Source organism: Neoarius graeffei, chromosome 2 (genome assembly GCF_027579695.1).
Source record: "Neoarius graeffei isolate fNeoGra1 chromosome 2, fNeoGra1.pri, whole genome shotgun sequence".
NCBI lineage: Eukaryota > Metazoa > Chordata > Actinopteri > Siluriformes > Ariidae > Neoarius > Neoarius graeffei.
The window spans coordinates 107,954,690-108,098,868 of NC_083570.1; the positions used below are offsets into that span (position 1 = coordinate 107,954,690).

At 42.2% G+C, this 144,179-nt stretch overlaps 1 protein-coding gene across 1 annotated transcript; it reads left to right on the forward strand.

Moving 5' to 3' along the window:
• Window positions 1-4,072: 4,072 nt before the first annotated feature.
• Window positions 4,073-120,748, forward strand: tspan17 (tetraspanin 17). Its single transcript, XM_060915357.1, has 8 exons — window positions 4,073-4,562; window positions 58,504-58,554; window positions 68,546-68,692; window positions 71,516-71,686; window positions 77,430-77,555; window positions 83,646-83,693; window positions 107,851-107,967; window positions 113,731-120,748. Exons 1-8 carry the CDS (start codon window positions 4,473-4,475, stop codon window positions 113,794-113,796), a joined length of 816 nt encoding a protein of 271 aa, XP_060771340.1. The 5' UTR covers window positions 4,073-4,472; the 3' UTR covers window positions 113,797-120,748.
• The last annotated feature ends 23,431 nt before the right edge of the window (window positions 120,749-144,179 follow it).

Below are 144,179 nucleotides of genomic sequence, written 5' to 3' on the forward strand. Positions count from 1 at the left end.
CTGATTAATTTTAATTGAGAAACAATCCTTCGCAAAGTGTTGTAGTTTTAGAGGAGTAAGACAGTTTGTAAACTTTGGTGATCGAGATGCAAATGGAAACACCGCGTCATCACAACAGGTTGATTGATTTGATTTGATTTGATTGACTGATTGTTTGATTTCACCATTTATTGTCACTCCATGATAGAATGTGTGATATTTCTTTTTTTTTAAATAGACAATCTTAATTCATTTTAAGGAACAATCCTTAGCAAAGTGTTGCAGTTTGAAAGGAATAAGCCAGTTTGTAAACTTTGGTGATTAAGATGCTAATGGAAACACTGCGTCATCACAACAGGTTGATTGATTTGATTTCACCATTTATCGTCACTCCATGATAGAATATATGATATTTCCATCCATCCTTCCATCCATTATCTGTAGCTGCTTATCCTGTTCTACAGGGTCGCAGGCAAGCTGGAGCCTATCCCAGCTGACTACGGGCGAAAGGCGGGGTACACCCTGGACAAGTCGCCAGGTCATCACAGGGCTGACACATAGACACAGACAACCATTCACACTCACATTCACACCTACGGTCAATTTAGAGTCACCAGTTAACCTAACCTGCATGTCTTTGGACTGTGGAGGAAACCAGAGCACCCAGAGGAAACCCGTGGAGAGAACATGCAAACTCCATATAGAAAGGCCATCACCTGGCCACTGGGCTCCGACCCAGAACCTTCTTGCTGTGAGGCGACAGTGCTAACCAGGGCCGTAGCCAGCATTTTAAAATCACAGAGGTCTATGATGCGCAAAGTGCATGCTGAAAAATTTTCGACATACTGTATTTAAATGAGAGGGGTGAATTATACATCACACAAGAGATCTATTCCTGAAATTACTTTTAATGGTGTTTGAACTGAATATCATCAGTTTTGAAAAAAAAAATCATGTATCTGGCAAGAGTAAGAATAATTTAAGCCTGTTTAATGGTTTGATCTGGCCCAAGCAATGAGGACAAAACTGCACTGCTTTGAAAATGTACATTTAACAGCTTCATGAAAGTGCGCTGATGGTTACCATGAAAAACTGTGTCTCCTGCACTGCGTTCCTCCCCCGAGTTGCGCGCGCGCACTCATTAGCTTTTGTGTTCTTGGTCTTAGAGCCGCGCGCACGAAACAGACACAGAAGACAGAATCAACGTTTAACATAATTAACAATGCACTTTTTACGGAGACGTTTTAATGTTATTCTTTATTTTTTTATCCAGTTGAATATTTAGCGTACAAATGTATTTTCAGCTCTTAAAAATGACAGAGGTCCGGACCTCGGGGGCCTCATAGCTGGCTACGACCATGGTGCTAACCACTATGCCGCCCATATGATATTTCCAAAAAAAGACAATCTTGATTAATTTTAAGAAACAATCCTTAGCAAGGGTGGCGTAGTGGTTAGTGCTGATGCCTCACAGCAAGAAGGTCCAGGTTCAAACCCCGTGGCTGACGAGGGCCTTTCTGTGTGGAGTTTGCATGTTGTCTGTGTGGGTGTGCTCTGGTTTGCTCCAAAGACATGCAGGTTAGGTTAACTGGTGACTCGAAATTGACCGTAGGTGTTTATTTCAGTTATTCTATTTTTATTTCTTGCATTGCCTGTTTCCACCGTGGGACAGAGAGGACTGAAATTTCATCTGTGCTGTATGTCGAGCATGTGGAGCATATTTGACAATAAACTTGACTTGACTTGACTTGACTTCACTTGAATGGTTGTCTGTGTCTATGTGTCAGCCCTGTGATGGCCTGGCGACTTGTCCAGGGTGTACCCCGCCTTTCACCCATAGTCAGCTGGGATAGGCTCCAGCTTGCCTGCGACCCTGTAGAACAGGATAAAGCGGCTAGAGATAATGAGATGAGATGAGATGAGATGAGATGTATTTTCAGCTCTTAAAAATGACCGAGGTCCGGACCTCGGGGGCCTCATAGCTGGCTACGGCCATGGTGCTAACCACTATGCCACCCATATGATATTTCCCAAAAAAGACAATCTTGCTTAATTTTAAGAAACAATCCTTAGCAAGGGTGGCATGGTGGTGTAGTGGTTAGCACTGTCACCTCACAGCAAGAAGGTCTGGGTTCGAGCCCCGTGGCCGGCGAGGGCCTCTCTGTGTGGAGTTTGCATGTTGTGTCCGTGTGGGTTTCCTCTGGGTGCTCCGGTTTCCCCCACAGTCCAAAGACATGCAGGTTAGATTAACTGGTGACTCTAAATTGACCTTAGGTGTGAATGTGAATGGTTGTCTGTGTCTATGTGTCAGCCCTGTGATGACCTGGCGACTTGTCCAGGGTGTACCCCGCCTTTCGCCCGTAGTCAGCTGGGATAGGCTCCAACTCGCCTGCGACCCTGTAGAACAGGATAAAGCGGCTAGAGATAATGAGATGAGATGAGATGAATCCTTAGCTTGGGCGGCACGGTGGTGTAGTGGTTAGCGCTGTCGCCTCACAGCAAGAAGGTCTGGGTTCGAGCCCCGTGGCCGGCGAGGGCCTTTCTGTGCGGAGTTTGCATGTTGTGTCCATGTGGGTTTCCTCTGGGTGCTCCAGTTTCCCCCACAGTCCAAAGACATGCAGGTTAGGTTAACTGGTGACTCTAAATTGACCTTAGGTGTGAATGGTTGTCTGTGTCTATGTGTCAGCCCTGTGATGACCTGGCGACTTGTCCAGGGTGTACCCCGCCTTTCGCCCGTAGTCAGCTGGGATAGGCTCCAGCTCGCCTGCGACCCTGTAGAACAGGATAAAGCGGCTAATGAGATGAGATGAGATGAGAAGACAGTTTGCAAACTTTGGTGATCGAGATGCTCATGGAAACACTGTGTCATCGCGATTGATTCTCATCTCATCTCATCATCTCTAGCCGCTTTATCCTGTTCTACAGGGTCGCAGGCAAGCTGGAGCTGGGCTGACACATAGACACAGACAACCATTCACACTCACATTCACACCTACGGTCAATTTATGCCGCTTTTCCACTACAAACGCGGCTGAGTCGGGCTGAGCCGTGCCGTGCTGAGTCGAGCTGAGCGGGGCTGTTGGAGTTGCATTTCGACTACAACCGCGCTGAACCGTGCTGGCTGGAAGTGGGTGGACACATTAGGTGGAGTTAGCGAAAGTGGGTGGACGTCAGGTGATGTCGTTAAGCAGCGCAAACAGTGACATCAGTGATCTTTTAAGCGGTAGTCTCACGACCCGAATAGTAAACAATAAACATGGAGGACATGGAGTCGTTAGTGTTGCTGGTCTTGGTGCTGTGGCTTGTTGTCACCGACAACGCGGACAGATACTGGCAAGAGCGTATAGATGAGGCGAGGCGCATAAGGCTTCAGAAATTCTCGCAATTCGTAATTCTTCTCCTTCCGGGTTTGCGGTGTTTACAGATCCCAGCGCACTCGCGGAGCGTGTGTGGGCGTGTGAGGACACTCCTCCTCACCAATCAGTGCACAGGGGAGTGTCTGCTCACGCCCCCAACCTCACTCGGCTCGCTTTGGCTCGCTTCAGCCCCACTCCAAAATGGTGCGAGTTTTAGGGGCTAAGCAGGGCTGAAACAAGCTGAGTCGTGCTGGTTTTTGGTAGTCGAAACGCGAGCCGTGTCGGGCTGAAGTGAGCTGAAAAAGGGTAGTGGAAAAGGGCCATTAGAGTCACCAGTTAACCTAACCTGCATGTCTTTGGACTGTGGGGGAAACCGGAGCACCCGGAGGAAACCCACGCAGACACGGGGAGAACATGCAAACTCCACACAGAAAGGCCCTCGCCGGCCACAGGGCTCGAACCCGGACCTTCTTGCTGTGAGGCGGCAGCACTAACCACTACACCACCCTATCGCGATTGATTATTTTATGAAAATAGCACAGCATTGAGTATTTTATTCCTTATATTAGGAAAAAAAACAAGTGTTTTGTGTTCGTTTAGTAGTTTAAAATGACACGTGTTTTTAGGCTTTTTTTTAGCAGCAAGACTTTTATAGTGAAACGTCATCAGTGTGGCGGCCATCTTGTTTTTGCTCCCCTCCTCTGCTAACACGCGCTTATTGTATCCGCGCTCGCGCCGCTTTTTAATGGCTTGTTGGAGGTTGAAGATCTTTCCCAGTGACAAATCCTCTTAAAATTATATTAAAATATTTCTCAAGTTACAGTTTAATGGCGGCGTGTTGCAGGAAATTAGCGTTTTTTAGCGATATGTGGTGTATATTGTGTGAGCGCGAGCACTTATGCTAGCCGCTGGGTTATTAGTGGTGGTGGTGTTTGTTTGTTTGTTTGTTTGTTGTTGTTGTTGTTGTTGTTGTTAGCTAGCAGCCAGGTTGCTCACTCAGCTAGCTAATTATGGATACTTTCCTGGCTAGTTAGTGTTTATAAACGTGTTTGCTTTATTTGTACAGTGTTGTCATTTAAGCAGGAGTGAAGTCCAGGTGAGCTCTTATTTTTATTTTTTATTTTTATTTTTTTGCTCATGATGAGTAGGAAACATCAGCATTACAAAGGAGCTGAAGTGAGCTGCTGTGTCAAATACTTCCTCTTCGGATTCAATATTATATTTTGGGTGAGTATTTGATCTCGTTTTATGATTTTGCATGTTTTTGAATCCCTTTAAATCAGTCACTGTGCTGCTGTGCTTCAGTTTCACTTCCTCTGCACTGATTATTCATTTGGGTTTCAATCAAAACAGCTAGTCCAACTTTTAATTTTTATCACTTTTCATAAAACATATATCTAAAGGATCTTTTGTTAAAGCATTTCATTAGTTTTTAAGCCGTACAGCATTTCTTTACATGATGTGCCAAGACTTTTGCACACTATCAGGGTTCAGCATTAACTTTTAAACCCACGTGGGGTTGTTTTACAATCAGGATCTGCAAGCTAAAAATCACATTTAACACTTATTATCTTCAGTATCAAAAGGCTTGACTAAATAAACTTGGTTGTTTATTGTAGCCCTGTGATCGCTCTATTTTCCATGCAAAAAAAAAATTTTGATGACGTTATTTTTGGTGAATGTATGGCAATATGTCATATTTAGCAAAGACTACGTTCAGACTGCACCCTGAAACAACCCATATCTGATTTTTTTTTGCCCATATGCGACCTGTATCCGATTTGTTATTGACAATCTGAACGACGCAGATCCGATTTTTTCACATGCGACCCAGGCCGCTTGCACTACGTTCACACTGCAGGCTGAAGTGACTCAAATCCGATTTTTTCGCCCATATGTGACCTGTATCCGATCTTTTATTGACAATATGAACGACACAGATCCGATTTTTTCAAATCCGACCCAGGCCGTTTGGATCTATGGTAGGGGTGGGTATTGCCAAGGACCTCACGAGACGATACTTGAGTCATGATACGATACTGCGATATTCTACATAGTTGACTGAAAAATGTAAACGCATCAGGCTTTCGTCTAAACGGGGGAACAGGGGCGCTGCGCCCTCTTACTCTCGGCGTGCGCCCCCTTACCGACTCCGTGAAAACATCCCAGCAACACTACGTGACAATGTGTCTGATCATCAAATATGTTATAATTGCTCCAAAAATATTCCAATCATAGTAGATACACCGCCAGACGGTGCAAAAACAATCCGAATTGGCGTTTTCCAGACCGAGGCACCATGTTGTTTACTTGTCGTGGCTGCTCTCGCGAGATTTGACATGGGTTACATACAAGGTCAGCTGACTTGTAGAGCGAGATTTCTCGAGACTGAATGACCTTTCACCCACCGGCGCGGGAGCTTTTGACAGGAGTAGTTCGCGAGTGGTTTTTGTTGACACTTGGGCATTTAAAGATGTCATCCCGTGGCACGAAACGGAAGAAAGCCAAAGACTGTCCAGGGCAGAAGAAGATTACTTCTTTCTTTTTCAATGTTGACAGACAATTTGTTACAATTTCCCTCTCAGATAGCCTCAGAATGTCCCATTGGAGCATTTTTCAAAGGCTTTGCACGGTGGGGGGGGACAACCGGCACCATCCCCCCCCGCTTCGCTCCCTCGCCATGGTGAGCGCCCTCATACTAAATTTTTCTAGAAAAAACCCTGCGCATTATGCGTCTTAAAATCCGAGTTGTATGTACATCAGATGATAGTGATAATTCATGGGACAAACTGAGTCAAAACAATGTAATTCTAATTATCCATGCCATTTTATTGTAACTATACAAACGCAAGTTACAACATATTTACAACATTGAAAAGTGCAGTGTGCATCTTAGGCTACGTTCACACTGCAGGCTGAAGTGACTCAAATCCGATCTTTTCGCCCATATGTGACCTGTATCCGATCTTTTATTGACAATATGAACGACACAGATCCGATTTTTTCAAATCCGACCCAGGCCGTTTGGATATGTGGTCCTAATTCCGATTCCTATCCGCTCTTTTCATATGCGACTTCAGTCTGAACCGCCAGGTCGCATTCATCTGACTTACACGTCATCAACAAGCCACAAACGTCACTATTCTGCGCTGAAGTAGGCGGCGGGTCTCTCAAAAAAAGTTACAACAACATGGCGCATGACATCAATGCGACTCCGCACCCACACGTTCCTTTGAACGGAGGTTGCAGTCACTACCCCGCAGAACGCCTGAGCCAAAACCCTTGCCCTCTTCCTTCTCAACCTCCTCCTTAACATCAGGCTGTTGCGCATGTTCTGGCTCCGTCGCAACAACAACTGCATCATCGCCAGGTACTCCATGCTGGCTACTGTCATACACAGGAAACTTTAGGTTACTTCCGTAAACACCGGCCATGCTCACTGCGTGTGACGTCGTCGTATCCTGCAATGCGCACGCGGAACACTTTTAGGTCGCTTTTCGTTCATACTGAGGATCACATATAAGTCGCATATATTTGTTAATGTGAACGATTTCACAAAAAAATCGGAATTGAGCATTAAGCCTTGCAGTGTGAACGTAGTGTTGGATATGTGGTCCTAATTCCGATGCATATCCGTTATTTTCACATGCGACTGCAGTCTGACCAGACAGGTCGCATTCATGCGACCTACACGTCATCAACAAGAGACAAACGTCACTATTCTGCGTTGGCTAATCCCGCCTCTTTGGTGGAAAACAACAACATTTGTACAGTTTTCAGAGTTTAAATAGACTTTTATAGAATTGATCAAGCTAATGGTGGATTTGGTAGGGACCTGGATGTTGATCTGTTAGCCTGATTAAATAAAACAGTTTCTATAACTGATTTATAACTTAAACCATCCTGTATTACAAGATTATAAGATTGTTCTGGAAATTTCCAGTAATTTGACACCTTCGGTCTCATTAGTCTGCTGCCCACATTAATCAGATTATTGTGCGAGTTCCGCCGCCGCCACAAAAACCACATCGCCAGGTCTCGCCTCATCTCCATAGCAAACTGCACTGGTGTTTCTGCACCTTGAGCCAGCGCTGAGAGAAGCTGCAGAATTCAGCTGGCTATAAACAATCTAAATAAATATTTATACAAATGTAGAAAAAGTTTATTAATATGACGAAATAAATATGTGCAAATGATTAAGCCTGAATTAAGAGTTTGGTAATACAGCGGCCGCATCCCAAATGACTGCCTACTGAAGCTCGAGTGCACTATATAGAGTTTAAAAATCCATTACTTCCTAGTAACATGTAGTGCACTTATATAGAAATTAGAGAGACGTTTAGGAGTCAACCCTCGTTACCAGGCTACACGTTTTCATTTCAGTTCAGAAACAAAAACACACACGAGACCTCACACTTTAACACTAACCAGATAATTAAACAAACAAACAAAAAAAAATCATTAAACATGAAGAGTGCGCTTTTTTTTGTTTGCGTATTACGTAGATGTGCTTATTACGTGTCAATTTGCGCATGCGGGACACTTTTGGGTCGTTTTCCGTTCATATTGGAGATCGCATACAAGTCTCATATAATTGGTAATGTGAACGGCCGAACAAAAAAATCGGATTTCACAACAAATCGGATATGGGTCGTTTCAGGTTGCGGTCTGAACGTAGTGAAAATTACTCATGTCATTTAGAAAAAGTGCTTTTTTTGACCACCGGTAGCTCCAAAAGGGATGCACTTAAATCATTCTTTATATCATAAAACACATTTGGTTCCATATCATTGGAAACATAGTTAAGTTTTAATGTTGAATGCCAGTAAGTTTTCAGACTATTTTGATCAAATTAGTATGGAATTGTGTCAAAAAAATGTCCTCTCCAAGACAGCTAATTTTTCAATATAAAATAACATATCTAAAATGATTATTTTCATCCTAAAATGTGGTCAAGATATTGGGACATAAATATTAGAGACAACTAACACAAAGCTTACAGCCTTATATTTAAAAGCACTATGGAAGTAGTGGATTCTGAATTGTCCAAAAAAAAAAAGTCCTCTCCGAGAATCACTTCATTTGTTTCTCCCATCTTATAGCAGATTACACAAAACTACCATACACATGTCAAATGACCTGAAATCTGTTCTTTAACTTGTCCTTCACTTAAAAACTGGTACAAGTTTGAATCAATTTGAATTTTGGACCCCTGTGACACAAACTTTGTACCCTGATTGTAAAACAACCCTTTAGGAAAACCATAGAATAGTTGGGCGGCACGGTGGTGTAGTGGTTAGCGCTGTCGCCTCACAGCAAGAAGGTCCGGGTTCGAGCCCCGTGGCCGGCGAGGGCCTTTCTGTGTGGAGTTTGCATGTTCTCCCCGTGTCCGCGTGGGTTTCCTCCGGGTGCTCCGGTTTCCCCCACAGTCCAAAGACATGCAGGTTAGGTTAACTGGTGACTCTAAATTGACCGTAGGTGTGAATGTGAGTGTGAATGGTTGTCTGTGTCTATGTGTCAGCCCTGTGATGACCTGGCGACTTGTCCAGGGTGTACCCCGCCTTTCGCCCGTAGTCAGCTGGGATAGGCTCCAGCTTGCCTGCGACCCTGTAGAAGGATAAAGCGGCTAGAGATAATGAGATGGTTTTATTGAGGATAAAGAATAGTTGTGAATTCCCTTAACGAAGAGACCGGTGGCGGAGTTGAGGATGTTAAGGTTTGCGATGGGAGGTTGGACAGGATAAGGAATGAGCACATCAGAGGGACAGGACATGTGGAGAGCTTGGGAATTAAGCTAAGAGAGATGAGACTGAGATGGTATGGGTACATCCTGCATGGATTAAAGTTTTCCGTCGCTACGATGGATTTCTGTCAACTGGGAGCGCTAAAGGTCAATAATGAGAGTGATGCAGATCTGAGGAAAAAAAAATGGAGTGGGGGGTTGGCCCATAGGTCTGACGCCGATGTGATTTAGAACTTCACCAAGCTGCTGTGATTTGCCTGTTGTTGAACCCTTTCTTGTGCTATGTTTGAGTATATGTAAAGGAATAAGTTGTTGTGCTAGATAGGCATAAATAAATAAATAAAGCCTACGCTACTGTCTAGTCCCGGGGAGGCTCGGCGTAGGCCACTGATGAAACTATTTGGCTGTCCTACTACTAGGCAACTAGGTTACTTGTCTACTACTAATACTAGGCCTTTTGTAGTAGTAGTAATAATGATATTTGCCCATTGAAAGGTGATCAGGTGAAAAAGTTGAAGCCGCAGCAAGACCTTTGCTATTAAGCCTTTTGTAGGCTTCGGCAGACAACGTTCTGGAAAGGCTGTGTTTTTTCTTTGGTTTGATTAGCCTACGATTTAATCTTTAAACATTATGGTTTCAGCAGTTCGCTTAAACATTGGAGGCTGCAGAGTCGGGCTGCAAGATTTCCCGACACTTGTTTAAGATGCCAAACTTCATAGTAAGGAGAAAATAATTCCACAGTATTTAGTGCCTCGTCAGTCTCAAAAATTAATAGTGAAGGACCAACGCGAATTAAGTCCCAAAAAACCATCTCGTAGGCCTATATTTTACATTTTCAAAAAAGTCCGGAATTGGAAGTCAGTCAGTGGAGTGTAATGAAGTGTCTCATTCACTAAGCACAAAAGGTCGGAAAACAGTGGAGAAAACAGCTATTGCTTAAATAGGCTACTAATGTTTTACATTAGTAATTTAATGTATGTGACAAATAAGTTCATTGATTAAATAGATAAAGAAGCGAATACTCCGAAGCTCAAAATTCAGGAAAGTGGCTCCGGTGTTGCAAGTGCACAAGAACAGTTATTTGAAAGTTAACCTAATGAATTTGCGCGTGCGATTTCATGAAGAACCGGGACAATTGGCATTCGGTGAAAGATTCACACCTATGACTCATTATATTCACGCGCGCCCTCTCGCCCACTGCTGCTTCGTTTTCCCGATTTACACGCGTGTCTGAAGATGGAGTTTTCAGAAATCTCCACTGTGCCCCGAGTTTGCGAAAGTAGCTGTTTTCAGTGACTGAAACCTCCGTATAGACCCCTTTCACTGACGTCACCCGAAACCGGAAGTAAACAGACCCTGCTCCATTTTGGAAGACCAACAAACTCGTGATAAGGGGATAATAATGGCAGCGGTATGTGAACCTACGAGAATAAAGTGGAGCGGCAAACGACTTAAACAAACAAATCTGAGCTGTTTTATTTATGATTTATTGGCCCAACAGTAGACTTGAAAGAAACCTGTGTGAGACTTGGCAAAAAACTGTGGATATAATGGATAAGTCTGTGCATGATCTGCGGACACTTTGAGTAAGCAAATGCAAGAAATTCAGATTTAAAACATGCTAAAGTGGCCCCAAGTTGATAACTGTATGAGGAGCAAGCCTCCCAGACTTCTACAATTTAATAATAATAATAATTTAGGATGGTTTGGGGCTTGCTCGCTGCTGCCAGGTTGGATGTTGAGTAGCCTGACTGTTTTTTTTTTTTCTTGCGTGTGGTATCATTGTTGATGCGAGGTTGTTTTTTGAACATGCCAATGCAGACACGATTTCCCCTGATGAGTTATGACTTCAGACGCGGTGGAGGTGTGGAGTCCGCGTGATATGTGCATAAGATAGGCTTCTCATGTGTTTGGAGATCCGCGCTCCGAGACAAGCGCAAGCACACACACCCCCAAGGGAAAAAAAGGGACCCTCCGAAAATATCGGCATAGTTCGAACACTGAGTGTAGGCACTGGGTGTAAACAACAAATAGTTTACAATGTCCGGGTAGCAAACAGATGGCAGAATTGGTGTCCGGTCCTCCTTATGTTTCCATTCTCCCTTGCCGCAAGTCTTATCATATGGGTCAAACCCATCAATCACAGCCAGTTTCTCCACATACCGTGCCCTTTCTGCAGCTGGTAATGTACTCACATAACCCAAATTATCATCCATCGTGTCACTTTACTTCCGCTCGTACTTTGTTTTATATTGTGAGTGCATGTACTTGGTCTTCCAATATGACGCCTAACAAAATCTCGCGGCACGGTGACGTCAACTGAATAAATAAATATGCGTCTTTTTTATCCGGCTACATGTAGGCTATCACTGCGCAAAGCCTCTAATGTTGAAATGGTAGTAATATTTGTTAAAATAATAGTAGGCTAATTTCCACATTAATTGGTAAAATGTCCCAAGGGATGTGATGGGGGGATGGCCGTTTTATAAGGGGGATGATTTGAGATTTTTATTTCAGAAGGGGGATGCCTCCCCCCACATCCCCCCTCAACTCGAGTACTGCGTATAAGGCCATATTTCACCGGACATAGGCCCTTCGATTTCCATCACTAGAGCGCGTCAAATTACTTTCGGTTTTGCCAGCATGGACGCGCTTCTTTTAAATGAAGGCACAGATGTGTCAGACATCGACAAAACGGTAAAGAATAAGTGGAGATGGGCTTGGCGAAATGAAATGGGCGATAATGGCAAGCTCCTGCTGCTGTGCCAAGGAAAAAGAAACAAAAACAGGCATCAGGTGTTGCCAAACTAGATGCTTCACTGCGAAGAAGCAGAAAAAGTGAACTTTCACTTTACTTGTTTCCTGGCTTTATTTCAACAGATTTTCTTATTTTTCTTTCTGTTCCACCCTTTTGAAAGCATGGCTCAAGTTCGACTGCACTTGCACTTTTCTCTTAACCACTGCTGTGCGTTACTAAAGTATTGTTGAAATAAATTTGCACTTTGCGCTGAAAACTTGATGGTTCATCATGAATAGCCAGTAATGACAATGGTAAAGTCTTGCCTTAGCTTTAGTCATTGTTAAAATTATGTAAATGTACTATAAGTAGGGGTCGAGGGGATAATGGACAACACGGCGTTTAAAATTTGACGCATCGCTGACGTGGTAGGGGCCAACGACATGGAGCTTTTTTTTTCAAGTCAGATAATTTTTTTTTTTTTTTTGCTTTAATCCATGGAATCAGTGCAGCTGGTCTATCATGATGCAGCGAAGTTTTTTTTTTTTTTTTTAAATCTTAGAGGTGGATGATATTAAATAAAACAAACAAACCAAAACCTTGATATATAAATATTTTGCCCAGGACTGTGTTCCTCTGATAACAGAAACGAAGCTCCAGCTCTCTCTGCTCTTAATCGGTTCTGTTCTTTCAGGATTTATCGCGCATGTCGCTCCTTGTTGAGTTTTTTATGCCCGAGTTGTTTGAAACCAATCTGGGTTTTCTGTGTCGAATAAGGAAGCGGCTTCACCTTTAAGAAAATCAGACGCTTTCATGAAGGCGCTAACTCGAATGCGAGCAGGGAAAAAAAAAAAAAAGAGATTCTTAAACTCTTCCATCCTCACTTCTGACTTTCTGTTTTTGTAAAATGCGTTTTAAATACAATCGTGAATTTCTCTGGAGTTTTCATGCTGAGCTCCTCTCCTCGTATTCTTTAACCGCTCATTTCCTTGTTGTTCTTGAAGCATTTGCTTCTGTTTAACATTTTTCTTGATAGCGGGGAGACGGTGATGCCTGTTATCTGTTTCTCTGTCTGAAGAAGCAAAAATTATCCATGTTGAAGACAGGTTAAGCTGCTTGCGTGAAAGACGGTGTCTGTCTGATCCCAGCTGTAATTATCATGTGATGTGTGATGTCATGCACAAGGGGTCTGTAAACAGTACGCGTACCATACTACACCAGCGGGGGGATATAAAATAACCTGCAGGGCAGTAAATGAAACCGAGACTAAGGCTACGTTCACACTGCAGGCTGAAGTGACTCAAATCCGATCTTTTCGCCCATATGTGACCTGTATCCGATCTTTTATTGACAATATGAACGACACAGATCCGATTTTTTCAAATCCGACCCAGGCCGTTTGGATATGTGGTCCTAATTCCGATTCCTATCCGCTCTTTTCATATGTGACTTCAGTCTGAACCGCCAGGTCGCATTCATCCGACTTACTCGTCATCAACAAGCCACAAACGTCACTATTCTGCGCTGAAGTAGGCGGCGGGTCTCTCAAAAAAAGTTACAACAACACGGCGCATAATCACGGGTGCAGATAGAGGGTGGGACTCGTCCCACCCAGATTTAAATTCACCTAGCTCGGTCCCCCCCCACTTATAGGGAGGAAAAAACGTCTATGCTGTCTTTCTTTGCATAAGGCAAACCTCACGGAAAAATCAAAAGACTAATTACCATTCGGTTTATTGAGGTGCACAGCAGTGTATACACAGTTGCAACAACTCAACAAAACAAAGACTGATATTCGGTCGGTTGAGCTGCGCAGACTGCACAGGTTGCGAGCTCGAGCTTGGTTGCTATGGTAACCCACAACGAGTTTGACAGGCATATCGGGGTTGGGGTTGGTTTGCTGGCAGCTTTGTCCCCCCCAGTTCAAAAAACGTATCTGCGCCCCTGCGCATGACATCAATGCGAGGGACGCTTCGGGCTGTGAAGGTTCTGAATCTTCTCAATGGAAGGACGCAGAGGTTAGGGAGCTGATTTCCATTTGGGGGGGGATACAGCTATTCAAGCTAGATTGGATGGGTCATACCGCAACTGGGCGGTTTTACTTCCGTAAACACTGGCCATGCTCACTGCGTGTGACGTCGTCGTATCCTGCAATGCGCATGCGGAACACTTTTAGGTCGCTTTTCGTTCATACTGAGGATCACATACAAGTCGCATATATTTGTTAATGTGAACGACCTCACAAAAAAATCGGATTTCACAAAAAAATCGGAATTGAGCATTAAGCCTTGCAGTGTGAACGTAGCGTAAGAAAACATCACTGCGGATACGTAGTGAGGGACGCTTTTAGGAACTGAAATAAAAGATCAAAAAGCCTCATTTTTGTGGCGCTAGTTCATAATATGCTCATTCCAACCTGCCTGGTCGGGCATGTCGGGGACCTATCCCACTTTCCCCGGGCAGTCAGGCAGTCCTTAATGTCGAGCCCTACCTACTGTATACAAGTATTTCTGTATTTATTATTATTATTATTATTATTTTTTTTGTGAAGATCAGACTTTGATAGATCCCTGTTCTTTAAATAAAACAGGGTGCCCACTCACACCTGATTGTCGTCCCATTGCTTGAAAACACCTGACTCTAATTTCACCTTCAAATTAACTGCTAATCCTAGAGGTTCATATACTTTTGCCACTCACAGATATGTAATATTGGATCATTTTCCTCAATAAATAAAAGGACCAAGTATAATATGTTTGTCTCATTTGTTTAACTGGGTTCTCTTTATCTACTTTTAGGACTTGTGTGAAAATCTGATGATGTTTTAGGTCATATTTATGCAGAAATATAGAAAATTCTAAAGGGTTCGCAAACTTTCAAGCACCACTGTATATCACAGTGACCACATTTCAGAGGGAACTAAATTTCACCGATTTTATGAAATGGAAACACTATCTAGCTTTCAGAGATTGCAATTCCTGAACGTTCTTTCTTTAGATATCATGCATTTTGGCTTTTTGTCCAATGACGAACCCAACAGTTAACCATCATATCCATTGTATACATCAGGTCTTGTTGCACATTGCCAAGAAATAATACATGCACACTCTTTGTTGTGTGTTTATCAAATTCAGAGAGTCGTCACACACACACACAGCTCCCTTTTTTTCCTCTTTTTTTTTTTTTTTTATTTCCAGCCGAAGCACCGGAGCTTTCCAAGTTCGAGTGCAGTGAAGAGCCGTGTTAACTTCAGAGGTGATGAGTTGGTTCAGGCGTGTTAGAGACACACGGAGGGATGATAAACCACTGCTTTACACCTTTTATAAATTAAACAGAGATTGTACAAAACCTCATGAGGTTCCACAAGGACAAACGTTTGTTTGCGTCCTCACATTTGGCTATTTGTGTTTGAATACACCAGAGTCTGAGGTTCATGTTTACACTTGGCACTTGTGACTTGAGTGTGTGCCAAACCTTCAAATTTTTTTTTTTTAATAAATATATACACACTCACTGCATGGTTTTCCCCAAAGCGTTTTAGCGTATCCAGCCTGACACGCTTGCTCTGCCTGCCGATACGCTTAGTCGCTTTAGTTAAACTCCGATACGCTTAGATTTATACCGATACATTAAATTTCCTACCCACAAGTAACTAGATACATAGGAGAGCAAATAACAGATCCATTTGCATACTGACAGTGATGGGAATAACGGCGTTACAAATAAACGGCGTTACTAACGGCGTTACTTTTTTTAGTAACGAGTAATCTAACTAATTACTTTTTACATCGTTATAACGCCGTTCCCGTTACTTACAATAAAATACTATGCGTTACTTTATTAAAGCTGTTCTCATCTGGCACGCTGCTCGCTCAGCCTTTCTTTCCTCTGCTTTAGTGTGGGGCGGGGAGACACGAGACAACGGCACAGTAAGCCAATCAGAGTAGATTTGGACAACATACGTAGGTAGGCCACGCCTACTGCACTACTGCGCGCTCTTTCAATCGGAAGACCCAGCGATGGCAAGCGGTCAGCCCAACACTGCGCTTTCACACTGGAAATACAGCCAGGACTTTTCATTACTTGAAATAAAAGGCAAGAGTGTTTACGTGCAATGCACATTATGTCGAGGAACAAAGCGTTTGTCCTCGTCAGTGGCCAGTAATTAGTAACATAATTTTAATAACTACAAAAATATATTACATTTGATAGATGTCTCATCTCACATTGTCCCACAAAAATATTAATATAGTGTAGATAATGTTACTAATTGGTTCTGTTAAGTGTCCATTTCAGTCATTAAACACATTTAACATTCACTTTTATTATGATTACACTAATTGAATTTGATTTTTTTTTTTTTTGAGGGGGAACAAAATGTAACGGAATAATTACTTTCTCTGGTAATTAGTTACTTTTATGACAAAGTAACTCTGTTACTAACTCCGTTACTTTTTGGGAAAAGTAACTAGTAACTATAACTAATTACTTTTTGAAAGTAACGTGCCCAACACTGCATACTGATTGATATTTGTGTTAAACAAGCGCTCTTTTTTTTTCCAATGTTTGTATTGATTCTGTCAAAGTACAGCCCTGATTCCAAAAAAGTTGGCAGGGTTCCCGCGGGGTTTTAAAAGGTAGTAAAAGGTAGTTAATTAAAATAGGCTAAATTATGGCCAGTAAAAAGTAGTAAAAGGTAGTAAACGTAATCTGACGTGGTAGTAAATTTTTTTTTGACCCCCATCCAACTGGGCCTATGTGTTTTCTAATTCGTTTAATTAACCTGCATGCCATAATATCCATAAATTACTACATTTGGGCGAATTTATTTTTATGTATCGAGGAGGACCGCAGTGAGGAGTTGGTGGCGCACGCGCATTGAATTCCAATAACGGTCGAATCCATTATAAATTTATACCAGAGATTGTTTAGTACGAGACTTTGTTTATACGGGTCTAGTCGAATCGATCTGTTAACCCGACTGGCGACATCTGCACGAGAATTAAACAATGGGGAAATGCAAATTTTCAGACCTCTGGCTGGAGGAACCTGATTCTAAGGCCAAGTTTACATTAGACCGTATCTGTCTCGTTTTCTTCGCGGATGCACTGTCCGTTTACATTAAAACGCCGGGAAACGGGAACCCGCCAGCGTCCACGTATTCAATCCAGATCGTGTCTGATCCGGTGCTGTGTAAACATTGAGAATACGCGGATACGCTGTGCTGAGCTCTAGCTGGCGTCGTCATTGGACAACGTCACTGTGACATCCACCTTCCTGATTCGCTGGCGTTGGTCATGTGACGCGACTGCTGAAAAACGGCGCGGACTTCCGCCTTGTATCACCTTTCATTAAAGAGTATAAAAGTATGAAAATACTGCAAATACTGATGCAAATACTGCCCATTGTGTAGTTATGATCGTCTTTAGGCTTGCCATCCTTCCACTTGCAAGTGTTAAGTGATATGCGCTGGGATCACACACACAGCGGCTCAGTCCCGAATCACTGCTCGTGCGCTTCACTCGCGAGCTCTGTGAGCTGCGCAGGGCCGGAGTGCGCACCCTCCAGAGGGCACTCGCTGTTCAGGGCGGAGTGATTTGGAGCGCAGGATGCATGCGGAGCCGAGCGTATCCGTGTATTGGCGTTGCTGTGTGCACGCCAATCGTTTTAAAAACGTTAATCTGATGATCCGCTGATACGGTCTAATGTAAACCCCACCTAAAGGCGGTAGATGGCAATTGGCGAGAGGCGTTCATTGAAAAGTTGATCGAAGAAAAGGTCAAACAACTGAGGCACATGTAATGCGCTGTGTGGGTGTGCCTGGTGCGCTGTGTGGGTGTGCCTGGTGCGCTGTGTGTACACCGTTTGAGGCATCCAAAATGTGATGAGCAAATCTGTTGTGTGTGTGTGCCTGGTGCTCTGTGTGTGTGTGCCTGGTGCGCTGTGTGTGCACCATGTGAGGCATCCAAAATGTCATGAGCAAATCTGTTGAACTGTTCAAATGATTAAGATTAACCCTCTAAAACACTGATCTCTGGGAGGAAGGTGTTGACTCTGCCCACGGGCCTTCACGACTACAGGACTGGTGCAAATGACTATCTTAAGCAAACTTGGCAATGTGTTGAGAGACTGCCAAAATAGGGCTTGGGTTATGTGTGTCTTGTATCTTTAGGGTGTGTGTCTTGTCTTTGTCATGTGTGCGCGCTTTTTTTGTGTGTGTGTGTGTGTGTTCGTGTTTGCCATTTGACCTGATCTAAATGTAATGAGTTGATGTACCTAAGCACATAAGATTATTTTGTGCAAATCTGTTCACCTGTTCAAAAGATTATTCCACAAACAAAAGGTTGGCCATCTTGAAAGTGTTGGCCGACAAAATGTAATCAGATCTTGTACCTAACGTGAAGTGTTGACACACAAGGTTTAGTGCAAATCTGTGTACCCGTTAAGAGGTGATGGGCCACAGTTTCACAGTTCAATAAAATTATAACTTGTATGTGGAAGTTTGTTTTCTTTTATGCAAATATGCATGACTCCATGTGTAGCCCTAGCAATGGGAGGTTCTGTTATGCGTCCAAAGGGAAAGAGTTACACTACCGGTACGTTCAGATTTTCTTTCTATCTTGTCTCATCAATCCAACTCTTTGGGTAGAGTTGTCACTAACTTATATGTAGCACATTCACTTGGACTAACACATACACTCAAAGATTACCTTGTTAAATTGTGAGAAAATGTCCAAATCCAAATTGTCGCTGTGGTAGTAAAAAAAATTGTGAAGGTAGTAAATTCAACATAAAATATCTGTAGGAACCCTGGTTGGGACAAATTGTAAATAAAAACGGAATGCAATAATTTACAAATCTCAAAAACTGATATTGTATTCACAATAGAACATAGACAACATATCAAATGTCGAAAGTGAGACATTTTGAAATTTCATGCCAAATATTGGCTCATTTGAAATTTCATGACAGCAACACATCTCAAAAAAGTTAGGACAGGGGCAATAAGAGGCTGGAAAAGTTAAAGGTACAAAAAAGGAACAGCTGGAGGACCAAACTGCAACTCATTAGGTCAATTGGCAATAGGTCATTAACATGACTGGGTATAAAAAGAGCATCTTGGAGTGGCAGCGGCTCTCAGAAGTAAAGATGGGAAGAGGATCACCAATCCCCCTAATTCTGCCCCGACAAATAGTGGAGCAATATCAGAAAGGAGTTCGACAGTGTAAAATTGCAAAGAGTTTGAACATATCATCATCTACAGTGCATAATATCATCAAAAGATTCAGAGAATCTGGAAGAATCTCTGTGCGTAAGGGTCAAGGCCGGAAAACCATACTGGGTGCCCGTGATCTTCGGGCCCTTAGACGGCACTGCATCACATACAGGCATGCTTCTGTATTGGAAATCACAAAATGGGCTCAGGAATATTTCCAGAGAACATTATCTGTGAACACAATTCACCGTGCCATCCGCCGTTGCCAGCTAAAACTCTATAGTTCAAAGAAGAAGCCGTATCTAAACACGATCCAGAAGCGCAGACGTCTTCTCTGGGCCAAGGCTCATTTAAAATGGACTGTGGCAAAGTGGAAAACTGTTCTGTGGTCAGACGAATCAAAATTTGAAGTTCTTTATGGAAATCAAGGACGCCGTGTCATTCGGACTAAAGAGGAGAAGGACGACCCGAGTTATCAGCACTCAGTTCAGAAGCCTGCATCTCTGATGGTATGGGCTTGCATTAGTGCGTGTGGCATGGGCAGCTTACACATCTGGAAAGACACCATCAATGCTGAAAGGTATATCCAGGTTCTAGAGCAACATATGCTCCCATCCAGACGACGTCTCTTTCAGGGAAGACCTTGCATTTTCCAACATGACAATGCCAAACCACACACTGCATCAATTACAGCATCATGGCTGCGTAGAAGAAGGGTCCGGGTACTGAACTGGCCAGCCTGCAGTCCAGATCTTTCACCCATAGAAAACATTTGGCGCATCATAAAACGGAAGATACGACAAAAAAGACCTAAGACAGTTGAGCAACTAGAATCCTACATTAGACAAGAATGGGTTAACATTCCTATCCCTAAACTTGAGCAACTTGTCTCCTCAGTCCCCAGACGTTTACAGACTGTTGTAAAGAGAAAAGGGGATGTCTCACAGTGGGAAACATGGCCTTGTCCCAACTTTTTTGAGATGTGTTGTTGTCATGAAATTTAAAATCACCTAATTTTTCTCTTTAAATGATGCATTTTCTCAGTTTAAACATTTGATATGTCATCTATGTTCTATTCTGAATAAAATATGGAATTTTGAATCTTCCACATCATTGCATTCCGTTTTTATTTACAATTTGTACTTTGTCCCAACTTTTTTGGAATCGGGGTTGTAATATGTCTGTGTGGTATGATGTAAACAAACTGTAATCTGTTGGCTATGTCAAGATCACGTGTTCAAACCGTCCAATAAAATTATCGAAAGAAAACATCAGACATCCGGGAATTTTCCGATTCATTTTCAGCGATCTCATCGGCTGCCAGATGGACAAAGCCGACTGATTTATTTGATAGACTATTCTGTTTCTGTTTAGATTGTGAACGAGGCTTCTCCTGCCTAAAGAGAATAAAGACTCCAGCGAGGAATAAGCTAGAAGACTAGCCGGACAATTTGATCCACATCAGCATGGATGACAGCGAGACGGACTATGAGAGGGCTGCCCAACATTGGGCCAAGCAAAAGCCAAGGAGAATTAATCTGCTTTACAGGAGTAGAAAACTTAATTCATTAGTTTGGGTTTGCAGAAAGATTATGTACTTAACACTCTGACGAAGTGAAGTTGTCCAAATGTGTCAAATATAGCATAATTTCAAATAATAATGATAAGCATTTTTGGCAGTGTGATGTCACTGGGATCCATTTAACAAAAGACGGCTCCGGATTATTCTTTTGTTAAAGGCTCACAGTGACATCACACTGCCAAGTATGCTTATCATTATTTGAAATTATGCTATATTTGACACATTTGGACAACTTCACTTCGAGAGTGTTTATAAGTACATAATCTTTCTGCAAACCCAAACTAATGAATTAAGCTTTCTACTCCTTTAAATATGTTTTAATCCTAATCTAGTCCATTTAATAAAGTGCCAAAATTTTAACTTTATAATATGCAGTTGCCTTACTTTTCTTTTCAGTGTATCTTAGTTATACATATATTATGGTAATTGCATCAGAAACATTCTAAATCATTACAGTTATAGTAATACATATGTTATTTACCAGCTGGGAGGTCTGTATCGTGAAATACCATGACCGAGGTCTTGAAAGTAGAGGGCCTCGGTCAGTATTCAAGGCCGAGGTCACGGTATTTCACTATACGGACCGACCTTAAGCTGGTAAATAATATATATATTTTTTTCTTTACCAAATTCTAACAGAAAACGAGAGCGCCCGAAAGGGAAAACCGAGCCGAGCCGCCATTTTGAATCCTCATTCACAGCTGTAATGCAAATGGCTTCCTCCTCGGTATACAAGTGCACTTCCGTGGCAGGAAAAAAACTACATTTTGCCGCCTATGTCGTCCCCTATTTATACAAATAGGAGTCATTCAGGATTCAGCCATGTTTTTGCTCGGCGTTAGGAACAGTTACAGGTTTTTAGCTTTCTCCTGAAATGTTTTCTTTTATTTCTTCTTCCTCAGGGGAGTAAAACTCACTTTCGCTGTGAACACTGTCGTTATCGCTATCCGTGCTGTAAAATTAATGCTATTATGCTGAGAAATGCTGGCAAAAATTTATAACATTTTTGATAATCTTATGTAAATCTTATAAAAAAAAAAAAAGATAAATGTTGACAAAAATTGCTCCTATGTTTGTTGTTGTGAACGAGCGAGTCGCCAGAGGTCCGTAACTGGGGTCCGTATCATAGGATACGGACCCGCTCGCCAGCCAATCAGAGCGCAGGATTTGATGGAAACCGGACCACAAAAAAAAACCAAAGCAGCTTATTTTAAGGTGGCAGTTCTGAGGTTCAGATCCCTGTGTGATCAACAGGAGGTCATGATGATCGATTCTCTTCACTGGATTGCATAAGATGGAGCAAACCACTGTTCATATTTTCATGCACATTTTTGTTACAACACGACTTGATCATAGGGATCCCCGTAGATTTTCAATCTATCATATACCTCAGTAATCTATAACAAAACAGTTTAACTCGCATGTTGAACTTTAAGGTGAAATTTCAAATGTGTATACATTAGGGCTGGGTATCACCAGATACCTCACGATACGATACTATGGCGATATTTTGCCCACGATAACATCACGGTACAGCGATTCTGCGATAATCGATATATTGCAAGAAATTTCAACCACATCACGATATCTGTGTCACTGAAGAAAATCAGAATTTATTGACCATTGTAAAATTACATTTCACATACATAACTACACACTCCTGCCAGACATAGATTTGTCTCTATTCCACTGCTGGCAAAACCAAGAGTTGCTTCACTACAACATACAGAAAATTCCCATTTCTGTGCTAGTATTATCAGCTTTTCTGTAAGCATGGACACATCAGTGCTGCTTAACAAGCAGAATCAAATTGTTTTATGAAAACTTAAAACTTGCACTGCAGACTGCACATACATTTCAGTGCTAACACTAATATCAATTTGTTCTTTGTAAACTTGAGAACACATACCGGAGAACATTTAACTTGTGCTTATTTTGCAGGAACAACACACTGTCTGAAACACATTGAAAAGTGCAGTGGGCATCTTAATTGGAGCATCTTAATTTAATTGGAGCGAAACAGGTTTTGCAAAGTGCGTTCTCTTTTGCCGCTTTTCCACTACAAACGCGGCTGAGCCGTGCCGTGCCGAGTCGAGCTGAGTCGAGCTGAGCGGGGCTGTTGGAGTTGCATTTCGACTACAACCGCGCTGAACCGTGCTGGCTGGAAGTGGGTGGACACATTGGGTGGAGTTAGCGAAAGTGGGTGGACGTCACGTGATGTCGTTAAGCAGCGCAAACAGTGACATCAGTGACAGTGGCGGAACAAGTCAGAGCCGGGCCGGGGGCGGGGCAAATGACCGGGCACTTTATTAAAGCTTATCATAACATCATTTTAGGCTACAAAATGTCCGCAACTGCGGTGTTTACCAATTTCAACACTACCGGGTGCAACTATGTTATTTAGTACATCAAGTCCTTCAAACGAACATGTAACTCAGAAACAAAAAACATTAGGATACTGTACATGGCTCATAATAAAACATCAATAGCCTATACTGCGCACATTATTTGAAGGGCATACGAATGAGCGCTCAGAGGTTGCAACGGTGACAGGAAGAGTCAGAAATAAAAGGAGGGCGGTGCAAACCTCACTGAATGCACTGTGTTTACCAATTTCAACACGACGGGGTGCAACTATGTTATTTTGTACATTAAGTCCTTCAAACGAACATGTAACTCAGAAACAAAAAAACATTAGGTGACATACTGTACATGGCTTATAATAAAACATCAATAGCCTGCTGCGCGCATTATTTGAAGGGCATACGACGAGCCTTGCGCTCCGCGAACTCGTCCACGATGCTCTGTATGTCACTGATTCAGTGAGCTTTTAAGCGGTAGTCTCACGACCCGGATAGTAAACAATAAACATGGATGACATGGAGTCGTTAGTGTGGCTGGTCTTGGTGCTGTGGCTTGTTGTCACCAACAACGCCAACAGATACTGGCAAGAGCGTATAGATGAGGCGAGGCGCATAAGGCTTCAGAAATTCTCGTAATTCGTAATTATTCTTCTTCCGGGTTTGCGGTGTTTACAGATCCCAGCGCGCTCGCGGGGCGTGTGTGGGCATGTGAGGACACTCCTCCTCACCAATCAGTGCACAGGGGAGTGTCTGCTCACGCCCCCAGCCTCACTCGGCACGGTTTGGCTCGCTTCAGCCCCACTCCAAAACGGTGCGAGTTTTAGGGGCTAAGCAGGGCTGAAACGAGCTGAGTCGTGCCGGTTTTTGGTAGTCGAAACGCGAGCCGTGTCGGGTTGAAGCGAGCTGAAGTGAGCTGAAAAAGGGTAGTGGAAAAGGGCCATTTGTCCGGCTCACTGTTTTTTTTTTTTTTTTTTTTTTCTCCTTTCCTTTGGAATCCAAAGTGCCTCCAAACATCTGTGTTAAAGTTCGGCGGCGTCTCTAGGTTTATGTTAACAGCCATGCTTGCCTGTTTTTTTTTTTTTTTTTTCCTCACTGCAACCGCCGGGGAAAAAAGAGAAGACGAAGAGTGCCTTGCAGTGAGGTAGCGGCACAGCGACACCTCGCGGAGCGGAGGTGTGGAAGTCGTACTGGATTTACAACCCGTCTGAAACATGATTTATTATTTGAAAAAATATCGATATTCAAATTTTGAGTATCGCTATTGAATCGGAAGACAGAGTATCGCGATATATCGCCGTATCGATATTTTTGCACACCCCTAGTATACATTAATACTATTTAGGTCAGAAATCATTGAAACACTGGTAAAATCGATCCTATAATCATGTATCTAAAATCTCTGAGACCCTGAAAATGCACCCGAGAGCATCTATTTTCAAAAAATTTTCCGGCGGGGCCATGAAACCCCCCCCCAGTTTCACTTTGTGCCATTGGCGCTCAATTATCTGTGTATTATCATGCCAGAATTTAGGGCTTTGATTTTTTTTCTGGGGAAAACACTGTGCTGTATATGTACGTGTTTTCGATTTCATAAAATCAGTGAAATTTAGTTCCGTCTGAAATGTGGTTGTGATGTACAGTGGTGCATCAATGAGAGTGTAGTGAAGATGCAAGGAGTAGACGTAAAGAAAGTTGGTGAATTCAAGTACCTGGGGTCAACTGTGCAGGAAAATGGGGGCTGCGATAGTGAGGTGAGAAAGAGAGCACAGGCAGGGTGGAGCAGTTGGAGAAGGATTTCGGGAGTCATTTGTGATAGGAAAGTCCCAGCAAAAGTGAAAGGTAAGATGTATAAGACAGTAGTGAGACCAGCTGCGATGTATGGATTGGAGACCGTACCCTTAACGAAGAGACAGGAGGTAAAGTTGGAGGTGGCGGAGTTGAGGATGTTAAGGTTGGACAGGATAAGGAACGAGCACATCAGAGGGACAGCACATGTGGAGAGCTTGGGAATTAAGTTAAGAGAGATGAGACTGAGATGGTATGGAGGGGAGGGGTTTAAAAACCTAGAGGTGGATGATGATGATTAAAAAAACAAATACATATACATCTGCATCTCGCTCCTTTTTCTTTTATGTTTTTCGTTTGTCGCCTTCCTCGCATTCAAACTGATTCGAGCTGAAGTCCACTACATGTCCAAAATGGCGGTCGCGTTTACGAAGGTCACGTGACTGAAAAGGGTCTATAGAGGTGTGGAGATTTTCATAAGATATTATCTTGTCATTTGATAACTAGATTTCAGTGTATAATAATCAGTGATTACTACTGTAAATCAATTTTGTTGTCAGTTGTTTTTATTTGTAGCATTGTTATTTGTTTCTCTTGTCCAAACTAGTGATATCTCATCAAGTCATAAATTTTATGATAATGTTAGTTTTTGTGATATGTTACTGAACTGCAGAGTACTAATCTCTGTGTGTGTGTATACAGTTAGGTCCATAAATATTTGGACAGAGGCAGCATTTTTCTAATTTTGCTTCTGTACATGAGCACAATGAATTTTGAACAATTCAGATGCAGTTGAAGTTCAGACTTTCAGCTTTAATTCAGTGGGTTGAACAAAATGTTTGCATAAAAATGTGAGGAACTAAAGCATTTTTTAAACACAATCCCTTCATTTCAGGGGCTCAAAAGTAATTGGACAAATTAAATAATTGTAAATAAAATGTTCATTTCTAATACTTGGTTGAAAACCCTTTGTTGGCAATGACTGCCTGAAGTCTTGAACTCATGGACATCACCAGACGCTGTGTTTCCTCCTTTTTAATGCTCTGCCAGGGCTTTACTGCAGCGGTTTTCAGTTGCTGTTTGTTTGTGGGCCTTTCTGTCTGAAGTTTAGTCTTTAACAAGTGAAATGCATGCTCAATTGGGTTGAGATCAGGTGACTGACTTGGCCATTCAAGAATATTCCACTTCTTTGCTTTAATAAACTCCTGGGTTGCTTTGGCTTTATGTTTTGGGTCATTGTCCATCTGTATTATGAAACGCCGACCAATCAGTTTGGCTGGATTTGAGCACACAGTACGTCTCTGAATACCTCAGAATTCATCCGGCTGCTTCTGCTTCCGACTGTTTTCTTCTCATACTTATACTTCCTATGTTTCATGGACTGTAACGGCATTTGCTTATTTAGTGATTTTAATACAGAATTTACTTTGATGAAATTATAATCAGACACTCCAACCCCCCCCCCAAAAAAAAACAAAAAACAAAAACCCTCATCGGATCTGTGCGATTCACACAAGTCCCCAAGACAGTCGTGAAAAAGGCGGCATCCGCCAAAAGGCGCGCCTTTGGAACAAAGTAAATACTCAAACCAGTCTATCAGGCACCGAGTCGAAGTCACACTTTGAGATCACAATTTTCCCCCATTCTGATGTTTGAACATTGTGAACATGAACTGAAGCTCTCGATTTGTATCTGCATGATTTTATGCATCAAGGCTGATTAGAGAACCGCATCAAACATCAGGCGGATGAGGGATGGGCATTCCTAATAAAGTGGCTGCGGAGTGTATTCATGCATGTACTCTTTCTTTCGGGTATTGCTTCATTGCTCTGGTGTGACCTGGTTGGCGCAGAAGGGGGGGGGGGGAGACGATTTGCCAAACCGAGGCGTTTTCAACAATTTCAACAATTAGCCTCAGGCTTGTACAGAGACTGGTTTAGAAAGATGTGATTTGTCTAAACACACGCTCGGTCCTGGCCGAGAGAATACACAGTCATGACTGTGGAATGGTGTATATGTTGAACAAACAGTGCAGCGACTTGTTGTGACCTGTGGTGTTATTGCGCTTATTATCCGATACTTAGATAAATATGACTGTCAATCTGTTAAAGATTGAGGCGCAGAAGTTATTGTATCCGATAACGATTAATTGTTCTTCATGGCTTGAAGCTGTGTAGCGATATAAAAACCTTTACCTCTCACTCCGATGGTGGTGTGTGTTTTCTCTTCAAGCTCGGTTCCTCTACCAGAGGCCCAGGAGTTTGAGGGTTCTGTGCAGTATCCTAGCCGTTCCTTGGACTGCACTCTTCTGAAGTTGTTGTACCTGAGCCGCCCTCTCTCTCCCAGTTTGGGGGTCACAGCCCATAATGCTCCCATCACCGTTGGGACCACTTTGAGCTTGACCTTCAACATCTGTTCCCTGGTTCTTCTTGTGCTCCTTCTGCATGATGTTACTGTCAGCTGGGATTGAAACCTCTATCACTGCTCCACTCTTCTGGTCCTTGTCTACCACCACGATGTCTGGTTGGTTAGCCAGGACCTGCTCATCAGACTGGAACTTGAAGTCCTACAGGATCTTGGCTCTGCTGTTTTCAACCACTTTTGATGCTAAGTTCTTCTGGTCCTTACTCGGCACGCATGTTCCTGTACGCTTTCCCAGACACTTGGTTATGCCTCTCTGTGTACGCTGTCTCAGCTTGCATTTATATGTATGAAAAGGATACTACATGGTCATGCGAAGATATCAAGTTTATCTTCGGGTGGTGAAATATTTTTCAACACGAGAAGATTAACTTCATTTCTTTGTGCCACCGTGTAATGTTCTTCATTTTATATGGACACATCCACAAAAAAAAAAAAAACAACGCAAGTTATTCAATGTGTGTCTAGTCAGCAGGAAAACACTGGGAATGATGTCATCGGAGTGACGCAAGTCTAGGGCCGAATCCCATTTCACCCCTTGGACCAACCCCTTGGCCCTTCCCCTCCATTTTGCGCATTCACGTGAAGGGGTAGGGGTATCCAATCCCAGTTAACGCGGAGGGGTAGGGGAAGGGGTAGGGCTTCTGTACCCCTCCAAACGGAGATTTTCCTGGAGCTGACTCCGAACGAAGGGGTTTGAGTGATTTCCCACAATGCCATGCGGATTTCAGCGAGATTTCATGCGGATTTCAGAAAGATGGCGGTTCCCGCGGCGAAAGATTGTCATAAATGTATTTTCTCCATTATTTACGTGTTTTAAGTTGTTATCCAGAGGAAACACGCCGCTTGATTCGCTTTCGAGCTGAGAATGAGCAGCGATTTCTGAAATCCAAGCTGCTGCTAAAAAGCTTTGGGAGCGAGTATTGTTTTCGGTTGCTTTACTGCATACGTTTTGTTCTGTTATTCTCGCTTTTATTGTTTACATGAGTGTTCTGACACCTCATTCTGTCGGATGTGGTGCACGAAGCGCCAAAGATATCCCATTCAGTGGTGTTAGTTAACAAATCACACCCTGCCAGCAGAGATTTCTGGTTCTGCCTCTGGCTCTGACTGTAGCGGCTGGTCGCAGCCAATGACGCATTTGGTCGCGTTTTGCTAACGTAAGTGCTGACGGAGGTACGCGATGACGTATGCGATCGTTGAAGGGCTATCCCAATACGTAAGGGTTGAATTTCAAGCCCTATCCCTTGTAGCTCAGTTTCAAGGGGAAGGGCCAAGGGGAAGGGGAAGGGGTAGGGGTAGAAATTAGAATTGGGATTGGGCCTAAGTCTGTATCGGGAATTATTATCAGGGATGAGAATTTTCCGCCAGTCGGCGGATTTCCAGCGGTCTCAAAAGTAGCCGGTCACCGGCGATGGCTATGGCTTGTTATGCCGCCGGCTATTGTCAGTCGAGTCACAAAATTTAATATTAAATATTTCTGACAGCAAAAAAAGTTGTGAACGTAAATTACATCCACTATGTCATGTATGTCCGTTGCCACGTCAACTGTTTACATCCTCGACACGAGTGCAGCCATTACTGCCGCCTGTTACACCAGATTGCGCGTTTTCCCACCCTATTTGGGCGGTTTTAAGTGCATTTCGGCGGGTTTTGAACATATTTTGGGCTGTAAAACGTCAGCAGTATCTGGCAACATATTTTTTTTACTTAATACAAGAAATTAATGGATGCCAACGTTTTTGCCAAAATGGTATTTTATTTTCCATTGTTTAGGCAGCTTCAGCATCATACTGTGAGATTCTGTTCAATTTGTTTTTTTCTTCTATGAAGCCTGAACCATTTATTTTATTAGTTTATAATTATTGTTTAATTTAGTCTTCAGGAGAGACTGCCTGCACACAGTACTAGTATTAATAGTTTTTTTTTTTCTTACATGAAAGCTGAGGCATTTATATTATATTTTAAGGGAACTTCATGTTGTGCTGTGAGGTTCTCTGCACTTTAACTTTTGAACCAACAGGTGCATTTGGATAAGTAAAGCCTATTTTTCTGCATTTTTGTCGTCCTGGTAATCTTTTATGTTGGTAAAGTTGTTTATAGGACCATTTCTCAGTGTCTGTTTTTTTAATCAATAGTTTTTCAGTAATAACTTAATATTTAACATATCACTCAATTTTAAACAACCCCCGCGCCCCCCCATAGTCTCCAAAATTTCTGTGGGAAACACTGGTGTGCGTAACAACGCTAATCAAGCTTAAGCTAGACGACCCGCCTCAAATACCCGTCCCGGGTAAATGTTATCCCAATTTTAGATGGCCTGTTCCAAACCATCCCGCCCCATGAAAAATTCGTACTTGCATATCTCTCTCTATATCGATAGATAGATAGATAGATAGATAGATAGATAGATAGATAGATAGATATCCCTGCACGCTTTGCGTGCATTATGTCTGCCGCTGGCAGACATTTTACCATTTTGCACCCTGCTGTAAATTATTTGTACCCTGCTATTCTCCCAAACTTTGAAGCCCCTGGATTTCCGACTTTTTCAGACCAAAATGATCGTTTTTGAGATCGATGTAAATCCGTTGAGAAATTTTCGGGGGGGGGGTATGGTTAACGGTCTGTGGTCACCTTATAACGCAGACATCCCAAGACATCCCAAGTCTCCCAGAAGTTCCGGGAGCGTGCACGCGAAACATTAATGTCTGCATCACGCATCTTAGAATGTGCACATACGACAGAGAGCAAGAGAGACTGCACGTGTGCCTGTTCATGTAGCGCATGCTAGACAAAGAGCATCCTGATTGGTTTACTCAGCAAAATAAGCCAATCAGCTTTCAGTGTGGGCGGGCTTTTATCTCTTTTCTCGAGGACCGAAGTTTTCAGTTGAGTCAGTGCGGCCTACAGGATCGTCATGGCAGAGAGAGAACGTGTGCGCGTCCCAAAAAACGAAAGTACAAAATAGGGCTGTGCCGATAGACGATGCCATCGTCCATAGACGATGCCATCGTCCATAGACGATGCCATCGTCCATTGACGATGCCATCGTCCATTGACGATGGTGGTCATCCATCACGATGGAGAGCCACCATCGTGATACCACGCCCCCTCCTGTCATAAACATGCATATATCATCTGGGCCTATGTAACCTAAAAAGTTAGTTTTTTGTTTAATATATAAATATATAACATAATTATATATAAATACATAATTATATAAATCATTATAAAGTAATATCCTATTACCGCTTGTTCACATAGGCTATGGTGCAAGGACGTACCATCTAGCATAGCTGCTAGATGGCCACTCGGCGTTCCGGAATTGGCCCGAGTATAATTTCGCATACCTACAGTTACCAGCGCCAGAAGCGGGCCGATTTCTAAACATGCGGCTTTCCGCACTCGGTCTGCATTCGAGCCGAGTGCTCGGCACGGAATCGGACCTAGATTCACTCCTGAGTGTTGGCCGACTGTTTTTGCCGTAATCGAGCCGCTTCCGGGCCGCGGGCATTTGCTTGGGCCCAATCCGCAACTCATTAAAACCAGGCAAAGTAAACATGCTAGTATTTTTGGCCAGAAACCTCGACATTTAAACATGGTGACCATTGCCTGTACTGTTAACTCATTAGGTTAAATTGCTTCGGACTGCCTGCATTTTCTTGATTTTGATTTTTATTATTACTATCATTGTTATTTATTTACTTGTTCTTGTATTAACGCAGGCTCTCTCGTTTTTTATCACTGTTCTTTGCTAACTGAGTCGACTTCATGAATATTTGGTGGCTTTAATTTCACTGTAAAAAGTTAATGCCCGGCTACGTTAAACTTTGTGAGCGCATTTCGTGCTGCGCACGTTCCGGTTCTCTTCGTCTTGATCGTTCATCTTTAAATAAATATATGTTTACAAAATCATGTTCATGACTATTTATTTTGTAGCATTTTTACAATAAAAAGTTAATGCCTAAGCCTGGTTAATGCCTAAATTAAATTGTGTAGGCTACTGTTAAGCGCATGCTTGTGCGTTCCTGTTAGACTTGATTTGTTGTTCAGCCTACTGTATCTTTTCATGAATAGATACCGGTTCACAGAATCACCTTCATTATTCCATTTGGTTTGACATTATGGCTTAGAGTGGACCATTTTGAGTCTGAAAGTAGGCCTATTTACCAGATTAAAGCTATTTGACTTCTGCCGAAGTCTGCGCTTCACTGCCGTTTGATAAGGTGAAATATTTCCCGACTGTTAATAGTGGCTATTTGTTTGAACAACATGACAAATTTTACATTAAAAGTATAGTGTAGGCTAAAATGTATTTATTAAGTCAAAATTTATTATTAGTAGCATACTGTATTTGTGTAACCACATGTTATGTTCACTAGCAACTATTGAGGTATTTCACCTGATGTCACAGGGTCACGTGACGCCCCGGTGTCCACCATTTTGGACGGCAAGCTAGCTAATGTCAACAACAGTAGCTGGTATGTTACTGTAGCAATATTTACGTTCAGTCATTTGGATGACTGTTAAAACCTTTCAGTCTCAAGTTTTTCCTTTACTGGATTTACTAGTTTACTGAGCTAGCGCGCGATGGCTCCCGGCTCGGCCGGCGAGCGCGCGATGGCTCCCGGCTCGGCCGGCGAGCGCGCGATGGCTCCCGGCTCGGCCGGCGAGCGCGCGATGGCTCCCGGCTCGGCCGGCGAGCGCGCGATGGCTCCCGGCTCGGCCGGCGAGCGCGCGATGGCTCCCGGCTCGGCCGGCGAGCGCGCGATGGCTCCCGGCTCGGCCGGCGAGCGCGCGATGGCTCCCGGCTCGGCCGGCGAGCGCGCGATGGCTCCCGGCTCGGCCGGCGAGCGCGCGATGGCTCCCGGCTCGGCCGGCGAGCGCGCTAGCTCAATAAACTAGTAAATCCAGTAAAGGAAAAACTTGAGACTGAAAGGTTTTAACAGTCATCCAAATGACTGAACATAAATATTGCTACAGTAACATACCAGCTACGATGTTGTTGACATTAGCTAGTGCTAACAGCTAGCTGCTAGTGCACTGCTACAACACAGACACCGACCCTAATAATACAGTTCTTAGTCATTGCCTGGTAACAGCAAATTTATAACGGGCCATGTCTCAACAGACTAAGAAGTTATTTCAATGACATTTAATAACATTTTGTTTATCCTGAGGACCGAAAGTAAATGAAAATGTGAACAAACCTTAGCTGTAATAAGATGGCGACCACCGGCTCCAGGGACGACCCGCTGATGTAGGCATGTTACCCAGCCTGACACAAAATATTTGTAGGCATCCAAACTCTTATACGCTTTCAGATCAATACCTGTGTATGGCGATGGGTTTTTAACGACATAGGTATACAGATCCTGTGGGCCGAAGTCAGGTAAAGACGAGGGCTTCGTGTACTTCCGTACGTCAGTGAACAATCCTGGTGGAAGCAGGTAAACGTCGTTCTCTAAGCCTGCTAACCTCAATTTTTGCAAATACCTCTCCCTCTGCTCGCCCTGTAAATGCCCTACGTCGCTGGATAGTGAAGGTGTTTTCTGCATCTCGCTCCTTTTTCTTTTATGTTTTTTGTTTGTCGCCTTCCTCGCATTCAAACTGATTCGTGCCGTCCAAAATGGCAGCATCACATGACTTGGTCACGTGAGTGAAATACCTCAATATGCTACCCGCGGTGCTGAACACTCGTTCTGATGGAGTACTGGTGGCGCATATGCACAAATATTTACGTGCTAATCTTGCCATTAATGGAAGTCTTTTCTCGTTCCTTTTCCACCACATCAGTGGGTCCTCCCCCCATCAATGACAATTTCCTGCAGGTACACGGTCATTTCTGCCTCAGACTTTTCTTCATCAGTAAGCGTGGATGCTCTGGCTGCTGCGCTCTTCCCAAGAAGGCTGCCCAAAGACACTTTCTTAGGCACTGCCGCGGCGCAGTCACCTGGTTCCTCCCCTTCATCATGTGACGGACCAGGTGTTGTAGCACCTGACAGCGACGGAACGATCTCTGTCACCATCTCTTCCATCAACTCGGATTTTGTGGCGTGAAGATCAAACATAGAAAATTAGGTAGCCTAAATTTAAAGAGATAGTAGGCTATGGGATATAGTATCACAATTCTCAGCGCAATGGAATTTTTTTTTTTCTTTACGTGCCAAAGCCTCGGATGAGTATCTAATACATAATAATAATAATATTTTATAATGTGGTATTAAAATTCCCCCCCCCACACACACACACACGATATGATCGTCCATCACGATGTTTGCACTGTAAACATCGTCGATGCCAATTAAGGGGACATCGCACAGCCCTAGTACAAAACCCATTTCACCTCAGATTACACAAAAGAATCTCCCTGTCTAATAAGGGTCAACAATAATGACCGTTTCGCGCGATGTACTGTTTGCAGCAGTGATTTCAGCATTGCCCATGGTGGCTTAAATGATTGTAAAGGACATGTTGAGGTGAGGAGTCTCAGTTGTAAAGATTTTTTTTGGGCTTTTTTTTCACCTTTGTTATTGGATAGGACAGTGTAGAGACAGGAAATGAGCGGGAGAGAGAGACGGGGAGGGATCGGGAAATGACCTCGGGCCGGAATCGAACCCAGGTCCCCGGATTTATGGTATGGCGCCTTATCCACCTGAGCCACGACGCCCCCAAGACCAAATTTATTGAAGATTTCCGTAAAGTAACGATGTATGGATATATATCACATATATATCAAATACCCGTCATATATAAGTGTGTATCTTTCTTTTATAAATGGGGTCAGCTTATCTAATGTAGCATGTTCGGGAGAATCATAGTATCATATCTATATTTCTGATAAAATTTTAGGTATGATAACGTGTATAACTCTCCTACTTATTGCTCATTTGATAGTAGGGGGGAATGGCTGGCATGTGCCGCGCAGGAGCGTCTGCCCAAATTTTTTAGGCCGAGATGAACTTATAGTTTTTGATTTAAAAAAAAATTTCCAATATGTAATGCCCATTTGTACATGCCTGTTTTTTAATTCAAAATCACCATCTCGATCTTCAAATTGACCATATGGTATCTGTATTACATTACACAACATCCAGCCATCCTTAAAAAAAAAAAAAATCCGTTTCCTGTCCACTGGGTGAGCAAAAAAATTTTCAGTAGGGAGGGAGGGATTTTTTTTTTTTTGTAATTCGTTCTTTTTATTTGCTACAGACCCAGTTTTTAATTCTGTCCAGCCAACCTGCATTAGTTCCGTAAACGCGGTTTTTTTTTTTTTTTTTGTTCAGTTCCGTTCTCATTTTGAATAGATCTATTCGGTTCTCCTACAGATCTGTCAGGGTCATTAACAAAGTAGGTAATGAATTTCGCTTAACAAAACTCAAAAGCTGTTTGTAACGTCTCGGATGGATCAAGATCAGAGCAATTCCAGCATTATGGACGTGACACTTGAACTCAAAATGGCAACAAATGACCCAGTGCATGTTTTATTGTCTCCCAGTATTTAAACAGGTGTTGCATATTTTAAGGCTGTACCATACTGGAGAAGTGATAGAACAAGAACAATTCCCATAGTACATCTAGGGCATGCCAGAAAACGCCAATAAAAGATGCGTTATGGACGTGACAGAAAAAGTATCACTTTTCTTGGGTGACTGTACATTTTTATCAAACTCTGTGAAATCGTAAACCTAATGTCGAAATGGAGATATCCATTTGATAGAGGGGTCCAAGGTGAATATTAAAAAATCTTTGTTTAAAATATTTTGTATTTCATGCAGAGTTTCGGAAGGAAAAGTCAGCGTTATGGATGTGACGAAATTCCGTTATGGATGTGACGCGTCTGAAATAGACATGGCATATGTTTAGAAAATCAGCAATTTAACCACCATAACCCTTTGAAAAACTCTCTAAATATCAGCTAAAACTATCAAAGTTCTTAAATAATATTTAGGATGGCTACTGTTTTGCTGTTTTGTGGATTTTAGCATACATTTCTGTGGCTTGTGGCAATAATATAGAATTGTACATGATCAAAGTTGATTTTAGCTTGGGGTTTACATTATAAGAAAGAAAGACTGACAGTGACATATTAGGTTGGTTACAAATTGGTTCAACTTATTCACATCTGTAAAATACAGGCCTAGGTGAGATCTCTGGGAGTGGTTTTGATGTATTACATGTTGCTTTATTTTTGCATGGTGAGGTTGACATTTACATGGAATTGCCCATCAAACGAATTTTCCAGTAACGGTTTGTGATGGTCCGACACACGGACTTTTTGTAGTTCTAAATCGAGCGTTAGGCCTAGTTCGGATGAAATTACACTATTAAAATGATCACTGGACGATTTGTTTTTCTGAATCTTTACTATTTTGTTGTTCGCTAGAATACCATTTTGCGATTTCACACTTAAGCAAATGTTTGAAAACTCCGGATCTCCTTCCTTCACGGTGGCTGCCATTTTTTTTGTGCCGCATGGCGCATGCGCAGACCTGATTCGATTCTATATTCTGCGCGGAATGCGTAAATGTCAAGTTCGATTTTAGATTTATGAACCCGAAAAAAATGTCAAAAAACCGGCGTTTAAAAAAAAAATTTTCAACCACACAAACGGCACTCACCCGGCCGGTGGACCGGAAACGGAACGTTTTTTAATGATGGCCTCCTGTCCAGATAAAACCTAGTTAGTACACACAACAGTTGAAAGGGAAGTGATAAGTGATGTTGAATGTTGTCTGCTTAATATGCAAGACCTGGTGCCCTGTGTCTGGTCGGAGTTTTATCGCACCGCTCCTGTGAAGGACGGCCCCATGAGGACAGTTGAGGGTTATACCTGTTAAAACTGTTAATATTATAGTCAGGCTGTCTGTTGTTGCCCAAATGAGGATGGGTTCCCTTTTGAGTCTGGTTCCTCTCGAGGTTTCTTCCTCATGTCGTCTGAGGGAGTTTTTCCTTGCCACCGTCGCCACAGGCTTGCTCATTGGGGATAGATTAGGGATAAAATTAGCTCATGTTTTAAGTCGTTCAAATTCTGTAAAGCTGCTTTGCAACAATGGTTATTGTTAAAAGCGCTATACAAATAAACTTGATTTGATTTGAAGACCTCCTGCCGCCATGATAATATCAGAAGAAAGCTTAAGAGAATTATGATAGAACTTTTTTCTGGTTTGCACTTCATTTTAAAGGATTAGAGTATTCAAAGACATGAATAGCAGAAATATAATACCATAGAGCTCGTTTATATTAAAAGGTGCATTGATTTTTTTTTTTTTGAATCATCAAATGTGAATTGATTAAAAACAAGTCTCTTGTACCATATTAATCATTTTCACCTGGGAGTCCACCAAGAAGGGGAATTTATTTCCATATAAATTGCAACTTTTTGCTGATAAAATTAATGGTTTTGGGGTGTAAAAAAAAAAAAAAAGCCAAAGATCATTAGCTCCCGCCCCCTGGGCCCCCACCAGGGCTCTGCCCCTGGCGCCTCCGGCCCCCAAACCCCCAGCTTTTTTCAGACTTTTTAAATATTTTTCATTCTCATCCTGGTATTATACATACAGGACCCCCCCCCCCCCCCCCCCCCCATGTATCATGCCTCCATGTATTACGCCACTCTCCTCAATGGAGAATGAGCATGCAATATTGTTATAATATTGCATGTTGTCAAGACGACACGACGTCACGCGTCAGAGCTCATGCGAAGATCCAGTGACGCAACTTTTCTGCTGCTCATGCGCACATCGTCTCTGTCGGCTGGGAAAGAGAGAAGATGAGGCTAATCCAGTGCTACTGCTATAATTAAGCATTAAATAACTGAAACTAAAGACCTGCTGAACACCCGAAAGGCTACCAAAACTTCATTAGATATTCTTCATGCATATTTACAAGAGAAAAACACACCAATGGACATCGAAAAACTGGAAAAGAGACACATCAGAGATGTAAAACTTCTGTGCTAGTGAGTGAGTGACAGTTTGTAAACAAACATGGCCGCCAGGTTTGCTTTGTTAAATACTAGTGCTGTCAAGCGATTAAAATATTTAATCGAGATTAATGTCGCGACTGTCATAGTTAACTCGCGATTAATCGCAATTTAATCGCACATTTTTGTCACATGAAAAACCATTGTAATTCTCTTATCAGCATAAAAAAGTGAATGGGCTTGCTCACCGTTCGAACTACGGGGGTACTCGGGGGATCCGAGATCCCCTGAAACAGACATGAGATCCCTTGAAAACATGATTTGGGAAATGTTGGGGGGTCTCTAAAATATTGGCAAAATGATGTTTATTGACATAGCAATCGTGTGTAACGGGAAGCATTTGCATATCCGAAGTGAGCGCGCGATGGAGATCCGCGCTCTGAGACAAGCGCAAGCACCCCCCCACCCCCCCCAGGGAAAAAAGGGACCCCCCGAAAATATCAGCATAGTTCGAACACTGGTTGTACCAATGTTTTTTTATTTTTTTTTTTATTTTTTATTTTTTTATTTATTGCAGAGCATAACACGTCTTGTCACAGCCACTGCAAAGTCAGGCTGGAGCCACCGATGGGAAAACGAAACCTAAGCCGAGCACCGTGGCTCTTCGGGGGAGGGCAGAGGACTCTGGCTGTGCGGGGCGTGGCATTACAGTCTAGCTGCTATCGTTTTTCTAAGCAAAGTCTGTTCCAAGTTCCTGGCAGTTTCAAAAGCTTATGAAAAACCTACATCATGTCACAGAGTGTTAATCTCGCGATAAAAAAATTATCGCCGTTAAAATTGAGTCAAGTTAACGCGATAATAACGCGACATTTTTGACAGCACTATTAAATACGCAGGATTTTGAGAGAATTCTGGCTGCCAGGTCGCTCCGTGGTGTGTAGCTGTTGACGTTGATTTTAAAAGTAACTCAGTTAAATTACACAGGGAGGAGGAGGATAATATTCCAATTGACTGCGCTTGCATTGGCCTTCGCTAATTCTACACCGACTGGAAGGTAACTGGACTGCCACTCTAATGCCCCTTTTCCACCAAAGCAGTTCCAGGGCTGGTTCGGGGCCAGTGCTTAGTTTGGAACCGGGTTTTCTGTTTCCACTGACAAAGAACTGGCTCTGGGGCCAGAAAAACCGGTTCCAGGCTAGCACCAACTCTCTGCTGGGCCAGAGGAAAGAACCGCTTACGTCAGCGGGGGGAGCGGAGTTGTTAAGACCGACAACAATAACAAGACCGTGAAAGATCGCCATTTTTAAGCGACAAGAAGCAGCAGCTGTACAAACGCGAAGTCATCCATTATTATTATTGTTGCCGCTGCTGCTGCTTCTTCCGTGTTGTTTTTGCTTCGATATTCGCGCCAAGGTTTATGCAAACGTAGCGACGTAACGACGTGGCTTCCCTTAGCACCCTGAGCTATGGAAAAGCAAACTGGTTCTCAGCTGGCTCGCAAGTTGAACGAGTTGTGAACCAGCACCAGCACTGGCCCCGAACCAGCCCTGGAACTGATTTGGTGGAAAAGGGGTATAAGAGCACCGAGTCGCGGGTAAGCTAGCGCTTGCCTTCAAGAATGCTGATATGAAGTGTGTATGAATAATAATATCAGCTGGCTGTTTTTCGTGGTCTATCAGATATATTCCATTCAGTTACTCGTCTTCGACTCGTTCAGTATCGTGCTAGCTGAATGGAATATATCTGATATACCACTCAACCCCAGCCAATATTATTTAAATATGTCACTCAGATCCATGATGTATTTCGTATGACACGTGAGTTTTTCAACACGAGAAGATAAACTTCAAGCCAATGTGTGATTTTTCTTTTTATTATATCGACATGTTCACAAACAAAAAGTCTCCAAATTTATCAAAACGGCTCACTCATCGATTTCCTCACAAGTGAGACAGAGATTTGTGTCACGCTTTTGGTTCTCCATGTCCCAGATGAAAAATACGAGTGGTGTATTTCCCAGTAAAACACTTGTATCTGTAAAACTTTCATATAATCTCCATCCACATCATTTCGAACTGCTGTTCATGCTGCATCACAGAGCAGTGTAACACGCTTAGGAAAAAAGCGCTATCCACCCTCTTCCACATACAGTACATGAGCGCTTTTCGGATGATGGAGCGAATGCTTTTCTTTCAATCTGATTTGAAGCATTTGAGTCGTCATTGAAAGTTTGTAGTACGTTTTTTTCCTTGTGTATTTTTCTTTTTAGAAATAAAGTGACTTTTTTTTTTAAATATGAAATGGGTTTATTTAGTAGAGATTGTTTGAACCATCAAACCATTTTTATAAACTGGTTGTGAGCAACCCTATATTTGCATCACAAAATGTCTGGGTATGATTACTTTTAATTAATATATGTTATTTACCAGCTTAAAGTGCCATTCCACCATTGGATGTATTTTTTGGCATAAAATACAATATATTTTATGACCGCATGACTAGACAGAGAAATCTTTTAGCTTCAAAATGATATATCAAACATAATTTTTTGACAACGACAAGTATATTAATTGTGCAACCAAAGTCACCTACCCTTTTAATTTCCGCGCGGTAGTGAAACGTGATGTCATTGGCAGGTTCCCCTTCTTGTGTACCACGTCACGTGTGACGTGGCACAGATTATCAGCAATGGCGGATAGAACGCGATTGTCAGCTTCGGAAAAGAAGCGAAGGAAAATAGCAAGTGATGCCCAAAGGAGACGGTCGATGGTGAATATCGGCACAGCAATCGACAAGTGGAAATCGCGTTCTATCCGCCATTGCTGATAATCTGTGCCACGTCACACGTGACGTGGTACACAAGAAGGGGAACCTGCCGATGACATCACGTTTCACTACCGCGCGGAAATTAAAAGGGTAGGTGACTTTGGTCGCAAAATTAATATACTTGTCGTTGTCAAAAAATTATGTTTGATATATCATTTTGAAGCTAAAAGATTTCTCTGTCTAGTCATGCTGTCATAAAATATATTGTATTTTATGCCAAAGAATACATCCAATGGTGGAATGCCACTTTAAGCCTTGCTGTCAGGAAAGACTGTCTGGTTGTATCACATGATGCGTGATGTCACACGCAAGGAGTCTATAGTCCAACCTCTCCTGTTAGCGCAAGACGCAAATCACCTTGCGGTGGTGGTGCACTGTTCTACTATGCAGCGACACCTGAACAAATATGACCTTCATGGGAGAGTCATCAGAAGAAAACCTTTCCTGCGTCCGAGCCACAAAATTCAGCGTCTGAAGTTTGCAAATGAACATCTAAATAAGCCTGATGCATTTTGGAAACAAGTCCTGTGGACTGATGAAATCAAAATAGAACTTTTTGGCCACAATGCGCAAAGGTATGTTTGGAGAAAAAAGGGTGCCAAATTCCAGGAAAAGAACACCTCTCCAACTCTGAAGCATGGGTGTGGATCCATCATTCTTTGGGTTGTGTTGCAGCCAGTGGCACAGGGCACATTTCATTGGTCGAGGGAAGCATGGATTCGAATAAATACCAGCAAATTCTGGAAGCAAACATCACACCATCTGTAAAAAAGTTGAAGTTAAAAAGAGGACGGGTCCTACAATAAGACGATGATCCAAAACACACCTCAAAATCTACAATGGAATACCTCAAGAGGCCCAAGCTGAAGGTTTTGCCCTGGCCCTCACAGTCCCCTGACCATTGAAAATCTGTGGATAGATCTCAAAAGAGCAGTGCATGCAAGACAGCCCAAGAAACTTGTAGAACTGGAAGCCTTTTGCAAGGACGAATGTGTGAAAATCCCCCAGGTAGTAATAATAATAATAGGTTCAATTTGTATAGCGCCTTTCTCAAAACCCAGGGTCGCTTTACAATTATAGGCAGAAAGAAAGAAGAAAAAAAAAGTCCACCAAATAGAGGTCAGGATGTCATTCCAGTGGTGTAGCAGCCACAGTCCCACCAAAAGGCACACGAAAACAAGTCCCACACCTCCAGCACAGCCGCCAGCAACATCGCTCGAACACCACGCCACGGATCCACAAAGCGAGCACAGAAGCACCGCCACGCAGAGCGCTGGTACGTGCACAGCCGCCGCGACGCCACATCGCTCGGAACATCACGCCAAGCACTAAAGCACAGAGCGCTGGACAACCACGATGTTCAAATGGGCAACGAGCTCGCTGCAGTCCACAGCTGGGAGCACAGGCATCACCCGCAGCGAACCAAGGCCTGGAGGGAACCAACGCCCAAAACCGGGTCCGGAGCTACACCACAACTGGCAGACAAAACACTCAAACATCAAACTACACAAACACAGGAAAAAAAATAAAAAAGGAAAGAAAATAAAAAAAGCTCTGGTGAGAAGCGGCAGCCAAAATGTGCATGATGTACTCTCAACCGGAAACGGAAAGGGGAAAAAAAAAAAAGTTAACAGGTTAACTATTAGGAAAGGGTTAACAGGTGAGAGGACGGTAAGAACTGAAAGATTATTAGCTGGCTACAAAAAGTGTTTACAAGCTGTGATACTTGCCAAAGGAGGTGTTACTAACCATGCAGGGTGCCCAAACTTTTGCTTCAGGTCCTTTTCATTTTTTGGTATTTTACTCCTGTAAACGATGGAAATAAAAATGCAATCTTGCGGGAAATATTAAAGAAATGTGTCGTCTTTATTAGGGATGTTAACCGATGACCGTTTGACCGATGGTTGACCGAATCAACGTCAACCGGTTAATTTTTTTTTTTGGGTTGTTGTTTAAAAAAAAAATCAATCGTTTTGAAGCTGCCGATTTTGGAGCGGAGAACCTGGAATTCTGTGTTGTAAATGCTTGGGGCATGCCATGCGGTGTAAGGACGACAGCTGACAAGTCAGAAACACCCATTCAGTCATGTCCCGCCCTCCCGCCCCAGTTGAAGACAGCTGCCACTCGGCGAAAGAAAAGTCTCAGCGTTGGATTACATTTTATTACGTAACATCAAGGAAATTCTTGACTATCAAAGAAACGAACACGACGCATGAATGAAGTCGATGGTTGATTAGTCTGGTGAATATTAATGTCAACGTAGTAATAATACACAAGATCTGAACTAAAACCTGGTTACTCACTGATGTTACTTGGCATCAGACAGTTGCTATATTAGCTTAGCGGCTAATCAGCTCAGCTCCAGCTATCCCATTCCCAATGGCTGTGCACAATTGAGGTTCTTCACCCACGTGACCAAGTCATGTGATGCATCGTTAGGCTGCCATTTTGGACGTCACGGCTCGAATCAGTTTGGATGCGAGGAAGGCGACAAACGAAAAACATAAAAGAGAAAGGAGCGAGATGCAGAAAACACCTTCACTATCCAGCGACGTAGGGCATTTACAGGGCGAGCAGAGGGAGAGGTATTTGCAAAAATTGAGGTTAGCAGGCTTAGAGAACGACGTTTACCTGCTTCCACCAGGATTGTTCACTGACGTACGGAAGTACACGAAGCCCTCGTCTTTACCTGACTTCGGCCCACATGATCTGTATACCTATGTCGTTAAAAACCCATCGCCATACACAGGTATTGATCTGAAAGCGTATAAGAGTTTGGATGCCTACAAATATTTTGTGTCAGGCTGGGTAACATGCCTACATCAGCGGGTCGTCCCTGGAGCCGGTGGTCGCCATCTTATTACAGCTAAGGTTTGTTCACATTTTCATTTACTTTCAGTCCTCAGGATAAACAAGATGTTATTAAATGTCATTGAAATAACTTCTTAGTCTGTTGAGACATGGCCCGTTATAAATTTGCTGTTACCAGGCAATGACCAAGAACTGTATTATTAGGGTCGGTGTCTGTGTTGTAGCAGTGCACTAGCAGCTAGCTGTTAGCACTAGCTAATGTCAACAACATAGCTAGTATGTTACTGTAGCAATGTTTACGTTCAGTCATTTGGATGACTGTTAAAACCTTTCAGTCTCAAGTTTTTCCTTTACTGTATTTACTAGTTTACTGTAATTATGATCCGGCAGCTATTTACACCGGATCCAGTCTAAATAGCTGCCGGAGCGCACTCCGGAACCTCGGCCGGAGCACTCCGGGAGCAAGCCGGAGCGCGCTGCTTAATTTGAGGGGGAGCAAGCCGGAGCGCGCTGCTTAATTTGAGGGGGAGCAAGTCGGAGCGCGCTGCTTAATTTGAGGGGGAGCAAGCCGGAGCGCGCTGCTTAATTTGAGGGGGAGCAAGCCGGAGCGCGCTGCTTAATTTGAGGGGGAGCAAGCCGGAGCGCGCTGCTTAATTTGAGGGGGAGCAAGCCGCAGCGCGCTGCTTAATTTGAGGGGGAGCAAGCCGGAGTGCACTCCGGCAGCTATTTACACTGGATCCGGTGTCTGTAACACATTGGTTTTTTTTTTTTTCAAGCTGGTTCTCCCTCTCTGTCTGCAGCGTTAGTATGTAGCTTGACCTTCAAAATGGCGGACACCGGGGCGTCACGTGACCCTGTGACGTCAGGTGAAATACCTCAATTAGCAGCCATGTAACCGTAATATCAGTAGCTGGAAAACAATTGCAGTATGAGGTCTCTGTGGCTCACTTGGAAGAAAAGTGCCTAGTCCGTAGCAGTATGCAACATCAACACACCGCCTACTGCAGTTAACTGTAAACACCAGGGGCCGTATCGCTAAAACGTCCTGTCTTCAATGAAAAGTTAAGATGGGACAAGTGTATGATAGGATTGTTTTCAGTAGGCACCGGTAGTGACTGAGCTAAAGCTTGCCGCTTAGAAAATGACAATTTATTAAGAACATGTTCACACTGATATTTTTAATGCCAAGTTTCAACGTAACAAAAGTGCGTGCCCCTCGCTGACACGGCCGCAGACACAGACCCGGGAGGAGGAGGGGTCGAGGGGGGATTTCACGCTTCTTACGATGTCTCCAAGCTGGAGCCATTTGTCCTCCGCTCCAATACAAACCCCTCGACATCAGTGCCGCGTTTGACTAAATGTTTCGCGCTGTAGAAAAGGTAATGTGAGTGGAGGGCAGCGACTGGGACTGAATGTGCGGATGCTCGCGGTTAGATTTAGAATAGATTCTAATAATTCCAGTTCTAGAATTTTAAACTCCTAGGTTAACTGGCTAATGAGGCTCGGTGGTCGGTCAAGATTTTTTTTTTTTTTTAGTTTTTGCCATCTCTAGTCTTTACCCTTCTGCCTTTTGGTGATCAGTTCATCTTCTGCTCACTTAACTATTTTCAGCAAGGGTGCCCAAACTTTTGCATGCCACTGTAGGTTGTATTCAGTCACGTGACTTTTACTTGCGAGTTTCCTTCCGGTGAATGAAGTGGTGGTCAGGCAAAGCAATTTGGCAGCCGTTTTGTCAAGATCTAGTGAAACCATCTCCAACTATTTTCACAGTTTAGAGGCCAGTGCACGGTCAAGATACCTTCAGAAAGTTGCTGTTTGCGCTGGGATCGATCCTGACACGTTATCAAAGAAGGATTTTTCCTACGAGTTGGAAAATTATCCATCTGTTGAATTCCCCGATTTCTCAAACTACCTGGTGCTGCAGACATCGTTCTACACAGACAAACGGATGAAAACCTGGAAGAGCATGGAGGAGAACAGCTTTTTATATCTGGCTGGGTTAAAGATCTGGGGATCAGGACACAAGATAAATCTTGTATTGTTTTTGCCCGGGTAAGGAGGACTTTCTGGGCTTTTTGTACACGTCTTTGCGATGGTTGCTAGGATGCGACAAGTTTTAGAACCACAACGGCTCGATTCCCAATCCTCCCTGCTCTTCTCTTTCAGCAAACGATAAGTGTTTTTAATTAAAAACAGAAAACGCAGTGAGAAGGTATATTCCGACATCTATGTACGTAGCGCTAGGCCATAAATCTACTACGTCACTCTAATCGTTTTGAGGAATTTTGTACGGATCCATTAATAACTGCTCATAAACTCCTCTCTAATTTCCGTGTATATCTGTCCGTTGCGTCTTTCTGACTCCAAGTAATCCGGTAGTAAAGTGTGTTTAGCTGGAGTTTTCTTCAAACTACAGATGTCTGGCATCTTCAATACCGCTTGTCTTCAGCAAAGTTTGCTTGTCCCCCAGGACAAGGCTAGCAACGGTCGCTAACGTAAGCGTGACGTCAGTGCAAGGGGTCTATACGGCAGCTTTGTGTCAAAACGTTCTCTGTGTATCTGCGTTCATTCGTACGTTACGCTGACTGTTACGAAGTCCTCAGGACGTGATGGCATCTTGAAACGTGGATGAGATCCAGTTTAATCTCTGACGATAACGTTCGTCACTTTGAAAGGTATCCAGGATGAAATTTGCACTCAGGACTGCAGTGCTTTTAATAAATTCAGAGAAACATCAGAGCGTTTCCAGATTCCACCATCTCACGGTTTGGACAAATCTAATATCCTGTCCACGCTAGGGATTTTGTACCGATACGAAACTACTTTCGTAGTACTGTCCATACTAGCAACTATACCGGTACTGTAGCGGTATAATTGTATCGGTACGAAACACACAAATGTATGGGCTTTGTACTGGTACAGTATCGGTACTGTAGCACTTCGCTGTAGTGTGGACAGATGAAGCGGCTCTGTATCGGTACAAATATAATGCGCATGCGCAATGAACCATTCCTACGTCTTCTGGGTTATTAATACAATACAATACGCCCGTGCTTTCCAGCTGTAAAATGGCTCAAAACGACCGTGGAACTACATGGAGCAAAGAAAGGGGGGAGAGAGGGGGAGGGGGAAAAGGGAGAGAAAGTTAGGGGAAGAGAAGGGAAGAGGGAGAAAGTGAGGGGGGAGAAAGGGAGATTCGTTTTCTTTGTTTCTTTCTCAACTGCCTCGCGCGTTTTATACGATTCGACTGAATAAATGACCACCAGAATTACAGACTGTACAACCCCGATTCCAAAAAAGTTGGGACAAAATACAAATTGTAAATAAAAGCGGAATGCAATAATTTACAAATCTCAAAAACTGATATTGTATTCACAATAGAACATAGACAACATATCAGATGTCGAAAGTGAGACATTTTGAAATTTCATGCCAAATATTGGCTCATTTGAAACTTCATGACAGCAACACATCTCAAAAAAGTTGGGACAGGGGCAATAAGAGGCTGGAAAAGTTAAAGGTACAAAAAAGGAACAGCTGGAGGACCAAATTGCAACTCATTAGGTCAATTGGCAATAGGTCATTAACATGACTGGGTATAAAAAGAGCATCTTGGAGTGGCAGCGGCTCTCAGAAGTAAAGATGGGAAGAGGATCACCAATCCCCCTAATTCTGCACCGACAAATAGTGGAGCAATATCAGAAAGGAGTTCGACAGTGTAAAATTGCAAAGAGTTTGAACATATCATCATCTACAGTGCATAATATCATCAAAAGATTCAGAGAATCTGGAAGAATCTCTGTGCGTAAGGGTCAAGGCCGGAAAACCATACTGGGTGCCCGTGATCTTCGGGCCCTTAGACGGCACTTCATCACATACAGGCATGCTTCTGTATTGGAAATCACAAAATGGGCTCAGGAATATTTCCAGAGAACATTATCTGTGAACACAATTCACCGTGCCATCCGCCGTTGCCAGCTAAAACTCTATAGTTCAAAGAAGAAGTCGTATCTAAACATGATCCAGAAGCGCAGACGTCTTCTCTGGGCCAAGGCTCATTTAAAATGGACTGTGGCAAAGTGGAAAACCGTTCTGTGGTCAGACGAATCAAAATTTGAAGTTCTTTATGGAAATCAGGGATGCCGTGTCATTCGGACTAAAGAGAAGAAGGACGACCCGAGTTGTTCTCAGCGCTCAGTTCAGAAGCCTGCATCTCTGATGGTATGGGGTTGCATTAGTGCGTGTGGCATGGGCAGCTTACACATCTGGAAAGACACCATCAATGCTGAAAGGTATATCCAGGTTCTAGAGCAACATATGCTCCCATCCAGACGACGTCTCTTTCAGGGAAGACCTTGCATTTTCCAACATGACAATGCCAAACCACATACTGCATCAATTACAGCATCATGGCTGCGTAGAAGAAGGGTCCGGGTACTGAACTGGCCAGCCTGCAGTCCAGATCTTTCACCCATAGAAAACATTTGGCGCATCATAAAACGGAAGATACGACAAAAAAGACCTAAGACAGTTGAGCAACTAGAATCCTACATTAGACAAGAATGGGTTAACATTCCTATCCCTAAACTTGAGCAACTTGTCTCCTCAGTCCCCAGACGTTTACAGACTGTTGTAAAGAGAAAAGGGGATGTCTCACAGTGGGAAACATGGCCTTGTCCCAACTTTTTTGAGATGTGTTGTTGTCATGAAATTTAAAATCACCTAATTTTTCTCTTTAAATGATACATTTTCTCAGTTTAAACATTTGATATGTCATCTATGTTCTATTCTGAATAAAATATGGAATTTTGAAACTTCCACATAATTGCATTCCGTTTTTATTTACAATTTGTACTTTGTCCCAACTTTTTTGGAATCGGGGTTGTACATTGACAACAAAAAGCGCACACACGTTGTTTCATCCGCCATATTCTCGGAAGGAAGTTACTCGGTAACCACGGAAACATTTCGCGCACGCGCATTTCAACTACCATGAAAGAAAACTGCAAGCATTTCTCGCTAGTGTGGACAGATGCACTAAACTGTACCGCTATACTTTGTATCTCTACCACTTTCGTACCGGTATAAGTGTGAACACAGCATAACTTTCCTGCCAGGGATTTTTCACTCGCTGTTGGATCAAAGCGCAGAACCCGATGACGTATCGTTGATATGTTCGTGTCATCGAGCCGGCTCAGCCAGAGGCTTGTCCAGCTGCCGTGACTGTGATGAGGAGGAACCTGCTTCTGCTCGCACCCGATTACAGCGCCCCTTTACTGTAGTGCTCAGTATAGCTGCATTGCTATGGCATGTTCGTCAAAGCGGCGAGTGGTGAATCCGACGTTGCGTAGTTCTGAGCGTATGCGTTGCTATGGATATGTAGGATGTTTCGAGCTTTGGTGTTGGACTTGGAGTTGTTTTTAAGGGAGGTTTATCCAACAAGCATCCTTTAGACTTGTGTTGTTATAACAACGCACGTGCACGCACGCACAATCGAAGGACTTTGTCTAATTCTGTGTGTGTGAGGGACAGTGTTTGAAAAGGCAATGAACTCTTGAGGAGCTCAATTCAGCTATTGTGTAGGAGACAATTGTCTCCTACACACCGCGCACACACTCCTTCAATTAGACAAAGACCTTGGATTGTGTGTGTGTGTGCGGTCAGATGGAGATTGAGCTTTCATACGTATGCATATTCATGAGATAGCAAAGGACACTAAGTGATGGGGTGCGCACACTGTCACATCTGTCAGTTTCAGATCCCAGATGGGAGCCACACATCTGTTTCCCGTCTTTCTCCGTTGCTCCTGGGGTGATACTACAGGGCTCGAAATTCATATTTTTTTTTTTTTCACCAGCCAGCCGGACTAGTTACCTTCCAAAGTAACTCGCCAAACAGAAAATCAACTCGCCAAAATTTGTTCATGTATGAATTTTACTTCCGTCAAAAATAACACAAAAGAGAGTAGTTACCATTGTTCATGACTAATGTGCATTTATTTCAGGACCAGAGTATTTTGATACTTTTTTTTTTTTTTTTTGCACACTTTACAAACTGGCATTTGCTGTTCCACGTCCTCCTCGCGATATCCAAAAAAATGCCGGATGACTGACACCTTACTGGTTCTTTTAGGAACCAATTCGTCCGCTTCCATTTTTAATTTGTCGCTGAAATTCACAGAGCTAATGCCTCGGTCACAACCAGCCGTACATGCTCCTACGGCCGGTCTACGTGCAAGAAACGCACGGAGGGCGCGCGTGTGACGTGCTGATTTTCGAGCCGTAGACCGGCCGCAGAGGTTCTTTGTCATGTCAAACAAACTCCACGGGCGCTTACGTTTTTTTCAGGTTGCAAGACAAACTTCGGCCAATGCGCGTCTTTCTCCATGAACAAAAAAAAAAACGCAGCGATTTGGGAAACGCCAAAAATCGCACGGCCAAAAAATCGTACGTCCGGTTGTGACCTAGGCTTTACACGGTAGCCTATGCAACAACAGCGATTGCACGAACTGAGCCAGCGCTGTAACCCGAAACTAGGAAATCTTCCCGCAAGTTCCTTTCAGCACCGAGATGTTGCCCGGGATTGGTTGGCGAGTGCGTGACTTTTTTTTTTTTTTTTTTTTACACCCTTAGGCAGCCTCTCACATTACTGCCTGAGGGACAGGGAGAAAACCACCGGAAAATTTTTAAACGCAACAAACATGAAATAAACGCAAGTCGGCAGATGACCATAAAATACTTGATAGTTACGATATAATAATTATATGTATCTCACACAGAATTTTCGGAGATATATCGAGTATATTCGATATATCACACAGCCCTAGTCTGAATCTTTGCTTCATATATATTTTTTTTATTTTCAACTAGCCAGCCGGGCCACCTCGGGTGACCGGACCACCATGAATTTCGAGCCCTGTACTACATTCCTGCCATTTCCCAGCATACTCCACATGTACACACACTGATGCGTGAATCAGGAGTCAGTCTCGAACAGCTCCCATGATTCATCTATACGCGATTATTCCAATGCATCGACTTGTTTTGGATCTAGGTTGCAGGAGAGGGGGGAAAAAAAAAAGTAATGTGACCTGTTTTTCCGTAAAAGTGCTCTGGGAGTTGTTCAAGGCATGAATCAGTGCTTATATCTCTGTCAGCACCGAGACACACACCATGACGCACAGTGACGGAGGTTCAGTCCAGATGGAAGGGAATTAAAGACTGAATTAATGGTGTCTGATCTCCTGTGAAACAGTAAATGAGCCGTAACACAATCTCCCATGTTGAACGCTTGAAGGCCAGACCACACTGGACACTTGGTTCATTTGTCGTGTCACTCATTTGCTGCATCACGTCTACTTTTAACAACACACTAAACATTTGGGAACTAAGGAGACCAATTGCTGTAGTTTTGAAAGAGGAATGTCATCCCATTCTTGCCTGATATACAATTCCAGTTGCTCAACAGTTCAGGGTCTCACATCTTTGTTGTATTTTGCACTTCATAACACACCAAATGTTTTAAACGGGAGACAGGTCTGGACTGCGGGCAGGCCAGTTTAGCACCCGGACTCTTTTACTGCACAGCCATGCAGTTTTAATATGTGTACAAAGTGGTTTGGCATTGTCTTGCTGAAAGAAGGAAGGCCTTCCCTGAAAAAGATTTTGTCTGGATGGCAGCATGTTGCTCTGAAACGCGTATATATCATTCAGCATTAATGATGCCTTCCCAGATGTACAAGCTACCCATGTCATGTGCACTAATGCCCCCTCATACCATCACAGATGCTGGCTTTTGAACTGTGTGCTGATAACAATCCGGATGGTCCCTCTCCTCTTTAGCCTGGAGGACGTGATGTCCATGATTTCTCAAAATAATTTCTACTTTTGATTCGTCAGACCTCAGGACAAGTTTCCACTTCGCCTCAGTCCATCGTAAAAGAGCTCAGGCCCAGAGAAGGTGGTGGTGTTTCTGGATATTGTTTATATCTGGTTTTAACTTGCATTTGTGGATGCAGTAATGAGGTGTTTTCACAGACGATGGTTTTCTGAGCCCATACAGTGATTTCCACTACAGACACGTGTCTGCTTTTAATGCAGTGTCTCCTGAGGGCCTGAAGATGCCAGTTTTCATCCTTGTCTCTTGCATACAGAGATTTCTCCAGATTCTCGGAATCTTTTAATGATATTACGGACCATAGATGATGTGATCCACAAATTTCTTTGCAATTTTACATTAAGAATGTTCCTTTATTCTTAAATTCTTGCGCTGTTTGCCCATGCAGTCTTTCACAGAGCGGTGAACCCCGCCCCATCTTTACTTCTGAGAGACTCTGCCTCTCTGGGATGCTTTTTTTTTTTTTATACCCAATCATCTTACTGACCTGTTGCCAATTAACCTAATTAGGTTTTTTCCAGTCTTTTGTTGCCCTGTGTCTACTTTTTTCCACACGTTTCTGGCATTAAATTCAAAATGAGCAAATTTTTCAAAAAACAATAAAATTTCTCAGTTTCAACATTTGATATGTTGTCTTTGTACTATTTTCAATTAAATGTCATGTTTCCATGATTTGCAAGTCTTCATATTCTGTTTTTGCTTGGGTAGAGCAAGTAGGTAAGACAGAAATGAAGAAATAAAGGGATTAAGAGGAAATGAAATGGAGAGAAGGAGGGAGAGAAAGGGCAGCGTGTTGGTTGTCTCGAGGTACTGTAGAAGGTGGCAAGTGAGCAGCGCTGTACCTCAGTAATCCGCTGGGATTAGTCTCCGCTGGAAGCTGATGGGATTTTGTGCCATGGCTGTTACATGACCTCTGACTCGGGCCTTATTGCTTTTTATCCTCCAACACTTTTACACCACATCTGTACGATATGCAGGGAAAACGCAGCGTGCGATTAAATTTATCGGATGAGGCTCACAATAATAGTATGTCATGCTGAGAATGATGTGTAATAAAAAAAAAAAAATCCAGTTAATTTTTAAAAACGATTTCAAAAAACAACTTGCTCAGACCAGAGCGTCAGTTGAATTGTTTCCATTTTTCAGCTTTCACGCTAACCTGCTCATTCTGATGGCAGAAACTCGCGTGACCCTCAGCTCTACTTCCTGTCCAGCCTGTGCGATATCATCTGCACGCAGGGCAAATCGGCACAGAGGAGAAATTCTATCTCGAGTTCATCTTTCTTTTATTTTTCTTGTATTTTTTTTTTAATTGAATATATCTTATTGCAGTTGTGACAGTGTAACATACTCCTCATCGTGATTAACGTTAAAAATCTGATACGTCATTGAGCCTTCGTTTGCACCACAGATGCACGTTGATACTTGTAAATAAACAGGACTTTACGGTTGCACACATGTGAATAAACAGGACTTTACGGTTGCACACGTGTAAATAAACAGGACTTTACGGTTGCACACGTGTGAATAAACAGGACGTTACGGTTGCACACGTGTAAATAAACAGGACTTTACGGTTGCACACGTGTGAATAAACAGGACTTTACGGTTGCACACGTGTGAATAAACAGGACTTTACGGTTGCACACGTGTGAATAAACAGGACTTTACGGTTGCACACGTGTGAATAAACAGGACTTTACGGTTGCACACGTGTGAATAAACAGGACTTTACGGTTGCACACGTGTGAATAAACAGGACTTTACGGTTGCACACGTGTGAATAAACAGGACTTTACGGTTGCACACGTGTGAATAAACAGGACTTTACGGTAGCACACGTGTGAATAAACAGGACTTTACGGTAGCACACGTGTGAATAAACAGGACTTTATGGTTGCACACGTGTGAATAAACAGGACTTTGCGGTTGCACACGTGTGAATAAACAGGACTTTGCGGTTGCACACGTGTGAATAAACGGGACTTTGCGGTTGCACACGTGTGAATAAACGGGACTTTGCGGTTGCACACGTGTGAATAAACGGGACTTTGCGGTTGCACACGTGTGAATAAACGGGACTTTGCGGTTGCACACGTGTGAATAAACGGGACTTTACAGATACGCGCAGGTTGTAAACAAATGGGACTCGACAGACAGGTCGCACACAAACGGGACGGAGACGCACAGGTCGCACACAAACGGGACGGAGACGCACAGGTCGCACACAAACGGGACGGAGACGCACAGGTCGCACACAAACGGGACGGAGACGCACCGGTCGCACACAAACAGGACTTTACAGGAGCTGTTATTTGAATTCAGAAATCAGTATTTGGGTATTTGTTACGTGAAATGATAATGTAAAATAAAACATAGTGGGCAATTTTTACTCTCATGCACTGGGGAGCTGGCAAATCGATACGATCTCTCTCTTGCTCATGGGATAAGAGAGATCGTACATAGCGATCCGATAATATTCAGTTCAACTTTCTTAAGAGTCATAAACTACAGAACACAAATCTTGCAGATTAAAATCCAGTGTTCCTGAGCTTGATTTCAACCATGCATAGTTGAGTTCTTTGAGATCTTAGAAGCAGGCATGTAATGATGTATCATGTGACAATAAGTCGTGATACAAATTTTTCACGATTCAAATCGATGAAATAGAAAATGAATTGCGATTAATATCAGACTGTGTAATCTCCTTAGTTTTTCCAATCTGTAATTGTGTTTAGAAAATAATGCAATGTAAAATAGCAGGAATACGCGTGACTTCACCGTAGGCAGAAGTAACACAGCTCTAATGGCATGAAAATGCACAAAAAAACCCCAGATCTAAAATGTGAGAGTGCTGTTGTGCGATTGTGTACAAATAGATTGAACAAGAAATCAGAGCTCTCTTTTTAGAGACTGCTGATAGACAGAGAAGCGAATAGTGGTAGTAAAAATAAACTTTTTGGATTTTTAATGAAAGGGATATTTTCGTTCATAGGCTGTTGTATTTATCTCCAACCTTTACAAATATAGATAAATAATTATTGCTTGTTATTAAAGATATTAAACAAAAGGCTAAAGGAATATTTAAGTTGATAACGAATAGGAAAATAAATCTTGCATTTTTTTCAAACAATTTTTCTTCATTTTCAAAAATATCGTGAAATCGAATCAAATTGTGAATCGGGCGTATCTTTACATGCCAACATAGAAAACATAACACAACGTATTCGTTGGGACCAAAGACAATCGACGACAAAGATCTGGTAGTTTTCAGGATTTTTTTTTGTTTGTTTGTTTTATTAAAATATCAGAGTAGAACTGCTGCCATGCTGCTCGTCGAAACACCGCTAAGAGGATCATCATAGAGAACATGTGATCTATCAGTCTAACACTGTTTTAAACCTGTTTTACACCATGTATAAGTGCTGTGTGGACGATATTACAAAATACAAACCCCATTTCCAGAAAAGTAGGGCTATTTTCCAAAATGCGATAAAAACAATCTGTGATTTGATATTTCACGTGACCCTTTATTTAACTGACAAAAGTACAAAGGAAAGATTTGCAAAAGTTTATAGGATATTTTGGAAGATTCCACCATAAGCAGGTTAATTGGTAACAAGATTGGGTCTGAAAGGAGCAGCACCAACTGCTCAGTCTTTACAAGTAAGGGTGGGGCGTGGCTCACTGCTTTGTGCCAAAATTCCTAACAGAATTGTTAGTCAATTCAAAAAATATTTCCCAACAAAAGATCTTAGATCTTTCAAAATCTACAGTCCATAATACTGTGAGAAGATTCAGGGAATTCGGAGACATCTCGGTGCATTAAAGGTGAGGTCAATAACTACTATTGAATGTGCGTGACCTTTGAGCCCTCAGGCGGCACTGCCTGAGAAACCGTCATGCTAATGTGACAAATATAGCTACATGGGCTCAGAAGTACTTCAGGAAACTGTTGTCACTTAACAATCTGCCGCTGCATCCAGAAATGCAACCTGAAACTGTATTATGCAAGTAGGAAGCCTTTCATCAATTCTATGCGGAAATGCTGCCGATGTCTCTGGGTCTGAGCTCATCTCAGATGGACCGGAAGACATTGGAAATGTGTGCTGTGGTCAGATGAGTCATATTTTAGCTTGTTTTCGAGAAAACCAGATGTCGAGTTCTCAGTGCCAAAGGTGAACACAACTATCCGGTTTGTTATCAGAGAAAGGTGCAAAAGCCAGCATCTGTGATGGTATTGGGGGGGGGGGGGGGGGGCTATGAGTGCCCATGGCATGGGTGAGTTGCATGTGTGCAAAGGCACCATTGATTTATTGGGATTTTAGAGAGACATATTCATCAAGGCGATGTCTTTTCCCAGGAGGTCCATGCTTATTCGAGCAGGATAATGCCGGGTTTCATTCTGCACAGCTTACAACAGCATGGCTTTGTAGACAGAGTGCGTGGGCTTGACTGGCCTGCTGCCAGTCCAGCCCACAGAGTGCGTGGGCTTGACTGGCCTGCTGCCAGTCCAGATCTGTCGCCTATTAAGAATGTATGGCACATCATGATGAGGAGAATCAGACGGTGGAGACCACAGACTGTTGAGCAGCTGAAGTCTTGTATCGAGCAAGAATGGCCAAAACGTCCAATTGCATAACTGCAACAATTGGTATCCTCCGATCCCATACAATTAACAAGTGTTATTAAAAGGAAAGGTGATGTCATACTGTGGGTAATTATCCCTCAGTCCTGACTTTTGGGTGTGTTACAGGCATCAAATTCTAACTTTGTTTATATTAACAAGCTAGAATTAAGTTGGTCAGTAAAACTATTGAAAATCTTTTCCTTGTACTTTTTTCAGTTAAATTAAGTTTCACGTGAATTAACAAATCATAGATTTTTTGTTTTTATTGCATTTTGGAAAATGTCTCCACTTTTCTGGAAATGGGGTTAGTATATTTTTTTTTTCATGATGCATCAAGACATTTCTTATGATACATATATGTTGTTTACCAGCTGGGAGGTCCGTATCGTGAAATACCGTGACCGAGGTCTTGAAAGTACTGAGCGAGGCCCTCTGGGCCGAGGTCCGTATTCAAGGCCAAGGTCACGGTATTTCACCATACGGACTGACCTTAAGCTGGTAAATAGGGCTGTAATGATACACCCAACTCACAATTCGATTCGTATCGCGATTTTTGACCCACGATTCGATACACCCACGATTTTTAAAAAAATGTTTTTTTAAAGTAGTAAATTTGACTTAACATTTACTTACTTACTTACTTACTTACATTAACTATTTAATAACAAATAATTCAGACCACTGCAGAGAATGAGTAATATGTATGCAAAAATGAACAAATGTATATCCAAAGATTGTTTTATTTCTCAAAATAATACTGTTGAGCCGGAAGCTCTGTTTTTTTCGGTTCTGAAAAAGTCATTTTTCCAAATGTGTAAATCCGTTGAGATTTTTTTTTTGGGGGGTGGCTCTCTCACTGTCTCACTCTCATAGGGCCAATGATTTTCTGTGATCGCGGAAAACAGATGGAAATTACGGAATTTTTATGGTGAAACATTGCTCGCGTGTCAAAATGTAACTGCTGCAGAAGGCTTCCGCCCAAGCAGACATGCCTTCAGTGTTGCCAGATATTGCTAACGTTTTCCACCCCAAAATATGTTCAAAACCAGCCAAAAAGCACCTAAACCCGCCCAATCTGGCAACACTGCATGCCTTTCCGGCCAAGTGATTGTGATTGGCTTGTGGCACACCTAGCCAGCCAATGAGCTGCTTGTTTACAGATTCGCTCCCCGCGTCGCAACCAGAATGGCGACCGCTTAAAGGAAATGAATGCTCTGCCAGTGGCGAGTGTGGACGTTGCGTGACTCGCAGAAGATTGTCGCAGGTCGGCGAAAAAACGACTTACTAATAGATATAAAAAAATAAAAGTAATTTAAGTAAGTTTAAAATGTAATTTAAATAAAAAGTAAAGTATTCATAAATTGAAGTTTGGAAGTGCCTCTGTTTTTGGGCTGAGGAGAAGTTTGAAAGGGTGTACTGCGATTCTGCCTTCTTGTATCGCGACACGGATCGTGGCTCTGCGTATCGCGATTTCGATTTCGATACGCATATTGTTACAGCCCTAGTAAATAATATATTTATTTTTTTCTTTACCGAATTCTAACAGAAAACGAGAGCGCCCGAAAGCGAAACCCAAGCCGAGCCGCCATTTTGAATCCTCATTCACGGCTGTAATGCAAATGGCTTCCTCCTCGGTATACAAGTGCACTTCCATGGCAGGAAAAAAACTACATTTTGCTGCCTATGTAGTCCCCTATTTATACAAATAGGAGTCATTCAGGATTCAGCCATGTTTTTGCTCGACCAAAGTTATACAGTATTATGACCTTTTATATTGCATAAATAAAGCCATTTGGTGAAACTTTGAAGAAGAGATTGTCCTGGTTTAAAGTTTTTACCTAACGTAATATGTATTAGGATAATATGGTACAAAATGGGTCTCATTAACGAATGAGATCAAACTGTTAGCTAGTTAGAGGTTTTTAGCTTTCTCCTGAAATGTTTTATTTTATTTCGTCTTCCTCAGGGTAGTAAAACTCACTTTCGCTGTCAACACTATTGTTATCGCTATCCATGCTGTAAAATTAATGCTGTTTTGAATCCTCATTCATGGCCGGAATGGAAATGGCTTCCTGCTCGGTATACAAGTGCACTTCCATGGCAGGAAAAAAACTACATTTTGCCGCCTATGTAGTCCCCTATTTATACAAATAGGAGTCATTCAGGATTCAGCCATGTTTTTGCTCAGCGTTAGCAACAGTTAGAGGTTTTTAGCTTTCTCCTGAAATGTTTTCTTTTATTTCTTCTTCCTCAGGGTAGTAAAACTTGCTTTCGCTGTGAAGACTGTCGTTATCACTATCCATGCTGTAAAATTAATGCTATTATGCTGAGAAATGCTGGCAAAAATTTATAAGATTTTTGATAATCTTAAAAAAAAGATAAATGTTGACAAAAAAAATGCTGCTATGTTTGTTGTGAACGAGTGAGTCGACAGAGGTCCGTAACCGGGGTCCGTATCGTAGGATATGGACCCGCTCGCCAGCCAGTCAGAGCGCAGGATTTGGACCGCGAAAAAAATTAATGTTATTGTTTCTGTATCTGATGTCTGAATGAAAATATAAGATTTTTTTGTTTGTTTGTTTTTTCATAGAGCTGAAATATTACTAGTGCTTCCAGGACATCACAATGTTATCGTGTCATATCGTCCAGCCCTGAGCTCACGGCGAGCATTTCTTTTATATTTCTTTTATTTATCTTCACCTTTTGATGCACACCCAACCTTCATGCATTTCAAGCGCAGTCCGGCTCCAGGCTCTTCCTGGGTGTTTAATGTTTCTCCTCGCCCACGTTAACTCCCAGCTCACAGTTTGTAGCGCGTTGAGGATTTTTCCTGAGGGATTTTCTGCGCTGTTTAACGCAGCTGTCGTCTTGTGCACACACTTCTGCGCTGTCCTTTTTAAACAGTTATTTAATGAAGAAAGCTCTCTCAAAAGAGCACATTTTACATCTCTTTTCCTCCTCTGTTGGTTTTGTAATGATGCTACATCTGTCACATCACTCTGTCGTGTCAGCGAGCCCATCTGTTATCATATTGGCCCTCGCCAGTTTCACAAAGAATTCTGGGTAAGACTAAGAGGCCACTGGGAAGTGGAAGGAAGATTAAGAAGTCTGAAATGAGACGGAAAGGAGAACCACGAGGCACAGGACAGGCTGGATATCAGGACCAGGTGGATAGGATGGGGATGAGTTTTGTATCATTGGTCTGATCTGACTGTGGTGTGTTTGTGTTTCAGTTGCTGGGAGCAGCGTTCCTGGCTATCGGACTCTGGGCATGGGCTGAGAAGGCAAGTACACATTCATGACGTGCCTTACATTCCTGTCTTTTTCCTTATCTACCTCAGTAACACGCAGCACAGGGCTCTCTGCTCATGCAACACTTGTAGTTTGATGCTGCACAATACACCAGCTGTGTATAATCACACATCCTGGAGCGTTTTATTCCAGTTCTTCCACTGCAATTTACCGACGATTACAACATTTGATTTATTAACAAATGACACATCACACGTTTTAAGGGTTTCTGGTTCGAGTTAGTGTTGTGGAAAGTCCAAGAGAAGTTACTTTCTGTTCTCATTTACATTGTCTGCGATAAACAGCCATTCCTTCACCTCTCTCTCTCTCTCTCTCTCTCTCTCTCTCACACACAAAGTATAATCTGTCATCTTACCAAGAAAACAGAAATCCTACCCGAAACCGAAATTGCTAACATCTGAGACTTGTTCCATACAGGCTTTCGTCTAAACCGGGGAACAGGGGTGCTGCGCCCTCTTACTCTTGGCGTGCGCCCCCTTACCGAAATGCCGATTGAACCCCAAGTCACACTTAGGCCATGCACTTATATGCTACTGCGCAACATGCAATCTTTCTCAAAATGATCTTTCCTTTGTGAAAACATCCCAGCAACACCACGTGACAATGTGTCTGATCATCAAATACGTTATAATTACTCCAAAAATATTCCAATCATAGTAGATACACCGCCAGACGGTGCAAAAACGATCCGAATTGGCGTTTTCCAGACCGAGGCGCCATGTTTAGTTGTTTACTTGTCGCGGCTGCTCTCGCGAGATTTGACATGGGTTACGTACAAGGTCAGCTGACTTGCAGAGCGAGATTTCTCGAGACTGAATGACCTTTCACCCACCGGCGCGGGAGCTTTTGACAGAAGTAGTTCGCGAGTGGTTTTTGTTGACACTTGAGCATTTAAAGATGTCATCCCGCGGCACGAAACGGAAGAAAGCCAAAGACTGTCCGGGGCAGAAGAAGATTACTTCTTTCTTTTTCAATGTTGACAGACAATTTGTTACAATTTCCCTCTCAGATAGCCTCAGAATGTCCCATTGGAGCCTCAATTTTTCAAAGGCTTCGCACGGCGGGGGGGGACAACCGGCACACACACCCCCCCCCCACGCCATGGTGAGCGCCCTCATTCTAAATTTTTCTAGGAAAAAACCCTGCCATAAACGTCCGAACAAAACACTTCACCATATCAATGATTATGAAGGTTACTTTGTTAAAGAGCACATTTTTAAATCCTTTCATCTATATCGTTTTGTCAAGCATCCACAATAGAAGTCCCTGAGTATGTATGAACTGTTATTATAGCAACAATAATGTATAAGAACCATTAATATAAGCCTGTCGTTCATGTTGCAGCCAGAACTTCCCTGTGCTGGTGTATACCAAAATATATGCACACCTTCTGGCAATCCACTACGTTATGTGACGTTAATGACATTTATCAGACGCTCTTATCCAGAGCAACATACCCAGAGCAGCTTGGGAAGTAGGTTCCTTGCTCAAAGGCACTTCAACCATTCCTGCTGGTCCAGGGAATCGAACCAGCGACCTTCTGGTCCCAGTACTGCTTCCCAAACTATTAGGCCATGGCTTCCCCTGACCAATCAGGTTCAAGGTTTCACCTGTGCTGTGATAAAACTAAAAGCTACAGCAGGGATTAGGATAAAAAATAATCATATTTTCAACAACGCTAAGTTGAACAAACTGCTTGTTTTAATACCGTCTGACTTTCATGGAGCTGGGGAAAGAGTCGATTCCTGATCATTACTGAGGTATAAAAACAGGTTTTTATGCTACCACAGCTAGGTAATTAGCTTAGCTTTATGGCACGAGCGTCGTAAAATAAATAAATGCACGTCTAGTGCCGGCCTTGATGGCTAAAAATAATTTTATACGAGAAAGGCTCCTTATTTGCTGGTCTGCCTGCAGGTTGAGACGCTGTGCAACTGAAAAGTGCTGTTCTGTTCTTCACCCCTTGAGTGTCGGACAAGGTACTAAAGGAAAAAGAAACCGATGAATCTGACTATGATTATGAGCCAAGAAGCTGTCCTGAGCGTGGGCTTGTGTTTGGACCAAGTGTGGAAGTGGCCTTGGTTACCAAAGTCTACATGAACTTGAGCGTTATAAGGCTGATGATGCTCATCTCTTGAATGCAGAATTCATCAAAATGTTGCCTTTCTTTCTTTGTCAAAGATTTCATCAAGACTGAGTAACCTCGCAGAAGAGTGAAGTAGTGAGTTAAAGACCAAGTAAAGGGGCAAGCAAAAGACAGTGTCAAGTAATGAGCAAGGGAGTGAATGAAGGAGTGAGTAAAAGACAGTGTAAAGTAGTTGGTGATGGGACGAGTGACAGGACGAATGAAAGAGTATAAAGTAGCGAGTGAAGGAACGTATGAAGGGATGAGAGAAGAGACAAGTGAAGAACAGTGTAAAGTAGTGAGTGAAGGGGTGAGTGAAGGACAGTGTAAAGTGGTGAGTGAAGGACAGTATAAAGTAGCAGGTGAAGGACAGTGTAAAGTAGCGAGTGAAGGACCATGTAAAGTAGCGGGTGAAGGACAGTGTAAAGTGGCGAGTGAAGGACCATGTAAAGTAGCGGGTGAAGGATGGTGTAAAGTAGCGGGTGAAGGGCCATGTAAAGTGGCGAGTGAAGGGGTGAGTGAAGGACAGTGTAAAGTAGCGAGTGAAGGACCGTGTAAAGTAGCGGGTGAAGGACAGTGTAAAGTGGCAAGTGAAGGCACGGGTGAAGGACAGTATAAATTAGCGGGTGAAGGACCGTGTAAATTAGCGGGTGAAGGACAGTGTAAAGTAGCGGGTGAAGGACAGTGTAAAGTGGCGAGTGAAGGACCGTGTAAAGTAGCGGGTGAAGGACAGTGTAATTTAGTGAATGAAGGAGCGAGTGAAGGGCAGTGTAAAGTAGCGGGTGAAGGGCAGTGTAAAGTAGCGGGTGAAGGAGTGAGTGAAGGACAGTGTAAAGTAGCGGGTGAAGGACAGTGTAAAGTGGCGAGTGAAGGGGTGGGTGAAGGACCGTGTAAAGTAGCGGGTGAAGGGCAGTGTAAAGTAGCGGGTGAAGGACAGTGTAATTTAGTGAATGAAGGAGCAAGTGAAGGGCAGTGTAAAGTAGCGAGTGAAGGACTGTGTAAAGTAGCGGGTGAAGGGGCGAGTGAAGGGCAGTGTAAATTAGTGGGTGAAGGACAGTGTAATTTAGTGAATGAAGGAGCGAGCGAAGGGCAGTGTAAATTAGTGGGTGAAGGACAGTGTAATTTAGTGAATGAAGGAGCAAGTGAAGGGCAGTGTAAAGTAGCGGGTGAAGGGGCGAGTGAAGGGCAGTGTAAATTAGTGGGTGAAGGACAGTGTAATTTAGTGAATGAAGGAGCGAGCGAAGGGCAGTGTAAATTAGCGAGTGAAGGAGTGAGTGAAGGACAGTGTCAAGTAGCAAGCGAAGTGGTGAGTGAAGGACAGTGTAAAGTAGCGAGTGAAGGACAGTATAAAGTAGCGGGTGAAGGACAGTGTAAATTAGTGAGTGAAGGACAGTGTAAAGTAGCAAGCGAAGTGGCGAGTGAAGGACAGTGTAAAGTAGTGGGTGAAGGACCATGTAAATTAGCGAGTGAAGAAGTGAGTGAAGGACAGTGTAAAGTAGCGGGTGAAGGGCAGTGTAAATTAGCAAGCAAAGTGGCGGGTGAAGGACTGTAAATTAGCGAGTGAAGTAGTGAGTGAAGGACAGTGTAAAGTAGCGGGTGAAGGACAGTGTAAAGTAGCATGTGAAGGAGTGAGTGAAGTAGCGGATGAAGGACAGTGTAAATTAGTGAATGAAGTAGCGGGTAAAGGACAGTGTAAAGTAGCGGGTGAAGGACAGTGTAAAGTAGCGGGTGAAGGTGTGGGTGAAGGACAGTGTAAAGTAGCAAGCGAAGTGGCGAGTGAAGGACAGTGTAAATTAGTGAATGAAGTAGTGGGTGAAGGACAGTGTAAGGTAGCGGGTGAAGGACAGTGTAAATTAGCGAGTGAAGGACAGTGTAAAGTAGCGGGTGAAGGACAGTGTAAATTAGTGAGTGAAGGACAGTGTAAATTAGTGGGTGAAGGACAGTGTAAAGTAGCATGTGAAGTAGCGGATGAAGGACAGTGTAAATTAGTGAATGAAGTAGCGGATGAAGGACAGTGTAAAGTAGCAGGTGAAGGTGTGGGTGAAGGACAGTGTAAATTAGTGAATGAAGTAGCGGATGAAGGACAGTGTAAATTAGTGAATGAAGTAGCGGATGAAGGACAGTGTAAAGTAGCAGGTGAAGGTGTGGGTGAAGGACAGTGTAAATTAGTGAATGAAGTAGCGGATGAAGGACAGTGTGAAGTAGCGGATGAAAGACAGTGTAAATTAGTGAATGAAGTAGCGGATGAAGGACAGTGTAAAGTAGCAGGTGAAGGTGTGGGTGAAGGACAGTGTAAATTAGTGAATGAAGTAGCGGATGAAGGACAGTGTAAAGTAGCGGGTGAAGGTGTGGGTGAAGGACAGTGTAAATTAGTGAATGAAGTAGCGGATGAAGGACAGTGTAAAGTAGCAGGTGAAGGTGTGGGTGAAGGACAGTGTAAATTAGTGAATGAAGTAGCGGATGAAGGACAGTGTAAAGTAGCAGGTGAAGGTGTGGGTGACGGACAGTGTAAATTAGTGAATGAAGTAGCGGATGAAGGACAGTGTAAAGTAGCGGGTGAAGATGTGGGTGACGGACAGTGTAAAGTAGCGGGTGAAGGTGTGGGTGACGGACAGTGTAAATTAGTGAATGAAGTAGCGGATGAAGGACAGTGTAAAGTAGCGGGTGAAGGTGTGGGTGACGGACAGTGTAAATTAGTGAATGAAGTAGCGGATGAAGGACAGTGTAAATTAGTGAATGAAGTAGCGGATGAAGGACAGTGTAAAGTAGCAGGTGAAGGTGTGGGTGAAGGACAGTGTAAATTAGTGAATGAAGTAGCGGATGAAGGACAGTGTAAAGTAGCAGGTGAAGGTGTGGGTGAAGGACAGTGTAAATTAGTGAATGAAGTAGCGGATGAAAGACAGTGTAAAGTAGCGGGTGAAGGTGTGGGTGAAGGACAGTGTAAATTAGTGAATGAAGTAGTGGATGAAGGACAGTGTAAAGTAGCAGGTGAAGGTGTGGGTGAAGGACAGTGTAAATTAGTGAATGAAGTAGCGGATGAAGGACAGTGTAAAGTAGCAGGTGAAGGTGTGGGTGAAGGACAGTGTAAATTAGTGAATGAAGTAGCGGATGAAGGACAGTGTAAAGTAGCAGGTGAAGGTGTGGGTGAAGGACAGTGTAAATTAGTGAATGAAGTAGCGGATGAAGGACAGTGTAAAGTAGCATGTGAAGTAGCGGATGAAAGACAGTGTAAATTAGTGAATGAAGTAGCGGATGAAGGACAGTGTAAAGTAGCAGGTGAAGGTGTGGGTGAAGGACAGTGTAAATTAGTGAATGAAGTAGCGGATGAAGGACAGTGTAAAGTAGCAGGTGAAGGTGTGGGTGAAGGACAGTGTAAATTAGTGAATGAAGTAGCGGATGAAGGACAGTGTAAAGTAGCAGGTGAAGGTGTGGGTGAAGGACAGTGTAAATTAGTGAATGAAGTAGCGGATGAAGGACAGTGTAAAGTAGCAGGTGAAGGTGTGGGTGAAGGACAGTGTAAATTAGTGAATGAAGTAGCGGATGAAGGACAGTGTAAAGTAGCATGTGAAGTAGCGGATGAAGGACAGTGTAAATTAGTGAATGAAGTAGCGGATGAAGGACAGTGTAAAGTAGCAGGTGAAGGTGTGGGTGAAGGACAGTGTAAATTAGTGAATGAAGTAGCGGATGAAAGACAGTGTAAAGTAGCGGGTGAAGGTGTGGGTGAAGGACAGTGTAAATTAGTGAATGAAGTAGCGGATGAAGGACAGTGTAAAGTAGCAGGTGAAGGTGTGGGTGAAGGACAGTGTAAATTAGTGAATGAAGTAGCGGATGAAGGACAGTGTAAAGTAGCAGGTGAAGGTGTGGGTGAAGGACAGTGTAAATTAGTGAATGAAGTAGCGGATGAAGGACAGTGTAAAGTAGCAGGTGAAGGTGTGGGTGAAGGACAGTGTAAATTAGTGAATGAAGTAGCGGATGAAGGACAGTGTAAAGTAGCAGGTGAAGGTGTGGGTGAAGGACAGTGTAAATTAGTGAATGAAGTAGCGGATGAAGGACAGTGTAAAGTAGCGGGTGAAGGTGTGGGTGAAGGACAGTGTAAATTAGTGAATGAAGTAGCGGATGAAGGACAGTGTAAAGTAGCAGGTGAAGGTGTGGGTGAAGGACAGTGTAAATTAGTGAATGAAGTAGCGGATGAAGGACAGTGTAAAGTAGCAGGTGAAGGTGTGGGTGAAGGACAGTGTAAATTAGTGAATGAAGTAGCGGATGAAAGACAGTGTAAAGTAGCGGGTGAAGGTGTGGATGAAGGACAGTGTAAATTAGTGAATGAAGTAGCGGATGAAGGACAGTGTAAAGTAGCAGGTGAAGGTGTGGGTGAAGGACAGTGTAAATTAGTGAATGAAGTAGCGGATGAAGGACAGTGTAAAGTAGCAGGTGAAGGTGTGGGTGAAGGACAGTGTAAATTAGTGAATGAAGTAGCGGATGAAGGACAGTGTAAAGTAGCGGGTGAAGGTGTGGGTGAAGGACAGTGTAAATTAGTGAATGAAGTAGCGGATGAAGGACAGTGTAAAGTAGCGGGTGAAGGTGTGGGTGAAGGACAGTGTAAATTAGTGAATGAAGTAGCGGATGAAGGACAGTGTAAAGTAGCGGGTGAAGGTGTGGGTGAAGGACAGTGTAAATTAGTGAATGAAGTAGCGGATGAAAGACAGTGTAAAGTAGCAGGTGAAGGTGTGGGTGAAGGACAGTGTAAATTAGTGAATGAAGTAGCGGATGAAGGACAGTGTAAAGTAGCGGGTGAAGGTGTGGGTGACGGACAGTGTAAATTAGTGAATGAAGTAGCGGATGAAGGACAGTGTAAAGTAGCGGGTGAAGGTGTGGGTGACGGACAGTGTAAAGTAGCGGGTGAAGGTGTGGGTGACGGACAGTGTAAATTAGTGAATGAAGTAGCGGATGAAGGACAGTGTAAAGTAGCGGGTGAAGGTGTGGGTGACGGACAGTGTAAAGTAGCAAGCGAAGTGGGGAATGAAGGCGTGTGTGTAAAGGGGCGAGTGTCAAAGGCCGAGTGAAGTCATACGAGTTATTTATTGTCACATTTGTAAATCCATATTCAATTAAATGTCATTTAATGGATTTACACTTCTGCTGTATTTATTCTTCTGGACAGTGTGAAAGCTATATTCTCCAACATTATCCATGGAATACACTAGAAATGTGACTTTTCAGCCTTCAAAAGCTTTTCCACGTGTTAATCCCATGAGGAAACCCACAAACCCACTTCTACACTGTTGAAGGTTTACTACAACCCAACATGAATCAGAGGTTTTCTTTGTTACCAGGAAGTCCTGTACCATGTGGGACTCGTATATTTCATGTATTTATAGCAGGATTTACTCAGGGTTACAGCGTGTGGGTTCCGAGCAGAGTGTTTCCCCCTCAGCGAGATGAATCACTGTCCCTCAGAGATGCTCAGTCACGGCACGTTTCGCTCAGAAAGGTCAGCCACGCTGCCTCTTGCTCATCCGTACACCCTTTCCGCTCAGTAAGCGCTTTGTTGGCTAATTAATAAACAGGAAGTTAATCCTGTCATGTTCAGGTTGACGTTAGCAAGCTAAGAGACTAACTTGATGTCTGTCTAATTGATTTGATTAAGTGGTGTTAATGGTGAACGAGGCTGGAGGTGAAAATGTTCAGGACTGAGCATGTGTCAAGTTCAACAGTGAAAGCTTTTCTTGTACATCACGTTACAATATTCCCAAGGATGGTGTTTATCAAACAATATTCTTTATTCGTTAGTTCCAACTTGAAGAAATGGACTGAACTTTACATTTATGTTGTTAAAGTCAACTTTCTTCTTTTTTATTTTTTTTATTTTTTTATAAATACCCTGAGAGAGAGAGAGAGATGTGCCACTCTATCAGCCACGCCTCCTGGATCCTGAAACATATCGTAGGACTGTAGCGATTTTTAAGATCAAGTCAGAATTTGTTTTGCTGTTGGAGATTGGAACTGGAAAAAGTGTTCATGAACATTGGTTTTTACACCGTAGCATCAAATCAGACACCTTTCTAAACCAACAAAAGACGTCTGAGGTTAATTTTGGTGAAGTAGCTAAGCATCATCTCAATGAAGTTGGCTTGCTAACCAGGAATTTAACAGTTGCTAGTTAGATAACATGACTTTGCTTAATATTTCTTTAACAAACATAAATATACATCAAGAAGCTAGCTAGCTAAATCTAAAGTCGCGTTCTGACAGAGTGAAGGAGTTGTCTGTAAAGCCTCGGTCGCAACCGGCCGTACGTGCTCCTACGGCCGGTCTACGTGCAAAGAAACGCACGGAGGGCGCGCGTGTGACGTGTTGATTTTCGAGCCGTAGACTGGCCGCAGAGGTTCTTTGTCATGTCAAACAAACTCTACGGGCGCTTACGTTTTTTCAGGTTGCAAGACAAACTTACGGCCAACATGCGTCTTTCTCCATGAACAAAAAAAACCGCAGCGATTTGGGAAACGCCAAAAATCGCACGGCCAAAAAATCGTACGTCCGGTTGTGACCTAGGCTTAATACCCTTTTTTGACCAATAGGGAACAGGTTCTATTGTTCGCGCACTAAATTTTGAACCATTCGGAGCATTTTGAGCAAAAATAAAATTGGTTCGGAACCAAAATATAGCTGGTTTTTCCAGCACGAGCCATGATGCCATCAGTGGGCGTTGTCGTTAGTTTGGAGAGGAAGCGGTGCACAGCAGTGAAGAACACAGTGGAAAAGGGGACATCTTCAGAAAAAAAAATGGACCAAAAACTTGGAGGTAATCAGTGCAATCCACCAGCTTATGACGGTTTACTCCTGTTGTGAATTGTGCCACGCCCTCTGATTACAATGGTTCCGTTCAAAACTGGTGAAAACCTGGGTCAGTTCGCTAGCTGGAACCAAAGTTCAAAGAATTCTGAACGGAACCAGTTCAAGAACCTGTTCCCTGTTGGTCGTAAAGGGGTATGACGGACATGTTTAGCTAGCTGACTTTGTTTAGCTAACAAATGAATTTGCGGACGTCTCTTTCAGCAGAGACTGCGAGTTGGCCTCGTGGCTAGCGTGTCTATGTCTCGACCGGGAGATCGCGAGTTCTACTCGTGGTCGGGTCATGCCAAAGACCGTCATAAAAATGGTACCTACTACCGTTTGGCAAGACGTGCTGCAATACAGATATGAGTAGGGGAGTCAAACTCTGGCGGTTACCAGAGGATCCCCCCACTGTAACCCTAGCTGTATAGGCGAAAGGCCAAGGCCGACGGAAACGGAGATCGGCGCTGCACCCATACGCCTTAAAGAGTTGGTTAGTACTGGGACAGGAGACTGCCTGGGAAGACCAGATCCTGGCGTGAGAGGGACTTTGGCTTGACTTTCAGCAGAACTTCAATGTTGTAACAGTAAAACATTTTCACAAACAAGTTATAATCATGAAGTAACCATGTATACCTTCAGATTCTCTGAGAGAAACGTGTACAAAAATGTATTTTGGCCCAAAATAGTGCTTTTATAATTTCTTCATATTGTTTGAGCTGTTTTGAGCTTTTAATTGAAAATAGAAAGGATTAGGTTCGAAAAATCTGATGCTGTACATCGATTAAAGACAGGATTGAGGTGTATCTAAGGAATCAATGATTTTTCTTTTTTTTTTGGAGTAAAGCGCCAAGTGTTGAACCTGGAACACTGAGCTCTGATATTATACTCCCTTTTGACCATGAATTGAGCGTCACGTGGCACCATGGCAGCGTATTTCCCTCCATATAAGGGCAGATATTTTTCTGTTTGGTTTCCATGGTGACGCACCGTTTGTATTTCCACAGGGCGTGCTGTCGAACCTGTCATCCATCACGGATCTGGGCGGCTTTGATCCCGTGTGGCTCTTCATTGTAGTCGGAGGGGTGATGTTCATCCTCGGCTTCGCCGGCTGCATCGGCGCTCTGAGAGAAAACACCTTCCTGCTCAAATTTGTGAGTTTTCCTGCTGCGCTGCCCATCTGTGTTTGTGTGCGCGTGTGTGTGTTTCCTGCAGATGTTTGGCTTGGTTTCCTCTTCCTCAATCGTTTCAAGGTTTATTCAGTCCCTCATGGAAATAAGGATGGAATTAATTAGTCGTTTGACTGGAGCAAATCCACAAAGTCAAAGCAAATATTTTTCTGACTCGGAGCGCCACATGTTCGAAACGTTCAGCTTGAGAATTGGTCATGTTTATGAAGAAGAGGGAAAAATTTGTCAATTTTGAAAAAAAAAAAGGTATTTTTAAGTAATAGATTTTCTCCCGGATTTAATTTTGGCCAATTCCGACAGCTCCTCATCAAGGACGGTGAAGGCGAACACATGCTTCCTGCGAAATTACGTGGAGCCGCCAGGTGTATTGATGTATCGTTTCAAACTGCTGCAGTGTAACACACTAGGAGGAAAGCGCGATCTGCCCTCTTCCTCATACATGAGCTCACAGATGGCCAGGATTGGCTTGTATGGATGTGATTAACAGGAGTGAGAGATGATACCTCCTACACAGAGAGCTGTCTCGGACTTTGGGCCAAAATTCGAATTCGTGATCTCCAGATGAAGGGCGAATGCGTGAATCAGGAGCCGGAAAAATTAGTTTTTCGAGAAATTACTTTTTTTTTTTTTTTTCCCCTTCCCTGACACCTTGAGCATCAGCTGATATCGAAACTTGTACAGTATTTTTAATATATATATATATATATATATATATATATATATATATATATATATATATATATATATATGTGTTATTTACCAGCTGGGAGGTCTGTATCGTGACCGAGGTCTTGAAAGTACTGAGCGAGGCCCTCTGGGCCGAGGTCCGTATTCAAGGCCGAGGTCACGGTATTTCACCATATGGACCGACCTTAAGCTGGTAAATAATATTTATTTTTTTCTTTACCAAATTCTAACAGAAAACGAGAGCGCCCGAAAGGGAAAACCGAGCCGCCATTTTGAATCCTCATTCACGGCTGTAATGCAAATGGCTTCCTCCTCGGTATACAAGTGCACTTCCATGGCAGGAAAAAACTACATTTTGCCGCCTATGTAGTCCCCTATTTATACAAATAGGAGTCATTCAGGATTCAGCCATGTTTTTGCTCGGCGTTAGCAACAGTTCGAGGTTTTTAGCTTTCTCCCGAAATGTTTTATGCCTCCGCTACCGTTCGAACCAGTGTGTGTGTGTGTGTGTATATATGTGTGTGTGTGTGTGTATATATATGTATGTGTGTGTATGTATGTGTGTGTGTGTGTGTATATATATATATATATATATATATATATATATATATATATATATATATATACACGTGTGTGTATATATACACACACACACACGTTTTGTGTGTGTGTATATATATATATATATATATATATATATATATATATATATATATATATATATAAGTGCTGTCAAGCGATTAAAATATTTAATCGCGATTAATGTCGCGACTGTCATAGTTAACTCGCGATTAATCGCAATTTAATCACACATTTTTGTCACATGAAAAACCATTGTAATTCTCTAATCAGCATAAAAAAGTGAATGGGCTTGCTTTGTACCAATGTTTATTTTATTTTTTTTATTGCAGAGCATAACACGTCTTGTCACAGCCACTGACATCCATAACTTCCATATTAGATGAGAAAACCAAGGGATGAACAATAAAGTGCATATCACTGTGAAAATAAAAAATGTTTTATTTTACTCTTCATTAGTTTCTTTTGAAGAGAAGTATTTGCCATAAAAGAAGAAAAAAAACAGATAAAAATAAAAACATTCATCATACGTTCAAAAACGTTCATCATAGTGTGGCGCTGTATTCTCTAATTCTCACTGCTTATAACTCTACACCCCCCCGGTGGAGATGAGCTGGGAAACTGAAGACTGAAGGAACAGTATTGAAAAGTATTTTTTCAGTCTCACCTGTGAAAGGTAATCCCATGTGATCTCGTTTGGACGGTAAACCTGTTGGTACAGTTAAACGCAGCACATGAATGAGGCATCTTTATTCTCGGCTACTGTCTAGACTTTGCCCCATCCAATATGGCGGCGAGGATGACGTATGATTCTACGCAGAATGCGACGTCTATGTTTATATGTCTATGCCTTTCTCCATCACTCACACGTACTCTTATTGAAGCAGCGCGCAACAAGCCTCAACAGGAACTACGGGTGACTCGCAGGGCCAAATTAGAATTTGCGTTAACGGCACTGTTTTTTTTAATCGCGATAAATTGAGATCGCGTTAACTTTGACAGCCCTACTTGAAACATTTGTCATTATTGTGAATTTGATCTGGTGTTCTACGACCGCATAATGGGTGCGATGTAGGTCTTAATTCTCATTTAAGTGGTCTTAAAAAGGTCTTAAATTTATGGTGGTCAAACCTGGGGAAACCCTGGAGGCCCGTTTTGGACCATGTGATCCTCATACAGAATATTATGGCAGTTTTCTAAAAATTAAGCATTTTTTTTTTTTTATCTTTGCTTTGTTATATCTGAAGAACGGATAAACACGTTTTAATTCTGTAAAAAGTACGTTCTGCATTCAATTCTGAACTCAATGAGAGCAGGTTCAAGCAATTTGGACTGAATTTTAACCTGATACGCTGACTGTAAACTGAGTGTCTTTGAAAAATGAATTTTCCATGTCTGCACCAGATTGTGAGTCTATGCGGCTGACAAGCATTTGATTCCGATGAACAGACGGATGCGTCATGAACATCAGCCTATATTTAGATTTTATTTTGTTTATTTTATTTTTTTGCTCTCCTGCAGTTCTCGGTGTTCTTAGGGCTGATCTTCTTCCTGGAGCTCACTGCTGGAATCCTGGCCTTCGTCTTCAAAGACTGGATCAAAGACCAGCTGAACTTCTTCATCTACAACAACGTCAAAGCGTACCGAGACGACATCGACCTGCAGAACCTCATCGATTTCGCCCAGGAGTATGTAAGTTCTCGGTCTTTTATTTTACTCGTGGTTTAACAACGTGTACAGGATGTGTAACACAGGTGACGGAAAACAAAAGGAATATTAATTGTTGTTCGCTGAAAATAATCCAGACCCTGTGGTGATGTCACACGGTGACTCAGGGTGAATCAGACGAGTCTGGTGTATACTGCAGGTTTCACATTTCCATGAAAAAGCAGCAGTGACGTGGGCGGCATCGTTCACACACACACTCACTGTGAAGATTTAGACGCGCATCAGAGCCAGGTTTCCAAGTCGATCTGTAAAATATTTAGGATTTCAAGCATGGTGAAGTTAGACACACACACGCACACTTCTGTCTCTCTTAAATAGTTTCTGCTCTCGTCATGAACTGCGTTTCAAATCAAAAACTCTGAACTTGCACTCAAGTGTTTAATAATCGAGAAAATCCAGAAGACTGCTCTACAAAATCCAGACCTTTCTAGGAGATTACGATGTGTAATACTTGTGGTGTTACTCAGTAACAAATGAAGAAGGGGTTTGGGAACCTCTGGTCGAACTCATCACCTGGAGTTCATTTGTACAGTGGTGCTTGAAAGTTTGTGAACCCTTTAGAGTTTTCTATATTTCTGTATAAATATGACCTAAAACAACATCAGGTTTTCACACAAGTCCTAAAAGTAGATAAAGAGAACCCAGTTAAACAAATGAGACAAAAATATTATACTTGGTCATTTATTTATTGAGGAAAATGATCCAATATTACGTATCTGTGAGTGGCAAAAGTATGTGAACCTTCAATAACTGCAACTAAACATTTCCGGTAACTGTTGATCAGTCCTGCACACCGGCTTGGAGGAATTTTAGCCCATTCCTCCGTACAGAACAGCTTCAACTCTGGGATGTTGGTGGGTTTCCTCACATGAACTGCTCTCTTCAGGTCCTTCCACAACATTTCGATTGGATTAAGGTCAGGACTTTGACTTGGCCATTCCAAAACATGAACTTTATTCTTCTTTAACCATTCTTTGGTAGAACGACGTGTGCGCTTAGGGTCGTTGTCTTGCTGCATGACCCAGCTTCTCTTGAGATTCAGTTCATGGACAGATGTCCTGACATTTTCCTTTAGAATTCGCTGGTATAATTCAGAATTCATTGTTCCATCAATGATGGCAAGCCGTCCTGGGCCAGATGCAGCAAAACAGGCCCAAACCATGATACTACCACCACCATGTTTCACAGATGGGATGAGGTTCTTATCCTGGAATGCAGCGTTTTCCTTTCTCCAAACATAATGCTTCTCATTTAAACCAAAAAGTTCTATTTTGGTCTCATCCATCCACAAAACATTTTCCCAATAGCCTTCTGGCTTGTCCACATGATCTTTAGCAAACTGCAGACGAGCAGCAATGTTCTTTTTGGAGAGCATTGGCTTTCCCCTTGCAACCCTGCCATGCACACCATTGTTGTTCAGTGTTCTCCTGATGGTGGACTCATGAACATTAACATGAGCCAATGTGAGAGAGGCCTTCAGTTGCTTAGAAGTTACCCTGGGGTCCTTTGTGGCCTTGCTGACTATTACACGCCTTGCTCTTGGAGTGATCTTTGTTTGTTACCCTCCCCAAGAGTGGTCGACCATGGTCTTGAATTTCCTCCATTTGTACACAATCTGTCTGACTGTAGATTGGTGGAGTCCAAACTCTTTAGAGATGGTTTTGTAACCTTTTCCAGCCTGATGAGCATCAACAACGCTTTTTCTGAGGTCCTCAGAAATCTCCTTTGTTCGTGCCATGGTACACTTCTACAAACATGCGTTGTGAAGATCAGACTTTGATAGATCCCTGTTCTTTAAATAAAACAGGGTGCCCACTCACACCTGATTGTCATCCCATTGATTGAAAACACCTGACTCTAATTTCACCTTCAAATTAACTGCTAATCCTAAAGGTTCACATACTTTTGCCACTCACAGATATGTAATATTGGATCATTTTCCTCAATAAATAAATGACCAAGTATAATATTTTTTGTCTCATTTGTTTAACTGGGTTCTCTTTATCTACTTTTAGAACTTGTGTGAAAATCTGATGATGTTTTAGGTCATATTTATACAGAAATATAGAAAATTCTAAAGGGTTCACAAACTTTCAAGCACCACTGTGTGTTCATCTGTAAGATTTTGGCTCAAAATTAAACCGTTATCATTTGGGGCTTTAATATCATATAGAAGATTATTGGCATATATTTATTTATTAATAAAACACTTTAGAATGTACATTTATCAGTTCTTGGAAAATAATCAACAACGTGGTTGTGTGATTTAAGCAGAGTTACTCTTACTGAAATGCAGTTGATTTGATTTTCTCTAACAACACGTCCCGAAGCGTTTTACAGTGGAACGCCGTTATAATACGGATCGCTATTACACAAACATTGTAACTGTTATCCGAGATGTCCACAAGTGCCAGCGACCGGCGGTCTTCTCCGCCTACACAGATGGTCTGCGCCGGCTACTTGATCGCAGGAAAAAAGCAACCAAAAACCTTGTCTTTCAATGTTCAAGCAATTTATATCGTCTCTGCTGCCCATAATTTGCTGCAAATCCATTTATTCCATCACGAAATTGTCTTCGGTTTGGGTCTAGCATGATCGGAAGCGACGCCATATTGGATTGATTCTCGCACTCTGATTGGCTGAGTCAATCCATGTGCCCATGCTACAGCAGACAGTTTTACTCGGTTTTCACGAAATGCCACTGAAAATGAAAATAAAAGCTTCCGTGGGCCAAATATAGACGATATGAAGTCTGTTTTTTGCAGGTTTGTACATATAAATCGTAATTAATATTTTCATATCTAAGCATGGTTATTTTCATATCCAGAAGCGACCCAGAGTGCCGAAGTTCCCATAGAGATGTCTGGTCCCTTCGCTGAGGCTTCATATTTATACAACCCCGATTCCAAAAAAGTTGGGACAAAGTACAAATTGTAAATGAAAACGGAACGCAATAATTTACAAATCTCAAAAACTGATATTGTATTCACAATAGAACATAGACAACATATCAAATGACGAAAGTGAGACATTTTGAAATTTCATGCCAAATATTGGCTCATTTGAAATTTCATGACAGCAACACATCTCAAAAAAGTTGGGACAGGGGCAATAAGAGGCTGGAAAAGTTAAAGGTACAAAAAAGGAACAGCTGGAGGACCAAATTGCAACTCATTAGGTCAATTGGCAATAGGTCATTAACATGACTGGGTATAAAAAGAGCATCTTGGAGTGGCAGCGGCTCTCAGAAGTAAAGATGGGAAGAGGATCACCAATCCCCCTAATTCTGCGCCCACAAATAGTGGAGCAATATCAGAAAGGAGTTCGACAGTGTAAAATTGCAAAGAGTTTGAACATATCATCATCTCCAGTGCATAATATCATCAAAAGATTCAGAGAATCTGGAAGAATCTCTGTGCGTAAGGGTCAAGGCCGGAAAACCATACTGGGTGCCCGTGATCTTCGGGCCCTTAGACGGCACTGCATCACATACAGGCATGCTTCTGTATTGGAAATCACAAAATGGGCTCAGGAATATTTCCAGAGAACATTATCTGTGAACACAATTCACCGTGCCATCCGCCGTTGCCAGCTAAAACTCTATAGTTCAAAGAAGAAGCCGTATCTAAACATGATCCAGAAGCGCAGACGTCTTCTCTGGGCCAAGGCTCATTTAAAATGGACTGTGGCAAAGTGGAAAACTGTTCTGTGGTCAGACGAATCAAAATTTGAAGTTCTTTATGGAAATCAGGGACGCCGTGTCATTCGGACTAAAGAGGAGAAGGACGACCCAAGGTGTTATCAGCGCTCAGTTCAGAAGCCTGCATCTCTGATGGTATGGGGTTGCATTAGTGCGTGTGGCATGGGCAGCTTACACATCTGGAAAGACACCATCAATGCTGAAAGGTATATCCAGGTTCTAGAGCAACATATGCTCCCATCCAGACGACGTCTCTTTCAGGGAAGACCTTGCATTTTCCAACATGACAATGCCAAACCACATACTGCATCAATTACAGCATCATGGCTGCGTAGAAGAAGGGTCCGGGTACTGAACTGGCCAGCCTGCAGTCCAGATCTTTCACCCATAGAAAACGTTTGGCGCATCATAAAACGGAAGATACGACAAAAAAGACCTAAGACAGTTGAGCAACTAGAATCCTACATTAGACAAGAATGGGTTAACATTCCTATCCCTAAACTTGAGCAACTTGTCTCCTCAGTCCCCAGACGTTTACAGACTGTTGTAAAGAGAAAAGGGGATGTCTCACAGTGGGAAACATGGCCTTGTCCCAACTTTTTTGAGATGTGTTGTTGTCATGAAATTTAAAATCACCTAATTTTTCTCTTTAAATGATACGTTTTCTCAGTTTAAACATCTGATATGTCATCTATGTTCTATTCTGAATAAAATATGGAATTTTGAAACTTCCACGTCATTGCATTCCGTTTTTATTTACAATTTGTACTTTGTCCCAACTTTTTTGGAATCGGGGTTGTAAAGTGCAAATATTTATGCTGAAATTAAAGCTGTACAATACACAATAGCACATCAGAAGTGCATTACACGTACACCAGATAAGCTCACCATGTAGTTATGTTACAGAGCCAGGCAGCGTACTGCAGAGGGGAACTGAGAGCCAAGCGCGCACATCTGGAGGGAAATTTCATACGTATTTTGCATTTACTTTCTAGGGAAATGGTTAGTAATTTATTAGCTGAGAATGTGCCAGAAGGCATGTAAATTTCAACATTTTCTCGGGGGGGGGGCAAGACCCCTCTTGCATTAGCGCACCTTTGGCACGCTGCGGTGGCTTCAAGACCCGCAAGCCACGTTTTATTTATTTATAAAAGCCTGCTACTTCAGATTTTCTGGACAACCCTGCCATTGTGGCTCCCAAAATATAAATTTCACTTTACGCAGCTGCATTCGAGAACTCGACAATCTCAGACTCGGAAGAAGTGTTCCCTGAAAATGCATTATGATTTGAATGCAGCGATGCTTCTGCAGCGAACGTCGCGCGTCTACGAAACATGCTTCATTTCATCCGACTACAGGCCTGTATGAGATTTCAATAAACGAAAGGTCCAGACCAAGGAGTAAAGTGTGCTGTGTTGTGTGCTACGGCTGAACTGTGCTTGTTGCACGATAATCATTTGTTCTGTTCTTCGAACACTTCTTGTTTACTCGTTGTCACATGCAGTTAATTATTACACGATTGTCCATGTTCTCACTGCTGTTGTAATTTTAGGATGACTTGTCATGAACTCGGCGGTGCGACTACGCTGGATAGAATTATGCTTACAGTTGTTCAGGCCCGGAGTTGGAGTTTTCATTCTTTGCAGTGCAAACATAGAATGTTGCTCGAGGGGAAAAAAAAAAAGTATTTAAATAGCATGCATAAGCATCCATTGTTCTAATCTGGGACAGGTGCATGGAATCAGTCTTTGAGGTGCAGGGCGAGGGTTCGGAGGGCACAGGGGCGAATGCCCATGGATGTAACAGGCAGCATAATATTTTATTTTTACATATTTATTACATTGACAGTCTATAATTTATAAAAAAAAAAAAGTGTTTCAGCATGATGGAGATGAATATTGTTGTGACTGTGTTTGGGGGTTTCTGTGATGAAACTGATGTTTGAGATGAATGAGATGATAATCGTGTGTGTGTGTGTGTGTGTGTGTGTGTGTGTGTGTGTGTCAGTGGTCATGCTGTGGTGCCCATGGACCAGACGACTGGAACCAGAACATCTACTTCAACTGCACAGACCTGAACCCGAGCCGAGAGCGCTGCGGTGTGCCCTTCTCCTGCTGCGTCAAAGACCCGGCTGTGAGAACCTTCTATACATACACACACTCTACAGGACTGTACATATATTTTACACACACACACACACTCTCTACAGGACTGTACATATATTTTATACACTCTCTCTCTCTCTCTCTCTCTCTCTCTACAGGACTGTACATATATTTTATATATACACACACACACACTACACAACTGCATACATTACTCTCTCTCTCTCTCTCTCTCTCTCCAGGACTACATAAAATCACAACACTCACTCACTCACTCTATACGACTGCATACATCACAACACATTCTCTCTCTCTCTCTCTCTCTCTCTCGGACTACATAAATCACAACACACACACTCCCTCACTCCCTCACTCTATACGACTGCATACATCAACACATTCTCTCTCTCTCTCTCTCTCTCTCTCTCTCTCTCTCTCTGATTACATAAATCACAACACACACACACTACGACTGCATACATCACAACACATTACACTCTCTCCAGGACGACGTAAATCACAACACACACACACACACTCAGTCTATACGACTGCATACATCACAACACATTACACTCTCTCTTCCCCCCCCCCCCCCCCCCCCCCCCAGGACTACATACATCACAACACACACACTGCACAATTGCATACATTACAAACACACACACACACACTCTCTCTCTCTCTCACTCTCTCTCTCTCTCTCTCTCTCTCCAGGACTACATAAATCACACAATAGACACACACACACACACACTATACGACTGCATACATCACAGCACATTCTTTCTCGGATTACATGAATCACAGCACACACACACACACTATACGACTGCATACATCACAACACATTACACTCTCACTCACTCTCTCTGTCTCTCTCTCTCTCCCCCCCTCCCCCCCCAGGACTACAAACATCAACACATTGTCTCTCTCTCTTTCTCGGATTACATAAATCACAACACACACACACACACACTAAGGCTACATCCACACGACAACGGCTACGAGATTTAAAAAAATATATATATCGCGTCCACATGGGCAACGGATCAGTAAAATATCAGGTCCATATGGCAACGCAACGCTTGCTGAAAACGATGCAATACACATGCCACACCTCTAGGTGCGCTGTAAGACGCTCCCATCGGAGACACCAGAACAATAGAAGAAGTAAGGACGCATGCGCATAAACTATTATGCGCGAGACTTCATATTAGCCACAGTCAGAAAAATCTGTTCGTAAAATTACGTTATAATGACCAAATACAATGAAAAGTATTTTTCCAGTCTCACCTGTGAAAGGTAATCCCATGTGATCTCGTTTGGACGGTAAACCTGTTGGTACAGTTAAACGCAGCACATGAATGAGGCATCTTTATTCTCCGCTTTGACCCATCCAATATGGCGGCGAGGATGACGTATGATTCTACGCGGAAGGCGGCGTCTTTAATGGTCCGGAATAAATTGAATGCTACACGTTGATGGATTAATTTGTTCTTCTACGCCCTTTTTGAGGAATGTATTGTAGGACTTAAACCAACACCTGAAGAGGTGAGATCGCTCCTTTTTTTCCCTATTTTTGCTGGCGGGATTGACTCTGCCCTAAGGGCTATTCTCTCTCTCTCACTTTGCACCATTACACAATAAATATTCACAGTGAAAATATTTTGTAAGCGCGTTTCATGAACCAAGTTATAGGATTTGTTGACAACTCGCATCGAGTTCGTTACACTTCTACCCGGCGTGAAGCACATGTGGTTGTGACGTCATCGCAAACAAATCCGTTCTACTCATCCAGACGACTTCGCAACGGCGCCGTTGCCAGATCTTTCCACTCTGGAACCCGTTCTCAAAGGATTTCGTTTTGGGGCACCCAAAACGCCGGTGCCGTGTGGACGCCAGGCCGAAACGATAAACAATTTTATCAGATTGACCTGAATCCGTTGCTGTGTGGACAGGGCCTGAACGAGTGCATACATAACACATTACACTCTCTCTTTTTCTCCCCCCCACCTAGGACTACATACATCACAACACGCACACTGCACAATTGCATACATTACACACACACTCTCTCTCTCTCTCTCTCTCTCTCCCCAGGACTACATAAATCACAACACACTCACATACACTACACAACTGCATACATCACAGCACATTACACACTCTTTCTCCCTCCCCCTCTCTAGGACTACATACATCACAACACATTACATTTCTCTCTCTCTCTCGCTCTTTCCAGGACTACATACATCACAACACATTACAACACACACGCTCTCACTACTTGACTGTACATAAATCATAACACACACACACTATACACGACCGTACATGAACATGCATCAACACACAGCACTTTCTTCCTTCTTTCTATTTTCTTTCATTCTTTCCACATCCACAGGACAGAGGTGTGTGTGTGTGCGCACACGTGTGTTTTATCTGTGCAGTGCTGAGCACTCTCACACGTCTGTGTGTCTTTGATCTGTTTTCCTTCCTGTTGTCTGTATCAGTCTCCCAGTCACAGTGCTGGTGATCTCTCACTGCTCCACTCGTAGGGTTTTAACAGGAAGGAAAGGAGGAACGTTTGTAAAATCCTGTCCTGTGGTCAGAAGGAGGGCTTCAGATTCACTCGTTTACGCCGAACAATCAAGTGTCCTATTGAACCAGCTTGAGAGATGCAGCTGATTTTCGGAAATTGACTTTATTTGAAAGGGAAAACCAGGGACGGAGTCAGGTTGAGGTCCTGTAGGTGCACTGCTGAGGTGGGCGTGTCTGACTCTTGCGTTGTGTTCAGGTTGGAAATGAGACTAATCGAGAATAAATCTGATTTTTATGGATTAGAGCAGCGTTTCTCAACCTTTTTTCAGTCACGGCACCCTTCAGAAGTATGCAAATTCTCAAGGCGCCCCCATATAAAATATACGCAGTCACGCTGACCATACGCTGACCCCGGCAGTGGCGTTGTGACATGGGAAAGGGGGCCATGAGACAAATTTTGATGATGCATGAGGCGGCGATGATCTGCATTAGTGTAACTATCGCTTTTTGGAATTTTAATTCATTTTATTTATTTCAGTGTTAGAATATATAATTTTTTGACGGCACCTCTAACGAAGCCAGACGGCACCCCGGTTGAGAGAGGCTGGATTAGAGATTGTCAGATTATGTAGTAATAATAATAACAGTAGTGTGTTTTGTTATGATGTAAATTAAGTGTGATGATGTACTGTCGAAAGAGGTTGAAAATTGTAATATTGGTGTCGCACCTTTCATGCAGGTGAAAAAAATCTCATAGTGAAACAAAAGGTATATAAAAAAAATCTAATAATAAAAGGCAAGTAAAAATGATGCAGTAAATAACAGCAGTGATGGAAAGAAAAGAAGCTAAATAATATAGTAGTTGTAAAATGAAAAAATATTGATCTTTAAATAGTCAGGAGGCTCAACTCCCTCCCTGTTCTGCCCCTCCTCCCCTCTCTGCCCCCTGCCACAGATCTTCAGTTTCCCCCTCCAACACATACATACATACATACAACCAACCCCGATTCCAAAAAAGTTGGGACAAAGTAGAAATTGTAAATAAAAACGGAATGCAATAATTTACAAATCTCAAAAACTGATATTGTATTCACAATAGAACATAGACAACATATCAAATGACGAAAGTGAGACATTTTGAAATTTCATGCCAAATATTGGCTCATTTGAAACTTCATGACAGCAACGCATCTCAAAAAAGTTGGGACAGGGGCAATAAGAGGCTGGAAAAGTTAAAGGTACAAAAAAGGAACAGCTGGAGGACCAAACTGCAACTCATTAGGTCAATTGGCAATAGGTCATTAACATGACTGGGTATAAAAAGAGCATCTTGGAGTGGCAGCGGCTCTCAGAAGTAAAGATGGGAAGAGGATCACCAATCCCCCTAATTCTGCGCCGACAAATAGTGGAGCAATATCAGAAAGGAGTTCGACAGTGTAAAATTGCAAAGAGTTTGAACAGATCATCATCTACAGTGCAGAATATCATCAAAAGATTCAGAGAATCTGGAAGAATCTCTGTGCGTAAGGGTCAAGGCCGGAAAACCATACTGGGTGCCCGTGATCTTCGGGCCCTTAGACGGCACTGCATCACATACAGGCATGCTTCTGTATTGGAAATCACAAAATGGGCTCAGGAATATTTCCAGAGAACATTATCTGTGAACACAATTCACCGTGCCATCTGCCGTTGCCAGCTAAAACTCTATAGTTCAAAGAAGAAGCCGTATCTAAACATGATCCAGAAGCGCAGACGTCTTCTCTGGGCCAAGGCTCATTTAAAATGGACTGTGGCAAAGTGGAAAACTGTTCTGTGGTCAGACGAATCAAAATGTGAAGTTCTTTATGGAAATCAGGGACGCTGTGTCATTCGGACTAAAGAGGAGAAGGACGACCCGAGTTGTTATCAGCGCTCAGTTCAGAAGCCTGTATCTCTGATGGTGTGGGGTTGCATTAGTGCGTGTGGCATGGGCAGCTTACACATCTGGAAAGACACCATCAATGCTGAAAGGTATATCCAGGTTCTAGAGCAACATATGTTCCCATCCAGATGACGTCTCTTTCAGGGAAGACCTTGCATTTTCCAACATGACAATGCCAAACCACATACTGCATCAATTACAGCATCATGGCTGCGTAGAAGAAGGGTCCGGGTACTGAACTAGCCAGCCTGCAGTCCAGATCTTTCACCCAGAGAAAACATTTGGCGCATCATAAAACGGAAGATACGACAAAAAAGACCTAAGACAGTTGAGCAACTAGAATCCTACATTAGACAAGAATGGGTTAACATTCCTATCCCTAAACTTGAGCAACTTGTCTCCTCAGTCCCCAGACGTTTACAGACTGTTGTAAAGAGAAAAGGGGATGTCTCACAGTGGGAAACATGGCCTTGTCCCAACTTTTTTGAGATGTGTTGCTGTCATGAAATTTAAAATCACCTAATTTTTCTCTTTAAATGATGCATTTTCTCAGTTTAAACATTTGATATGTCATCTATGTTCTATTCTGAATAAAATGTGGAATTTTGAAACTTCCACATCATTGCATTCCGTTTTTATTTACAATTTGTACTTTGTCCCAACTTTTTTGGAATTGGGGTTGTACATACATACATCTCATCGTTCATTAACGCACTGAACTCAGGGACCGCACATCTCACTTTCCCTCGCTCATTTGCACTATTCCGCACTACCTCATCTTAACAGCTGCTAGTTTGTTTATACTGCTTGTTTCATGTTTACCTGCTATACCTCAAGTGCCCTTGACTGTTTGGTTATTTGAACCAATGTGTGTGTGTATTGTGTGTGTGTGTGTGTGTGTATATATATATATATATATATATATATATATATATATATATATATATATATATATGAGTGTTTAGTCTACGTCTAGTTCATATCTAGAGTGTTTATATTGTCTGAGTGTTTAGTCTGTCTTGTTCATCTAGTGTTTATACTGTTTATTGTTTGAGTGTTTAGTCTATATCTAGTTCCTATCTAGAGTGTTTATACTGTTTATATTGTTTGTTTGTTTTTTCAATTATTCTATTTTTACTTTTATTTATTGCATTGCCTGTTTGCACCGTGGGTCAGAGAGGACTGAAATTTCATCTGTGCTGCATGTATAGCATATTTGACAATAAAGTTGACTTGACTTGACTAATAGTAAGTGATTGAGACCGAGAGTGTGTCTCCTCACTTTGCAGACATTAAATGTAACTCTAAACAGATAAAAAGTACGACGTGTCATCTTTAATCAGTACGTTAGCGTAATCGTTGTTGTATAAGAAGAATAAAACACATCAGGACGTGCTGTTTATAGGAAAATAATCAACCTCGAGGTTCTAACTCTAACACCACACCACTATTGATTATTTTCCTACAGCAGCATGACCTCAAGTGTTTTATTCTTAACCTAAATAATCTTCTCAGGACGACTCTGCTTTTCTCTTCTGATCTGATTTTCTCCACAATTCGGAGAAACTTCATATTTGTCGATGTTTTTCTTTTGTTAGTGAACATGCCATCGTGTGTATCAGGAGTGACTGTGTGATTCTCTGCCCTTTCCAGGAAGATGTTCTGAACACTCAGTGCGGATATGACGTGCGGCTTGAAGCAGTAAGTACCACACCCATCATCATCATCATCATCATGTCTCCTGCAAGTTTCCTGTAACCATCATGACTTTAAACACTTCTGAAGTGGTAAATTTAAACCTTGTGTAGAACAGAACATTCAGTGCGTTTACATGCACATAGAGAAAATCGAAGTTCTAAATGCCATGGAAACACCTTAGCTCGGCTGAAATCGAACCGAACTGGATTTCTCGTAATCGAGCTACGCGACCTAGATTATGCGATTGTAGCCGAGCTACTTGGTGCATGTAAACCCTATCGAGCTACGTAGTCGAGCTACTTACTTCAGCACTGCCCCTTCCGGGAGTGACGAGACCACAAGCGGGAAACACAACAGCCTCGGTCGGCATGACAACAGTAGTAGTAGCGAGCAGCAGAAGCAGTCAGGAGGAACAAGGAGACAAAAACAATTGAACTTTTTGTGTTTATTAAGACACAAGTTAAATTGTAAGCCAAAAATGGACTTTAGAAAAATATACAATTGTGCAAAATAAGTTGTCTTACAAAACAGTGGTCTGCGCAGGACAGTTTGTAGCCAACAGGTGGCAATGACATGTGGTGTGAACGTAAAGTGGAAATCACTCCTCTTCTTCATGACGACAACCGGAAGTGTACCAATACGATGGGGCGTGTAGCGCCACCTGTGGCTCGGGTGCACAATGTACCTCACACAATAGCTCGATTTCCTTGTGTGCATGTAGGATTGGATTTCTCTGGCACCCCTGCTGGGACCCTTAGCTCGATTACCGACCGCAGCTCGATTTGGATGTGCATGTAAACGCACTGACTGTTTTACAAGAGCAGGTGTATAGGATTTCATGCACATTTAACAGCAACAGCGTTTTTCAGTCTCAGGGGAAAATCATAGTGTTGTGCTAACGTTAGTTTCGGTGTTCATGTCTGTTATTCAGTGAACATCCTGCAAACACTGGGTCAACATTAGGGCTGCTCGATTATGGAAAAAATAATAATCACGATTATTTCAGTCAATATTGAAATCACGATTATTCAAACGATTTTTTGAAACAATGCATTTATTCTGCATTTCTCTTTAAAAAAAAAAAAAAAACCTCTTTGTTATTGATCATTTACGTTCACCTTTCTTTCAAACTGAAAATAAATATAGTCTAGAAAAACTTAAGTTTGCGATGTATAAAACAAAATAAAAATATTCTTTTGACATAAGACAGAGAAAAACAAATGTACACAGGCTGCATGTCTTTGGCTAAATAATATGCGATGGATGCTGTGAGTGCGTTGTGCCTCTCCGAACTCGTGGCGTTGTAGAGAGTGGCTGAAATGGATGGCTGCGTTGTCTTGCTGGTTGTGGCGGCATCGGCTTTATCTTTTTTGTTTGTTTTTTGTTTCGTCGTGAATAACTTTATGGCTCAGTTTCAGGTGGTTGAAGAGGTTTGTAGTGTTGCCAAGAGGCGCAGATACTACCTTATTGCAAATCTTACACACGATGCGCTTCTGTTCCACGTCGGATTCTTCGAATCCAAAGTGATCCCATATTAGACGTTTTTCGTCCCTTTTTGTCAAACCAACCGATTCTGCCCTCCTTCTGTCATCTTGCGAGCCTACCTCGCGCCAAACATTTCACAATCTCCGCTCCTTTCAGCTGCGTGAGTGGAGAGCCATAGAGACGCACACACTGCTTCCACCGCGTCAGTGTTGTCGGCAAGTCTGCGCATGGGCCCGCGGGAAGGAAATGTATTGTGTGTGCGCGTCCCCGACAAATGGCAAAATCGTTTCAACTCGATTATATGAATTTTGAGATCGTTTGACACAAAAATCGAAATCGTGATCAAAATTCAATTAATTGCACAGCCCTAGTCAACGTTACAGCAGATGAGCCTGGAAACAAAAGTCCCGGTTTGGTTATAACACGAAAGTGTTTGTGCACGTAACCCGTAAACAGCTTTAACCCTCTGGGGTCTGAGGGTATTCTCTGGCACTCTAATGATTTTGCCGTGCTCTGATTTTGTCGTAAATTTCAACAAATCTAAGCAGGATTTTCAAAGTCATATGACTTCTTTTATTCAGCACAAGTTCAGCTACAGTAATATCTCTGTAGTATGTATGTCTTGATTGTACTTTAAAAAAAAATACCAGATAAATGTTGTAAAAAGCAGTTTTAGAACTGTTGTGGGGGGGAACAAAACAAAACATGACCTTACCCATTGTGACGAACTGTTTTGAGGTGATTCTGTTGAGTCTTAGGCCCTGTCCACACGGCAACGGATTCAGGTGACTCCGATACAATTGCTTATCGTTTAGGTCTGGCGTCCACACGGCACCGGCGTTTTGGGTGCCCAAAACGCAATCTTTTTGAGAACGGGTTCCAGAGTGGAAAGATCTGGCAACGTTGCCGTTGTGAAGTCGTCTGGATTTGTAGAACGGATTTGTTTACGATGATGTCACAACCACATGACTGTGAGTGCTTCACGCCGGGTAGAAGTGTAACGAATATCACCAGGAAAAAGCCTTACAGAGCACTAGTGAGAGTGAAACATGAGCTTGGATATTATTATTATTATTATTATTATGTTCAGTGTTAGTTCACAGTAGTAATGCAAGAAGCAGAATAGTGACAGTAATAGTGAAGCAAAAACATGCAATTGTACAAACACTGCAGCTCTACAGAAAAATATTCATTTATGAAATGGTCTGATTCTTAACACCAGTAGTGCCAATGATCTTCTCATTGTGATGCGATGCGAGTTGCCAACAAATCCTATAACTTGGTTCATGAAACGCGCTTACGAAATATTTTCATTGTGAATATTTATTGTGTAATGGTGCAATCCCGCCAGCAAAAATAGGGGAAAAAAGGAGCGATCTCACCTCTTCAGATGTTGATTTAAGTCCGACAATACATTCCTTAAAAAGGGCGTAGAGGAGCAAATTAATCCAATTTATTCCGGACCATTAAAGACGCCGCCTTCCGCGTAGAATCATACGTCATCCTCGCCGCCATATTGGAGAGGTCAAAGCGGAGAATAAAGATTAGCTGCGTTTAACTGTACCAACAGGTTTACCGTCCAAACGAGATCACATGGGATTACCTTTCACAGGTGAGAAACAACAAATTAATTCCATCAACGTGTATCATTCACTTTATTCCGGACCATTGAAGACGCCGCCTTCCGCGTAGAATCATACGTCATCCTCGCCGCCATATTGGATAGGTCAAAGCGGAGAATAAAGATTAGCTGCGTTTAACTGTACCAACAGGTTTTCTGTCCAAATGAGATCACATGGGATTACCTTTCACAGGTGAGACTGGAAAAATACTTTTCATTGTATTTTGGTCATTATAACGTAATTTTACGAACAGATTTTCCTGACTTTGTGGCTAATATGAAGTCTCGCGCATAATAGTTTATGCGCATGCGTCGTTACTACTTCTGTTGTTCTGGTGTCTCCGAAGGGACCGTCTTACAGCGCCCCTAGAGGTGTGGCATGTGTATTGCATCGTTTTCAGCAAGCGTTGCGTTGCCATATGGACCTGATATTTTACTGATTGTTGCCCATTTGGACGCGATATATTTTTAAATAACATCTCGTTGCCGTTGTCGTGTGGATGTAGCCTTAGGAATGCATCAAGCACAACTTAAATCTGCTCCATTGAGTTGGACAATAACTGGCCATCGAAACCCTTTATGCCCTGTTGTTTTGGGATAAAGGGTTGGCAGTGGGAGGGGTATTCAATGAGAAGGGTAAAAAATTCCATTCAATGAGAAGAGTGAAAACCCCTCCCACTGCCAACTCTTAATCCCATCAGGTCAAGTCCCAATGGGTAAGGTCATGTTTTTTCACCCATTCCAACACCGTTCTCAAACTGCTTTTTACAACAGCTTCATTTATCTGTTATTTGACTCTATTCAGTGTGTCTTGAAATGAACTCTTGTACTATTTTACTCAGTTCAGAGCCACAACCTACTCTTTTACACAATTATTCTGTAATTTTGCTCCCACTCCAACTCCAAATTTTACACACTAAACTCAAAATTGAGTAAAATTAACTATTTTTGAGGAAAATACTTGTAACTGGAAAAATCTGTCATTTTTCCTGTGTTTGCACTACAGCGCACACATATCAACCAATGTGCTCATCAGAAATAAAAGAAATATTTACACTTACTCGAGCTGACCTTTGGCTGGATCGAGTCGAAGTATATTTAAAAAAAAAAAAAAAAAAAAAGGCACTGTTCATCATCAGTCTTGCGGTTCTCTAGATTGAACCGAATCGCTGTCCTGAATCATCCAAAGTGCATAAAATCCGCATGCCATCTCGCAACAAGTTTTACCTCCAAATAGCCTGAACTGTGTCTGACGGATTTGATCCTGTTTACAGTCGGTTTACACCTACACTTCCTGTAGACTTCTGCCCACCCAGGGAGATCAGGTGACCTGAAGCTGTATTTTAATTGGTGGATTCAAGATTTGGCCTCGGGCAGAGCAAAGTGCGTTTTAACTGGCGGAGTTCAGATTTATCCTGGGGTGGAACAAAGTGCACCCTGGACACGCCTTCCTTTATTAGCAGCCAATTGGAATTGTTCCCCCCCAAATTTTAAAACTACGCTAACTCCGCCCCTACTATTTAACATGTTTAATTTCACTGATACAGCACTCCATCACCTTGCTAAGGCTAAAACTTGACCAGGTCATGCTCTACTAATTTATTATGGTAGATTTAAAGCGTTGATTTTATTTAGCGACACGACAAACTGAGGTTTTGTTTTCTAGAAGCACTCAGAACACGGTTTTAACAGATTTGACACGTGTATTTCTGAAGGCCGGTCCACTCGTCCCTGTACTGAACCACCATCCATCCATCCATCCATCCATAGGATGACTGTAGGATGATAATAATACATGCTGTTTATAGAAGTCATTGTATAGGGATGTGTTTAGAACACATTTTGCCTCGCACACACACACAGTGTGCGCTGACCCCACCCTCAGGGGGTTAAGTGCAATAATTGAACGCTTTAGCTCATGGAGCAGAGCCCTGTAATAACAGTTTGAGCTCGTCAGGGTGATAATTAGCTTCCCGTTTTAGGCAGAGGAAAGCGGCGCTCTGTAATCGGGGATTCGGAGAGCTACGCCAGGCCTCACTGCTCTCCCTTAGTGCGGGCGTGGTAACAGCAATAGTACCCCGCCAGCTCCGTTACCATGGCTGCACTGTCAGAGTGTGTGATTTAGGCGAACATTGTGCTCTGATTTGACTTGCGTGTTTTAATGGATTATGGGTAAAAACACACAACGTTAGATGAAGTAGTACAAGCAGCAGCTCGTTCACGGAGACTCGTATGACGGACCGTCTGCATAAACACAATAGAATAGAATAAATCTTAATTGTGGACAATAATCTTTGGCTCACCATCACATATATAACATGCAAACAACACAACTTGACAAACAGCAGCACAGACAACAAACGCAGAGGGCTGTGCAAAATAAAATAAAATAGAAAAAAGACAAATCGCACATTATTTATGGAAGGAGTCTCCAGTGTCAGCGCTTTTCTCAGTGTTTTCTCACGAATAAAAGTCTCCATTATAAAAAAAAAAAACACTCGGAGAAGTTTAATCTTCTTAAAAGCTCTAAATGTGCTATTTTGGTCTCGGACGGAAATAACAGTGACGGACGAAGTCATTCTTTACGTGTTCCGACATGACACATGGACAAAATGTACAGGAAATATATTTCCTGAAATGGTGTAAATTTGGGCTGTTTAATGTGAAGTCAGTGAATGAATTCCTTCCTTTTCTTCTTCAGAATTTGAATCCGAAGCGTGTTCGGTATTTCTGAAGTCGTAAAGACGTGCTCAGGTGCAACATTCAACCAATCAGGACGCAAGAGACAGCTCGACTCACCTGTCAGTCATTTCAAAAGCTCCCCCTCTTGTATTTCTGACCTTGTTATATTTTCTCATCAGGTGACGACGTGTGTATACACTACCGTTCAAAAGTTTGGGGTCGCTTTGAAATGTCCTTATTTTTGAAAGAAAAGCACTGTTCTTTTCAATGAAGATCACTTTAAACTAATCAGAAATCCACTCTATACATTGCTAATGTGGTAAATGACTATTCTAGCTGCAAACGTCTGGTTTTTGGTGCAATATCTCCATAGGTGTATAGAGGCCCATTTCCAGCAACTCTCACTCCAGTGTTCTAATGGTACAATGTGTTTGCTCATTGCCTCAGAAGGCTAATGGATGATTAGAAAACCCTTGTACAATCATGTTAGCACAGCTGAAAACAGTTGAGCTCTTTAGAGAAGCTATAAAACTGACCTTCCTTTGAGCAGATTGAGGCCAAGTTTACATTAGACCGTATCTGTCTCGTTTTCTTCGCGGATGCACTGTCCGTTTACATTAAAACGCCAGGAAACGGGAATCCGCCAGGGTCCACGTATTCAATCCAGATCGTGTCTGGTCCGGTGCTGTGTAAACATTGAGAATACGCGGATACGCTGTGCTGAGCTCTAGCTGGCGTCATCATTGGACGACATCACTGTGACATCCACCTTCCTGATTCGCTGGCGTTGGTCATGTGACGCGACTGCTGAAAAACGGCGCGGACTTCCGCCTTGTATCACCTTTCATTAAAGAGTATAAAAGTATGAAAATACTGCAAATACTGATGCAAATACTGCCCATTGTGTAGTTATGATTGTCTTTAGGCTTGCCATCCTTCCACTTGCAAGTGGTAAGTGATATGCACTGGGATCACACACACAGCGGCTCAGTCCCGAATCACTGCTCGTGCGCTATACTCGCGCGCTCTGTGAGCTGCGCAGGGCCGGAGTTCGCACCCTCCAGAAGGCACTCGCTGTTCAGGGCGGAGTGATTTGGAACGCAGGATGCCTGCGGAGCCGAGCGTATCCGTGTATTGGTATTGCTGTGTGCACGCGAATCGTGTATTGGTGTTGCTGTGTGCACGCTAATCGTTTTAAAAACGTTAATCTGATGATCCGGTCTAATGTAAACCCCACCTGAGTTTCTGGAGCATCACATTTGTGGGGTCGATTAAATGCTCAAAATGGCCAGAAAAATGTCTTGACTATATTTTCTATTCATTTTACAACTTATGGTGGTAAATAAAAGTGTGACTTTTCATGGAAAACACAAAATTGTCTGGGTGACCCCAAACTTTTGAACGGTAGTGTACATTAAACCATTTAAATATGATCATCCAGAATGGTCTGTAACATAAGTTAATTATTTATTTAGCCAGAAAGCTGGATTCATTTAATTCAGACTAGGAGAGTAAACACTAGGCTTCCACACCATACAAGGCAATTTTGATGATTAAAACGAGACAGCCTTTCGATTTCATAAAATCAGTGAAATTTAGTTCCTGATGAAATGTGGTCATTGTGATGCAGTTGAACCCTTTAGAATTTTCTATATTTCTGCATAAATATGACCTAAAACATGATCAGATTTTCACACAAGTCCTAAAAGTAGATAAAGAGAACGCAGTTAAACAAATGAGACAAAAATATTATACTTGGTCATTTATTTATTGAGGAAAATGATCCAATATTGCATATCTGTGAGTGGCAAAAGTATGTGACCTTTGCTTTCAGTATCTGGTGTGACCCCCTTGTGCAGCAATAACTGCAACTAAACGTTTGCAGTAACTATTGATCAGTCCTGCACACCGGCTTGGAGGAATTTTAGCCCATTCCTCCGTACAGAACAGCTTCAACTCTGGGATGCTGGTGGGTTTCATCACATGAACTGCTCGCTTCAGGTCCTTCCACAACATTTCCATTGGATTAAGGTCAGGACTTTGACTTGGCCATTCCAAAACATTAACTTTATTCTTCTTTAACCATTCTTTGGTAGAACGACTTGTGTGCTTAGGGTCGTTGTCTTGCTGCATGACCCACCTTCTCTTGAGATTCAGTTCATGGACAGATGTCCTGACATTTTCCTTTAGAATTCGCTGGTATAATTCAGAATTCATTGTTCCATCAATGATGGCAAGCCGTCCTGGCCCAGATGCAACAAAACAAGCCCCAACCGTGATACTACCACCACCATGTTTCACAGATGGGATAATTCTAAAGGGTTCACAAACATTCAAGCACCACTGTACAAACCTGAGATGTTTTATTCCTTTTTATTCCACAACAGTTTACCAATTACTACACTTTTTTTTAATTTATTACTCTACTTTTTTCAGTTTATAGTTACATTTACTATTGTGGGAAATCCATGAAACCCGTTATGAAACCTGATGATGTTTTAGGTCATATTTATGCGGAAATTTAGAAAATTCTAAAGGGTTCACAAACTTTCAAGCACCAATATTGTTGATGCGATTCTTAAAGTGCCATTCCACCATTGGATGTATTCTTTGGCATAAAATACAATATATTTTGACAACATATATAAATGGTATCACTAGACAGAGAAATCTTTTAGCTTCAGAATGATATATCAAACATAATTTTTTGACAACGGCAAGTATATTAATTTTGCGACCAAAGTCATCTCCCCTTTTAATTTCCGCGCGTGATGTCATCGGCAGGTTCCCCTTCTTGTGTACCATGTGACGTGGCACATATTATCAGCAATGGCGGATAGAACGCGATAAAAATAATACCAATAAATCTAGCTTATACCAATAAATCTAGCTAACTGAAAGATTAACTCAAAATTTTTCGCAATTTTTTTGGCCCCCATATACGAGGAGAAATGACTCTCTAACTTTGGGGGTTTCCTGGTCTAAAAATAGACCAACACGTGGTACACAAGAAGGGGAACCTGCCGATGACATCACGTTTCACTACCGCGCGGAAATTAAAAGGGTAGGTGACTTTGGTCGCAAAATTAATATACTTGTCGTCAAATTATGTTTGATATATCATTTTGAAGCTAAAAGATTTCTCTGTCTAGTCATGTCATAAAATATATTGTATTTTATGCCAAAGAATACATCCAATGGTGGAATGGCACTTTAAAGCAATACTTCGATATTTGATGCGTGACGATAATGCTGAATCTGCAACGATAGGATTCTTAAAGTAACAATTCGATGTGCATCTGATTTTTTTTTTTTGTAACACTTCCATCCGTGTAATCCGTACATTTGAGTGAAGCCTGTTTTTGAGGAATGTTTTTTTCGAAGCGAGTTTGTTTTAATCACACCGTAATCGCTCATCGTTGTATCTTTCCCTTTGTTGTTGAGGATGTTGGCAGATGTGACTCACTCACTTTCCACGAGTCCCGGCTATCAGCTGTCCAGAGCACAGAAAACGTCAGACGAGTGGAAACAGTGCACTTCCTTTGACTCTTTTGTATCCTGTTAGTCCCGAGTTTCTGTTTTTTTTCGGACACCGTTTTCTCTCTGGGGGAGGGCGTGGAGAGGAATCGGGAGGCCAAAAATAAAAAATAAAAATCACGCAGACTCCCGGAATAATATTTTATTTGATGATAAGTAATTATGTAGCACACAGAGGTGGTTTCTATGGTGTATAATGAATCATGCAAAGATTAGGATTCTCGGGGGGGCTAAGAAAACTTTTTTTTTTTTTCCCTTTTAAGCTTTCCGTGCCGTTTTACAGAAGCCGTTTCTGTTCTCGGCGCTGTGCAGTGTGGGAGAGGAAATAAGAGACGGATAAAAAAGCCACCATGTTAAGAACTGAAGTGAATTGAGCCCCAGGGGAAATCACTTCCCTGTCATCTCATTGGCCCTCCAGCACGTCCTCTCGACTTCCTATTGGCCCGGCCGTTGACTTTCAAGCTCCTTTATGTCCTCTGTCAAAAGAGACAAACCTTGGGCTGGGCTGCGGCTCTTTAGGGAAAGCACTGATGACTCATATGCAGCTTTTTAAATCCTCAAACTCTTATTTCAAAATTACTAGGTTTAAACGTTTACACAGATTTCATTTTTGTCTCGTTTAAGATTTGCACATGCTGGAAGAAGCAGGTCAGTCGAATCTTGGGGTGTTTTTTTTTTTTTTTTTTGCTGCGATTCGGTGCAGATGACAACACCGCGATCACAAGACCATCTGAGGGAAGTGATTTCAATACGGTTCCAGTCAAACTCTCGCACGGTTGAAAGCAGTTCAATCACGAAACGATCCAAATCCAGGAGTTAAACAGAACGTGCCGTGTGCTTTTGGATTGTGGACGACATTTGTCCTGTAGACGTGAGCTGCGGAAATGAGCCACGAGGCTCAAATGCCCCTTTTCCACCAAAGCAGTTCCAGGGCTGGTTCGGGGCCAGTGCTTAGTTTGGAACCGGGTTTTCTGTTTCCACTGACAAAGAACTGGCTCTGGGGCCAGAAAAACCAGTTCCAGGCTAGCACCAACTCTCTGGGGGGGGGGGAGTTGTTAAGACCGACAACAATAACAAGACCGCGAAAGATCGCCATTTTTAAGCGACGAGAAGCAGCAGCTGTACAAACGCGAAGTCATCCATTATTATTGTTGTTGCTGCTGCTGCTTCCGCGTTGTTTTTGCTTCGATATTCGTGCCAGGGTTTATGCAAACGTAGCGACGTAATGACGTATACAATGACGTAACTGACACATACAGCGATGTAATGACGTGTCTTCTCTTAGCACCGTGAGCTATGGAAAAGCAAGCTGGTTCTCAGCTGGCTCGCAAGTTGAACGAGTTGTGAACCAGCACTGGCTCCGAACCAGCCCTGGAACTGATTTGGTGGAAAAGGGGTAATAGTAAGCTGAAGGACAGAGCTGCGGAAGCGTGACGCGTTGTGGAGAAAAAACAAAAAGGGAAAATAAACAATCGATAAATAAGTATAGACTTGTAATTTCTATAATGTTGCCAGAGTCGAGAACTCCAATATGAAAGTGGTTTACACACACGGATTCAGCCCATACAAGGGTTTATTTTATTTTATTTATTTATTGTTTCTTTTGTTGGTTGGTTGGTTGGTGGGTGATTAGCTCATCTGGCCGACAGGTGATGAGTTTATGCCATCATGTGTTGTCTGTCTGGCATCGTCCACATTTCACAAAAATCGCTTCTTCTCTCTGTTCTTCACCGATTTTTATTCTTTGTGGCAGGAAGGTAGGTCTGCCTGGGGTGCATATAGATAGCTTCTACCCAAATTTAGATAATTGCAATTAATAATGACGATATGGAGTAATCAATCAATCCCTAACGAGCAGTTTCCGCACAAATCGCTTCTTCCTCCTCAGTTCATCACCGATTTTGATTCTTTCTGGCATGAAGGTCGGGGTACCTAGGGTGCATATAACTTCTACCCAGGTTTCCTGAATTACAATTATTAATGAAGTTCTGGATTAATTAAGCCTGACTGAGTGAGCAGTTCAACAAAAATCGCTGCTTCTCGGTCAGTTCCTCACCGTTTTGGATTCTTTCTGGCAAATAGGTCGGTATTCTTAGGGTGGATATCGCTTCTGTATATAGCTTGTACATAGTGTATATAGCTTGCAACATTTATTGCGCCCACTTTAGATCGTTCCTTCTGGACAAGACGGGGCCGGAGTGAGCTACGCCGTCGCTGACGGTCTCGTTTTTGGTTGATTTAATTATCTGCAGTGAGAAGGGTTTAAAAAAAAAAAACCACTGCGCCTGATTTATCAACCTGGATGTGATTTGGATTTATTCACTAATCCTTCATAAATTTAAAAAAAAAAAAAAAAAAAAAGGTTCGTATCCTATACGTGTTCCTGAGTGTGCGGAAATATTACGCACAAGAACGCTAACTAATCTAAACTCCGACTCGGTCGACTTCAGATCATATAGCCTGCTTCAAGCGCAGCACTTTTATATCAGGAATATATTTTTAAGGATATATATATTTTTTTAAATAGGTTAATATTTAAATATTTTTTTTTTTTACCTTTTTTGGTTTTGTAGTATTTTTTCATAATTGTAAATATTGTAATTTTTTAAAATCCATCTTAATTTGTAATGTGGGATATGCATTTTTATCTGATGAAATAAAAATTTGAACAGACTGTGGAAGTGATATTGATTAGTCTTATTATATTTACAAGGGTACTTCAAAAAGTTCTCGGCCTCCCCCAGAAACAAGGGGTGCGTAACTCTTATTTTGGGGTGTAACTGTACAACCCTGATTCCAAAAAAGTTGGGACAAAGTACAAATTGTAAATAAAAACGGAATGCAATGATGTGGAAGTTTCAAAATTCTATATTTTATTCAGAATAGAACATAAATGACATATCAAATGTTTAAACTGAGAAAATGTATCATTTAAAGAGAAAAATTAGGTGATTTTAAATTTCATGACAACAACACATCTCAAAAAAGTTGGGACAAGGCCATGTTTCCCACTGTGAGACATCCCCTTTTCTCTTTACAACAGTCTGTAAACGTCTGGGGACTGAGGAGACAAGTTGCTCAAGTTTAGGGATAGGAATGTTAACCCATTCTTGTCTAATGTAGGATTCTAGTTGCTCAACTGTCTTAGGCCTTTTTTGTCGTATCTTCCGTTTTATGATGCACCAAATGTTTTCTGTGGGTGAAAGATCTGGACTGCAGGCTGGCCAGTTCAGTACCCGGACCCTTCTTCTACGCAGTCATGATGCTGTAATTGATGCAGTATGTGGTTTGGCATTGTCATGTTGGAAAATGCAAGGTCTTCCCTGAAAGAGACGTCGTCTGGATGGGAGCATATGTTGCTCTAGAACCTGGATATACCTTTCAGCATTGATGGTGTCTTTCCAGATGTGTAAGCTGCCCATGCCACACGCACTAATGCAACCCCATACCATCAGAGATGCAGGCTTCTGAACTGAGCGCTGAGAACAACTTGGGTCGTCCTTTAGTCCGAATGACACGGCATCCCTGATTTCTATAAAGAACTTCAAATTTTGATTCGTCTGACCACAGAACAGTTTTCCACTTTGCCACAGTCCATTTTAAATGAGCCTTGGCCCAGAGAAGACGTCTGCGCTTCTGGATCATGTTTAGATACGGCTTCTTCTTTGAACTATAGAGTTTTAGCTGGCAACGGCGGATGGCACGGTGAATTGTGTTCACAGATAATGTTCTCTGGAAATATTCCTGAGCCCATTTTGTGATTTCCAATACAGAAGCATGCCTGTATGTGATGCAGTGCCGTCTAAGGGCCCGAAGATCACGGGCACCCAGTATGGTTTTCCGGCCTTGACCCTTACGCACAGAGATTCTTCCAGATTCTCTGAATCTTTTGATGATATTATGCACTGTAGATGATGATATGTTCAAACTCTTTGCAATTTTACACTGTCGAACTCCTTTCTGATATTGCTCCACTATTTGTCGGTGCAGAATTAGGGGGATTGGTGATCCTCTTCCCATCTTTACTTCTGAGAGCCGCTGCCACTCCAAGATGCTCTTTTTATACCCAGTCATGTTAATGACCTATTGCCAATTGACCTAATGAGTTGCAATTTGGTCCTCCAGCTGTTCCTTTTTTGTACCTTTTAACTTTTCCAGCCTCTTATTGCCCCTGTCCCAACTTTTTTGAGATGTGTTGCTGTCATGAAATTTCAAAATGTCTCACTTTCGACACTTGATATGTTGTCTATGTTCTATTGTGAATACAATATCAGTTTTTGAGATTTGTAAATTATTGCATTCCATTTTTATTTACAATTTGTACTTTGTCCCAACTTTTTTGGAATCGGGGTTGTACAATATAAAGCTTTATATCACTGTCCATGAAAACTCAAATGAAAGAAGTGGTCAAAGAAAAAAGGAGAGGAATGAAAGCTCCGAGCTAGTGTGATGTTGCTCCAGGAAAACGCACCCATCCATACAGCACAGCTGGCAGGGGCAGAAACAACCACATGTGGCTTTGAACTGTTGCCCCATGCACCTTACTCACCCGACCTGGCACCGTCTGACTTCTTTCTGTTCCCCAAACTCGCATGGTCACCATTTTCAGAGAGATGATGACGTCATCCGTGCTGTTGAGGAGGAGGATCTGGAGGCTGAAGATGTGACTTTCTTCCATGAAGCCATAGAGAATATCGAACATCAGTGGACCAAGTGTACTAAAGTTAAAGGAGACCATGTAGGAAAAAATAATGCGAGAACAATCTTTCTCCTGTGACATTTCAGAGAAACCTCTAGGAGTGCTTTAGCGTCTCTACCAAAAACGCATCTTCATGCTAGTTCGTTGGGTCGGCGACCAAGAGCACGCTGAGTGAACACCAGACATGTTGTATATTATTAGCATTAATTAAAGAATATAAAGAATGCATACGAGCAAGACATAAATCTGTTGCAACAAAAATTGCGCCACTTCAGCTGATGTAAGGTTTAGCGCTCGCTTATCATTATTATGAAGAAATATTAATTTATTAGTATCGAGCCTTTATCCTGATTGTTCATTTCGTGCTCCCTGCTGTCTCTGTGCATGACCTTTTATGGAGTTTTGTAGGCGTCACGACATGCAAATGAGCTGTGTCAGTAACACACTGTTCACTTTACGATCACTCACCATACTTGTGCATTTGAAAAGAGAACCATCTGTAGTAGGCGGTGGGGTGGGGCAGAACCCTGACACATCGGACAGGCAGGTTTAGTCAGCTTGGGGTTTATTTTTGTAAAATAAGGATCGCTTTTCAATGAAAGACACCAGACTCGTGCACACACTCTGGAACTGGGAGAGAACTGTGGCCTCCGCCGTCACTGAAACACACACAACCTCAGTTAGACACCGGTGTGATCGTTTCGCCACTCACCTTCCCTGGCCTCGCTGTCCATTCACAAACCGGCGCTTGACCACGCCCCCACTGCCACACCAGCATTTCCAAAACTTTTGGAAAGTTTTAGTTTTTATCCCCTGCTGGTGGAAAGGCTCGAAGGGGGATTATGTCGTGGCGATGTCCATCCATCTGTCCGTCCCGGGAAGGGTCCTCACCTTCTGAAATCAACTCCTCTCACAATTTTTGGAGGAATTTTACAAAACTTGGCAGGATTCTTTGTTATACGTCGGTAATATGCATATTGCAATTTCGTTCAATTCGGTCACATTTTAACAGAGTTACAGCCCTTGATTTAACAAAATTATACGTTGACGATTTCATGAGCGTGTGCTCGCCTTCTGACATCAACTCCTCTCGCAGTTTTTGGACGAATCTCTCGAAAAGGCCTTGTTATATGACGGTAATACGCAGATTGTGATTTAATTTAGTTTGTGAACATTTTCCCCAGAGTTTTGACCCTTGATTAAATAACTTTGACAATTTCATGAAGGTGTACGTTCTTCTGAAATCAACTCCTCTCACAATTTGTGAAGGAATTTCACCAAACTTGGCAAAAAGCTTTGCTGAATGACCGTTATACGCAGATTGAAATTTCGTTTAATTTGGGCAAATTTTCCCCGAACTTGTACTTTGGCGATTTCATCAAGGTGTCCTTGCTTTCTGAAATCAACTTCCCTCACAATTTTAAAGGCCCGAAGGGGGATTATGTCGTGGCGATGTCTGTCCGTCCATCCTGGGAAGGGTACTCGCCTTCTGAAATCAACTCCTCTCACAATATTTGGAGGAATTTTACAAAACTTGGCAGGATTCTTTGTTCTACGTCGGTAATATGCATATTGCAATTTCGTTCAATTCGGTCACATTTTACCAGAGTTACAGCCCTTGATTTAACAAAATTATACGTTGACAATTTCATGAGCGTGTGCTCGCATTCTGACATCAACTCCTCTCACAGTTTTTGGACAAATCTCTCGAAAAGGCCTTGTTATATGACGGTAATACGCAGATTGTGATTTAATTTAGTTTGTGAACATTTTCCCCAGAGTTTTGACCTTTGATTAAATAACTTGTACTTTGACAATTTCATGAAGGTGTACGTTCTTCTGAAATCAACTCCTCTCACAATTTGTGAAGGAATTTCACCAAACTTGGCAAAAAGCTTTGCTGAATGACCGTTATACGCAGATTGAAATTTCGTTTAATTTGGGCAGATTTTCCCCGAGTTACGGTATGGTAAGCCCTTGATTATTAACGAACTTGTACTTTGGCAATTTCATCAAGGTGTCCTTGCTTTCTGAAATCAACTTCCCTCACAATTTTAAAGGCCCGAAGGGGGATTATGTCATGGCGATGTCCGTCCGTCCTGGGAAGGGTACTCGCCTTCTGAAATCAACTCCTCTCACAATTTTTGGAGGAATTTTACAAAACTTGGCAGGATTCTTTGTTCTACGTCGGTAATATGCATATTGCAATTTCGTTCAATTCGGTCACATTTTACCAGAGTTACAGCCCTTGATTTAACAAAATTATACCTTGACAATTTCATGAGCGTGTGCTCGCCTTCTGATATCAACTCCTCTCACAATTTTTGGACCAATCTCTCGAAAAGGCCTTGTTATATGACGGTAATACGCAGATTGTGATTCAATTTAGTTTGTGAAAATTTTCCCCAGAGTTTTGACCCTTGATTAAATAACTTGTACTTTGACAATTTCATGAAGGTGTACGTTCTTCTGAAATCAACTCCTCTCACAATTTGTGAAGGAATTTCACCAAACTTGGCAAAAAGCTTTGCTGAATGACCGTTATACGCAGATTGAAATTTAATTTAATTTGGGCAAATTTTCCCCGAACTTGTACTTTGGCAATTTCATCAAGGTGTCCTTGCTTTCTGAAATCAACTTCCCTCACAATTTTAAAGGCCCGAAGGGGGATTATGTCGTGGCGATGTCCGTCCGTCCTGGGAAGGGTACTCGCCTTCTGAAATCAACTCCTCTCACAATTTTTGGAGGAATTTTACAAAACTTGGCAGGATTCTTTGTTATACGTCGGTAATATGCATATTGCAATTTCGTTCAATTCGGTCACATTTTACCAGAGTTACAGCCCTTGATTTAACAAAATTATACGTTGACAATTTCATGAGCGTGTGCTCGCCTTCTGATATCAACTCCTCTCACAGTTTTTGGACGAATCTCTCGAAAAGGCCTTGTTATATGACGGTAATGCACAGATTGTGATTTAATTTAGTTTGTGAAAATTTTCCCCAGAGTTTTGACCCTTGATTAAATAACTTGTACTTTGACAATTTCATGAAGGTGTACGTTCTTCTGAAATCAACTCCTCTCACAATTTGTGAAGGAATTTCACCAAACTTGGCAAAAAGCTTTGCTGAATGACCGTTATACGCAGATTGAAATTTCGTTTAATTTGGGCAGATTTTCCCCGAGTTACAGTATGGTAAGCCCTTGATTATTAACGAACTTGTACTTTGGCAATTTCATCAAGGTGTCCTTGCTTTCTGAAATCAACTTCCCTCACAATTTTAAAGGCCCGAAGGGGGATTATGTCATGGCGATGTCCGTCCATCCTGGGAAGGGCGTTCACCTTCTGAAATCAACTCCTCTCTCAATTTTTGGAGGAATTTCACCAAACTTGGCAGGATTCTTTGTTATACATCGGTAATATGCATATTGCAATTTCGTTCAATTCGGTCACATTTTACCAGAGTTACAGCCCTTGATTTAACAAAATTATACGTTGGCAATTTCATGAGCGTGTGCTCGCCTTCTGACATCAACTCCTCTCTCAATTTTTGGACCAATCTCTCGAAAAGGCCTTGTTATATGACGGTAATACGCAGATTGTGATTTAATTTAGTTTGTGAAAATTTTCCCCAGAGTTTTGACCCTTGATTAAAAAACTTTGACAATTTCATGAAGGTGTACGTTCTTCTGAAATCAACTCCTCTCACAATTTGTGAAGGAATTTCACCAAACTTGGCAAAAAGCTTTGCTGAATGACCGTTATACGCAGATTGAAATTTCGTTTAATTTGGGCAGATTTTCCCCGAACTTGTACTTTGGCAATTTCAGCAAGGTGTCCTTGCTTTCTGAAATCAACTTCCCTCACAATTTTAAAGGCCCGAAGGGGGATTATGTCGTGGCGATGTCCGTCCGTCCATCCTGGGAAAGGTGTTCACCTTCTGAAATCAACTCCTCTAATAATTTGTGGAGGAATTTCACCAAACTTGGCAGGATTCTTTGTTATACATTGGTAAACCGCATATTGCAATTTTGTTCAATTTGGTCACATTTTACCAGTGTGACAGCCTTTGATTTAACAAGCTTGTTCTTTCACAATTTCATGAAGGTGTGTTTTCCTTCTGAAATCAACTCCTCTAACAATTTTTGGAGGAATTTCACAAAACTTGACAGGATTCTGTATGTCGGTAATACGCATATTGCAATTTTGCTCAATTCGGTCCCACATACCAGAGTTATGGCAGAGTTGCCAGCGGGGGATATTGTGCTCTCGGAGCACTCTTGTTGGTTTATGCAAACATTTACACACCACTTTGCTAAAAGATTTGATAAACGATTACATTTTATTTTACTGAATAAATGAAGAAAAGGTCTAAAGATGGCACCGTCTCATAACACGTTAACAACATAAATTCCTTTTGACACATGATTAACGCATGCACGTTCTGTGCCCCTCCCCCGTGCTTTGGGAAATCAGGAAGTGATGTAGCGAGTAGCTGGTCGGCGCAAGTCGTGATAAAGTGCACTTATGTACAGACTCAACTTATATTGTTGCATTCTGACCGTTTTAGATAAAATGTGTTTTACATGTGACGAGTCATGGAATCCACGGAGACATGTCGGCCGAAACGAATCCAAGAAAATCGCAAAAGAAGCGTTTTTTTTTTTTCCAAAAAAATTGCTTCTTTTGCGATTTTCTCGGATTCGTTTCGGCCGACGTGTCCGTGGATTCCATGACTCGTCACATATGCTTTTGATGGTCCAGAGAGGAGAAGAAAAGACGCGTGTGTGTTTTATTCTGGGAAACGTGGGTATTGTAAAAGTGTTTATAAATGCAGTTTTTGCTCCTGAGTGTGCTGTATATTTACCAGTGAGTTTTTGCATTTCACTGGAAAACATCTTTGAGCTGTGTAGCTTAACAAATGTATTTATTTGGGTTTTGTATTTTTATTTAAAGATGGCCGCCACTGTTGTCCAGAGTCCACATCAGTGAGCGTGTTTAGTTTGTTTTATTGCAGTCTGAGGCCGGAAGTTCAGAGAACTGAAGTCATTTTTAAACATGCTTTATTTCTTAATTAACGTGTTGTGTTATTCAGTTACGTTTTCGGTTATAGTAACCTTATATATCATGACTCGTATTGGCAACTAATCGCAATTAAATATTATACTTATCGGCCTATTCGGTTTTTAGCCGTGTTGAATTTAGTTCGTTTGGTCGACGGCATGCGTCGCTTATCCGCGCGATCTTCACGAGACTTGTGCGAGACTTCAAAACGCCAAGTGTCAGCCAGGTGTCAGTGCCGCCATTTTGAAAACTGTTTTCCGAACAAAATATCGCACAAAAACGAGTTTAAATGACGATTGCCTACTTTTTTCAAACTTTCCTGATCGCTATCAAAACAAACAAAACTTCTGGCTTGATTATGTCAGCATTCAAAAGAGGTCGCGCGCGTCTTTTGACAACCCCGGTGTCCGAAACCGCTCCCTACTCACTATATAGGGCACTATATAGTGAAGACGCCATTTTGTAGTGCTGTCCGAAACCTTAGTGAGGATTATTTACACCCTATATAGTGCATTCAAAGTATCCCATGAAAAGTAGTGTACAACGATGGTCCCTAACCAAAGCAATACATCCCATCATGCATTGCGGTTGTGCTGAAAGAAATCAAATTAAAAGTCTGAAATGTGATTTAATAAAAGGCAGCGGCGAAGAAGAAAGAAAGGATTCAGCCTTGATTTAAAGAACTGAAAGCTGCAGGTACTTTGTATTGATTAATGTGGGAAATGCGCTCAGTATAATATGGATTTATCACACAAACACACGCATGTATTTATTATTTTGAAACCCACCAGCCGACTGATCTGGCACGTTTTAATTGTGCGACAGTAATGACGTAAATACCAGCGCGGCGGAGTAGTGTCCGAAAGAGTTTTTACATTTTACCAATGAGCTCACTGTATAGTCCTCTATACAGTAATTCCCTCTGTAGGGAGTAGTGAACGAGTGAGCGATTTCGGACACAGGGAACGTTGGCAGATGTCGGTCGCTTTGATTTCCGCTGTACGTTTTACTTCCGTCCTACGATGTCTCGCACAGGTCTCGACAAATCTCGTTTACGGCCGTCGCTTTGACATATGGACTGATATATTACAGAGCATATTTCAAACACTCATAACTTGCTATAGCAGCGACAAGATGGCGATCAAAAATGAATTCCGATATTTAATAAAATGAGAGAGAGAATTTTGATGATAAAAAATTTGCCTTCAGTTCTCCTTTAAGGACAGAACGAGAGGAAAATATTGTCTTTTGTTGTTGTTATTATTATTATTATTATTATTATTATTTATACGCCGTCTCTGAAGGAGGGGTGTAAGACTGGTTTACCTCTGTCGGTCCATATTTCCGTCCATCCGAAACACACTTTTTCCCCAGCAACCACAAATCATAGCCATTTGGTACCAAACTTCAGCTTGGGGGTCGATACCGTGTATACAGTTTTCAGGTCTGTCGCACATCGACTTCCTGTTTACCGACTGAATGTGTTTACGAAACGCACATGGTGGATTTTGACGCTATTTCAAAATGACAGTTTCCCAGGATGCTATGTGAAATCCCTGGGGAGAGAGACTGCTCTTTACTTACTTGTTTCAGGGTTCATTATTTGTTGAAGTCAACATTCATAATAAGTGTCCGATTCCTTCGATTGCTCGCATTCTGGTATAAACAAGAGCAGGGGGGATACACAAGTGAGCAGTAGCTCACAGCTGATCTTGTTCACAATGAATTGTGCGAAACCCTCAAAATTATAAAGTTAACACTGCTTTATTTTTTAAATGCAGTGGAGGGATAAATCAAATGCCCACAAAAACAATTTTTTGCTGTGTCCAGACATCTCCTTCCTGACCTGGCTGCATACATTTTCATAAAGCGAGCAGATCTGTCCACTCCTACTCGCCAAAAACTTGAAAAATATCCTTTTAAGGTACATTTTAGAACAGATTTTAAAAAAAAGTGTGAATAAGTTGCGATTAATTGTGAGTTGACTACAGACAGTAATGTGATTTAGTCATGATTAAATATTTTAATCGCTTGACAGCCCTGATAAAATCGTGTTCACTCATTACTCAGAAATACGGCGATGGAAAAACAGAAACAAAGCTTTACCAATTCACAAATGGCAAAAAAAGGTCAGTGATTGTGCGCTGTGGTGGTTGGGTTTAATCCTGCTCCTCATTATCTCCGTGTGGAATCGGTTCTGTCAGATCAGTGTGTCGGAGAAGCTGGACGTCCTCAGCCTGCTGCTACTGCAAAAAGAAACGTAATTTTAAAAATAAATAAATAAAAATCTATCAGATATTTCTGAGGGCGGCACGGTGGTGTAGTGGTTAGTAGCCTGGGCCCGCCCATCCTAAGTGTGACGCAACACGAGGGCCTGTTGCGAGCTTAGTCTGGCAAGGCAAGCTATCTCCAGCTCTTCCAAGCTCCCGAAAAATCGGGAGCCAATCAACTTTGAGCATCTCCAACAGCCCTGGGTAGAGGCGTTTTCAAGGCAGTGACGTAGTAGAACTGCGACCGGAAGCCATAGATTGTTTGCAGAATCTATGCCGGAAGCGCTTCATTCACTAGAAACATTACGAACATGGAGCAAGTTCTCATTGAAAACAGAGCAAAGAGCAGCCCTGGAGGTATTTATTGAAAGGAAGGACGTTTTCGCCTTGCTCCCGACCGGCTTCGGTAAGAGTTTATCTACCAGTTAGCCCCGTCGCGTCACATACGTCAGAGGAAAGAGTGATGTGATTGGTTTAAGCTTCGTCACAGCCTTTTCTGGCTTCGACCAGTAGCAAACTGAGGCATTTCAGGGAGGTGGGTCAACCACGCGCTTTGGGAAACGGTTGGGCTTAATATCTTTGCCAGACCAAATGCTCGCAGAGCTTTGAAGTCGCGTTAGCCAGACGAAGTGGTTAGCGCTGTCGCCTCACAACAAGAAGGTCCGGGTTCGAGCCCTGTGGCCGGCGAGGGCCTTTCTGTGCGGAGTTTGCATGTTCTCCCCGTGTCCGTGTGGGTTTCCTCCGGGTGCTCCGGTTTCCCCCACAGTCCAAAGACATGCAGGTTAGGTTAACTGGTGACTCTAAATTAACCGTAGGTGTGAATGTGAGTGTGAATGGTTGTCTGTGTCTATGTGTCAGCCCTGTGATGACCTGGCGACTTGTCCAGGGTGTACCCTGCCTTTCGCCCGTAGTCATCTGGGATAGGCTCCAGCTTGCCTGCGACCCTGTAGAACAGGATAAAGCGGCTAGAGATAATGAGATGAGATATCAAGTTTCAAGTTTATTTGTACAGCGCTTTTAACAATAAACATTGTCGCAAAGCAGCTTTACAGAATTTGAACGACTTAAAACATGAGCTAATTTTATCCCTAATCTATCCCCAATGAGCAAGCCTGTGGCGACGGTGGCAAGGAAAAACTCCCTCAGACGACATGAGGAAGAAACCTCGAGAGGAACCAGACTCAAAAGGGAACCCATCCTCATTTGGGCAACAACAGACAGCCTGACTATAATATTAACAGTTTTAACAGGTATAACCCTCAACTGTCCTCATGGGGCCGTCCTTCACAGGAGTGGGGCGATAAAACTCCGACCAGACACAGGGCACCAGGATAGATCAAGCAGGTCCGAGGGGCAGAAGAGGCCAGCATCTCAATCCCAGGATCAACATGTAACTCAGAGGGACAGATGGGGGGGGAGAGAAAGAAAACACGTTGTTAGGTATGCCCTAAAAATGACAAGTATTAAATCTGTGTGGTAGGCTCGCAGAGACGAGAGTCTTTACATCAGGCATGACGCACAATGGCATGTTAATATGGTAAAAAATATATCATGACCTGCTCTGGCTGAATGCTTGATTGGGTGATGGGAGCACACTCCTCAGCAATGATGAGATGCAGATGGGACCCTTAGGCCTGGCCAAGACAATTCAGTTACATTTCACCGGGTCTGGGACATGCGACAGAACGTCTGACGGCCGATTCCCTGCAGGCTACGATAGCCAGTCGAGGTCCCCACCGTCTCCACCAAAAGATTTCCTGTTGACTCCATGTAACTCAGAGGGACAGATTTGGGGTGGGGGGAAGAGAAAGAAAACACAGGTGGTTAGGTATGCCCAATGTCACCTGAATAAGTAGGAACAGTATACATATTGCACCGAGTACAAGCAGGGACTCCGGCAACTAACTATGACAGCATAACTAAAAGGAGAGAGCCAGAAGGTAACACAGGCATGAGGGAGCCCCGGGACATAAAGCAGCCAGCCACTGCACCGTCAACAAACTCGAGTGAGCAAGCGAGTGGGGACTGACAGCATCCATACATCCCAGTTTACCAAAACACTCTATGTCTGAGGACCCTCCAGATCTACTCCTTTACCTCATAAACACCATTAACAAAAGGCTTGACTAAACAGATATGTTTTCAGCCTAGACTTAAATGCTGAGACTGTGTCTGATTCCCGAACATTACTTGGAAGGCTGTTCCATAACTGTGGGGCTTTGTAAGAAAAGGCTCTGCCCCCTGATGTAGCCTTCACTATACGAGGTACCAGCAGATAGCCTGCACCTTTTGATCTAAGTAGGCGTGGCGGGTCATAGAGGAGCAGAAGTTCACTCAGGTACTGTGGTGCGAGACCATTTAGTGCTTTAAAGGTCAATAGTAGTATTTTATAATCAATACGAAATTTGATTGGGAGCCAATGCAGTGTGGATAAGACAGGCGTGATGTGGTCATATTTTCTAGTTCTAGTAAGGACTCTTGCTGCGGCATTTTGAACTAACTGGAGCTTGTTTATGCACTTATTGGAACATCCAGACAGTAAGGCATTACAATAATCCAACCTGGAGGTAACGAAAGCATGGACTAGTTTTTCTGCATCATGCAATGACATTAAATTTCTTATCTTTGCAATATTTCTGAGATGAAAGAAAGCTATCCGGGTGATGTTATCAATGTGAGTTTCGAATGAAAGACTGGGGTCAATAATATAGATATTGCTATCCTTGTGGGGACAGTTGGTTCTCCAGCGCACACGCTCACTCTCATGCTTGCTGTTTCAATGATCTTTGCATTGTTTCCAGGAACTGGATCGACAGCAGTACATCTATACCAAGGGGTGTGTGGGGCAGTTTGAAAAGTGGCTGCAGGACAATTTGATCGTCGTCGCTGGCATCTTCGTCGGTATTGCACTATTACAGGTAAGAATTTGTCTACCTCCATTAAAAACAACCTCCATCTTTATACCTACACTGACTGTGCTGCATGAAATCAATCCAATCACAGATTCCCAATGATCCGTTCATCCGACTGAAACCGGAAACTTTTTTTTTTTGGTTATCTTCCGAGCACAAAGCGTGGTTTCATATCAGCGTTGCCAGAAGAACCAGGAGTCCAATCAGGATATTCGTCTTTTTAATCACTCCTACTCAGTTTGCTAACGAGTTTTGAGTTATTTTACTTCTCAGGAAATCCTTACAATGGTGCTTAAAAGTTTGTGAACCCTTTAGGATTTTCTACATTTCCACATAAATATGACCAAAAACATCGTCAGATTTTCACACAAGTCCTAAAAGTAGATAAAGAGAACCCAGTTAAACAAATGAGACAAGAATATTATACTTGGTCATTTATTTATTGCAGATGGATGGATGGATGGATGGATGGATGGATGGATGGATGGATGGATGGATGGATGGATGGGTGGGTGTTCCTAATAAAGGGGCCAGGGAGTGTATATAGAAGGATGTGCAAGGATTCAGGAATAAATAGTTTTCGTAAAAGTAAAAACAAACCCAAATTCAAACACTTGTATTTTATATATACAGTGACATGAACGTCATGGCAATATTTGGGCTTACGGTAATTTCTTTGAACTGTTCTTTTTCTGCGGCAGAATGATTGTACAGCATACAGCTTTAATAAAAAAACAAACACTAGAATTTGGTGCACAAGTTTTAATTTTCTTTGGGTTTCCTGAAATCAACGCAGGGTCAAACATTTACATACGCTCACTTAGATTATTAATTCAGAGGCGCTGAAACTTCCAAAATGTCTCATCTTGCCAAGGCCGAGGTCTCTTAACTTCCTGTTAGCGATCATGATTGACTACAGCTGGTAGCTTCTCTGTGCCTTCATAAAAAGGGTTTGTTTACAGCACTCATTGGATCGACCAGCACACAGTAAAATGGGAAAGTCCAAGGAGCTCAGTGCAGATCTGAGAAAGAGGATCGCAGATGTACACAACTCCAGAATGTCTCTTAGAGCCATTTCTAAACAACTGTAAATTCCAAGATCAGTTCAAACAATTGTATCCAAATTATTGTGAGGTGTAGTCACTTTGCCAAGCCACTTTGCTTCAAGAAAACCCAAACTGTCACCCTCAGCTGAAAGGAAATTGGTCAGGAACAACCTGGGAACCACCATGGCACAGCCCTGCCATGAACTGGAAGTTGATGGATGACTGTCTACAGTTCAGATCACCATGGACTAAGAGGCTGCTATCCAAGAAATAACCCCCTGCTCCAAAATTGACACCTTCAAGCTTAACTAAAGTTTGAAGCTGACCACACAGACAAAAAAAAAAGCCTTCTGGAGGAAAGCTGTATGGTTAGATGAGACAAAGATTGAGTTGTTTGGCCACAATGACCACCATGTCCAGAGGGACACTGTACCAGCTGGTGGTGGTGGTAGGATCATCATGCTCTGGGGCTGTTTTGCTGCCAGTGGAACTGGTTCATTGCACAAAGTGGATGGAATAATGAAGAAGAACGACCTCAGAATTCTTCAGCATAAACCATCAGAAACTTGAACACGACTTGGGACTTACAACAGGACAATGAAACCAAACACGCATCAGAGCTGGTTGTGGAGGATAAAGCCGGCTAACATTAAGCTTAAAACAAGTCCTGACTTGAACCCTATTGAAAATGTATGGGTTGTGCTTATAAGTCGAGTCCATGCCAAGAAAAAAAAAAAACTAATTTAATTGAACTCTACCAATTCTACCATGAAGAGTCGTGAAATATCCAACCAGAATTCTGCCAGAAGCTGGTAAACAGAAATGTTTGGTCAAGGTGAATCTTGCGAAGAGACATTTTACCCAAATATTAGGTGTGCTGTATGTATATTTTTGACCCTGTGTTGATTTCAGAAAACCCAAAGAACATTCAAACTTGTGCACCAAATTCTAGTGTTTTTTTTTATTATTATTAAAGCTGTATGCTGTACAATCATTCTGCCACAGAAAAAGAGCAGTTCAAAGAAATTACTGAAAGCCCAAATATCGCCATGACGTTCATTATTGGCCTTCTATATTCATGTCACTTCTGACCACTACTGTGTGTGTATATACAGTGGTGCTTGAAAGTTTGTGAACCCTTTATAATTTTCTATATTTCTGCATAAATATGACCTAAAACATCAGATTTTCACACAAGTCCTAAAAGTAGATAAAGAGAACCCAGTTAAACAAATGAGACAAAAATATTATACTTGGTCACTTATTTACTGAGGAAAATGAGCCAATATTACATATCTGTGAGTGGCAAAGGTATGTGAACTTCTAGGATTAGCAGTTAATTTGAAGGTGAAATTAGAGTCAGGTGTTTTCAATCAATGTGATGACAATCAGGTGTGAGTGGGCACCCTGTTTTATTTAAAGAACAGGGATCTATCAAAGTCTGATCTGCACAACACATGTTTGTGGAAGTGTATCATGGCATGAACGAAGGAGATTTCTGAGGACCTCAGAAAAAGCATTGTTGATGCTCATCAGGCTGGAAAAGGTTACAAAACCATCTCAAAAGAGTTTGGACTCCACCAATCCACAGTCAGACAGATTGTGTACAAATGGAGGAAATTCAAGACCATTGTTACCCTCCCTAGGAGTGGTCGACCAACAAAGATCACTCCAAGAGCAAGGCGTGTAATAGTCGGCGAGGTCACAAAAGACCCCAGGGTAACTTCTAAGCAACTGAAGGCCTCTCTCACATTGGCTAATGTTAATGTTCATGAGTCCACCATCAGGAGAACACTGAACAACAATGGTGTGCATGGCAGGGTTGCAAGGAGAAAGCCACTGCTCTCCAAAAGAACATTGCTGCTTGTCTACAGTCTGCTAAAGATCACGTGGACAAGCCAGAAGGCTACGGGAAAAATGTTTTGTGGACGGTTGAGACCAGAATAGAACTTTTTGATTTAAATGAGAAGCGTTATGTTTGGAGAAAGGAAAACGCTGCATTCCAGCATAAGAACCTGATCCCATCTGTGAAACATGGTAGTGGTAGTATCATGGTTTGGGCCTGTTTTGCTGCATCTGAGCCAGGACGGCTTGCCATCATTGATGGAACAATGAATTCTGAATTATACCAGTGAATTCTAAAGGAAAATGTCAGGACATCTGTTCATGAACTGAATCTCAAGAGAAGGTGGGTCATGCAGCAAGACAACGACCCTAAGCACACAAGTTGTTCTACCAAAGAATGGTTAAAGAAGAATAAAGTTAATGTTTTGGAATGGCCAAGTCAAAGTCCTGACCTTAATCCAATCGAAATGTTGTGGAAGGACCTGAAGCGAGCAGTTCATGTGAGGAAACCCACCAACATCCCAGAGTTGAAGCTGTTCTGTATGGAGGAACGGGCTAAAATTCCTCCAAGCCGGTGTGCAGGACTGATCAACAGTTACCGGAAACGTTTAGTTGCAGTTATTGCTGCACAAGGGGGTCACGCCACATACTGAAACCAAGGTTCACATACTTTTGCCACTCACAGATATGTAATATTGGATCATTTTCCTCAATAAATAAGTGACCAAGTATAATATTTTTGTCTCATTTGTTTAACTGGGTTCTCTTTATCTACTTTTAGGACTTGTGTGAAAATCTGATGTTGTTTTAGGTCATATTTATGCAGAAATTTAGAAAATTCTGAAGGGTTCACAAACTTTCAAGCACCACTGTAATTTTTTTTTTTTTTACCCCACCTCATTAACAGTACAAGCGTCATGACCGAACACTTGGCTAATCTTCTGAAACAATGTTCAGTGTTCACTTGCTGTCATGTGTGGGCGTGTCCCATCGTCCCTGAGGTTCTGTTCAGTTAATATCTGATTGTTGTTGTTTGCTCATCTGAGGCGGAAGTAGGAGGGGGGCTAATACTTTTTCACAGCGCTCCAGAAAGCTGCAATGTGACCCAGATGGCAGGTTTACTTGATCAAGTCGCTCCTGAATGCAGGTACAAGGTACAGAGAGAGTAAAAAGTATTTGATCCCTTGCTGATTTTGTTGGTTTGCCCACTAATAAAGACATGATCATTCTATACTTTTAATGGTAGATGTATTCTAACATGGAGAGACAGAATATCAAAACAAAAATCCAGAAAATAACTTTAAAGAATATATTTTAATTGATTTGTATTTCATTGAGGGAAATAAGTATTTGATCCCCTAGTACCGGTATGCATTAGGAGTTCTGGCTTTCGCAGACCAGTTAGACACTCCCAATCAACCTGTTACCTGAATTGAAGACACCTGTTCTAACTAATCACCTGTATGAAACACCTGTTCACAGAATCAGACAGATTCCAAACTCTCCAACATGGGTAAGACCAAAGAACTCTCTCAGGACCTCAGAGACAGGATTGCTGACCTGCACAAATCTGGAACGGGCTACAAAAACATTAGCAAGATGCTGGGTATTAAAGTAACAACCACTGGTGCAATTGTGAGAAAATTTAAGAAGTATAACATGACCATCAGTAGACCTCGGTCTGGTGCTCCACAGAAGATTTTACCTCGTGGGGTGGCAATGATCATGAGAACTGTGAGAAATCGGCCTGCAACCACACAGCGGGAGTTAGTGAATGACCTCAAGGCAGCTGGGACCACAGTCACCAGGAAAACAATTGGCAACACTTTGCGCCGCAATGGATTAAAATCCTGCAGTGCCCGAAAGGTACCCCTGCTTAAGAAGGCACATGTGGAGGCCGGCCTAAAGTATGCCAATGATCACCTCAAAGATGTACAAAGTGATTGGGAGAAGGTTCTGTGGTCAGACGAGACCAAAATTGAACTATTTGGCCTAAACTCTACTCGTCATGTGTGGAGGAAGAAAAATGCTGCCTATGACCCCAGGAACACTGTGCCCACCGTCAAGCATGGAGGTGGAAGCATTATGTTTTGGGGGTGCTTCTCTGCCAAGGGCACAGGGCTACTTCACCGCATCAGTGGGAAGATGGATGGAGCCATGTACCGCGCAGTCCTGAGGGACAACCTCCTCCCCTCTGCCAGGAAGTTGAAAATGGGCCATGGTTGGGTCTTCCAACATGACAACGACCCGAAGCATACAGCAAAGGCAACAAAGGAGTGGCTCAAGAAGAACTACATTAAGGTCATGGAGTGGCCCAGCCAGTCTCCGGACCTCAGTCCAATCGAAAATCTATGTAGGGAGCTGAAGGTCTGAGTTGCCAAGCGACAGCCCACCAACCTTAATGATTTAGAGAGGATCTGCAAAGAAGAGTGGGCCAAAATTCCCCGATATGTGTGTTAACCACAACAAACGTCTGTCCGCTGTGCTTGCAAACAAAGGCTTTGCCACCAAGTATTAAGTGCTTTTGGCTAGAGGGATCAAATACTTATTTCCCTCAATGAAATACAAATCAATTAAAATATATTCTTTAAAGTTATTTTCTGGATTTTCGTTTTGATATTCTGTCTCTCCATGTTAGAATACATCTACCATTAAAAGTATAGAATGATCATGTCTTTATTAGTGGGCAAACCAACAAAATCAGCAAGGGATCAAATACTTTTTACTCTCACTGTAGGTATGAGAGGTTTGCAGGAAACCTACCAAAGTCGAAGTCTCCGTCAAGGCGTTTTTACTGAAATGCTGCCACCTGCTGGGGACACAGCTGTATTGCACAGATCATGATCCTAATCCGTCGACTTATCCTGTGTGTTCGCAGATCTTCGGCATCTGCCTCGCCCAGAACCTGGTGAGCGACATCAAAGCAGTCAAAGCCAACTGGTGACGCCTGGCCATGGACGGAGAGGTGAAACCAAGTGACCTCTGTGTCGTTTTTTTTTTTTGAAATTTTAAAAACAGCGGAGATTCACGTTCTTGCGTTCTCCTGGAGCTTTACACGCACACTAACGGTATAAATGAACCGACTCTTCTAGATGTTATTTCTTTTTTTTGTTCTTAATACGAGAATGCCGTCAAAAGAAGAAGAAAAGTCGGGAGGCAGAGCCTCTCTATGCGTGTGGGCTTGTATTTTATTTTTTTTCTTCAGCCTGTGGAAAACTTTCCGGCTCCTATGCACTTGTGGAACGTTAAAGCTCAGATGGAGAGAGACGGATCTGTACGAAGCCTTACTGCGATGCGCACCGTGTAGACGACAGTCCGGTGGTGGTTCTTTTTTTCGGATGTAAACGTCACGAAGCCGTCCAGACAGACGACTTTCCAGACAACTCATTTCTTTCAACCACTACCGTCAAAGGGATGGAGGATGTTTTGTAAAGCCGTGTGACAAGATTCTCCGTTAATATCTGGCTTCCGAGTCTCTTTTAAAAAATATATATATATTTTTTTGTATGTCATTTTTGTTTTTTGTTCAGCTAGAATATAAATAGTGATATGCTAACATTAAACAGATCCTGTTACAATATGAACAATGCTGCTTTAACTCTTAGAGGACTATAGACCACGATACTAACCAAGAAATATTTTACATTTTAAACCAAGAGGGAGAGTCCACTGAAATTCAATTCAAGAGCCAAGCACTATGACAGCCTTCAGCCTCCAGCACGTTCATGCTTCTTCCTGCTGCCTGCCCTGCTTACATACGCACAACTTTTACGTCCTACCATATCAGGAACGACGTGCACACGACGGGCTCCGTTTATCAAGCTTTAGTAACGTCAGACTGAACGACGAATTCCTGACGAGTTTTCGTTGCTCTCGTTTTATTTTCTTCGGCCTCGTGTGTTGATAAATGCTGATCAGTCATAACTTAAGCTCGCGAATGGCAGAGAAGTTTAACATGTAGCCACACCCACAAAACTCCATAAAAAGAAAGTTCACAGAAGAGCCGAACAACTCGTTAAAATTTTTTACACTAATGCAGCTCAGCCACTGCAGCGCCTCCGCTACTACAGACTCACATGGACGCCGCCTTCTCTTCTTCTTTTTATAGGGTGCGATTACTTTTATCCTAACGAAACGGCTAGTCTTCGTTCTCCGAGTTACTACAGAGCGACCAGGTTTCACTACGTTTTTAAAATTTTTGCGTTTTGTGAAAAATATTTGACCGTAATTCGTTTATAAAAACTCGGGAGCTCTTGTAGGATATGAAAGGTGTTTTTTTTTTTTTTCCTCCCAAACGAACTGCGTTTCTTGTTCTTGCTAATGATTTCTAAATTTGTTCTTATCCCGTTTGATCAATGAAGCCCACCGTGTGACACACAACGTGGTGTGTGAAGCTATGACAGCAATGTTGTGAAGAGTAATGCAAGCTTGAGGCTTGTAGCCACCAGTTTAGCCGTTGTCCAGATCATCACACAGTCCGAGAGTAATTAAAGGAGCGATCTGAAACGATGCCTGGCTCCCAGTTTGACTTTAAAAGGAAGGAGGAGGAGCTAATTATAGATTAGCCCAAAATAAACTAATCACACAGAGATGGAGCCATCTGTTGTTGAGATAATATCCTGGGTCTTGGCAGAGACGCCCTGTTTTGATTCGATAGGAGTCAGATATGAAATATTTGGTCTATTTAATTCTCTGGCTAGGTTGAATTATAGCAAAAATGAACCGAGACAACCATTAGGATAAAAGGTCAATGCGTAAATTTTACAGATCGATATCGAATCAGATGAATTTTGTTTTTGTGCACACCCTTAAATGCTTATTACAGGTTTAATGAGACTTCACGCTGGTTTATGACTCGCTGCTCGCTACACAAATCTAGATTACAGAGCTAAAAACGGTCTTACCTCCATCTTGGTCGGGCTCAGTTTAGAGGCGTGGCCTAAAATTCAAAGTGTACTGTGTAATCCAGCTCCAGTTTGAGCACTGTCATGAAAATGTTTACAAAAGAGTTAAGTGCGGAGGTGCTAATATTTACGGTATTTAGCATGACCGACGAGGTGATGGAGGACAAATCAGCGCTCGTAACGAACGTGAATCAAATTCGGCTGATTAGAAATGGCTGTTTGAGAAATAGATTACCTTTATTTTGCATTGATGATAACGATACAAAAAAAAAAAAAAAGAAAGCCGTAAAATCGGATTAGTTGGGCTCCTGAGTGGCAACGTGACGGAAAAGCGTTGGCCGAACGGTCAGGAGATGGAGAAATCCGAACATGACGATTCATCAGCCGTCTATAGCTGAGCAAAGTGAGAAGTGCTGTCTGGGTGGGTGGGGCATACGCGCGATCCCTTATCAGTCACGCTGATTTGATTTGATTTGATTTGAGCCAATCACAGGCGTCTCTGAGGTCATGTATGTGGAAGACGGCGGATAGCGCTTTCCCCTTTTCATTAAAAAATAAAAATAAGTGTTAGTAATACATACAAGTGGTGAGATTTTTGCCATGTTGTAATCAATTTTATCATCACGTACAGCTTTTTTTTTTTTCTGAAGAACGTTCGCACATCTATAAGTGTTCTTCAGGAAAGCGTTGTTGTAATTATTATTAATAAACCTGTAATAAGCATTTTCCTTCTCATATAATCGTACACTTTTCGCCAGCTCGTGCGTTTGGAGTCGAAGGTGTGCTGATCAGAGTCGAAACCAGTGACCACAAGCTTGCGTTAATGTTTTACTTTTTACTTCAACCTCATAGCTGCAGTGTTTAAAAAAAAAAAATGTAATAAAATAAAGAAAGAAAGGAGCTCAAGACTCCAAACATCGAGAGGATTCTGGGTAAAGGGAACGCTTTTGTTGCTTTAATTCCTTCCTAGTCTTCACACTCGACTACGTTTTGGTGTCTAGGGACCATGTGTACACACACACACACAGCTTCTTTCTAGCCTCTGCAGGAGTGTGCACGCGTGCTCAGGCATTTTATTTCCCGAGAGGTAGAGCTGACACGCAGCAGGGAAGGGTGTATTGGAGGAATTTTACTAAACACGCTGCATGTGTTGAAAGCTGTGCATGTGCTTATTATTATTATTATTATTATTGTTATTATTATTGTGCTCTCGTTGGACGCCGTACACACCGAGCGTGGCGTCCATCATGGCTCAAGTTCTCAGCATTCCGTCTGTTGGCGCGGCGGAGACTTTTATGCACACACAAAGCCAACGCCGTATTTCAGACCCCTGTTTATTCCTCTTTTGTTTGTTTCTTTGCAGCAGAGTGGCCTTTCTTTCTCGTTCTCGTTCTCTTTTTTTTCCCCCCCTTTTCTTTTTGGAGTCGCATCACGAATGTAACGTATTTCCTCGCCAAGCGTGAATCGTCCAAGCGTTGACATGTTGTCTGGGATCACACGATCGACATTCCAGATCAAGTTTACTTTTTTTTTTTTTTATTATTATTATTTCTGGGAGAAGCTGATATTCATCAACCTTTTTATTTGTCTTGGTAATAAACAAACATTTGAATAAACCTTTTTATAAACGTGTGTGTATATAAATATATAGACTATAAACGATAATGAGTTACTGCACTGCGTGTAGATATACACACTAAAGCCCTACATAGGAACCGAGTGCACGCTACTAAAGCCACATTCGTACTTTCCAAAACTAAGTGCCCCCCTTCCATCCCACTTATAGACTTTTTTTTTTTTATAAATCTGTTCTGTCAGCTTTAGGTACAGGAGAGGATCAAATGTTTGTTTTTTGTACAGCTCATCTACTATTTCTTGACCAAGAACATTTTTGTTTTATTCTCAAAGATCTTACCTTTTACATCCACCATGTTTCTTCTTGAAGAAAAACAGTTTCTCAACGAACGTTACTTCCTTTCAAGCCTCGTTTTAAATAGGAAGGAAAATGGCTGACGTGATGGATGTGCTGGTTAAAACAGTGAAAGAGCTGTGATGTATTTAAGTTATTCCATGAAATCGAGTCGTACATGAGCTGATAGCCGACGATGCGCGTAGCACCGAGATTGAGTGGAATAACGGTTTTATTCTATCCACATTCACTGGATTTTGAGAAACGGAGCATTTTTTTTTTTTTTGCAAATTCAATAAAAAAAGCTTTATAGAAAACGTCCGACAAAATCATTTCCGCTTAGAATGTAAAGAAACCGATGAAATGACAGGAACAGTTTGTGAAAAATGCGATAATTTTTGAAAATTAAAAAAAAGATACTTTTTTTTTTTGAGGTTTTGTTTTCGAGTAGATTTTATTTCGTCCTCAGTTGGTTCAGCAACACACTCTGCCATTTTGTTTTTCTCTATTCACGGTATTTGAGCTGATATCCTCATAGTAGAGTAACCAATCAGAGCGCATGATTGCTCATATCCAGTGAATGTGGAGAGAATAATTAAGTTATTCCACGAAATCGAGTCGTACATGAGCTGATAGCTGACGAGGCGCGTAGCACCGAGATTGAGTGGAATAACAGTTTTATTCTATCCACATTCACGGGATTTTGAGAAACGGAGCATTTTTGTTTGTTTTTTTGCAAATTCGATAAACAAAAACTTTATACAAAACAGACGACAATCATTTCCGCTTAGAATGTAAACAAACTGGCGAAATAACGGGAACAGTTTTTGAAAAATGTGATAATTTAATTTTTGAAAATTAAAAAAAAAAAAAGATACTTTCACTTTTTTTTTGGTATTTTTTGAGGTTTTGTTTTCGAGTGGAGTTTTTATTTCGTCCTCAGTTGGTTCAGCAACACGCTCTGCCATTTTGTTTTTCTCTACTCACGGTATATGAACTGATATCCTCATAGTAGAGTAACCAATCAGAGCGCATGATTGCTCATATCCAGTGAATGTGCAGAGAATATTTAAGTTGTTCGACAAAATCGAGTCGTACATGAACTGACGAGGCGCGTGGCACCAAGTTGTCTATAATCCGTGTATGATGAGATTGAGTGGAATAACGGTTTTATTCTATCCACATTCACGGGATTTTGAGAAACCGAGCATTTTTTTTTTTTGCAAATTCAATAAACAAAAGCTTTATACAAAACGGCCGACAAAATCATTTCCGCTTAGAATGTAAACAAACCGGTGAAATGAGAGGAACAGTTTGTGAAAAATGCGATAATTTTTGAAAATTAAAAAAAAAAGATACTTTTTTTTTTTTTTGAGGTTTTGTTTTCGAGTAGATTTTATTTCGTCCTCAGTTGGTTCAGCAACACGCTCTGCCATTTTGTTTTTCTCTATTCACGGTATTTGAGCTGATATCCTCATAGTAGAGTAACCAATCAGAGCGCATGATTGCTCATATCCAGTGAATGTGGAGAGAATAATTAAGTTATTCCACGAAATCGAGTCGTACATGAGCTGATAGCTGACGAGGCGCGTAGCACCGAGATTGAATGGAATAACGGTTTTATTCTATCCACATTCATGGGATTTTGAGAAACGGAGCATTTTTTTGTTTTTGTTTTTTTGCAAATTCGATAAACAAAAACTTTATACAAAACAGACGACAAAATCATTTCCACTTAGAATGTAAACAAACTGGCGAAATGACAGGAACAGTTTGTGAAAAATGCGATAATTTAATTTTTGAACATTTTTTTTAAAAAGATACTTTCATTACTTTTTTTTTTTTTGGTATTTTTTGAGGTTTTGTTTTTGAGTAGAGTTTTTATTTCATCCTCAGTTGGTTCAGCAACACGCTCTGCCATTTTGTTTTTCTCTACTCACGGTATATGAGCTGATATCCTTATAGTAGAGTAACCAATCAGAGCGCATGATTGCTCATATCCAGTGAATGTGGAGAGAATAATTAAGTTATTCGACAAAATCGAGTCGTACATGAGCTGACGAGGTGCGTAGCACCGAGATTGAGTGGAATAACGGTTTTATTCTATCCACATTCACTGGATTTTGAGAAACAGAGCATTTTTTTTTTGCAAATTCAATAAACAAAAGCTTGATACAAAACGTCCGACAAAATCATTACCGCTTAGAATGTAAACAAACCGGTGAAACGACAGGAACAGTTTGTGAAAAATGTGATAATTTTTGAAAATTAAAAAAAAAGACTTTTTTTGAGGTTTTGTTTTCGAGTAGATTTTATTTCGTCCTCAGTTGGTTCAGCAACACGCTCTGCCATTTTGTTTTTCTCTACTCACGGTATATGAGCTGATATCCTCATAGTAGAGTAACCAATCAGAGCGCATGATTGCTCATATCCAGTGAATGTGGAGAGAATAATTAAGTTATTCCACGAAATCGAGTCGTACATGAGCTGATAGCTGACGAGGCGCGTAGCACCGAGATTGAGTGGAATAACGGTTTTATTCTATCCACATTCACGGGATTTTGAGAAACGGAGCATTTTTGTTTGTTTATTTTGCAAATTCGATAAACAAAAGCTTTATACAAAACATCCGGCAAAATCATTTCCGCTTAGAATGTAAACAAACTGGCGAAATGACAGGAACAGTTTGTGAAAAATGCGATAATTTAATTTTTGAAAATTTTTTTAAAAAGATATATTTTCTTTTTTTTTTTTTTGGTATTTTTTGAGGTTTTGTTTTCGAGTAGAGTTTTTATTTCATCCTCAGTTGGTTCAGCAACACGCTGTGCCATTTTGTTTTTCTCTACTCACGGTATATGAACTGATATCCTCATAGTAGAGTGACCAATCAGAGCGCATGATTGCTCATATCCAGTGAATGTGGAAAGAATATTTAAGTTGTTCGACAAAATCGAGTCGTACATGAGCTGACGAGGCATGTAGCACTAAGTTGTCTATAATCCGTGTATGATGAGATTGAATGGAATAACTTTTATTCTATCCACATTCACGGGATTTTCAGAAATGGGGCTTTTTTTTTTTTTTGCAAATTCGATCAACAAAAACGTCCGACAAAATAATTTCCGCTTAGAATGTAAACAAACCGGCAAAATGACAGGAGCAATTTGTGAAAAATTATTGAAAAATAAGTATATGAGCTGATATCCTCATAGTAATCAGTCAGAGCGCATGATTGCTCATATCCAGTGAATGTGGATAGAATAAATATATAGATACATTTGTGAGCTGCAGTTTCAGAAAATGAATCCGTTCCTTCTGACCAATCAGAATATAGACTTCAGTACTGGTTTAAATCAGTCCGACTCGTCCTCGCTGTGGATTTGGATGGAAAATCCCATACTTGGATCGAACTTATTGTGGGTCATAAAGCAGAACTTGCCAATGGCATGAACCTCTGAGCAGTCAGTGCCTGGAGTCTATGATGTCCTCTACCATGTAGTGTCTTCCCTTTCACAAAAAACCTCCTTGTTCACCTCGCTAATCTCATAAACTAGCTTTGCTAGCTAAGGTTTGCAGAGAAAATCAGCTAGCGATCATCGGTAGCAGTTCTTCACATATGCAAGTCTTTTAAAGCACTTCTCCACAGAAAAACGCTTAAATTGGATGGAAAAGAGCATCAGGTTTTTAGCTACGTTTTTAAAAAAAAAAAATGAATAAAATAGTCGTCGTAGTAGTAGTAATGTGGAGAAAGAGAACCAAAATGGCCGCCAAGTGGCTTCATGGCTCTGTTTACAGAACTCTAGGGCTCTAATGTGTCTATCTATGCAGTTTAGACTAGAAGGGTTTTTTTTTTTTTTTGGCTTTTCTGGAAAGATCCTCAGACTTTGAAAGCATGTTTGCACCAGTCTTAAAAAAGAAAGCGATACTGTTTCAGGTGATTTTCATATGCATAGCACCGTGTTGGATCTGTAAACCAGGTCAAACACTCGTCACTTTTTACAAAAGTTTCTTTTACGAACCTCGTCCTGCTTATTAAACGAAGCCGAATTGCTAACGATTAAAGTTATGCTAACGGCTTCCTTGCTAGCGTTCCGTCTTTGTCATGTTCGCAGATTTCATTGAGCTACGTTTCATATTGCATTTAGTTTAATTAAAAATAAAAAAACAATCCAGACAGAAAGGGTCCACGTCAGTGTGTAGCAGCATCATTCCTGTCAAAGTATTTGAACATTTCGTGTGTTTTAAAAACCAAACGTTTAAATCTTTAACGACTCAGCCGGAAATCCACATCAGCGATTCTCAAAACAGTTTAAAGAAATAGTTTTGGGAGAAAAATGAAAATGTCCATAATGCTTTGTATGAGCCTGCGATGATGTAATGTAGCCAACACTAAATGGAAGTCTGTCTCCTCAAGTATGACTCCGCTCTCCCCGTAGGCCCCGCCTCCAAGTATTTTAAAGCTAAATTGTAGCAGAAATCTAGCGGCAATAATCCAGTCGTACTATGAGCTTATATTTGTAAAATGCACGAGTTTGAACGGCGCCATTTAAAGCAGGGGTTCTCAAAATGTTCAGGCAGCTGTAAAAAACAAACCAATAAATAAACAAACATATCAGGCTCATTATCTTATTTGTACGTATTGCGATTTATTTTTGTGTGCGTTTTGAGTTCTTGAACCATTTTGACTTAAGTGACCAGTCAAACCTTCAAATAACTACAAGAACTCGATGATGAATCTTTTTTTTTTCCACCTTTTAATAAATAAAAAAAAAAAAATCGCAGATCCACTGCTTAAAGGAACAGTCCACCGTACTTCCATAATGAAATATGCTCTTATCTGAATTGAGACGAGCTGCTCCGTACCTCTCCGAGCTTTGTGCGACCTCCCAGTCAGTCAGACGCAGTCAGACGCGCTGTCACTCCTGTTAGCAATGTAGCTAGGCTCAGTATGGCCAATGGTATTTTTTGGGGCTGTAGTTAGATGCGACCAAACTCTTCCGCGTTTTTCCTGTTTACATAGGTTTATATGACCAGTGATATGAAACAAGTTCAGTTACACAAATTGAAACGTAGCGATTTTCTATGCTATGGAAAGTGCGCACTATAATGACAGGCGTACTAACACCTTCTGCGCGCTTCGACAGCGCATTGATATCTGAGCTCCGTATCAATGCGCTGCCGAAGCGCGCAGAAGGTGTTAGTACGCCTGTCATTATAGTGCGGACTTTCCATAGCATAGAAAATCGCCACGTTTCAATTTGTGTAACTGAACTTGTTTCATATCACTGGTCATATAAACCTATGTAAACAGGAAAAACGCGGAAGAGTTTGGTCGCATCTAACTACAGCCCCAAAAAATACCATTGGCCATACTGAGCCTAGCTACATTGCTAACAGGAGTGACAGCGCGTCTGACTGCGTCTGACTGACTGGGAGGTCGCGCAAAGCTCGGAGAGGTACGGAGCAGCTCGTCTCAATTCAGATAAGAGCATATTTCATTATGGAAGTACGGTGGACTGTTCCTTTAAGGCTCCGTTTTGAGAACCGCTAATTTAAAGCAAGCTCACAAGATTTGCACCTTTTCAGCTGAAACAGACTTCTGTTCCTTGTTGGCTTGAAACAAAAATACGACATTTGGGATAAAACGAAAGCTGTACATTTCGCCAAAACGTTCCTTTAAGACACTGACGTCACGATCCGATCATCAGTTGAATCCGAGGAAAGTTCGGTCTCTTACCGTATTTCCATTCGGCCGAGCCGGAATCAGGGTAGCGCACGTTTATAACGTGGTGTCTTGCGTAAGTATTCCCCCCACCACCACCTTGTAGAGTGTGATAAACTGAAATGGACTTCTTTCAGGGTTAAATGTCATGAATGTAGCCACTTTAATAGGAACTTATTCTTGGCTGCAGGAGTAGAACCCAATGTGGTGTTCTGTTGCATGCCGAGATGCTTTTCTGCTCACCACGGTTGTAAAGAGTGATTATATGAGTTACTATATCCTTCCTTCCTGGCAACAAAGCTCGAACCACAAATTTTCCTCTGAGCTCTCTTATCAACAAGGAGTTTGTTTCCACCCACAGAACTGTCACTCGCTCAAATCGGTGTTTTTTGTTTTTCGCACCATTCTGCCTGTGTAAACTCGAGAGATTGTTGTGTGTGAAAACCCCAGGAGATCACGATTTTTCCCCGTTCTGGTGGTGGATGGGTTTTCCTAATAAAGTGGCCAGTGAGTGGATATAACTATTGATATAGTTTACAAAATTTCTGAGTTAAAACAAAAAGCTTTTAAAAAAGTTTGCAGTTACATAAGTATTCCCCCCCCCCATTGCTGTGAAACTCCTTTTGTAACTTCTGATGGTTTCGTAACACCTACGGGAGGGTGAATACTTTTGCACTCACAACTTTTTTTTTTTTGGACTTAATTTTGCAGACTGTTCCCACCCCGACACTTCCATATCACAAACTTTTCTGTGTTCACTTCCACTGAAGTCCATTTCAGTTCCACGAAATGTGTAAAAGTTTAACGGGGGGGTGAATACTTTTTCAAGGTGCTGTAAAGCCGCGCTGTGTTTTTCCACTCGGCCGTAAAGATTCTTTTGTTAAAGCATTTAGCCAGCTTTATCGTAGCGTTCTACACTTTAGTTTCTGTGATGGCTCTAAATGCGATCTCGTCCTGCCTTTTCCAGACATGTGAGGGGAATGTCTCTCTTTTTTTTATTATTATTAAAGAACTGAACTAGTTGTTGAAATGATCCTGTCGATGCCTCTGGTTTGAAAAGAGGTCTTTATGCGTCTTTTTTTTTTTTAAACGTCTTTATTGACTTGATTGTGGGACATGGTCTGTTACACTGTATGTTCTATAAAATATGCTCCTTTTTCATATTCAATAAAAGGATTTATGACCTTGTAGGTTCTTCCTGCTGTCACGGCATGAGTTATTTACCATCACTCCTGGGTTTTGGGATAAAGGGTGCAGTTGAAGAAAAATAATTAAAAATGGTTCCTATGTTTTGCAACAAGAATCTTCTCGGAAAAAAAATGTTTACAAAATGAAATGGGATGGCATACATGTCAACCTTTGGTCCATCAAACCTGTATAACCAACCTCCAAAATCCGTATTTCCCTTATAAAATCCATATGAGATGCAAATTAAAATAATTTACCGGTACCTAAAATTTGAATGATAATTAACAATCATGTATCCCAGTTACTTTTTATTCAATATTAATAACAATGGGCGGCACGGTGGTGGTGTGGTTAGCGCTGTCGCCTCACAGCAAGAAGGTCCTGGGTTCGAGCCCCGGGGCCGGCGAGGGCCTTTCTGTGTGGAGTTTGCATGTTCTCCCCGTGTCCGCGTGGGTTTCCTCCGGGTGCTCCGGTTTCCCCCACAGTCCAAAGACATGCAGGTTAGGGTAACTGGTGACTCTAAATTGACCGTAGGTGTGAATGTGAATGGTTGTCTGTGTCTATGTGTCAGCCCTGCGATGACCTGGCGACTTGTCCAGGGTGTACCCCGCCTTTCGCCCGTAGTCAGCTGGGATAGGCTCCAGCTTGCCTGCGACCCTGTAGAAGGATAAAGCGGCTAGAGATGATGAGCTGAGATTAATAACAATAAACCTTCAGAATGAATACAAAGCTCCAATGTTTGACAAAAACACAAAGTGTTATCAGCGTAGTTACGAAGGAAATACTTCATTGTTTGGAGACAGGTTTCACCGAGCGGCTATTATGCGCAGAGACGGCTGAAGAATCTCCACTTTGCCCCATCCAATATGGCGGCGAGGATGACGTATGATTCTACGCAGAAGGCGGCGTCTATGTTTATATGTCTATGACTTCACGGTTGGCGGGATTCTCGCAATGCGGTGTGCGCATGATCAAAAGTGGAACGAAGTCTCGCTACCACAAAACGCGCGATTTCATAAGACTCTTGACTGGCTGTCTGTGGTGTACAGTACGTTATGCGCTCTTTTATCATCGTGGGAATTGATTATAGCTCTAAATAAATATTGAAGTTTTTTTTTTTTTAAAGAATCCATATAACTTTATTTATACGCCCGTATACTACGTTTATTGAATCAAATCCATATAAAATACGGACATTCCGTATAGATTGACATGTATGGGATGGCTACAAGAAGTCTTGTATGATCATAACCCGAGCTCAAACTACCAGATTTATTTTTTTATTTTGCAAGACTGAACTTGATCAAAGTCTCCACCAGATGGCGACAGGTTCTCCCCAGTGTGAGAGCGAACGCTGACTTCTCCACAAAGACATTTACGATACCTCAGTATGCTGATGGAGATCAGACATACTCAAGCAAATAAAACATCTGGATTTGACTCGTTTACAACGTCTCGGACTTTTGACCTCAAAACACCCGCTAGTGAAAAAAATAACCTTTGTACATTTCATATTATGTATAGAGATAAATGATGGGGAAACCTTATCTCATCTCATTATCTCTAGCCGCTTTATCCTTCTACAGGGTCGCAGGCAAGCTGGAGCCTATCCCAGCTGACTACGGGCGAAAGGCGGGGTACACCCTGGACAAGTCGCCAGGTCATCACAGGGCTGACACATAGACACAGACAACCATTCACACTCACATTCACACCTATGGTCAATTTAGAGTCACCAGTTAACCTAACCTGCATGTCTTTGGACTGTGGGGGAAACCGGAGCACCCGGAGGAAACCCACGCGGACACGGGGAGAACATGCAAACTCCGCACAGAAAGGCCCTCACCGGCCACGGGGCTCGAACCCGGACCTTCTTGCTGTGAGGCGACAGCGCTAACCACTACACTACTGTGCCGCCGATGGGGAAACCTGACAATTTTAAAATAATTAAGAAAGATAAGACCTGATTGAGATGAGTCAACAATAAAGGAAAGGGAAAGAATACAGAGAAAGGCTGACCAGTAACAAGAAGGAATGCGAGCAGTCCTAGGAAGGGAAGATGGAACAGATGATGGACACGCACCTTATAGGAAGGAAATATAAAAAGAAGGAAATTAAGACGAGCACCAGGAAGTATGTTAAGAACAAGGGAAAGAAAAAAAAGCAATCAAAGGCAGGAGGAGAAAGGAAAAATGGAAACTTTAAAAGGTAGATAGAAAGAAAGGTGTCAATCAACAAGAAGAAAAGGGACAGGAAAAAGAAGGAAATTTAAAAAGTGGGGACCGAGAAGGGGGATGGGGGAGGAAATAACATTCAAGACAGAAGGGGGAAAAGAAGGAAATTGAAAAAGTCGAGATGGGGGAACGAAAGTGAAAGATGGAGAAAGAAATTGAAGACAGAGAAAGAGGGGAAAAGAAGGAAAGTGAAGCTGGAGAAAGGGGGAGAAAGACATTGAAAGTCTAGATGAAAAAGGGGGAAGAAAGAAACAGTCAAGATGGAGAAGGGGGTAAGAAGGAAATTGAAAAAGTCGAGACTGAGAAAGGGGGGGAAGAAAGAAATTGAAAATGTTGAGATGGAGAAAGGGAGAGAAAGAAATTGAAAAAGTCAAAATGAAAAAGGGGTGAGAAGGAAATTGAAAAAGTTGAGACGTAGAAAAGGGGGAGAAGGAAATTGAAAAAGTTGAGAAAGGGGGAAGAAAGAAATTGAAGGTCAAGATGAAAAAGTGGGTGAGAAGGAAATTGAAAAAGTTGAGATGAAGGAGGTGGGACAAAGAAAGTTGAGACCGAGAAGGGGGAGAAGAGACGACAAAGCAGATACAAAAAGATGGAACAAAAAACGTTGAAAGGTTGGCAAGGAAAGAAAGACATCAGCAGTAAGAAAAGATAAAAAGAAGGAAATCAGCAAGATAGATGAGGGAGGAAGGAAGGACAATCAACAAAAAGATAGGAAAGAAGGAAAAAGGACAAGACTAAGAAGGAAAATTAGATGGAGAAAAAAAGACAGCAACCAACAGGAAGAATGCAGCAGAAGGATAGCAGGCTATGGTGCAAGAAAAAGAAAAAATATTGAGAAAAGAAAAAGGCCCTCCTCCATCAGCAGTCTGTCCCCACACAGCTCTGATGTAATGTTTTCTTCACACCTCCTGGTTTTAAAAGGGAGTGTCACATAATTTTATTTGATGCTCAGTCTGTTATTCTCTTTTATTCTGCTTTAACACACACATGACTGAGCTGTGTGTGCGCGGAATGTAAGCGTCCAGCTGAACATGTTTAATGTCCATTTCATGTCCATCTGTTCAGGGCGGGTTCTGGCGGGGGCTGTGTACAGTAGAGACATTACGCTGTACATTACCTTATAAAACATATTAGTGCTGCGTCTCGTGTCCATAAAGAACTGAGATTCGATTCTACACCACTGCACTTCGCTCAGATCAGACACACACACTTTTACTGAGTCTCCACATGGCACGTGATCTGAACATTACGCTCTAAAACACACAGCATTAGGATTTAATGCCCATAAAGGAGCCACGATTAAAATCTGCACCACTTCATTTCCTCTGCATGTCACATGAGCAGACGCTCGAGACGGTCTGACATGTCTCTGATGTCTTCCAGAAGACACTGGGCTGATAGGATCAGCTGCTCGGATTGGATGCTTGACTCCAGATCTGAAAAAGTTCCGTGTTCTATAATGTATGTGCTGGAGAAACAGGAGCACTGTGGAGAACACCTTCAGACGGAAGGGAGTTAGTCATCACATCACGTCAGCTCACGGTGGAGCCTGCCCAAATCACAATTTACTCACTGGATAGGCAACAAGGACATGTTTACATCACGTCACTGTGGGCGTGGCCTAAACCACTCATACTGTTCACTTTATAGGCCACAAAAACACCTTTGCATCGCATTGGTGTGGGCGTGGCCTAAGCCACGTGTACTGTTCACTATATAGGCTGCAAAAACACCTTTACATCGCCTCACTGTAGGCGTGGCCTAAACCACACATACTGTTCACTATATAGGCTGCGAAGATACCTTTACATTGCGTCGCTGTAGGCGTGGCCTAAACCACTCATACTGTTCACTTTATAGGCCACAAAAACACCTTTACATCGCCTCGCTGTGGGTGTGGCCTAAGCCACATGTACTGTTCACTATATAGGCTGCAAAAACACCTTCACATCGCATCGCTGTGGGCGTGGCCTAAACCACACATACTGTTCACTATATAGGCTGCAAAAATACCTTTACATCATGTCGCTGTGGGCGTGGCCTAAACCACATATACTGTTCGCTATAAAGGCCGCAAAAACACCTTTACATTGCATTGCTGTGGGCGTGGCCTAAACCACTCATACTGTTCACTTTATAGGCCGCAAAAACACCTTTACATCGCCTCACTGTGGGCGTGGCCTAAACCACACATACTGTTCACTATATAGGCTGCAAAAATACCTTTACATTGCGTTGCTGTAGGCGTGGCCTAAACCACTCATACTGTTCACTTTATAGGCCACAAAAACACCTTTGCATCGCCTCGCTGTGGGCGTGGCCTAAACCACATGTACTATTCACTTTATAGGCCGCAAAAACACCTTTACATCGCATCGCTGTGGGCGTGGCCTAAACCACTCATACTGTGAGTGGTTTAGGCCACGCCCACAGCAACATGATGTAAAGGTGTTTTTGCAGCCTATATAGTGAACAGTATGAGTGGTTTAGGCCACGCCCACAGCGAGGCGATGTAAAGGCCACAAAAACACCATGTGAGACAATAACCATGAAGACGGGGGAAGGAAAGAAATTATACAAAAGAAAAAACGAGAATGAAAGAAAGAAGGGGAAAAGAAAAATGATATGAAGGGAGGGAGGGAGGGAAGATGGGAAAAAATCAATTGCCCTCAGAGAGAAAAGAAAAAAGGAAGACAGAAAAAACAACTAGAAAAAGGAAAGAAATTGTAGAAAAGAAAAAAGTGAAGAAGACAAAGAAATACCAGCAAATAGAAGGAAAGAAAAAAGAGGGGGAAAAAAGAACAATTATACAAAAGAAAGAGAAGGAAAATAAAGATTGACTAAAGAAAGAAAGATATGGAAAAAACAGAAAAGAAAAGACAAAGACCAATGAATAGAAAGCATAAAAGGGGAAAGAATAAACTTGTACAAAAGGAAGAGAAAGAAAGAACTAAGAAAGGAAGGAAAAAATTGTGAAAAAGTTCAAGGGTGTGAATACTTGTGCAAGCCACTGTATATGTGTGTGTGTGTGTGTGTGTGTGTGTGTATACAGTGGTGCTTGAAAGTTTGTGAACCCTTTAGAATTTTCTATATTTCTGCACAGATATGACCTAAAACATCATCAGATTTTCACACAAGTCCTGAAAGTAGATAAAGAGAACCCAGTTAAACAAATGAGACAAAAATATTATACTTGGTCATTTATTTATTGAGGAAAATGATCCAATATTACATATCTGTGAGTGGCAAAAGTATGTGAACCTCTAGAATTACCAGTTAATTTGAAGGTGAAATTAGAGTCAGGTGTTTTCAATCAATGGGATGACAATCAGGTGTGAGTGGGCACCCTGTTTTATTTAAAGAACAGGGATCTATCAAAGTCTGATCTTCACAACACATGTTTGTGGAAGTGTATCATGGCACGAACAAAGGAGATTTCTGAGGACCTCAGAAAAAGTGTTGTTGATGCTCATCAGGCTGGAAAAGGTTACAAAACCATCTCTAAAGAGTTTGGACTCCACCAATGCACAGTCAGACAGATTGTGTACAAATGGAAGAAATCCAAGACCATTGTTACCCTCCCCAGGAGTGGTCGATCAACAAAGATCAATCCAAGAGCAAGGCATGTAATAGTCGGTGAGGTCACAAAGGACCCCAGGGTAACTTCTAAGCAACTGAAGGCCTCTCTCACATTGGCTAATGTTAATGTTCATGAGTCCACCATCAGGAGAACACTGAACAACAATGGTGTGCATGACAGGATTGTAAGGAGAAAGCCACTGCTCTCCAAAAAGAACATTGCTGCTCATCTGGAGTTTGCTAAAGATCACGTGGACAAGCCAGAAGGCTATTGGAAAAATGTTTGGTGGATGGATGAGACCAAAATAGAACTTTTTGGTTTAGATGAGAAGTGTTATGTTTGGAGAAAGGAAAACACTGCATTCCAGCATAAGAACCTTATCCCATCTGTGAAACATGGTGGTGGTAGTATCATGGTTTGGGCCTGTTTTGCTGCATCTGGGCCAGGACGGCTTGCCATCATTGATGGAACAATGAATTCTGAATTATACCAGTGAATTCTAAAGGAAAATGTCAGGACATCTGTCCATGAACTGAATCTCAAGAGAAGGTGAGTCATGCAGCAAGACAACGACCCTAAGCACACAAGTCGTTCTACCAAAGAATGGTTAAAGAACAATAAAGTTAATGTTTTGGAATGGCCAAGTCAAAGTCCTGACCTTAATCCGATCAAAACGTTGTGGAAGGACCTGAAGCGAGCAGTTCATGTGAGAAAACCCACCAACATCCCAGAGTTGAAGCTGTTCTGTACGGAGGAACGGGCTAAAATTCCTCCAAGCCGGTGTGCAGGACTGATCAACAGTTACCGGAAATGTTTAGTTGCAGTTATTGCTGCACAAGGCGGTCACACCAGATACTGAAAACAAAGGTTCACATACTTTTGCCACTCACAGATATGTAATATTGGATCTCATCTCATCATCTCTAGCCGCTTTATCCTTCTACAGGGTCGCAGGCAAGCTGGAGCCTATCCCAGCTGACTACGGGCGAAAGGCGGGGTACACCCTGGACAAGTCGCCAGGTCATCACAGGGCTGACACATAGACACAGACAACCATTCACACTCACATTCACACCTACGGTCAATTTAGAGTCACCAGTTAACCTAACCTGCATGTCTTTGGACTGTGGGGGAAACCCACGCGGACACGGGGAGAACATGCAAACTCCACACAGAAAGGCCCTCGCTGGCCCCGGGGCTCGAACCCAGGACCTTCTTGCTGTGAGGCGACAGCGCTAACCACTACACCACCGTGCCGCCCTAATATTGGATCATTTTCCTCAATAAATAAATGACCAAGTATAATAATTTTGTCTCATTTGTTTAACTGGTTCTCTTTATCTACTTTTAGGACTTGTGTGAAAATCTGATTGTGTTTTAGGTCCTATTTATGCAGAAATATAGAAAATTCTAAAGGGTTCACAAACTTTCAAGCACCACTGTATATGCACCATATGAACAGCACATCAACTGTGGAAGTGTCATAAACCACAGTCTGTTCACTGGACAGGAAACAAACAGCATCTCAAATGTCTTCAATTTTATGTTTGAGGCCCAACATACTACAGGAAGCTTAACTGATTATGAAAGACTCATTAATGCATGACATCACTGTGCACATAAACACTATTACAACACTGGGCGTGGCCTAAACCACAGCCTATTCGCTGTATTTATTGGGAGGTTGCCAAAAGACACGTTGAAGCCTCAGTCATCCTGTAGGAAAAGGTTCTGTGCTCTGCCGAGACATAAGGAGCTAAAAACCCAGTACTGCTCATCACCCTGAGAGCACCATCCCCACAGTGAAGCATGGTGGTGGGAGCATCATTCTGAGCATTACCCTTTGTCTCTTCAATGCTTCTCTAATTAATACTTATGCAATCACAGCTTTTGTTATTTGTACAACAAACAATTTTACAAACTATATAAATTTCCCCCACTTTAATATTATCAGATATTTTGTGTAGGTTCATGATACGTACATGATAATCTCAGGGTCTACACTGAGTGCACTCTGTGGGAGGTCCATTTCAGTTTCAGGATATAACACGACAGAATGTGGAAAAGTTCCAGACGGGAGAAAACGCACGCATGGCGCTGTACGTAGACGACATTATAGACTACATAAACAGTTATCTCAAATCAGTCCATCACCTCGTCCTTTGGATCGTCCACATAAACACCACTACCACTTCCCTGGGTCTCAATGTGCACACTGTATCCCTGCAGATAGACCTTTCGCTGCCTTTAAATATAATGCCTGATGGGTATTTTGTCCCCTTCAAGGTAAATTTGTGGACAGAATTATTGCAGTGCATTGTGGGATTTCAGTGGTGAATAATTTCCACTGAACTTTCAGATATGACTCAAATTTTCCTGTAGCTGATGACCTTTGACCTTTGGCTGCTCCATCTGCCAGACTTTCTGCTGCAATGTGACATTTCAGTAAGCACCTGGAGATTATCCAGAACAATATTAGTGTCCAGGCTCAATGAAACTGAGATATGTGATGATGCCATGTAACCCTCTCTCTTGCACTCCACTATGGATGTGTCCCAAAATACAAACCCTGTTCACGCTTCAGAACATAACAGTAATATTCCAAAACATCTCACCATCATGAGTCCACTATGGACGTGTCCCAAACAACAAACCCTGTTCACTCTTTGGGATATAACAGTAATATTCCAAAACATCTCACCATCATTAGTCCTCTATGAATGTGTCCCAAAATACAAACCCTGTTCACTCTTCCAGACATAACAACAACCTTCCAAAATATCTCACCATCATGAGTCCACTATGAACGTGTCCTAAACCACAAATCTTGTTCACTCTTCAGGACATAACAACAACCTTCCAAAACATCTCACCACTATTAGTCCACTATGGGCATGTTCCGATACCACAAACCACGTTCACACTTTAGGACATAACACCAACCTTCCTAAACATCTCACTATCATTAGTCCACTATGGATGTGTCCCAAAATTCAAACCCTGTTCATTCTTCAGGATGTAACACCAACCTTCCAAAACATCTCACCATCATTAATCCACTATGAACGTGTCCCAAACCACAAACCCTGTTCACTGTTCAGGACATAACACAAACCATCCAAAACATCTCACCATTATTACTCCACTATGGACATGTCCCAAACTACAAAACCTGTTCACTCTTTAGGACATAACACCAACTTTCAAAAGCATCTCACCATCATTAGTCCACTATGAATGTGTCCTAAACCACAAACCCTCTTCACTATTCAGGACAAAACACCAACCTTCCAAAACATTCACCATCATTTGTCCACTATGGAAGTGTCCCAAACCACAAATCTTCTTCATTCTTTGGGATATAACAGTAATATTCCAAAACATCTCACCATCATGAGTCCACTATGGATGTCCCCCAAAATTCAAACCCTGTTCATTCTTCAGGATGTAAAACCAACCTTCCAAAACATCTCACTATGGACATGTCCCAAACTACAAAACCTGTTTACTCTTTAGGACATAGCACCAACATTCAAAAGCATCTCACCATCATTAATCCACTATGAACGTGTCCCAAACCACAAACCCTGTTCACTATTCAGGACAAAACACCAACCTTCCAAAACGTCTCACCAACATTAGTCTACTATGGAAGTGTCCCAAAATACAAACCCTGCTAACTCTTCAGGAAATAACAACAACCTTCCAAAATATCTCATCATCATTAGTCCACTATGAACGTGTCCTAAACCACAAGTCTTGTTCAATCTTTGGGATATAACACGAATATTCTAAAATATCTTACCATCATTATTCCACTATGGATGTGTCCCAAAATACAAACCCTGTTCACTCTTCAGGGCATAACAACAACCTTCCAAAACATCTCACCATTATTAGTCCACTATGGGCATGTTCCGATACCACAAACCATGTTCACGCTTTAGGACATAACAACAACCTTCCTAAACATCTCACCATCTTTCGTCCACTATGGACATGTCCCAAACCACAAATCTTGTTCACTCTTTGGGATATAGCAGTAATATTCCAAAACATCTCACCATCATTGGTCCACTATGGACGTGTCCCAAACCACAAACCTTATTCCTTGGCCTACTGTAGCGTGTACAGTATATGTACAGTGGGGCAAAAAAGTATTTAGTCAGTCACCAATTGTGCAAGTTCTCCCACTTAAAAAGATGAGAGAGGCCTGTAATTTTCATCATAGGTACACTTCAACTATGAGAGACAGAATGAGAAAAAAAATCCAGAAAATCACATAGACTGATTTTTAAAGAATTTATTTGCAAATTATGGTGGAAAATAAGTATTTGGTCAATAACAAAAGTTCATCTCAATGTTGGCAATGACAGAGGTCAAACATTTTCTGTAAGTCTTCACAAGGTTTTCACACACTGTTGCTGGTATTTTGGCCCATTCCTCCATGCAGATCTCCTCTAGAGCAGTGATGTTTTGGGGCTGTCGCTGGGCAACACGGACTTTCAACTCCCTCCAAAGATTTTCTATGGGGTTGAGATCTGGAGACTGGCTAGGCCACTCCAGGACCTTGAAATGCTTCTTACGAAGCCACTCCTTCGTTGCCCGGGCGGTGTGTTTGGGATCACTGTCATGCTGAAAGACCCAGCCACATTTCATCTTCAATGCCCTTGCTGATGAAAGGAGGTTTTCACTCAAAATCTCACGATACATGGCCCCATTCATTCTTTCCTTTACATGGATCAGTCGTCCTGGTCCCTTTGCAGAAAAACAGTCCCAAAGCATGATGTTTCCACCCCCATGCTTCACAGTAGGTATGGTGTTCTTTGGATGCAACTCAGCATTCTTTCTCCTCCCAAACACAAGAAGTTGAGTTTTTACCAAAAAGTTCTATTTTGGTTTCATCTGACCATATGACATTCTCCCAATCCTCTTCTGGATCATCCAAATGCTCTCTAGCAAACTTCAGATGGGCCTGGACATGTACTGGCTTAAGCAGGGGGACACGTCTGGCACTGCAGGATTTGAGTCCCTGGCGGCGTAGTGTGTTACTGATGGTAGCCTTTGTTACTTTGGTCCCAGCTCTCTGCAGGTCATTCACTAGGTCCCCCCGTGTGGTTCTGGAATTTTTGCTCACCATTCTTATGATCATTTTGACCCCACGGGGTGAGATCTTGCGTGGAGCCCCAGATCGAGGGAGGTTATCAGTGGTCTTGTATGTCTTCCATTTTCTAATAATTGCTCCCACAGTTGATTTCTTCACACCAAGCTGCTTACCTATTGCAGATTCAGTCTTCCCAGCCTGCTGCAGGTCTACAATTTTGTTTCTGGTGTCCTTTGACAGCTCTTTGGTCTTGGCCATAGTGGAGTTTGGAGTGTGATTGTTTGAGGTTGTGGACAGGTGTCTTTTATACTGATAACGAGTTCAAACAGGTGCCATTAATACAGGTAACGAGTGGAGGACAGAGGAGCCTCTGAAAGTTGTTGTTACAGGTCTGTGAGAGCCAGAAATCTTGCTTGTTTGTAGGTGACCAAATACTTATTTTACCGAGGAATTTACCAATTAATTCATTAAAAATCCTACAATGTGATTTCCTGGATTCTTTCCCCCCATTCTGTCTCTCATAGTTGAAGTGTACGTATGATGAAAATTACAGGCCTCTCTCATCTTTTTAAGTGGGAAAACTTGCACAATTGGTGGCTGACTAAATACTTTTTTGCCCCACTGTATAGTTCTGTTTAGTGTGAAATAATTTGACAGCATAATTCAAGCGTTATGCAAGATAACATTAAGTAACCACACAATCACAAATATTTGCTGTAGACTTGCATCATCTGACAGCTTCATCTTGACCCCGTGTTTTCTCCTGAGGAAACAAATCATATGTTCAGAAGATATCTGCAGAGATGATGAGATATGATTATCCTCCTCTTTTTTTATGAAGTTGTTCTGCTCTTTTAATGTGGTTCAAATCAATGAAAATCCAGCAGACACTCACAAAGGAACCCCTGGAAGAGATTTATCTGATTTATGAACATGAACCCGCCTGTGTATTAAAGGCTTCTATTAATCTCGATCAAGGCATCACGACAGCATCAGCTGGGCCCGGGGGTGGGTGGGGGTTGGAGCGAGCCATCACATGAAAGCACCTCCGAGACACATGGAGGGTGATCTGTGCAACACCACTGGCCCATAAAACACTGAGCAAAATTCTCTCAAGAGCCTTTTATTCTTGAAAGAAAAGTACAACTCTGTTGTTTCAGCAACACGCTCCACCATTTTGTTTTTCTCTATTCATGGTATATGAGCTGATAGCCTAGTAGTACAGTAGCCAATGAGAGTGCATGATTGGTTATATCCAGTGAGTGTGGAAAGAATAATCACCGATATTCACTGAGCCTGAGGCGGATAATTGTTTTAGTATAAATACACAGGTGAAGATTTAAAAATAATTTATTTCAAACTTCAAAAGCAGCATGCAAATGTAATAAAGGCACGGCGCAGACTTGTTTCACTTATCTACGCCGAGTCACATAAAATACTTTGTTTTGAAACAGATAAAATAAATCACAGTTCCGGCTTACCTTTGAATAGTTTTAGACCAAACTTCGGAGCATCTTCCGTGCTTCTAGGAACAGCGTTTTCTTTCATCATTTGTAATTCTTCCTCACTTACGGTGACGAAGCGATCGGCCGCCATTTTGCCGAGTCACTCGAAGTGATTATTGAGAAATAGTCCGAATCTCTCGACCAGCCATTGCACTTGATTGTCTGTAATCACCTGCGTATTCATACTAAACTAATACATCCATTATTTCACCTTGCTGATGATACTGATTTTATTTATTTACTTACCGTACTTACTTACCTACTTACTTATATATTTACAGAGGTGGACAGTAACAAAGTGCATTTACTTGAGTACTGTACTTAAGTACACTTTTTGAGTATCTGTACTTTACTTGAGTATTTTTTTTTTTGGAAACTTATGATTTTAACTTCACTACATTTGAAAGACAAATATCGTACTTTTCACTCCACTACATTTCTATCAAGGTCCTCGTTACTATGAAGCAACTTTGAAAGTGGATGCTTTTTCTTTTCTAAAACATGATTTATTTTTTCCCAGGTGACACTGAGACAGTTGATCAGTAATCACTAGGGTCACGTCACGTCCATAGACTGTATAAAATCAAGATCAATGATTTCTCAGCAGCATTATTTAACACGATCAGTTGATGGGGCGGCACGGTGGTGTAGTGGTTAGTGCTGTCGCCTCACAGCAAGAAGGTCCGGTTTCAAGCCCCGTGGCCGGCAGCGAGGGCCTTTCTGTGCGGAGTTTGCATGTTCTCCCCGTGTCCGCGTGGGTTTCCTCCGGGTGCTCCGGTTTCCCCCACAGTCCAAAGACATGCAGGTTAGGTTGTCTCTAGCCACTTTATCCTGTTCTACAGGGTCGCAGGCAAGCTGGAGCCTATCCCAGCTGACTACGGGCGAAAGGCGGGGTACACCCTGGACAAGTCGCCAGGTCATCACAGGGCTGACACATAGACACAGACAACCATTCACACTCACATTCACACCTACGGTCAATTTAGAGTCACCAGTTAACCTAACCTGCATGCCTTTGGACTGTGGGGGAAATCGAAGCACCCAGAGGAAACCCACGCGGACACGGGGAGAACATGCAAACTCCACACAGAAAGGCCCTCGTCAGCCACGGGGCTCGAACCCGGACCTTCTTGCTGTGAGGCGACAGCGCTAACCACTACACCACCGTGCCGCCCATATATATACAGTGGGGCAAAAAAGTATTTAGTCAGCCACCAATTGTGCAAGTTCTCCCACTTAAAAAGATGAGGGAGGCCTGTAATTTTCATCATAGGTATACCTCAACTATGAGAGACAGAATGGGGGGAAAGAATCCAGGAAATCACATTGTAGGATTTTTAATGAATTAATTGGTAAATTCCTCTGTAAAATAAGTATTTGGTCACCTACAAACAAGCAAGATTTCTGGCTCTCACAGACCTGTAACAACTTCTTTAAGAGGCTTCTCTGTCCTCCACTCGTTACCTGTATTAATGGCACCTGTTTGAACTCGTTATCAGTATAAAAGACACCTGTCCACAACCTCAAACAGTCACACTCCAAACTCCACTATGGCCAAGACCAAAGAGCTGTCAAAGGACACCAGAAACAAAATTGTAGACCTGCACCAGGCTGGGAAGACTGAATCTGCAATAGGTAAGCAGCTTGGTGTGAAGAAATCAACTGTGGGAGCAATTATTAGAAAATGGAAGACATACAAGACCACTGATAATCTCCCTTGATCTGGGGCTCCACGCAAGATCTCACCCCGTGGGGTCAAAATGATCACAAGAACGGTGAGCAAAAATCCCAGAACCACACGGGGGGACCTAGTGAATGACCTGCAGAGAGCTGGGACCAAAGTAACAAAGGCTACCATCAGTAACACACTACGCCGCCAGGGACTCAAATCCTGCAGTGCCAGACGTGTCCCCCTGCTTAAGCCAGTACATGTCCAGGCCCATCTGAAGTTTGCGAGAGAGCATTTGGATGATCCAGAAGAAGATTGGGAGAATGTCATATGGTCAGATGAAACCAAAATAGAACTTTTTGGTAAAAACTCAACTTGTCGTGTTTGGAGGAGAAAGAATGCTGAGTTGCATCCAAAGAACACCATACCTACTGTGAAGCATGGGGGTGGAAACATCAAGCTTTGGGGCTGTTTTTCTGCAAAGGGACCAGGACGACTGATCCGTGTAAAGGAAAGAATGAATGGGGCCATGTATCGTGAGATTTTGAGTGAAAACCTCCTTCCATCAGCAAGGGTGTTGAAGATGAAATGTGGCTGGGTCTTTCAGCATGACAATGATCCCAAACACACCGCCCGGGCAACGAAGGAGTGGCTTCGTAAGAAGCATTTCAAGGTCCTGGAGTGGCCTAGCCAGTCTCCAGATCTCAACCCCATAGAAAATCTTTGGAGGGAGTTGAAAGTCCGTGTTGCCCAGTGACAGCCCCAAACCATCACTGCTCTAGAGGAGATCTGCATGGAGGAATGGGCCAAAATACCAGCAACAGTGTGTGAAAACCTTGTGAAGACTTACAGAAAACGTTTGACCTCTGTCATTGCCAACAAAGGGTATATAACAAAGTATTGAGATGAACTTTTGTTATTGACCAAATACTTATTTTCCACCATAATTTGCAAATAAATTCTTTAAAAATCAGACAATGTGATTTTCTGGATTTTTTTTCTCATTCTGTCTCTCATAGTTGAAGTGTACCTATGATGAAAATTACAGGCCTCTCTCATCTTTTTAAGTGGGAGAACTTGCACAATTGGTGACTGACTAAATACCTTTTTGCCCCACTGTGTGTGTGTGTGTGTGTGTGTGTATATATATATATATATATATATATATATATATATATATATATATATATATATATATATATATGGGGTGGAACCCACCATGGTCTTTTGCATGCTGAGCTGCTTTTCTGCTCACCACAGTTGTAAAGAGTGATTATGTGAGTTACTATATCCTTCCTGGTAAAAAATAAAGCTCAAACCAATGTCTATTTTCCTCTGAGCTCTCTTATCAACAAGGCGTTTGTTTCCACCCACAGAACCGTCGCTCACTCACTCGATGTTTTTTGTTTTTCTCACCATTCTGTGTAAACACTAGAGACTACTTTGTATGAAAACCCCAGGAGATCAGCAGTTTCTGAAATACTCAAACCTTCATGCTCCATCCGGTTCAAACCAACACCCATGCTGCAGTGAAAGAAAGTCACACTTCACTGTGAGATCACAATTTTTCCCGTTCTGATGTTTGAACACTGTGAACATTAACTGAAGCTCTTGATTTGTATCTGCATGATTCTATGCATCGAGGGATCGGCTGATTAGAGAGCTGCAGAAAATGTATGGGTGTTCCTAATAAAGTGTCCGGTGAGTGTATATGCTGTGGCTTTGTCATTTTCCAGAGCAAGATCAAGGAGGTAAGAAAGAGATCACTGAGTATATCACAGCAGAGAGTGTGAAGAGGCTTTCATCATCTACAGCATCAGATAGATCTGATAAATCTGCTCAGGGTGTGCGGTCTTTACCTCAATTATGGATCCAGAGGGAAAAGGAAGAGTGGTTAAGTTAGACGTAAATACAGCTTTTAGCAGGACTAGAACTGCTCAGGCAGTTTAATGATGGGCATGTTTCTTTATAGAAGTGTACCTAGAATTAAAGGTCCCATGGCATGAAATATTCACTTTCTGAGGTTTTTTAACGTTAAAATGAGTTCCTCTGACCTTCTTAAGTCACCCCAGTGGCTAGAAATTTCATAATGTGTAAACCAAACTATGCCCAACATTTGAGAATGGCGCGTCAAAATGGCGCATTGATAAGCTCTTCCCTTTACTATGTCAGCAAGGGAGATGATCCCCACGCCCCCCCTCTGGATTCCCACCCACTGTATGAATTGCCCGCCCAGTTGTAGTGAGGAGACCATAGAGGACACAATAACATGGCATCACCTAAGCGAGCGAAACATGGAAGTTGCGCTGTACATGGATGTGACAACACAGAAAAGAGTCTGTTTTTACTGCTGACGGGAGAGCCCCTGAAGACGCAGTGGCTTAATTTTATTTACTCCAATAATACGCCGTCGAGTCTACCTAAGACGGCGTATGTTTGTCAGAAGCATTTTCCTGATGAATGTTTCCACAACTTGGGACAGTACAGGGCAGGTTTTGCACATCAACTGTCACTGAAGCCTGGGTCCGTACCAAGCATCCCTGCCGCATCAGCCACAAACAACGAACAAGTAAGTGTATAACTGTTAAGTCGTTTTGCCGTGTTTTAAAATCGGTGCCACGTTAGCCTTGCAATGGCTACATTAGCTGTGCAGCTAACCGCTTCCTGCAGTTAGCCAGGTACTCTGCGCTACAAAACCAAAAAGCATGCAGCATGCTCTGTTATAATAGCCAATCAAAACAGTTTTTACAAAGACACCCACATTCTTTTTTTAAGTCACTCGTTCATTTTATTTGTTTGTTTGTTCAGTAAAAACCCAAACATTTGTTGAATTTATTTTATTTCCTCGCGTCGCACCTTAATGACGTCAGCGCGCGGTATTTTTCCCTTCGCGGTTTGTTCCTTCTCTCTCGCCATAGTAAGACACCCGCATCCGCTTGTTCTGACCCACTGGAGGTAGCGTCACAGTGCTGTTAGCCAATCAGAGGTAACACATTTACATGTCATGAATATTAATGATAAGACCCGTCCCCACCCTCTACCCTTTCCCGCCTCCATGCTTCTCATTAGCAAAACGACGCACTGGGAAAAGCGCTGAAATGGGGCTTTCTCCCAGGAGGCTATATCTACGTGCCGAGGGTTCATTTCGAGAAAGGCTGCGGATATAACATCCGGAAACCTCCACGAGCCCGTTTAAAGCATCAACAAACCACCATGCCATGGGACCTTTAACCAAATAATTGGCATCATTTCATTCATTTTATAACCCAGAGTACCAAATTGATTAACATGCAAATTAATAGGATGTGCTGGATCAAGTGTTATTTTATAATCTGGCGAATAATCAGGATGGAAGCCATATTGCTAAATTAAACATGATTTCAGTCATGGCCATCTTGTCATTTATATATCATTATATAATATGGACACGAGTGTTTTACTGGGAAATACACCACTCGTATTTTTTATCCAAGCTCCATCCGGGACATGGAGAACCAAAACCGTGACATAAATCTCTATCTGTCACTCGTGAGGAAATCGATGAGTGAGTTGTTTTGATAAATTTGGGGACTTTTTGTTTGTGAATGTGTCGATATAGTAAAAAGAAAAATCACACGTTGGCTTGAAGATATGAAGTTTATCTTCTCGTGTTGAAAAACACATTTTTCATGCAAAATACATCACGGATCTGAGCGACATATTTAACAGTTATTCCACAAAATCGAGTCGTACATGAGCTGATAGCTGACGAGGCGCGTAGCACCGAGTTGTCTATAAGCCATGTACGACGAAATTGACTGGAATAACTGTTTTATTCTCTCCACATTCACTGGATTTTAAGAAACAGGGCATTTTTTATTTTTATCTTTTGCAAATTCGATAAATCAAAAGTTTGTACAAAACATCCGACAAAATAATTTCCGCTTAGAATGTAAATAATTTTATTCCATCTTTTGTTGCTTTTTTTTTGTATTTTTTGGGGTTTTGTTTTTGAGTAGAGTTTTTATTTCGCCCTCGGTTGGTTCAGCAACACACTCCACCATTTTTTTCTCTCCTCACGATATATGAGCTGATAGCCTAGCAGTAGAGTAGTCAATCAGAGTGCGCGGTTGCTCATATCCAGTGCATGTGGATAGAGTATTTCCCAAAAATTTCACTCCGATGACATCGCTCCCAGTGTTTTCCCGCTGACTGGATGTGCATTGTCAAAATGGCGAACTGGTTCAAAATTAAAATTCCTTTGATTGACTTGCCAGATCTTTGTGCAACCGTGTAATATCCTCTATATCTCATCTCATTATCTCTAGCTGCTTTATCCTGTTCTACAGGGTCACAGGCAAGCTGGAGCCTATCCCAGCTGACTACGGGCGAAAGGCGGGGTACACCCTGGACAAGTCACCAGGTCATCACAGGGCTGACACATAGACACAGACAACCATTCACACTCACATTCACACCTACGCTCAATTTAGAGTCACCAGTTAACCTAACCTGCATGTCTTTGGACTGTGGGGGAAACCGGAGCACCCGGAGGAAACCCACACGGACACGGGGAGAACATGCAAACTCCACACAGAAAGGCCCTCACCGGCCATGGGGCTCGAACCCGGACCTTCTTGCTGTGAGGCGACAGCACTAACCACTACACCACCGTGCCGCCCCATATCCTCTATATATTAGTCTTTTATGAATTTTTTTTAATTGTCTCTTGCTTTGCAATGAAAAATATTAGTCGTCTTCAGTCCATATTTTCTATCTCCTGATTTCAAGGTGGTGCTCTAGATACAGTACTTCTGAGAAAAACCCAATCTCAGCAGCTCCTGTTTACGAAAAATTAGGCGCCCTTGGAGACGTGAACTACACACGGGTCATTTTAATCATCTGAACAGCGTGCCCAGAAAATTAAGTACCCGGCTTTGAATACAAGGACCTTTCCCAGTGTAAATACTGTATTAATGTCACCCCTGACTCTGAACACTACCCTGTATCTCTTCCTCTCTTTTGTTTCCTCCCTCTGTGAAGTCTATCTCATCGACCAAACTCCGTCTGCTCTCTGTTGAACCTACGCCGCCCGGTCCTGCTGTAATTTCCTGCCATGAATGAGCGCAGTGTTTTAAGGAGGTCATGTCTTTTCGTGCTCTTACTCTGCTGATTGGATGATGTTGTAATTGGATTGGATTTCCAGCAGCTGTTTGCAAACTCGAATCAATTGAATCAAAGAGTTATTCAATTAATGGGAATATTAGTTAATATGATTGAGTTCGTTCCACAGCTCTGCTCACTACACAGGCTTCATTCAGGGGCTGAGGATTCTCTCTCTCTCTCAATTTTCATTTGATGAGTGAAAATTCACCAATGTACAGAGCTGCTTCTGTATAATATGTTTGTTCTTAGCATGGTTGACGGTAGCTGGATGTCAAAGGTCATTTGCAGAATGGTGAATAATGCACTTCATGATGTAACATTATTACAACATTTATAATTCTACATTTATAATTAGTAACTGTCCGAA

Bases quoted from the DNA above. Each gene is read 5' to 3' on its own strand.
- tspan17 (XM_060915357.1), top strand. From the start codon at position 4,473: ATGATGAGTAGGAAACATCAGCATTACAAAGGAGCTGAAGTGAGCTGC. The intron at 71,687-77,429 runs GTAAGTTCTCGG...TGTGTGTGTCAG, and splicing joins TCGATTTCGCCCAGGAGTAT to TGGTCATGCTGTGGTGCCCA. The intron at 83,694-107,850 runs GTAAGTACCACA...CATTGTTTCCAG, and splicing joins ATGACGTGCGGCTTGAAGCA to GAACTGGATCGACAGCAGTA.